Below are 144,179 nucleotides of genomic sequence, written 5' to 3'. Positions count from 1 at the left end.
TCTAATAGTGTAGCGGTGGTTATTCAGTCTGGTCTTCAAGTCAGTGGAAGTCTCTCCCACGTAAAGGAGTTGACATGGGCATGATAAAACATATATGACGTACGAAGAATCACATGTTAGGTGAAACTTAATAGGATATGTCTGTCCTGTCTCAGGGTGTGTAAATACCCTGGATCTACATATCACACGGCAGTTAACACAATGTAGGCATGGATAACACCCAATGCCACATGGTGCCAACGTTGTCTGTCTGGAAACTACTTTGGGTCCCACGTCAGCTCTCACCAGCTGATCCCGGATGTTCTGACACCTACGATAGGCACATAGTGGTAATGCCTCAAATTCTGGTACTGACCCTCGGCAACATCTTAATATTGCCCAATTTTTCTTTAGGATTTTGTTTATGGCAATGCTATGCTCAGAATATGTTGACACAAACGTGGGTTATGGTGGGTTATGAATGGGGTGGTTTGCCTTTTTATGCTTTTGTATTACGTCAGGCGATTCTTTTGCAGTAGACGGATTTATTGGCTATAATACATTTCTTTTAAAATTAGTAACTCAAAAATTAGTAACTAAAAAGAAAATTGTGAAATGAATTATATATATATCACTGCTAATATATTTTTATTTCATTATTTTAGGTACAATTATACTTTTGGAGAAGGTATCTTGCAAAGTTGATGGACCTGGACAGTGGATGAGAGACCTACGTTGAAAAAAATGGTTTCTTTATTATTTATATATTGTTCTCTTGTGGTGTCTTGCACATGTCCCGAAGGTGCAATATAGGGAATTTTTGTGTCAATTGTTGCATTTTTTCCAATTTTTATTAGAATGGAATTTAGGTTCATATTATTTTATGTTGCCGACTTAACAATAAGTAACGTTCTGATACATGATAATGAGGAGACTCCCTCTTTGTCACGTATTATAGCAGGTTTGGAACCCACAGTACTGATGGTACCGACGTACTTCCAGGACTGGGGTAACGATTGGAATCGAGCCTCCTTCTTGGAAAAGGAGGGGACTCTTCCAACCTGCCCATATTTCGAGTGACTTAATGTGGAACGGAAAACGGCAATTTACATAGTATACATCATATATATTTACAATAGGGCAGCATTCCCTTATCCAATATGGTGGTTACTATACCGGGGACTAGTTACACGCATGCGCTTCCTTTTTAGGTAGTTCACGTCATCCCGTGTATCTACTGCAGCATACGTCGCCCACGTCACTGATATGTGACTCGAACATGTGCTTGCGTCCCATAGAGGGCGCCGGAGTATGACGCAGCATACGTCGCCCACGTCACTGATAGGTGACTCGAACATGTGCTTGCGTCCTATAGAGGGCGCCGCAGTATGACGCAGTAGCCGATCGGGACATGCGCATAGACACTGCAAGGACGCGCTGTACAGCGCGATGGACAGCATGGTCGCTAGCACTATTCCAGGTACCAATTAACTTGTCTTCTCCTCTCACACATGTGTATCGTTATGACTTCTGTAATCGTCATGTCCTGAGTAGAATACAGCTGTGACCAATTAGGGCTTTGGATGAATTCAGATGTGATTTTGATATATTATGCACTTTATGCACTCACTGTTTTTTTCATTTTATTCAATTATATTGAATTGGCAATATGTTGTTCTATTTGTAATATTTTTCTGCAGATATGATTGTAATTATCAATTAAGTTTAAGCACTAATTGTTCTGATTGACACCCCTTTATATGTAACTTGTTCACATCCTATCAATGCTTGAGAAAGGCTCATTGCGAGCCGAAACGTCGCTTGTGCCACTTATGGGTGAATAAACCTTTTTTCATTGAAGACACAACTGGAGTGCAGTCCGATTTCTTTGTTCCGTATCAGTGGGTAAGCACCAGTTACCATACTCGGACCTGCACCCTCTCTACTTGATTTCTGTTTTGGTGGTGCTGCTGGTAATTTTTATTTTTATTTTTTTTCCCATATATATATATATATATATATATATACAGTATATATATATATATATATATATATATATATTCTCTTATATATAAAAATGAATTTATGTCTGTCTGTTCTTGTTCTTGTACGACCAAATGACTGGACCGGTCTGCACCAACTTTGGCACATACAGTCAGGTCCATAAATATTGGGACATCGACACAATTCTAACATCTTTGGCTCTATACACCACCACAATGGATTTGAAATTAAACGAACAAGATGTGCTTTAACTTCAGACTGTCAGCTTTAATTTCAGGGTATTTACATCCAAATCAGGTGAACGGTGTAGTAATTACAACAGTTTACATATGTGCCTCCCACTTGTTAAGGGACCAAAAGTAATGGGACAGAATAATTATCATAAATCAAACTTTCACTTTTTAATACTTGGTTGCAAATCCTTTGCAGTCAATTACAGCCTGAAGTCTGAAACGCATAGACATCACCAGACACTGGGTTTCATCCCTGGTGATGCTCTGCCAGGCCTCTACTGCAACTGTCTTCAGTTCCTGCTTGTTCTTGGGGCATTTTCCCTTCAGTTTTGTCTTCAGCAAGTGAAATGCATGCTTAATTGGATTCAGGTCAGGTGATTGACTTGGCCATTGCATAACATTCCACTTCTTTCCCTTAAAAAACTCTTTGGTTGCTTTTGCAGTATGCTTTGGTTCATTGTCCATCTGCACTGTGAAGCGCCGTCCAATGAGTTCTGAAGCATTTGGCTGAATATGAGCAGATAATATTGCCTGAAACACTTCAGAATTCATCCTGCTGCTTTTGTCAGCAGTCACATCATCAATAAATACAAGAGAACCAGTTCTATTGGCAGCCATACATGCCCACGCCATGACACTACCACCACCATGCTTCACTGATGAGGTGGTATGCTTAGGATCATGAGCAGTTCCTTTCCTTCTCCATACTCTTCTCTTCCCATCACTCTGGTACAAGTTGATCTTGGTCTCATCTGTCCATAGGATGTTGTTCCAGAACTGTGAAGGCTTTTTTAGATGTCTTTTGGCAAACTCTAATCTGGCCTTCCTGTTTTTGAGGCTCACCAATGGTTTACATCTTGTGGTGAACCCTCTGTATTCACTCTGGTGAAGTCTTCTCTTGATTGCTGACTTTGACACACATACACCTACCTCCGGGAGAGTGTTCTTGATCTGGCCAACAGTTGTGAAGGGTGTTTTATTCACCAGGGAAATTATTCTTTGGTCATCTACCACAGTTGTTTTCCGTGGTCTTCCGGGTCTTTTGGTGTTGCTGAGCTCACCGGTGCGTTCCTTCTTTTTAAGAATGTTCAAAACAGTTGTTTTGGCCACGCCTAATGTTTTTGCTATCTCTCTGATGGATTTGTTTTGTTTTTTTCAGCCTAATAATGGCTTGCTTCACTGATCTCATCTTGAGAGTTGACAGCAACAGATTCCAAATGCAAATAGCACACTTGAAATTAACTCTGGACCTTTTATCTGCTTATTGTAATTGGTATAATGAGGGAATAACACAGACCTGGCCATGGAACAGCTGAGAAGCCAATTGTCCCATTACTTTTGGTCCCTTAACAAGTGGGAGGCACATATGCAAACTGTTGTAATCCCTACACCGTTCACCTGATTTGGATGTAAATACCCTCAAATTAAAGCTGTCAGTCTGCAGTTAAAGCACATCTTGTTCGTTTCATTTCAAATCCATTGTGGTGGTGTATAGAGCCAAAAATGTTAGAATTGTGTCAATGTCCCAATATTTATGGACCGGACTGTAGGTACATCAGGTGTCTAGGAAGGTCTCATCCCTCTAGGGTGTACTGTTCTTGAGATTCCCCAAAAAATGCAAATATGGCACCATGATATGACTCATATTAGCGAATAGATGCTCACAGGTCTTTCAGTCATATCCTAAATATCATACACACAGTAACATGACCCTTATTGGCCAATTGAAGCTCGCCGTTTTCATCTCACTGACATACAGGAAGTTTTACACCATGTTTCCATAACAACTCAGGCACAACCATTTTTCTTAAATGTGATAGGTCACCTTTAAGGGGGCAGGGTGTTGTAGGGGTTACTGTTAAGGGGTTGAAGAACTGTCAAGGTCACAGTTAAGGGGTCAAGGTACTGTGGAGGTCAATGTTAAGGGGGCAGGGTTGTGTGGCGGTCACTGCAAAGGGGTTGGGGTGCTGTGGAGGTCAATGTTAAGGGTTCAGGGCGTTATTAAGGTAACTGTTAAGAAAGTGGGACACTGTGGAGATCACTGTTACGGGGGAAGGGCATTGTGGAGGTCACTGTTATGGGGAACATTGTGGATATCTTTTAACCACACACAAACATTAAATGAAATAGATTAAATATACCCGTGCAAAGCCGGGTCATTCTGCTAGTCTCTTAGATATAGATATATAAACATGAATTTCTGCCTGTTTGTTGTCTGTCTGTTCTTAATGCATGGCCACATGACTAGACTGATGGATACCTGATTTGGCACATAGGTACATCAAACGTCTGAGAAGGTCTCAGCTCTCTAGAACATACTGTTCTTGAGATATTCCCCAAAAATGCAAATATGGCATGTCCCATAGAGAAATGACCCATATGACATGACATGACCTATACTAGCCAGTAGAAGCTCACAGGTCTTTCAGTCATATCCTAACTGACATACACACAGTCACATGACCCTTATTGACCAATTGGAGATCGCAGTCTTCACCTCACTGACAAACACACTGTTATGCCCAGCAGGGTTTGAATTTAATTCTATTTTATGTCAGCTAGGGTTCACTATTGCTGTAGTTATTAATGTGGTAATAGCACCATCTAGTGGTGTTGTTAAAAATGCACTACACTTTGTTTTTCTGTTAATAAAGATTATTGTATTGTGGGACTATAATGCATCCTGGGAAAGAGAAGCCCAGTCTCCATGTTACTATCTCCTGCATATCTCCTTTTCAAACCCCACAATCCTTGTACAAGCATATCTGGTAAGATTTCTACCTCTGTCTCAGGGACATTATGTATGCAGTGCTGTTTAGCTAGGGTTTACTATTGCTGTAGTTATTAATGTGGTAATAGCACCATCTAGTGGTGTTGTTAAAAATGCACTACACTTTGTTTTTCTGTTAATAAAGATTATTGTATTGTGGGACTATAATGCATCCTGGGAAAGAGAAGCCCAGTCTCCAGTCTTCATGTTACTATCTCCTGCATATCTCCTTTTCAAACCCCACAATCCTTGTACAAGCATATCTGGTAAGATTTCTACCTCTGTCTCAGGGACATTATGTATGCAGTGCTGTTTAGCTAGGTATAGGTGCTACTCAGGGAAGGGGTTGTAACTGTTAAATGTTAGGCAGCCATTTTGGGCATCTGCCCAGTGTTAATGTAATTTTATAATACATGCTGTTCTATGCTTTCTGCTGATATATGTTATGTTTTATACTTATACATGTTATTTGTATTCTTATAGTTTTACCAATCAATTAATCACACATCAAATACTCCTGTTATTCCAATAAACAAGTTAGACTTGAAGACAGGAATGGTTTATACTGAATGTCAGACTGCACACTGTGTGAACGTGTATAAAGACAGAACACACAGTTTTACACCATATTTCAATAACAACTCAGGCTCAGCCATTTTTTTCACTGTTATAGGTCACTTTTAAGGGGGCGGGACACAGTAGAGGCCACTTTTTAAGGTGGCAGGAGCTGTTAAGAGAGCAGAGTCAGAGTTAAGGGGGTGGGTGCTGTGGAGGTCACTGTTAAGGGAGCAGGACGCTACGAAGGTCACTGTTAAGGGGCACTGTAAATGTCACTTAATGAGGCACTGTGGATGTTATGGTTTTGAGGGAGCTATAGATGTCACTGTTATGGCAGCACTGGATGTTACTGTTATAGCGGAATTTTGAATAAAACTGTTATGGGGTCACTGTGGATGTCATCTTTCAACCACACAAACAAAAAACAAATGAAATACACCTGTGCAAAGCCAGGTAATTCTACTACAAACGGTTATTGAAGCACTTTAGATGTCACTGTTATGTGGCTACTGTGGATGTCACTGTTTTAGCAGCACTCTGCATGTCACTGTTATGGGGTCACTATGGATGTCACTTATATTGGGTCACTGTGCATGTCAATGTTATGGGGACAATGTGGAAGTCTCTGATATGGGGTTCCTTGTACATGTCTATGTTATGGGGGTACTGTAGATGTCACTGGAATAGGGGTACTATGGATGTCACTATTCTGGGGCACATATATATATATATATATATATATATATATATATATATATATATTGCATTTGGAGTCTTCAGACCCTTTCGCTTTTTTAAAATTTTGTTATGGTGAGGTGTTAAAATAAAACAAAGTCAAGTCCCCCCAGCAATCTGAACTCAATACCATGTAATGAAAAAGTGGAAACAGAATTTTACAAATGTTTATAAATGTTTAGAAATTTATTAAAAAGGAAAAACTAAAAATTCACATGGACATAAGTATTCAGACCCTTTTCTATGACAGCAGAAATTTAGCTCTGGAGGCTTTCAATTTCTCTTGATCATTTTTGAGATAATTTGACCTTGATTGGAGTCCACCTGTCTTAAATTCAGTTGATAGAAGATGATTTGGAAATACATACTCCTGTATACATAAGGTCTAACAGTTGACAATTCGTATCAGAGCAAAAACCAATCCATGAGGAGGAAATAACTGCCTGTAGAGCTCAGAGATAGGATTGTGTGGAGACACAAATCTGGGTAGAAAAAAATGTTTTTTTACTGAAAATTCCAAAGAGCACAATGGCCTCCATAATTCTCCATAAAAGTGGAAGAAGTTTGGAAAAACCAGGACTCTTCCTAGAGCTGGTTCCCAAACCAAGTAATTAATTGGTAGAGAAGGACCTTGGTAAGAGAAGTGACCAAAAATGTGGGAGTGTCCAATTTTAGTATTTATATGCTAGTCTGTACATTTGTAACATATGCTTGACAAAGGCTACACTTAGCCGAAACGTTGCTACCCTGTACACTATGCTGTGGAGTTTTGTACAATAACGAAGAATTGGTTGGATATGCTGCTGTGGCCCTCTATTTCTACTATTTACCTGTGGACCGCCTTGGATCTGGGGTCTCCTGCCCAGCTGCTGCATCGATACCACCATTGCTCTACATAAGCCGTATGAAGTGCTGCTCCTGAACCCCCTTTTTTCTCTTCTACCTTGATCTGAGGAGCGGGCACCGGGAAGTATATATGCCTATACACATGCCAGTGTGAAAATGGATTTACTCCCAGGCTCCGGTAAGAGCATTGAAACTCCAAGTGATATAGTGCACATATATACGGATGAAGATATCCAGAGGTTGATTGGAACAGATTCCAGTGATGTATCCTTTCTCAGTACACCCTCAGTCGATTTACTTAAGCGCAAGTGTGAACAGGAATCTAAAAAGCTGATCACAATGGAACTCCATTTAAGCACCTTGAGGGAATATTACAGAAATCGCCATATCCCGAGGGGTTTTCGTTCTCATTTACGGCCGAACCTTTTCCCAAATGACACAGACTTCTGTGCCAAGTTTGAGGCGGTGAGTAATAAATACTCCTTTGATATGATATTGTTAAATATTGACTTTCTATGCAAAGAAGTGGAAAGCATTAAGAAAATTATTGCGGATTTAAATACACAAATCCAGGGTCTCACCAGTGCTGATGACTTCACGACTCATGCTGACAAAATTGCGCAACATATACAACGTCATAAATGTGAGACCGAAAGAGTTAAAAGAGATAAGTGGCACAGGGACCTTGAAGACTACCCGCTGGGGAAAGTCTATAATTGGCGTAACCCACAACCTCAGAGTAGACCAAGAAAGAGCCGCAATCGACGGTTTGACCACGGACACTTCGGTTTCTCCACTTTTGACTCTGATTCCACGGACGAGTCTTCTACATCTGTTGCTTTTTTAGGCCAGCAAGGCGGCGGAGATGCCGCAGGGGCGGAAGGAAGCACCACCAGCCTCACAAAAGGGATGTTACCACTGAACCCGGAAAAGAACAGGGGGATGCCAATGAGAACGACCAGACGCAACCCCAGAAGATGACGCGCCTAGTCGTGAACATCTCTTCGGTACAACTTACCCTTGAAAAGACACAGGTATTGGGGCGTGGACTTACTTTTTCCCCCACTACTGAAAGGGACTGGTTTTCATTAGAATTAGATTTGCAACGGTTTTTTAGGAACCTGCGCCTGAAAAGTTTTTTTGCTTTAAGGAACACTGATGACAGGGTTTCTATTGCTTGTAAGAATAGAAGTGTTGCTGAATTAACATGTAACAAGTTGGATCTAAAGAAACCCAGTACTTTTTCGCCCCCTCATACCAACCATGTGGTAGAATCCTATATACACATTGTGCACAAACAAATTGAAACCTTGAAACTGTCATGCCCCACTCTGACGATGTGCGGAGGTTGGCCAGGATAGCAGCACGAGTTTTGGTGCCGTGCTGGATCCGCCTCTCATCAGGTGCACTGGGTGGAGTCATTAGTTTAAATGATCTCCAGCTAAGTGCTCTGAGTGGATTATACTGATCATTTTGGTCTGGGAAGTTTGGAGGGAAGGTTGGCTGTCAGTTCCTGCTCTCAGAAGATAAGTGCAATTTCTAGTTTGGTTGTTTGTGTCATCTATCCCATCCAGGTTCTGTGCGAGCAGGCTGCTCCTATCTCCCCACTTCACCATCTTAGGGAGTTCAGGGTTGTGTCAGTCCAGGCTGGAGGACACAGCACACCTACCTTCAAGGTCTGTCTGTGGGCTGAGCAGTGCAGGGAAAGAGGTCAGGGATAAACTAGGAGGTGACCCTTCCCCTGTCTCTCGTCCAGAGCCTGGTTGGTGTGTAATCTTTTATACTGAGTGCACGTCCGCCGTGACAGAAACCCATCTGTCAGGGTAGGAACAACCTTTCTAAGTTAGAACGCCAAGCTATCATGTCACTGGAAAGGGATACCCGTATCACCATAAAACCAGCTGATAAGGGTGGGGCGGTGGTCGTCATGGATACTGCGATGTATGTTAGGGAAATTAACAGACAATTACAAGACTCTGAAGTCTATGTACAACTTCTTGGGGACCCCAAATGGGATATCATGCGTGACATCGGTGTGATATTAGGGGAAGCACTAGAAAACTCCATCATTGATGATGGGCTGTGTCAATACCTTACTGTGCTCCACCCGGTCACCCCGATGTTGTACATACTCCCCAAAATACATAAGAGGTTGGAAGATCCACCGGGTCGACCTATCGTTTCTGGTAGGGACTCGGTCTTCAACCCATTGTCTATATTCCTTGACAGGCTATTGCAGATCCGGGCGACCTCCGCCCCATCCTATGTTAAGGACACTGGTCACTTCTTATCAAGGCTACGTGAGCTGCAATTGCCAGCTCAGTTTTTACTAGTTAGCTTTGATGTCGTGTCCCTGTACACGTCCATTGATCATGCATACGGTCTTGGTGTCGTCGATGTGGCTCTGGCCGACATGGGACTCTCCCCGGGGTGTGCCGGTTTGTCCTCCGCCTCTTGGAGGTGGTCCTGAGGAGGAGTTACTTCCTCTTTGGGGACACCTTCTATCAGCAGAAGCGGGGTGTGGCCATGGGGTCCAATGTGGCCCCAACCTACGCTAACATCTTCATGGCCGAGGTGGAGGACAGGCTGGTATACCATTCCTAATTTTTTGGGAGGGTCCTATGTTGGTGGCGCTACATCGACGACATCTTCATGATCTGGACAGGTACAGTTGATGAGTTGGAGGAATTCCACTCACATTTGAATGCTGGCGTACCAGGATTGCAGTTCACGGTGATATTCTCTAGTAGTGAATTGCAGTTTCTGGATGTACGGGTTTAGGTGGTAGAGGGTCAAATTGCTACGGACCTCTATCAGAAACCCACCGATAGAAACACTCTCCTCGTGCATGATAGCTACCACCCATGAAGAATGCTTGACTCCATACCCTGGAGCAGGCTACTAAGGGTCAGAAGAATTGTTTCTGATGACCCTACATGTACACAGAGGGTTGATGCCATGTGCAATCGCTTTATTGAGCGTGGCTACCCTAGGACGCTGCTAAATAGAACTAAGCAAAAGGTGGCCTTGGTTGATAGAGAGTCTGCTCTCCACAAATCTACAAAGGCCAGGTCTGTGGCTAGGATTCCCTTTGTATCCATCTTCGGTCGGGATAGTGGTGACATTGCCCACATCCTTAGGAAGGAATGGCATATATTACAAAGAGGTTTGCCAGACATTGAGGAGTTTAAGTCTCCGCCCATGATGGCATATAAGAGGAACCCTAGCCTACGTGACAGACTGGTAAAAACTGATGTTGGTGGCCATTCTTTGGCTGCACAAAGACTTCTTGCACCACGTAAAAATGGCACCTTTCCATGTTTGTCTTGCTGTAATTGTGGCAATATTCTGAAAGGGGATCACTTCTTTCACCCATATAGTGGCAAAAAGTATAAGATCAATGACTACTATACTTGTAGGTCACGTGACGTAATATATGTCATTCAATGCCCCTGTAGCCTCACCTATGTAGGTGAGACTACCATAGAAATCCGTGAACGGATTAATAAACATAAAAGCACAATTCGCAAGGCAAACATGGATAAACCTGTAGCCAAACATTTTGTTGAGGCCGGACACTCTGTTAACCAACTGCGTTTTAGGGTAATAGACAGTGTGGGTACCCTACGCAGGGGTGGAGATAAGGATGCTGTACTAAGAAAAAAAGAGCTCAAATGGATTTATACGCTGAGGTCCCTACAGCCATTTGGACTCAATCTGGAGTTTAATTCAGTCCTCCGGCTCCTTCCCTGGACCCTGTAGCGTGGCCGAGCTCCTCGCTCTCTACCTCCAGTCCTGGCTGTCACTCAGTGCGGCCGGGAACCGTGTGGTACAGGTCAGGAGATTCAGTTTCCTGTTCCCGGCCGCGGCCGGACTAAAAGGAAGTGAGCACTCAGTGTACACTTCCTGTCAGTCCGGCCGGTAACAGGAAACTGAATCCCCTGTTCCTGTACCGCGCGGTACCCGGCCGGACTGAGTGACAGCCAGGAGGTAGAGGAGGAGAGCTCGGCCACGCTACAGAGCAGCAGTCAGCAGAGGAGGAACTCGGGAGGTAACCAGGAGTGCTGCAGCCGCCTGAGGCTCTCTATAGAGCGCTCAGGCGGCTGCAGCCTTAAAGGAAGCAAAACAAGCACCAGCTGGCCCGGGGCCCCAAGCAATTGCTTGTTTTGCCTGTCTGTTAGCGACGGGCCTGCTTGCACGCCGATCTATGACGTCGGTGGTGCGGGCGCACCCTATTGGTTGTGTCTTGTCTTGCGCTATGTGACTATGACCCACGTGGTCGTGGATGAGTGACGTGAGCTGGTCGCGGCTGGACGACGCGTGCGGACATGCACAGCTGTGACATTAGAACGCTGAGTGTCATGCTCATCACTACTCTGGATCCTCTGATACAGGTGAGGTTAATGGACGTATACACGCTCATTAGAAACTGTTGTGTGACTTGATTGTGATTTGATGCAACATTTGTGTGTTCACCTATCTATTTGCCCATTGGGCCACCATTAATGTGGGAGTGTCCAATTTTAGTATTTATATGCTAGTCTGTACATTTGTAACATATGCTTGACAAAGGCTACACTTAGCCGAAACGTTGCTACCCTGTACACTATGCTGTGGAGTTTTGTACAATAAAGAAGAATTGGTTGGATATGCTGCTGTGGCCCTCTATTTCTACTATCCAAAAAAAACAATGGTCACTCTGTCTGAGCTTCAAATATCATGTATGCAGATGGAGACACCTCCAAAGGTCAACCATCACTACAGCACTCCCCCAATCTGGGCTTCATGGCAGAGTGGCCAGAAAGAAACCTATCCTCAGTAAAAGACACATGAAAGCCCACCTAGAAAAAAGCACCTAATGGACTCTTAGAATGTGAGCCAACATTCTTTGGTCTGTTGGAACCAAGATTGAACCTTTTGGCCTCAATTTTAAGACTCATGTCTGGAGGAAACTAAGCAATTCTCATAACATGCCTAATACCATCCCTACACTGAAGCATGGTGGTGACAGCATCATTCTATGGGGACCTGGGGCAGGGAGACTGCTCAGGGTTGAGGGAAAGCTGAATGGAGTAAAGTACAGAGATATTCTTAATGAAAACATTATCCAGAGTGTTCTGGACATCAGGCTGAGGTTTACCTTCCAGCAAAACAAGGACCCTAAGCACACAGTCAAGATAACATAGGAGTGGCTCAGGGACAACTCTGTGAATGTCCTTGAGTGGTCCAACCAGAGACCTAACTTGAACCCAATCGAACATCTCTGGAGAGACCTGAAAAGGGCTGTATACTGATAATCGTTATCCAACCTGACAGAGCTTAAGGCCCTCACTGGACAGATGGAACACCCTGGACTGGAGCAGAGCTCCAGCACCAACGACAGCTGATGTACAACTGACTCCAGCCAGGAAACAACAGAAGATATAAGGCAAGTGACCACACCCAGTCAGGGAGTTAACCCTTAAAGCAACAGACAGAGGGAGGCTACAACTTAAAGGGGAAGTGCACACACAAACATACCAAACACGTAACCACCGGCAACAGCATGCGTGGCAACCATGTCACGGCAATCACCCAGAAGGCCGAGACACTGCCACCGCATGCTCTCACAGCAACACGTTGCCGCGGGCAACCGCAAGTGTGGCAACAGTGTCACAGCGCAAACCAAAGGCCGTGACATTAAGAGGACCTGCAGAGAATGGCAGAAAATGCCCAAATCCAAGTGTGGAGACCTTGTGGCATTATACCCAAGAAGACTGGAAGCTGTAATTGCTGCCAACGGTGCATCAACTAAGTACTGAGTAAAGGGTCTGAATACTTATAGTAATACAATATTTTAGTTTTTCCCTTTCAGTAAGTTAACAGATTTTGAACATTCTGTTTTCACTTTGTCATTATGGGATTATTGAGTGCAGAATGACAGGGGAAATTTTTTATTTTTTATTTTTTATTTTAGACCACTAAATAACACAATGTTAAAAAAGTGAAAGGGTCTGAGGGCCTTCCGACTGCACTGTATGTATCCAGATGATAGGTCATCAGTATAAAATAGTCGGAAAACCCCTTTAAACATGCAGCCAGGAAACCTTCACTGACTCATACAGCTCTATTATTTCTAGTGTAATTAACTGCTGCTATAATTTTAGAGGCAGCAAGTTTAAGTACTATATAATTTTCTCCAACTCAAGACAGCGAAACAAATTTGTAATGGGTAAGGCATTAACCAAATGCTATGGGTAAGTGTAGTTTATAGTTAGTGTTTGACATTTTATTTTTACAAAAGATTAAAAAGAAGAATGATAGAGAACACACAGTAATGTTACTTGTGATCCCAAAAATTATTGTGCTACCATGGAGTATACAGAACTCCCACAAGAATGACACAGAGGTTAATTAAAAAAAAATACAAATACACAATTTTTGCATCCCCTTTTGTGTAATGTGGCACTCTAAATACTTTAACTTACATTACCTATAGGTCTGTCCTTTTATTTGCTATATTTTAATTATGTTTTATTAATGATACTAATAGTGTATTTGAAGTTTTTCATTAACTTCTCCTGTGTAATTTGTGTGGATGTTTTAATAATTGAATTTCTCTAAAATTTTGAATGCACATGTCCAGCTGTTCAGTGTATCAATACTTTTTTCACAACTTGCTGTTCTCTAACAAGGAGCTTAACTGCAAAATTCACAATAGGTGTTTGATACATGAATTGCCCAATACATTTCCTGGTTCAATTAGAATTGGTATTTAAACAGCCCTCCTCATCATGCTTTTCACATTTTGACATCATGAGACCAAGAGAACACCTAATAATTGATCAACAGTACCTTGTCATTGCGAGGCTTCAAGCATCATGTTCTCAGATGGAAGTGGCCACTGAGTTTAGAGTGTTATCAGCAGGTTGCAACAGAGATACAGAGAGACTGGAAAAGTCACAGAATGGCATGGAAGTGGACGTCCTTTGACCACATCCCACACTGATGAACACTTCATTGTGAACAATGCCCTGCGGAACTGGATGATGAATGCCCCACAACTCCAGGCACATTTAAGGGAGGCACCCAAGTGTCACGTCAGACCATTCCAAACCGTTTACATCAGCATGGTCTGCGTGCTAGACGCCCTGCAAAGGTAATTGACCACAGGCGTCATCGTCTTGCATGGGCCAGAGAGCATCTACACTGGATGAGGGACCAGTGGGCCTCAGTGCTCTTCACTGATGAAAGTCGATTCACGCTCAGGGAAATGATGACCACCAACTATGCTGGAGACGTCAAGCATCAGCTACTGTTGTCACCAGACGATCCTTTGGTGGTGGAGGTGCTACAGTGTGAGAAGGTGTGTCTAGTCAATACACTTTGTGAATGGTACAGTGACAAGCCCATACTACTTGAATAACATCATTAATCCAGTAATTTTGCCTCTGCATGAACAATACAGGCCTAATTCCATTTACATGGATGACAATGCTCCAGCTCATCAAGCTCGCACCATTAGGGAACGGCTGCTAGAGACTAGGGTACCTCAAATGGAGTGGCAAGCCCTTTCGCCAGACCTGAATCCCATTGAAAACCTATGGGATTAGCTGAGTCGCCATATAGAGGCTCATAATTCTGTACCCCAGAACGTCAATGACCTGAGGGCCGCCCTTCAAGAAGAGTGGGATGCTATGCCTTTAGCAAACAATAAATCGTCTTGTGAACAGCATGAGACGTCGTTGTGAAGCTGTAATTGATGCTCAAAGCCACATGACAAGTTTTTGAGACATTGATATTTTTTGTTGGGGTATACCCAGCACTGTTGGATTTTGTTCAAATAAATTGTTTGAGATGACGAAATCACCATTGCATGCTTCTACTTGCCCTACTTTCTTGATATAATATCACTGTAGCGTGAACGTTTTACCTTTTTGTGAGTAGTGTATATTACTCACAATTACATATGTATATTACACACACGTTAAACTTAATATATATACACTCACCTAAAGAATTATTAGGAACACCTGTTCTATTACTCATTATTGCAATTATCTAGTCAACCAATCACATGGCAGTTGCTTCAATGCATTTAGGGGGGTGGCCCTGGTCAAGACAATCTCCTGAACTCCAAACTGAATGTCAGAATGGGAAAGAAAGGTGATTTAAGCAATTTTGAGCCTGGCATGGTTGTTGGTGCCAGACGGGCCGGTCTGAGTATTTCACAATCTGCTCAGTTACTGGGATTTTCACGCACAACCATTTCTAGGGTTTACAAAGAATGGTGTGAAAAGGAAAAAACATCCAGTATGCGGCAGTCCTGTGGGCAAAAATGCCTTGTGGATGCTAGAGGTCAGAGGAGAATGGGCCGACTGATTCAAGCTGATAGAAGAGCAACGTTGACTGAAGTAACCACTCGTTACAACCGAGGTATGCAGCAAAGCATTTGTGAAGCCACAACACGCACAACCTTGAGGCGGATGGGCTACAACAGCAGAAGACCCCACCGGGTACCACTCATCTCCACTACAAATAGGAAAAAGAGGCTACAATTTGCACGAGCTCACCAAAATTGGACTGTTGAAGACTGGAAAAATGTTGCCTGGTCTGATGAGTCTCGATTTCTGTTGAGACATTCAAATGATAGAGTCCGAATTTGGCGTAAACAGAATGAGAACATGTATCCATCCTCTGATGGCTACTTCCAGCAGGATAATGCACCATGTCACAAAGCTCGAATCATTTCAAATTGGTTTCTTGAACATGACAATGAGTTCACTGTACTAAAATGGCCCCCACAGTCACCAGATCTCAACCCAATAGAGCATCTTTGGGATGTGGTGGAACGGGAGCTTCATGCCCTGGATGTGCATCCCTCAAATCTCCATCAACTGCAAGATGCTATCCTATCAATATGGGCCAACATTTCTAAAGAATGCTATCAGCACCTTGTGGAATCAATGCCACGTAGAATTAAGGCAGTTCTGAAGGCAAAAGGGGGTCCAACACCGTATTAGTATGGTGTTCCTAATAATTCTTTAGGTGAGTGCATATAGATGAGAAAACCGGACAGCACTCCAAGTAAAAAGCAAATGGTGTTTATTCACCCATGTGGAAGGCAACGTTTCAGCTCTTACAAAGAGCTTTTCTCAAGCAATGAACACAAGTGCATCATGGGGTATAAATAGTCCAACCCCTGCCATACAGCAATAAACATCAATTAACATATTGAACAGAAATAAAGTGCTGAGAATACCATAAAAAACATAATAATTCATACAAAGTGCATATGGTCCATGTATGGACAAAACTATACATGATACAGTGTATATCCAACGATAAACATACAAAATACCTGATTAAGTGCCAAGTGCCAATAATTGTATACATCTGTGCATCATTAATATATAAATAAGTGGGAGGAGTGATGCGATGCTGAAATACAAAGAGAGAGTGATGACATAACCTGTACGAGCACCTAAGTCCCACACGCCAGCTGCCGCCGAATCCGGCGTTCGGAGGTTGCCACTGCGCAGGCGCCAAGTTGGGTCAAAGACCCATGGCATGATGTCACCACGTGCCGTTTCGGGAGCATGTGCTCTAATACTCCGCCATGTCTGCGGGCATTTTACAATAGGTAGAGACCTCTTCTGCCGTATGCGCATGCCCAAATACTTTGTGAAAAGGGCAGTGCCATCACGGAGTGTGGCAGTGTATTCCACATCATAGGACATGGATGTCCTGGAGAATATGGGGAGGCTGCATCTCGTCAGAGACCCAGACACTCTACCCACGTGGACATAATGTGTCAGTGAGTGCGACTGGACTCGCCACGCCCACCTCCACAGAGTCCACCACATACCTCCAGTGACAGCCCCTGATGGTAGATGTTTCCCCCACATATAACAATCTGCACGGGCAGGTCAACACATAAACAACAAAGTTAGAGTTACATGTGAGATGGAAATGCATAGGATAAGAGACTCCAGTTGATGGATGTACAAATAATCTACCTTTGCATATCAACTTGCAGTTGACACAACTTAGGCAGGGAAAACTTCCCTTGCCATGTGTGGTCAAAGCAGTTTGTGTCAGTCTAGATTTAGGACCAATGTCTGCCTTTACTAGCTGGTCACGTAGATTTCTTGATCTGCAGTATGAGAAAAGTGGAGGGGATCTAAACTCAGGAACCCCACTTAGGCAACCCCCAGAATCCCCCAGTGTCGTTTGATAATGCAGTTAATGTCTTCACTCTGTTCAGTGTATTTGGAAATGAAGGGGATCCTGGTCCGAGACCTATTGACCTCCCTCCTCTCCAAAATACTACTTCTATCCATAGTACGGATCTTCGCTATATGGGAGTCAAGTAACTGGGAGGGATATCCCCTTTTCTGGAATTTTATTGCCATCATATTAAGGGAGTGATCCACAATTTCAGGTTCAGAAACAATTCTTTTGACCCTGAGAAATTGTGAGAAGGGTAGATGTTTTATCATGTCACGCGGATGTTGAAAAAGAAGGAGCTATTTTGGATATACACCTTGGATTGTTTGAAACCGAATGGGCTTAATATGGATTACAACCCGGTGCTGTATTCTTAGAGAGGCGGTTTGCCCTACAATGTATGTGTATGTGTGATGTAGCCGTGAACCTGTGAGTACATAGTGAATCATGAACACAAACAAGCCATATTTTATATTTATTGTTTTCTCTTTTATCTTCACAGATGGGATGGATGCTGAAGGATGAGGAGTGGGCGTGCCCTGCATATGAACACTGTGTCCACATGCCTATTTATATTATTGACAGCATTTTTGCTTTATTCCAAGTTGTGTCAAATATGTATATTTTTCATCTTAGATTAGTTTTTAATCATTGTGAGATCTCCATCAGGGGCTGTCACTGGAGGTATGTGGTGGACTCTGTGGAGGTGGGCATGGTGAGTCCCGTCGCACTCACTGACACATTATGTCCCCGTGGGTAGAGGGTCTGGGTCTCTGACGAGATGCAGCCTCCCCATATTCTCCAGGACATCCATGTCCTATGATGTGGCATACACTGCCACACTCCGTGATGGCGCTGCCCTTTTCACAAAATATTTGGGCATGCGCATACGACAGGTCTCTACCTATTGTAAAATGGCCACAAACATGGCGGAGTATTAGAGCGCATGCTCCCGAAATGGCACGTGGTGACATCATGCCATGGGTCTTTGACGCAACTTGGCGCCTGCGCAGTGGCAACTTCCGAACGCCGGATTTGGCGACAGCTGGCGTGTGGGACTCAGGTGCTCGTACAGGTTATGTCATCACTCTCTCTTTGTATTTCAGCATCGCATCACTCCTCCCACTTATTTATATATTAATGATGCACAGATGTATACAATTATTGGCACTTGGCACTTTATCATGTATTTTGTATGTTTATCGTTGGATATACACTGTATCATGTATATTTTTGTCCATACATGGACCATATGCACTTTGTATGAATTATTATGTTTTTTATGGTATTCTCAGCACTTTATTTCTGTTCAATATGTTAATTGATGTTTATTGCTGTATGACAGGGGTTGGACTATTTATACCCCATGATGCACTTGTGTTCATTGCTTGAGAAAGGCTCTTTGTATGAGCTGAAACGTTGCCTTCCACATGTGTGAATAAACACCATTTGCTTTTTACTTGGAGTTCTGTCCGGTTTTCTCATCTATTATCACGGGGTAAGCAGCTACACCCCTGGACCTAGCACCCGACAGCTCCATTTGTCCAGTGCCGCCATTGTGTTCCTTTTTATATATATATATATATATATATATAAAAGTCTAAAAGATTTGAGCAGATTTGAGCAGCACAGCTCATCAAGAGAATGCCAAGAGTGTGCAAAGCAGTAATCAAAGCAAAAGGTGGCTACTTTGAAGAACCTAGAATATGACATATTTTCAGTTGTTTCACACTTGTTTGTTATGTATATAATTCCACATGTGTTAATTCATAGTTTTGATGCCTTCATAGTCATGAAAATAAAGAAAACTCTTGAATGAGAAGGTGTGTCCAAACTTTTGGTCTGTACTGTATATATATATATATATATCCAACAAAGAAAAGCAGCAGCACTATATAATTAATCATGGTGCAAATTCCTCAGACCACGGGCAAGGCAATCATCAATAATTGTAGTTCTCCAAAAAAGAGGCAGCACTCCAGTGTAAAAAGTGAAAAGACCCGCTTTATTTTCCCTCTGCAACGTTTCAACTGCTCATTGCAGTCTTTGCTTGATAAAGACTGCAATGAGCAGTTGAAATGTTGCAGAGGGAAAATAAAGCGGGTCTTTTCACTTTTTACACTGGAGTGCTGCCTCTTTTTTGAAATCTAATATATATATATATATATATATATTGCTCACAGTTAGATGCACCTATATTACAGTTATATGCATAAATTACACACATATACATTAAAATGTCATACATATATCACAAACACAAATTTTAATACATATATTACACACAGTTACATACATATATTACACACACACACACACACACACACACACACACACACAGACTTCTTTTTCTGTTACTGGGTCAAATGTGGAAAGTGAACCAGAGGAGATTCAGAGGAGGGGGTGGGTGGGGGGGGATAGATTACACTTTGATGCGGGGAGCTAATTTCGTGCGGGATGTTTACAATTTTCTCTATAAGGTAGCTGGCCAGATCTTCAGCACAGAGGTCTGTTATAGGGGCCAGCACTATTGAACTGAGGAGGGAGTGAAAAGTGTGAGAGGTTTTTTTATTTTTTATTACTGGATAGTGAGGAGATCAGGGTTGTGAAATAGGTCTGCTTGGCAAGGCGGAGGACAGAGTTGTAAGCTGTCAACATAAATTTGTAATGGAGGAAATCTTCTGGTGTGTGAGTTTTTCTACATTGGCGTTCAGCACTCCTGGAGCAGCGCTGTAGAAAGCATTGTGTAGGGGGCACTACTTCATCAAGGGTACTTTTGAAGGTATTATTATAGTGTTTTACAGCAAGATCAGGACAGGAGAAAGAAGATTGAAGACAGGAGAGAAGGTTATAGTCAGAGAGTGGGAGAGATGCGTTACTGAGGTTAGAAACCGAGCAGAGGAGGAAGAAGACCATGTCAAGCGTGTTACCGTGTTTATGCTTCTGAGAGTTAGAAAGTTGTGAGAGAGACCAAGAGAGGCGGTTAGAGCTAGAAGCTAGGAGGCAGATGGGGATATAGGGCTCTCTATGGGGATATTAAAGTCACACAAAATGAGAGTTGGTAAATCTGACAGGAAATGCAGTAGACAAACAGCAAAGTTATTCAGGAACTAGGTTGGTGAGCCAGGGAGTCGGTAGACAACCTCTACACTAAGAGAGAGAGGGTGTGGATCTCAAAAAGATGGGATTGGAAGTGATAGTACTGGGGTCATGACCTGGAAAGTGGATTGCAGGGAAAGAAGTACGTAGACTCCACCACTGAGGTCTGGGGGTATGAGAAAGTGTCCACAAGGAGTTAAAATTTGCTTACATACCTTTCTTTTATCAGTGCAGTTGACCCTGTGTGCACTGTCGAACGTACTATTAGCCCATTGATTAGTCCTTTGTAATGCATCAATAGAATAAGCCACAGTTTTATATGATATATATGTGTTGCTTTAGCACACATGACAAATCCACATGATATGATGACTAAATATGACTGATATTTGAACATTAATTTTACTGTGATTATTAAAATTTCCATGTCACTTCATGTGCAGTTGCAGGGCTGTCTGCCTCTAGATTTGTAGGGACTGTTTCTAATTTTCAGAGACAGTCTAGCCAAATTCAGACTCCCCTGGGACAAAGAAGCGGCCAATCCCAAAGTGCAGTTTAACCCTTAAGCGCACCATAACATACAGTTATGTGATGGTTTGCTGTCAGAAGTATGGAATGGGATCAAGCATTAGACCTTTCAATATGCAACAAGTGTTAGTTGTATAATACAGCCGGCACCCAGCCGCAATGACTGGGATTGGTGATGACGTTGATCCTGGTCATTAAACCGCTCAGATCACTTCATCTATGGGGTTAGTCAGAAGTAGGGGGCTTGCTATGCCTTCTGATCTGAGCCCCTGTAACTAAATAGCAGGGCTATGATTGGATCAATTGCCATGACAGTTTGAGGCCTTTGGAAAGTTCCCAGGACTGTCGTGGCTAACTGCCTGAAAAGCCATGCACAAAGCATGGCTTCTCAGGTAGGCAATGATAGCCATATTATTCTATTGAGGTCTATGGGACAAGTGATCAGAAGAGAAGTGAAAAAAAAAAAAAGTACAAAAAAATAAAATGTAAAAAAACACAAAAATAAAAATTCTAATAACTTCCCTTTTCCCAATTTTACATATAAAAATAAAAAAGCAATAAAAAAAAACATAATATGTATTGCCGCATCCGGAAATCGTCTGATCTTTTAAAATATAAAAATATTTTCCTGCATGGTGTACGTTGTAACTCCATAACTTCACAATTCACAATTTTTTGGTTACCATGTCCCCCCAAAAATTGAACAAAAGGTGATAAAAAAGTCATATGAACCCCAAAATAGTACCATTAAAAACTACAGTTTGCCCTGCAAAAAACAAGCCCTCATATAGCTCTGAAGATAGAAATATAAAAAAAAAAAGTTATGGTTGTCCTAATATAGCGATGGAAAGATTTTTTTTTCAAAGGTTTTAAAGATTTTTTTTTCAAAGGTTTTAAAGATTTTTTTAAAGTAGTAAAACTATATAATTTGGGTATCGCTGTAACCACACTGACCCGCAGATAAGGTCATCATGCAATTTTTATCTGACAATGAACACTGTAAAAACAACACCCCAGAAACCTTGGCAGTAATGCCATTCCTTTGCAATTTCACCGCACAAAGAATTTTTTTCCAATGCAAGCACAACTTTTCCCTTATGCGGCAATATGAATAGAAAATGAAAAAAATTATGGCTCCTGTAAAGCTGTGGCCCAAAAAGGTTAGTTAATTTTTGCAAATCTGACATGTCAGTTTATGTGGTGATAACTTTAAAATGCTTTTACTTATCCAAGCCATTCTGAGATTGTTTTCTCATCAAATATTGCAGTTCATGACCGTGGTAAATTTGAGTCAACATATGTCATTTTTATTTATAAAAAAATACCAAATTCACCCAAAATTGTGAAAAATTTGCAATTTTCTAAATTTCAATTTCTCTGCCTTTAAAACAGATAGTGATACCTCCTAAAATAGTTATTACTTTACATTTCCCATATGTCTACTTCATGTTTGGATCATTTTGTAAATTACATTTTCTTTTTTTGGTACGTTAGAATGCTTTGAAGTTCAGAAGCAAATCTTAAAATTTTTAAGAAAATTTCCAAAACACAATTTTTAAGGACCAGTTCAGGTCTTAAGTCACTTTGTGGGGCTTACATAAAATAAACCACCCATAAATGGCCCCATTTTAGAAACTACACCCCTCAAGGTATTCAAAACTGGGTTTTACTTATTTTAACTTTGCTAACCCTTTAGGTGTTCCACCAGAATTAAAGGAAAATGTAGATGAAATTTCAGAATGGAATGGAAGGCATCAGGCTTGCCTTATTTGCCATTGGGTCCCCACCCACTACAGTGCGGGTACGGGTGCCCTCTGCATGCCAGCGTATGCAGCAGGGGCCCAGCTGTCAGTGACTGCCGGGTCCGTGCTGCAGCTCCTGCACCCACCCGATCAGCCCGCTGTATATGTATGGCGCTGGTCCTTAAGTGACGTCCACCAGCGCCGTACATGTACGGCGGGGGTCCTTAAGGGGTTAATCTGAATTCACCAACAAGAATGTTGGTAAATATGTTGATGTCATGTTGTAAATAAAGTTGCCAGAAAAAACTAACAAGCACAGCACACAGGGGAGTAGAAAGTAGTCTTAGATCTGCCTCTACACAGACATTGATCAGAAACGATCAGATGCTGCTGTAGATCGTAATGCTGTATATGATCTACTCCTCATAAGCTATTATTCACCTGATCAATACCTGGACATTTAACCACTTCAGCCCCCCTAGCTTAAACACCCTTAATGACCAGGCCACTTTTTACACTTCTGCACTACACTACTTTCACCGTTTATTGCTCGGTCATGCAACTTACCACCCAAATGAATTTTACCTCCTTTTCTTCTCACTAATAGAGCTTTCATTTGGGGGTATTTCATTGCTGCTGACATTTTTCACTTTCAGTTGTAATTTTTTTTTAAAAAAACGACATCCATATATAAATTTTCTTTAAATTTATTGTTCTACATGTCTTTGATAAAAAAATAAAATGTTTGGGTAAAAAAAAAATGGTTTGGGTAAAAGTTATAGCGTTACAAACTATGGTACAAAAATGTGAATTTCCGCTTTTTGAAGCAGCTCTGACTTTCTGAGCACCTGTCATGTTTCCTGAGGTTCTACAATGGCCAGACAGTACAAACACCCCACAAATGACCCCATTTCGGAAAGTAGACACCCTAAGGTATCGCTGATGGGCATAGTGAGTTCATAGAACTTTTTATTTTTGTCACAAGTTAGCGGAAAATGATGATTTTTAATTTTTTTTTCCTTACAAAGTCTCATATTCCACTAACTTGTGACAAAAAATTAAAACTTCCATGAACTCACTATGCCCATCACAAAATACCTTGGGGTGTCTTCTTTCCAAAATGGGGTCACTTGTGGGGTAGTTTTACTGCCCTGGCATTCTAGGGGCCCTAATGTGTGGTAAGTAGTTTGAAATCAAAATGTGTAAAAAAATGACCTGTGAAATCCTAAAGGTGCTCTTGGAATGTGGGCCCCTTTGCCCACCTAGGCTGCAAAAAAGGTCTGGTATCGCCGTAATCAGGAGAAGTTGGGCAATGTGTTTTGGGGTGTCATTTTACATATACCCATGCTGGGTGAGATAAATATCTCGGCAAAAGACAACTTTACCCATTTTTTTATACAAATTTGCCATTTACCGAGATATTTCTCTCACCCAGCATGGGTATATGTAAAATGACACCAAAACACATTGCACAACTTCTCCTGAGTACGGCGATACCAGATGTGTGACACTTTTTTGCAGCCTATGTGGCAAAGGGGCCCACATCCCAAAGAGCACCTTTAGGATTTCACAGGTCATTTTTTACAGATTTTGATTTCAAACTACTTACCACACATTAGGGCCCCTAGAATGCCAGGGCAGTATAACTACCCCACAAGTGACCCCATTTTGGAAAGAAGACACCCCAAGATATTTCGTGATGGGCATAGTGAGTTCATGGAAGTTTTTATATTTTTGTCACAAGTTAGTGGAATATGAGACTTTGTAAGAAAAAAATAAATTAAAAAAATCATCATTTTCTGCTAACTTGTGACAAAAAATAAAAAATTCTAGGAACTCGCCATGCCCCTCACGGAATACCTTGGGGTTCTTCTTTCCAAAATGGGGTCACTTGTGGGGTAGTTATACTGCCCTGGCAATTTAGGGGCCCTAATGTGTGGTAAGTAGTTTGAAATCAAAATGTGTAAAAAATGACCTGTGAAATCCTAAAGGTGCTCTTTGGAATGTGGGCCCCTTTGCCCCCTAGGCTGCAAAAAAGTGTCACACATCTGGTATCGGCGTACTCAGGAGAAGTTGGGCAATGTGTTTTGGGGTGTCATTTTACATATACCCATGCTGGTGAGAGAAATAAGTTTGCATTTGACCAAGATATTTATCTCACCCAGCATGGGTAATGTAAAATGACACCCCAAAACACATTCCCCAACTTCTCCTGAGTACGGCGATACCAGATGTGTGACACTTTTTTGCAGCCTAGATGCGCAAAGGGGCCTAAATTCCTTTTATGGAGGGCATTTTTAGACATTTGGATCCCAGACTTCTTCTCACGCTTTAGGGCCCCTAAAATGCCAGGGCAGTATAAATACCCCACATGTGACCCCATTTTGGAAAGAAGACACCCCAAGGTATTCAATGAGGGCATGGACAGTTCATAGAAATTATTTTTCTTTGCCACAAGTTAGCGGAAATTGATTTTTTTTTTGTTTTTTCTCACAAAGTCTCCCTTTCCGCTAACTTGGGACAAAAATTTCAATCTTTCATGGACTCAATATGCCCCTCAGCGAATACCTTCGGGTGTCTTCTTTCCAAAATGGGGTCATTTGTGGGGTGTTTGTACTGCTCTGGCACTTGAGGGTCTCCGCAATGATTACATGTATGGCCACATTAGGAGTTTCTGCTATTCTCCTTATATTGAGCATACAGGTAATGAGATTATTTTTTTCCGTTCAGCCTCTGGGCTGAAAGAAAAAATGAACGGCACAGATTTCTTCATTCGCATCGATCAATGTGGATGAAAAAATCTCTGCCCAAAAAAAAAAGAGGGGATAGGCGTCTGCCAGGACATAGGAGCTCGGCCCAACATCCAAACCCACTTAGCTCGTATGCCCTGGCAAACCCGATTTCTCCATTCACATCAATCGATGTGAATGAATAAATCATTGCCGGGATTTTATTTATTTTTTTATATACAAAGTGTTTGCCAAAGTATATGAACACCGCCGCCTCCTCAGCTCATATGCCTCGGCAAACGTATCTTTTACTGCAGAGGAGAAATCTCATCTTGCAGCGCCGCATACACCGACTTTTGTGTAATCTGACAGCAGCGCAATGCTTCTGTCAGAATGCACATCAGTGCTGCAGCTAGTCGATCGGTTGGTCCACCTGGAAGGTAAAAAAAAAAAAAAAAAAAAAAAAAAAAAAAAAAAAGGCCGCAACGCAATAAATTTATTAACTTTATAATAAAATTTGAACGGAACATATAAACTTTATTTAACTTTTTGAACTGAACGTTAACTTTTTTGCTTACCGGTGATTTTTTTTTTTTTACCTTTATAGGACAAACCTCTCCTTCCCCATGGGACAATGTGCAAAAAGCAAATCGCCCAAAGATGTGGCGAAGTACATTATGCACTTTATCCCAGGTGAAAGGAGAGGTTTGCAGCAGCTGTGAGTGTAAGGGCCCTAATAGCCCTGTGTACCTGTCCTGTGAGATGCAATCCCTATGCTAAGTGTACCTGTGTGTGGTACTTCCGGAAACACTCCCCTAAGCATAGGGCAGGGTGGTCAGGGCAGTCAGGACAGAAATAGCGGGTGTCACGCCTTATTCCACTCCTGCTACAGACACAACATCTTTTTCGCGGTGACGGTTGGGTTGACGGTTGGGGCCACGGAACCTCCTGGATACAGGAGGTTCTCGATGATCTCTTCCTGAAATTTGAGGAAGGATCCTGTTCTCCCAGCCTTACTGTAGAGAACAAAACTATTATATGCAGCCAATTGAATCAAATATACAGACACCTTCTTATACCAGCGTCTGGTGCGTCGGGAAACTAAATAGGGAGCCAACAATGGTCATTGAAGTCCACCCTCCATGTGAAGGTTATAGTCGTGGACTGAGAGGGGCTTTTCAATGACACTGGTTGCCCGTTCAATTTGTATTGTCGTGTCTGCGTGAATGGAGGAGAGCATATAAACGTCACGCTTGTCTCTCATTTCACCGCGAGCAGTTCTTCGTTACACAAAGCAGCCCTCTCCCCCCTTGCAAGACGGGTGGTAACGAGCCGTTGGGGGAAGCCCCGGCGACTAGGTCGCGCGGTGCCACAGCAGCCAATCTGTTCTAGGAACAAATGCCTGAAGAGGGGCACACTTGTGTAAAAAATTGTCCACATAAAATGGTACCCCTTGCCAAATAAGGGTGACACCAAGTCCCAGACTGTCTTCCCACTGCTCCCCAGGTAGTCAGGGCAACCGACCAGCTCCAGGGTTCGATCTTTTCCCTCATAGATCCGAAATTTGTGGGTATAGCCTGTGGCCCTTTCACAGAGCTTATACAATTTGACCCCATACCGGGCGCGCTTGCTTGGGATGTATTGTTTGAAGCCAAGGCGCCCGGTAAAATGTATAAGGGACTGGTCTACGCAGATGTTTTGCTCAGGGGTATACAAATCTGCAAATTTGTTGTTGAAGTGGTCTATGAGGGGCCGAATTTTGTGGAGCCGGTCATAAGCTGGGTGGCCTCTGGGACGGGAGGTGCTGTTGTCGCTAAAGTGCAGGAAACGCAGGATGGTCTCAAATCGTGTCCTGGACATAGCAGCAGAGAACATAGACATGTGATGAATTGGGTTCGTGGACCAATATGAAACTTGGACTGGTTTCCACCGGAAAGGCTGGGCATAAAAGCTTCCTGGGTTGGCGGCTATAAATTGAGTGGCATACCGATTTGTTTCTGCCACGACTAAGTCCAAGAGCTCCGAAGTCAAGAACAGCTCAAAAAATCCCAGTGCCGAACCGATCTGAGCTGTCTCAACCCGAACTCCAGACTGGGCGGTAAAATGGGGAACTACAGGTGCGGCTGAAGTTGGGGACTACCAATCAGGGTTTGCCAGCACCTCAGGGACTCTAGGGGCTCTACGGGCCTGTCTGTGCAGTGGCTGCGACGGGGTTACTATTGCATGTGCCACCGTACCAGCTTCAACTGCCCTTCTAGTGCTCGCCACTTCACCATGTTGTACGGCAGTGCTGCTACTAGGTCCAGGATGGGCTGCGCTGCTGGTGTATGCCTCACCACGTAATCCGACAACGCCAGCCCCACTCTGCTGCCCTTGAAACGGATCCTGCGCAACCTGTGGTCTAGCGACACGGGGCCAGGTACGCCTGGTATCAGGGACCTCAACCTCCTCGTCCGAACTTTGGGTCAGACTGCCACTGCTTTCTACAGGTTCATATTCTGACCCGCTAGATTCATCAGATGAAGGTTCCCATTCCTCATCCAACTGGGTCAGAATCCTGTAGGCTACAGAAGAATTCCCCCTGTTTGACATTTGGACTACTAAATTTAGGGGTATTCCCTGAGACTACCCAAGAAAAAAAGCAAGCCTGTCTTACAAATGGGAGGCTAGCGAAGTACCGGAGGCCGCTGCGATTGATAAAAAATATCAAAACGGATTTTTTTTTATCGCCGCAGCGCTTGTAAAGTGATTGTGCAGTGATCAAAAAAAAAATTTTTTTTGTCACTGCGGCGGGGCGGGCGTGGGTGAACGCACGTGTGGGCGACCGATCAGGCCTGATCGGGCAAACACTGCGTTTTGGGTGGAGGGCAAGCTAAGGTGACACTAATACAATTATAGATCTGACTGTGATCAGTTTTGATCACTTACAGATACTATAAAAGTACAAAAGCTGACTAGCGATACGCTAATCAGCGAATCAGTGACTGCGGTGCGGTGGGCTGGGCGCTAACCGACGCTAACTACCTAACCAAGAGGCCTAAACTATCCTAAAACCTATCAGTCAATACCAGTGGAAAAAAAGTGACAGTTTACACTGATCACTTTTTTCCATTTCACTAGGTGATTGACAGGGGCGATCAAGGGGTTAATTGGGGTGATGGGGGGTGATCTGGGGCTAAGTGTGGTGTTGGTGGGTACTCACTGTGATGTGTGCTCCTCTGCTGGAACCAACCGACGAAAAGGACCAGCAGAGGAGCAGAGAAGCCATTTAACACCTTATATTTATAAATATAAGGTGTTAGATGGCTTGTGATTCGATTTTTTAAAAATCAGCAACCTGCCAGCGACAATCATTGGCTGGCAGGTTGCTGACGAAATACTCCTTAAACTTTTGCCGGCCCGCGATGCGCATGCGCGGGCCGGCTCTGACCGAAATCTCGCGTCTCGCGAGATGACGCACTGATGCGTCCAGGAGGAATGAATCGACCGCCTCCAGGACGCATCCGTGCGTTAGGCGGTCCGGAGGCGGTTAAAGAGGTTGTGTCACTTCAGCAAAGGGCATTTATCATGTAGATAAAGTTAACACAAGGCACTTACTAATGTATTGTGATTGTCCATATTGCTTCCCTTGCTAGCTAGATTCATTTTTTTATCACATTATACACTGCTCGTTTCCACTGTTACGACGACCCTGAAATCCAGCAGTGGTGGTTGTACTTGCACAGTATAGAAAAAGGCACCGTCCTATGTGTGCTCCTATGGTCCAGGCCACCAGAGAGGCCAGCGCTTTTTCCTATAGTGTGCAAGCACGACCACCGTTGCTGGATTGCAGGGGAGTTGTAACCATGGAAACGAGAAGTGTATAAAGTGATGGAAAAATTAGTCTAGCTAGCAAATGAGGCAATATGGACAATCACAATACATTAGTAAGTGCCTTGTATTAGAGATCACCCTGTGAGTGTGCAAAAAGAATGCCAGACTACATAACTGCTATGTGGCCCAGGGTGAGAGGACACCCAGAGCTGAAATCCTTCTTCTGCTCCCAACATAAATCCACAGCATTTTCCAGCAGACACACAGAGATTTTTCGACTTGAATTTTTCAACTTCCGTTAATTTCATTGGTAACTGTGTAAATTGTAAATTCCTAAGAACTTAGCTCCCCTTAGTGGTGGCTGCAGGAGTCCAGTTTTATCAGTTACTATAGAAAAGGGAAGCACAAACCCCTATGTAAACACTAGAACGCCACACAAAATCGTAAGCAAATACATTTGACATAAATAATAAAAACATATACTGAAAAGAGTGCGAGAATATGGTGAAATGATCCCTCCAACCACAGGGACAGATATACATCAATAATGAGGCTCAACCGTCACAGTAGTGCATGAAAAACACAGGCCCATAATACTGAAGTTAAAAGGTGCCAACCGGCATCCTCCAAAGAACATATCACTGAAGACATCAACAGTAAACCCGCAGTGGGAACTGGCAATTCAAGCAAATATAGACTGAGAGCTATAATGCAAAAAGATAATACAAACCCAGGTTGGAGAGAGCGGCCCAACGTTCGTTTCGCAATCGCGCTTTTTCACAGGTCGTCATAGTGCTGGAGCGCTGCCCCTAGTGAGAGAGGGGTAGCGCGTATGCAAGTTTCATTATATTTGTATATAGATAGGCTGAGCGCGGTGTAATTCTATCACTGATAACCCTAACTGCCAACTAACTAGGACCATGTAGTACCGTTCCTAGTCTTCAAGATTACCTTGTTTCTGATGTATGGAATAGAGGTACCGCTTTGTCCTATGTATCGATCTGTGCGGATTCTTCTGTGCAGAGGGTTTTTACAGGTAAAAGGCTATTTGGAGTTCGCCCCGGCTGGTAGCGAAACTCCGCTGAATCTCACGCTCGCAACGGGAGCTGGTGACGTCACCACTTTGAGCTACGGTCTGCTGTAAGCACCAAAAACTTCCAATGCGTTTCGAGCAGTGCGCTGCTCTTCGTCAGGGAATCACTCAGGTGCTATTGATGGCCTCTTTTTTTTATCCTTGCTTTCGATGTTAATTACCTCCAGCGTCACAAATCCGATAGTTTTTTATTCGAAACCGAATAAATCGATTTCTGTATTCAGACCCTTTGGAACCAATGTATCCATATTCAAAATCCATTGTGTTTCTTTTTTAGACATACTTTTAATAAAATCTCCTCCCCGTGCATCCATTTTAACTATTTCTAGCCCCAAAAATGAAGACCCTTCAAACTTCCCATTGTGCTTTCTCTAAAATGCCTTGAAAGAGGATGCCCTTCAGATTTTTTATTAATATTGTACAAATGTTCGCTCACTCGTTTTTTTAACTGCCTCTTTGTGCGTCCAATATACAGTTTTTCACATGGACACTTTATTGCATAAATAGCTCCCTTTGTAATGCATGTTACATAGTCTCTGATGTTATATTCATATGTGCCGTCCCCGTTTATTATATGGGTCACTTTAGTGTTATTTTTCTGCGATTTCTTGCAAGCCATGCATTTTTTGCATGGAAAAAATCCCTTTAGCAGATATTTATCATTTTATTTTTTATTTTTCATTATGGCGGCACATTTTTTTGTGGGTGCTACTATGTTCCCAATATTGGCAGCTTTTTTTATACACAAATGATGGCGCCTTAGGAAATAGGTTCCCCATCACCTTATCTTCTTTTAAAATGTCCCAGTGTCGCCTCACGTCTGCAGGTAAAAATTATCTTTATATTTAAAAAAGTTTTTTTGCAAAATAAATGAAATGCAATCCCCAATAAATTCTATCTGGGTATTTGGCAACTCTCCTTTTTGTGCAAGAAATATTTCGTTACTTCGCGGCCTTTTTCATTTTCAATTACCATATACAGTGATTTTATGTCCTACATTCCCATTATATAACTTTCTTTCCACTTAATATTCTCCAAAATTTGGAGTATATGCTTTGTGTCTTTAAAGGGAACCTGTCACCATAAAAACGCTTACTAAGCTGTTAATAGTACCTTATAGTGCTGCATATTAGTTTCCTAAGGCACTTTTTCATCGTTTAGCCGCATCTAGCCTCCTTGAGAAATCAATGTTTTATTCAGCCGCTGCCCCCTGCTTCAAGTCAGGTTTGAAGTCAAGGGGGCAGCGGCCTAGGCGTCTCCAATGCTGCTCTCCCCGCCTCCCGCCGCCTTTATTGACACGCCGGATCTCAGTGCCGGGACCACGCTCCCAGCCCGCATGCGCAGTAAAGGGCTGCTGTAGCTCGATCCCGGCTCGTACACTCAGCCGGCTTCAGTTTCACTACTGCGCATGCGCCCGCCAGCCTTACATACTAGCGCAGTTACAGAAGATGCCGGGCGCATGCGCAGTAGTGAAACTGAAGCCGGCTGAGTGTACGAGCCGGGATCGCGCTACAGCAGCCCTTTACTGCGCATGCGGGCTGGGAGCGCGGTCCCGGCACTGAGATCCGGCGTGTCAATAAAGGCGGCGGGAGGCGGGCAGAGCAGCATTGGAGACGCCTAGGCCGCTGCTCCCTTGACTTCAAACCTGACTTGAAGCAGGGGGCAGCGGCTGAATAAAACATTGATTTCTCCAGGAGGCTAGATACGGCTAAACGATGAAAAAGTGCATTAGGAAACTACTATGTAGCACTATAAGGTACTATTAACAGCTTAGTAAGAGTTTTTTTGGTGACAGGTTCCCTTTAAGATAGGTAGGCAAGGACTGTGTGCAGGGCTGTAGGTATTGATCTACAGTACAGACCAAAAGTTTGGACACACCTTCTCATTCAAAGAGTTTTCTTTATTTTCATGACTATGAAAATTGTAGATTCACACTGAAGGCATCAAAACTATGAATTAACACATGTGGAATTATATACATAACAAACAAGTGTGAAACAACTGAAAATATGTCATATTCTAGGTTCTTCAAAGTAGCTACCTTTTGCTTTGATTACTGCTTTGCACACTCTTGGCATTCTCTTGATGAGCTTCAAGAGGTAGTCCCCTGAAATGGTTTTCACTTCACAGGTGTGCCCTGTCAGGTTTAATAAGTGGGATTTCTTGCCTTATAAATGGGGTTGGGACCATCAGTTGCGTTGAGGATAAGTCAGGTGGATACACAGCTGATAGTCCTACTGAATAGACTGTTAGAATTTGTATTATGGCAAGAAAAAAGCAGCTAAGTAAAGAAAAACGAGTGGCCATCATTACTTTAAGAAATGAAGGTCAGTCAGTCAGCCGAAAAATTGGGAAAACTTTGAAAGTAAGGGCTATTTGACCATGAAGGAGAGTGATGGGGTGCTGCGCCAGATGACCTGGCCTCCACAGTCACCGGACCTGAACCCAATCGAGATGGTTTGGGGTGGGCTGGACCGCAGAGTGAAGGCAAAAGGGCCAACAAGTGCTAAGCATCTCTGGAAACTCCTTCAAGACTGTTGGAAGACCATTTCAGGGGACTACCTCTTCAAGCTCATCAAGAGAATGCCAAGAGTGTGCAAAGCAGTAATTAAAGCAAAAGGTGGCTACTTTGAAGAACCTAGAATATGACATATTTTCAGTTGTTTCACACTTGTTTGTTATGTATATAATTCCACATGTGTTAATTCATAGTTTTGATGCCTTCATAGTCATGAAAATAAAGAGAACTCTTTGAATGAGAAGGTGTGTTCAAACTTTTGGTCTGTACTGTACATATTTTGATAAGGCACTAGTTAAACACTCCATCCCTGACACTATAGGTCTACCTGGGGGCTTATTCACATCTTTATGTATTTTCGGATTTTGATAAAAAATGGCCGTTTTAGGATGTTTAATATCAACATACAAACTTTCCTGTTTGTGCAGGATACCTTTTTTCCTTGCTTTTTGGACTAATTCTTTCAATTCTTTCTTAAATATTTCTGTGGGGTCTTTTTTCCATAGTTTGTATGTTTTACTGTCACTCAATATATTTAGCGCCTCTCTATCGTAATCTTCCTTATTCAATACTACAATCCCTCCACCCTTATCAGCCGGCCGGAGCGAACTCCAAATAGCCTTTTACCTGTAAAAACCCTCTGTGCAGAAGAATCTGCACAGATCGATACATGGGACAAAGCGGTACCTTGATTCCATACATCAGAAACAAGGTAATCTTGAAGACTAGGCTGATGTGGAACGGTACTACATGGTCCTAGTTAGTTGGCAGTTAGGGTTATCAGTGATAGGCTGAGCGCGGTGTCATTCTTTCTATATACAAGTGATTTGTTCAGTTTTCTGTGACAGCTATTACGGAGCTGTATTGACATTGCTGCGTGTTTATTGTAACTAGCGCTGGCGGTTAATTTCACTTTTTGTTCAAAGTTTCAATATACCCTGATCTAAGGCTGCTCAGCTGTTAGGTGGTTACACGGTGGGCTCCTGATGATACCCTATGTAGAAATGCGTTGAGCCAAACACACCAGGTGTCTGTAACTTTGTTTTGAGCAGTTTAGTCATATTTACAGCCGCAGATACGTTTCTATATTGTGTGGCTTGCAACAGCTGCTGAACAGCTGGTGACACCAGCGTGAGTGTTGTAGCAGCGTAAGTCCCCCCGTGTTTTGGATGGCACAGTGTATTGGGGCCATGTGCATGGGGGATGTATGTTATAGTGTTTCAAACCACACTGTTGAGACTATTTGGTGACATGACCTATCATATCTAATAGGACTGTTGTTCACCTTTTAGTCATTAATACAGGGGTGGAATTCAGAGAGTGTTGCTTTGTTGGGTCACACCTACTTGATTTCTTCCCCTGTGTCATTTATTGTGCTATTTTCCCTCCTTTTCCCTTTTTTAAAAGTGCATATTCAATAAAACTTTTTAGTTTTTAAGCAATCCCTCTTCAGTTCTTACCGTAAAGAATCCTCTTCTATGTTTGTGTACAAACCTTCTTTCCTCCAGACGCAGAGGATGTCCCCTTGTCACAGTCCCGGGGGTAAATAGATGATGGGAGAGATCTCTGTACTGACCCCTGATATATTTATACATAGTAATTAGATCTCCCCTCAGTCGTCTTTTTTCTAAAGTGAATAACCCTAATTTTGATAGTTTTTCTAGGTACTATAGTCCACCCATTCCACTTATTACTTTAGTCGCCCTTCTCTGAACCCTCTCCAGCTCTGCTATGTCTGCCTTGTTCACAGGAGCCCAGTGATGAGTTGAATAACTTTGGTAGTTGATTTTTTAAAGTGGAAAAATCCTTTAAAACTTGGATCTGAACTCGGCTTCGGTTCTGAGGTACCAGTCAGAACCAAAGCAGAGTTTGGTTCCAAATTTTAAAGTGTTTTTTCCACTTTAAAAATCAACTACTGAAGTTATTTAACGAAATCTCACATGCTTTGTGAATAACTGACATTGGCTTATTTTACAGACCTCTGTAAAAGCATTAATCCGAAGTTTTGATGAAGCGACTTCAGATCTAGCATCTGAAGCTTGCTTCGCTCATCACTAATTCTGAGATTCATCACTGACCATGCTGTCCATGTTTTAATATTGCCGTTACTCATGATTATATTTATAATGAAGTACTACTTATGGAAACCCTACTTTGTTTCTTGTCATATATTGTTAATAGTTAAGCTCCTGCATACTTTATTGTAGTAATGAATGATTATTCTGGTTGTAACAAGTGAATATGCTATGACTATGGCCCTATGCTATGAATATTATTAATGGGTCCCCCCACCTATCGAGCTAGAAATAGAGATCCCCGTAACCTTTGGGGCCACCTGAAAAGAAAGCAGCAGCAGGTCAAGCATGCGCTCTGCCATTCCTTTCATCTCTGTGGGACTGCCTTAAAAGCCAGGCACTTGCACAGTCCCCATTCTCGTGATCTGTGGAAGTCCCAGCAGTTGGACCCCACCGATCTAATAAATATTCCCTATCCTGTTAATAGAATATATCTTCTAACAAAAGGAATAACCCTTTAATACAAATATTTCAGTTTCTTAATACTGCATATAGTAGTTTTCTGGCCCTTTTTATTGAGATCTAATTTTACATTTGTAAATGTGTTACAAAAATGAAAAACTACACACTGTACTGTTTATCATATTATTTAACAGCTTTACATTATTAGTTACATGGTAAGAATAAAGGCCAGCATTTCTTAATACAACTACAGTACATGTCAACTCTTGGCCCCTGGTAATTTCATCCTTTGGAATGCCACCAGCCTCCACACACTTACACTACCACACTTGTAAAAATGTGCATATTTTATTTAATGAATGTAACAATTTTTTGTGGACTTTTACATTGTATATTAAGATTTCATTATTACAGTGAACCGCAGATTTAGTAAATTAAAATGAGAAAAAAAAGAATACACATTTAAAAGTAAAGTAAGAAGACAAGAGAGAAAAAAATAGGAGATCTTGGATTGTCACACAAATTTTCAGGTGAATTGTGTAACGGGGCGCCAAAGGCGCACTTGGTCTCCCATCAGCCGCAGACCTGCTGCTTAGCTTCGTGTCATGGTCTTACCTTCTTGCTGTTCTCCCTTCGTTTGACATGTGCTGGCGGCCATCTTGGTTTCTGGGTTTCTTGTAGCCTCCCACCCTGGCGGCTCCTCCTTCCCACGGGGAGGGAGCTGGATGCCTAGCTCATATATATAGGAGGTCTGTGGCCTTCAGTTCCTTGCTTGGTCCTCCTGTGTTCACATGCTTCTAGACTTGCTGCTGCTTCTGGTTCCTGATTCCTGGTTTCGTCCGACTACCCTGCTGGTTCCTGATCCTGGTTTCGTCCGACTACCCTGCTGGTTCCCCTGATCCTGGCATCGTCTGACTACCCTTCTGGTTCCTGACCTCTGGCTTCGCCAAAGACACTCTGCTTCGGTTTCGCCATCCGTTTGGACTTTTGCTTTACAGCTTTATTTTCAATAAAGCCTTCTTATTTTCACTTATCTCTTGTTGTACGTCTGGTTCATGGTTCCGTGACATTAGGACCAAGCCATGAATTCTGACGGTACAGGGCCACTCCTCGCTACCCACGCTGGTTAGCCAGACTTGATCAGCAGGATCACCTGTTGGGTCGGTTCACTGGGGCGTTGCAAACCTGCTTGAACGCACGGCTCATTTCGCTCCCGTTGCCGATGGGTCGGTTGTCGCTCCTGGGCCCGCTCCTACTGCCGCTCCGGTTGTTGCGCCAGAGTCTACCCCAGACACCTGTTGTTGCACCTGCGGTGTTTCGGGGTATGACCGGTTACTGCCCCTCTTCCACAGCGCTTTGGGGGAGAGCCAACTCAGTGCCGAGGTTTCCTTAACCAGGTGGGCATTTATTTCGAGTTGCTGCCACATGCCTTTTCCTACTGAGAGATCAAAGGTGGGCTTCGTGATCTCGATGCTCTCGGACAAGGCCTTGGCCTGGGCCAGCCCTTTATGGGAGAACAACAATCCGGTGGTTGCCGAGTTTCTCCGGTTTTGTTGCTTCTCTTCGGAAGGTATTCGACTGTGCCGGCTCGTGCTGCCTCTGCCTGCGAAGCTCCTTATGTCCATCAGACAGGGTTCACGATCCCGTAGCTGAATACGCCCTTTGAGTTTCGTACCCCCCCTGGCAGCAGAGGGTGGGCTGGAATAATGAGGCTCTGGTAGCTGCTTTCTCTCATGGTCTCTCGGATGCCTTGAAGGATGAGGTTGCAGCTAAGGACCTACCAGTGGAGCTCGAGTCTCTTATTTCTTTACTGATTTTGATTGACACCAGACTCAGGGAGAGACCTTCCTTTAAGGAGAGCCTGCGAGGTTTTCTAACGGATTGGCGCCTACGTTTGCTTGTCCCCACCCGTGCCTCCCTCTCCTCCCACGCCTCCTGGGGATGACTTGTCTGGGGGTGAACCCATGCAGCTGGGGGTTTGCTCGCCTGTCCGAGGGGAGAGGGGTATCTCCGGAGACGCGAGGGCCGATGCATGGTACTGTGGTCTCGGTGGGCATTTTCGGTTGGCATGTCCGAACCGTCCGGGAAACGCACGCACCTGAGATCCTGTTGGGGCAGATCTTGGGTGGAGTCTCCTCGTCCCCGGTTTCCCGTGTTGACAAACCACTGATCACTGTTGTCCTCTCCTGGGTCGGGGGCTCGGTGACGACCCAGCGTTGGTGGACTCCTGGTGCTGGTGGTTTGTTCATTGATAATGCCCCCCGTTCGCTGCCGCCAATTCCATTCCTCTGCAGGCTCGAGGTTCCCCACTGGCTCTTGAGGGCGATAGACGGCAGACCCCTTCTGCCGCCACACGTGACTCATGAGACCCTTCCAGTGGGGATAGCCCATTGGTGCCGTTCACAGAGAGTCGGTCTGCCTCCAGGTTTTTTCGTCTCCACACTACCTCGGTGGTCTTGGGGTACCCCTGGCTCCGGAAGCATAATCCGACTTTCGATTGGAGATCGGCCGAGATTCCTCCTCGTGGTCACCGCAGTGTGGGGCTAGTTGCAATCCATGTGTCTGTCAAGTTGCTGTGTACTTCCTCGGACTCTCTGTTGCCCTCCTGAATACGATGGGAGTACCGGGATGTATTCGATAAGGTCCGCGCGGTCTGCCCTACCTCCGCACCGCCCATACGATTGTGCCATAGAGTTACAATCTGTGCCGTTCCTCCTCGTGGCAGAGTCTATCCACTGTCGGGTAGCGGAGAATGAGGCCATGGAGGAGTACGTGAGGGAGGCGCTTTCACGCAGACACATTCGCAAATCCTCGTCCCCGGCAGGGGCTGGATTTTTCTTTGTGAAAAAGAAGGGCGGTGAGTTGAGGCCCTTGCATCGATTACAGGGGTCTCAATCGCATCACGATCAAGAACGCTTACCCGATACCCCTTGATTTTCCGAGCTGTATCGATCGCCTTAAAGGGGCCACGGTCTTTACCAAACTCGACCTGAGGGCGGCATATAACCTGGTAAGGATCAAGGCGGGCGATGAGTGGAAGACCGCGTTTAACACCAGGACCAGTCATTATGAATCCTTGGTTATGCCCTTTGGGGTTGTGCAATGCGCCTGCAGTCTTTCAGGAAATTCATCAACGATGTTTCCCGTGACCTGTTGCAGCAGTGTGTGGTGGTCTATTTGATGACATCTTGGTATATTCTGAATCCATGGAGGCCCACATTCTGGATGTCAGACGAGTGTTGCAAACGGTTACGAGAGAACAAGCTGTTTCGGTAAGCTTGAGAAATGCGAATTTCACCGATCCCAGGTAACACTTCTTAGGTTACATCATTTCCGCTGAGGGGTTCTCCATGGATCCTGAGAAGGTTTCGGCTGTCTTACAGTGGCCCCCAGCCCAGTGGTCTTCGTTCCCTGCAGCGCTTTTTGGGCTTCGCCAATTATTATCGGAAGTTCATCAGGGACTTTTCCATGCTAGCCAAGCCTCTCACGGATCTGACCAGGAAGGGCAGTAATTCCCAGGTCTGGCCGCTCGAGGCCATCCGAGCTTTTGAGGCTCTAAAGTCCGCCTTTGTGTCGGCTCCGATTCTGTCGCATCCCAACCCTGGGTTGCCCTTTGTCCTCGAGGTGGACGCGTCTGAGACGGGAGTAGGCGCCCTTCTGTCTCAGCGTAGAACACCAGAGGGTCCTCTGCTTCCTTGTGGGTTTTACTCCCGGAAACTGTCTTCCGCGGAGTGCAACTATCAGATTGGTGACAGGGAGTTATTGGCCATCGTGCAGGCCCTTAAAGAATGGAGGCACTTGCTCGAGGGTTCGGTGGTTCCGGTCCTCATCCTGACGGACCACAAGAATCTGACCTACCTTTCTGAGGCCAAGAGATTGACACCACGTCAGGCCAGATGGGCCCTCTGTTCTTGTCCCGTTTTCAATTACGTGGTCTCCTACCCTACCCGGTTCCAAGAACATCAGGGCGGATGCCTCTATCACGGCGAGTACTCCCGAGCTGTCCAGGGAGGAGTCGATTCCGACTTCGTCATACCTCCGAATCAGATCTTGGCCGCCCATTCACACCAGCCTGACCTCTCCCCTGGGTGAGCAGATTTTGGCGGCTCAATCTGGCGCTCCCTCTGGGAGTACCCAACGGCAGATGTTTTGTGCCTGAGGAGTGCCGCACTCGGTTGTTGCGAACCTACCATAACTCCAAGACCGCGGGCCATCCTGGAAAGAATCAGCTGTCCTGGGCTGTTTCACGTCTGTTTCTGGTGGCCTTCCCTACGTTCCGACATCGCCGCATATTAGCGGCATGCTCCGTTTGTGCCCAGAGTAAGTCCCCTCGGCACCTTCCGTTGGGCCTTCTGCAACCCATAGCCACCGGGGAGCGCCCATGGTCACACCTGGGGATGGATTTTCATTGTGGACCTCCCTGCATCCCGAGGCCATACGGTCATTCTCATGATTGTGGATCGGTTTTTCCAAAATGTGCCTCTGTGTTCCTCTCATGAAGTTACCCTCTGCACAAGAGTTGGCCACGATTTTTGCCAGGGAGGTCTTCCGGTTGCACGGTTTGCCCAAGGAGATTGTGTCGGATCGGGGGAGTCAGTTTGTGTCCCAGGTTCTGGCGCGCCCTTTTGCTCCCCAGTTGGGGATTCATCTCTCCTTCTCCTCGGCCTACCACCCCTCAGTCCAATGGGGCCGCAGAACGATCCAATCAGGCCTTGAAGCAATTCCTTCGTTGCTATGTCTCCGATCACCAAGACAATTGGGTTGACCTCCCTGCCTTGGGCTGAGTTTTGCCAGGAACACGGCGGTGAACTCTTCCTCTGGGACGTCTCCCTTCATGGCCAATTATGGGTTCCAACCTGCCGTGTTACCGGAGGTATTCTCCCCCAGGATATTCCGGCTGTGGAGGATCACCTTTCCGTCCTACGTGCTTCTTGGGTACTGATCCAGAAGTCCCCTTGAGGTCTCTGCGCAGCGCCAGAGACTCCAGGCTGATCGCAGACGAGCGCCTGCTCCTTTCTACCAGGTCGGAGACCATGTATGGTTGTCCACCCCGCAACCTCAACCTTCGAGTGCCCACTCCCAAGCTGGCGCCTCGCTTTGTTGTCCCTTCCGAGTGCTTCGCAGGGGTAAACCCGGTAGCCTATGCCCTTGCGCTTCCTCCTGGCATGTGGATCTCCAACGTGTATCATGTCTCCCTGTTGAAGCCACTGGTGTGTAATCCTTTCACTTCCTCGGTTCCTCGGCCTCGTCCGGTCCAAGTGGGCAATCGTGAGGAGTATGAGGTGAGTGCAATATCCTGGACTCACGCCTGGTCCGCGGTCGGGTGCAGTTTTTGGTCCATTGGCGTGGTTATGGGTCCCAGAGGAGCGTTCCTGGGTTCCCTCCGCAGATGTCCATGCTCCAGCCTTGCTCCGAGCCTTCCACGCACGCTTCCCTCAGAAACCGTTCTTTACTCCGCGGAGGAGGGGGGCCCTGAGGGGGAGGTACTGTCAGGGTCTTACCTTCCTTGCTGTTCTCTTCGTTTGACATGTGGCTGGGCGGCCATCTTGGTTTCTGGGTTTCTTGTAGCCTCCACCCTGCGGCTCCTCCTTCCCACTGGGAGGAGCTGGGATGCCTAGCTCTATATATATAAGGAGGTCTGTGGCTTCAGTTCCTTGCCTTGGTCCTCCTGTGTTCACATGCTTCTAGACTGCTGCCTGCTTCTGGTTCCTGATCCTGGGTTCGTCCGACTACCCTGCTGGTTCCTGATCCTGGTTTCGTCCGACTACCCTGCCTGGTTCCTGATCCTGGCTTCGTCTGACTACACCTTCTGGTTCCTGACCTCTGGCTTCGCAAAGACTCTGCTTCGGTTTCGCCATCCGTTTGTGACTTTTGCTTTACAGCTTTATTTTCAATAAAGCCTTCTTATTTTCACTTATCTCTTGTTGTACGTCTGGTTCATGGTTCCGTGACACTTTCGGGAGCGAGGATCTGTGTTTGGCCTCGTTCCCAGGGCGGCTTTGCTAGTCTGGGAGGCTCCCTGCTCCTAGGTCTGCCTTGAAGCACCGAGCTGATCACTCGGTGCTCGACTTGTCTGTCTGTCACATACCCTCACTCCCCCACTATAAATACAGGCGGCCTGCTGGCTACAGTTGCCTGTGATTTTCGTCTCTAGGGCTGTGTGTACTATTAATTATTGCTTCCTACTTGACCTCTGGTATTGACCTTGTTTGTTTCCCTGACCTCGCTTTGCCCGCTCCCTTGGTACCTACGCTATCTCTCGGATATTGACCTTGCTCGTTCTCGGATTTCGTCTCCTGCCTCATCCCTTGTATTGACATGACCTCCCAGACCGACCTCGGCTAGTTGACCCGACATTGCCTTTCCCATCACTGGGTACTGTTGTCTTATCTACCTCCCTGTCTACCCGTTTGCCTTAGTTCTTGTGTACCACCTTCTGCCTTTGCTGTCCGTTCCTCTCTTTCTCTGTTCGTTCTGCTCTACACTTGCGTAGGTCAGGGACCGTCGCCCAGTTGCGCCCCGTCACCTAGGGCGGGTGGTGCAAGTAGGCAGGGACAGGGTTGAGGGTGGTAGTTTAGGGGGTGCCCTTCCTCTCTACCTTCCTTACCCGTGACAAATTGAAGTCCTCCTGATTTGGGTACAACCGATTTGGACCCAAATTAAATCACTCAAACTAATCAATTTTGAGCAATTTGCTTGTCTATTTATTATCATCTATCATCCTACTGGTCATCCACTCTTAAAGGGTCTGAAAAAATCCATTTGTTTTAATAGTATGTACATAAAGTGCTAGATGAATGAAGGCAGGATGAGACAGGCAAGGGGGCTCAGAATTTGTCCAATCAAATCCCTGGTCATAGCTCTAGGGACAAAGCTCATAATTCCTTATGTAAAATGTCCCCATGACTGATGATCTTGGGATGATAGACCATGATATCTTCTTCACATTCTTATCTTCTTCTACTGTATATCACATGCAGGTCCTGCTGGTAGACTAGTGTGCCATGTACTGGTAGAACTAGGACTGTAAGAAGAAGAAAGGTAAACCACACATGGAAATAAATCGCATCATATCCTAATTTATAAATCTGTTGTAGACTAATAAAAAGTGATGACAGACACTTGGCTCTGGATCTGATTTACCATCTTCATTGATTCATGTGAATGGGGCTGAGCTGAAATCAACTGCTATAAGATATAAAGCACATAAACCAAGGTATTCTCTGTCTGGTAAAAGTGACAGGACTGCAGTGGTCCACCGAATACAGCAGCCTCTCATTCCCATGATCAGTGGGGGTCCCAGCAGCCAGGACCTGCACCGATCACATATTGATGATTTATCCTAGTTATATGTCATTGATTATTATTTGCACAGAACCTCTTTTAATGACCACACACGGAAATAGAAGAAATGGGTCAGACACAATAAGTAGTGTGAAATAATGTGACATTTATTATATGTGAATTATAAGTGTAATTGTTGTTACCCTCCCATCACTTACGAAGACCGTAACAACGATACTCAGGGACAGGAAAAAAAAACTGTGGAGGAAACCATGGCCGCTGTACTGCCCTTCCTCAGGGCATACTAGTAGAGGTGAGCGCTATACAAATGTGTGTAGTGCTTGTGTATGTAACTACCTCTAGTGAACTGCATGTGACTACCTACAGTGATTGTTGTCAGATATTATCAGATGTTACTGTGTTGTGTATTGATGTGCATATGTAACCTACATGATATGTTCTATGACAGTGTGTGACACAGTGTCGGTGCATGTGTATATCTATAAAAAAGGATATATTTTGGTCTTCATCCATCCTGGTTTTTAGATTTTCTCCTTGCCGGTCTTGCAGTTGTCATTCCCTCATTGTGGCAGCAGTAAATCTTGGTTCTAAGTAGAGAGATATAGAAAGTGAATCAAAATGTTCATTATAGGAACCAAAATATCAATGGGTTACCAACCACACAGGAGAAGCGATACATGGTTTACTATATCCTATATGCTATCTGATGCAATGTACAGAGAACCTGTCATTGGCTTGATCTAGTGTTAGATTATGGAAAAGAGATCATTTCGATGGTATGTTCGAATCCTATAATGATGCAGATATCTTAATAGATCCTAATATAATCCCCTATGTTTCCATTTTGGAACAAACAGATTGCAGTCACCCTATTTATCTTACTTTAATATTTTCAGATGGGGATTTTTAGTTTAGGGACTAGGTTTGGAATTTAAAATTAACAGTATTTAACTCAAATTCTATCTTCCACACCAGCCTTTTCCTTACCAGGATTTGGTGGTGCCTGGTCCTTTATTTTCACTGGCACATGATGCTATCAGCAGTTTTCTCCTTGCATGGATGGAGAAGGATGGTCTCACAGAGGATGCAGAGGGGATGCAGGGTGGAGGGATGCTCTATGGGCCTTGGGCGAATGAACTCTCGATCATCCCTCCTGAATGATGATCTTCCTCTCTCTTCTCCATGCCCAATGCAAAGGGTCTTGTGCCATAACCTAAAAATAAACAAGGAATTAAATATTATACTATCCACCAGAGACTCTTCATCAAAGACCGGATTGCTTTATTTTTTACTAACCAGATCACATGGACAGGCTTTGTCCACCCAAGCTTTAAATCCAATCTGGAGGAGCAACAGGTTGCGTTCATGAAGCAGCTGTGTCTTCTGAATCCAGGACGGTCCTAAGGGCTGGGTTCAAACCTGAGCGTATTCGATAAGCGCTTTTTACAGGCGTTTTATCGGGCGTTTTGAGGCGTATTTTGGGGCCTTTTTTGTATAAACCCCAGAGGCATCCAATGGAAAAACTGCCACAATACGTGCGACAATATGCCCCAAAGAAGCTCCTGTACTTCTTGGGTGTAGGGCGTTTTACAGCACGTTCGTACGCGCTGTAAAACGCTCAGGTGAGAACCATGCCCATAGGGAAACATTGGTTTTGGCTGTTGAGCGTTTTACAGCGCGTAGGAACGCGCTGTAAAATGCTCAGCGTAGTGAACCCAGCCTTAGGCCCAAGGGTAGATTTCTTGACAAAATCTGTGTTCGTCTTCCTCAAACTGGTAAGCCAAGAACCTGACAGAAAAAATGACACCAAATAAATGATGGAAGTTGTCAGAACAGCGTAAAATTTTTTGTGGTTGTACTGATTAAATGCAGAGACCTTGAGAACAGGTTAGAATTGATAAACATTGGTATAAATACGTGTTATGGTTGTGTTCTCATGTGTCACTTGTTGCATTCTTGCTATACTACGCATTTTTATGATTATTTATCTGCATATATACAAATATCAAATATAATGGAAAAAAAAAACTCAGAGCTGGAAAGAAGTTCTTCTGTATTCCTAGGGATGTAATCCGGCTCTCTTGAAGTATACTGAAGACCACTGCTAGAAGGTACTAGTGGGGTGAGAAGGGTAGTTGGAGGCTGGTAGTAGATCTCAATAATTTACATTTTATTATATATATGGGCAATATAAAACTACAAATAAGTGAAGAACATAACTACACAGTAAGTTATAGTGCAATGTGACTGCAGTGGTATTCCAGTAATTCAAGTAAATTCCCTATTCATAGGATAGGGGATAACTATGAGATTGGTGGGGGTTCCCACTGCTGCCCAGATCATTAGAACGGGGAATCATACCCCACAGGGCCCCAAAAATGAACAGAGTGACAGGTCAAAGCATGTGGGCTGCCACTCCATTTATCTCTGTTGGCTTGCTGGGATAGTTGAGTACAGCAGTAGAACCCCCACTGATCAGTTATCCACTGCCCTGTGGATAGGGGATATCTTGAACTTACCAGCATTCCCCTTTAATTTTAAACATAGTGGATATTTTGTAATCTGAATATTTCTTTCCTCAATGTTATATTACCTTGTCAGAAACCTTCATGTAGCTATCCCTGGCAAGAAACATCCTGATGTATTGATCCTCTGGAACACAAGCAGAAATATCAGTATTATCAATTTACTCAATGGAGTTTCAATGTACAGAAGTTATATATGGTTAAGTAACAAAAGATTAAACCTTGGTGACATAACACATAGAAATAGGCAGCAGAAGTGAAAAGATAGAGTAGCGTATCAATAAATGGTCCAATTTATGGGTAAGCTCTCTTGGCAGGGGGATGGACACGAAAAAACACCTGTATCTGATCCACTGGGGTCCACCTCTTGTCACCCCACTGATCAGTTGTGGCCTCTTCCTTGGTCTGTGATGTAATATCCATTGGTACAATGGGGCTTTGTGCAGCTCAATCCCTTTTAAGTGCAGAGGATTAAGGTGAAATGTACAGTGCTGTGCTGGTATATCTATTAGGAGGCCACAGTGCTCGTCTGGGCAATGCGACCGTTTCAAACAGCTGATCAGATATTGATGATCTATGTTGAGGATAGGTCAACAATATGTAAATGTGAGAAAAGTGCTGGCTCCATGTGATTATGTACATGATGGAGAAGGCTGGCTCCATGAGATTATGTAACGTGATGGAGAAGGCTGGGCTCCATGTGATTATGTACATGATGGAGAAGGCTGGCTCCATGCGATTATGTTACATGATGGAGAAGGCTGGGCTCCATTGATTAATGTACATGATGGAGAAGGCTGGCTCCATGTGATTATGTACATGATGGAGAAGGCTGGCTCCATGTGATTATGTAACTTGATGGAGAAAGGCTGGGCTCCATGTGATTATGTGCATGATGGAGAATGGCTGGCTCCAGGTGATTATGTGCATGAAGGGAGAAGGCTGGCTCCAGGTGATTATGTGCATGATGGAGAAGGTTGGCTCCATGTGATTATGTACATGATGAAGAAGGCTGGCTCCATGTGATTATGTAACGTGATGTAGAAGGCTGGCTCCATGTGATTATGTACATGATTGAGAAGGCTGGCTCCATGTGATTATGTACATGATGAAGAAGGCTGGCTCCATGTGATTATGAACGTGATGTAGAAGGCTGGCCTCCATGTGATTATGTAATGATGGAGAAGGCTGGCTCCATGTGATTATGTACATGATGGAGAAGGCTGGCTCCATGTGATTATGTACATGATGGAGAAGGCTGGCTCCATGTGATTATGTACATGATGGAGAAGGCTGGCTCCATGTGATTATGTACATGATGGAGAGGGCTGGCTCCATGTGATTATGTACATGATGGAGAAGGCTGGCTCCATGTGATTATGTACATGATGGAGAAGGCTGGCTCCATGTGATTATGTACATGATGGAGAAGGCTGGCTCCATGTGATTATGTACATGATGGAGAAGGCTGGCTCCATGTGATTATGTACATGATGGAGAAGGCTGGCTCCATGTGATTATGTACATGATGGAGAAGGCTGGGCTCCATGTGATTATGTACAATGATGAGAAGGCCGGCTCCATGTGATTATGTACATGATGGAGAAGGCCGGCTCCATGTGATTATGTACATGATAGAGAAGGCCAGCTCCATGTAATTATGTAACGTGATGGAGAAGGCTGGCTCCTGTGATTATGTGCATGATGGAGAAGGCTGGCTCCAGGTGATTATGTGCATGATGGAGAAGGCTGGCTCCATGTGATTATGTGCATGATGGAGAAGGCTGGCTCCATGTGATTATGTAACATGATGGAGAAGGCTGGCTCCATGTGATTATGTACATGATGGAAAAGGCTGGTTCCATGTTATTATGTACATGATGGAAAAGGCTGGCTCCATGTTATTATGTACATGATGGAAAAGGCTGGCTCCATGTTATTATGTGCATGATAGAGAAGGATGGCTCCATGTGATTATGTAACATGATGGAGAAGGCCTGGCTCCATGTGATTATGTACCATGATGGAGAAGGCTGGCTCCATGTGATTATGTACATGATGGAGAGGGCTGGCTCCATGTGATTATGTACATGATGGAGAAGGCTGGCTCCATGTGATTATGTACATGATGGAGAAGGGCTGGCTCCATGTGATTAGTACATGATGGAAAAGGCTGGCTCCATGTTATTATGTACATGATGGAAAAGGCTGGCTCCATGTGATTATGTACATGATGGAGAAGGCTGGCTCCATGTGATTATGTACATGATGGAGAAGGCTGGCTCCATGTGATTATGTACATGATGTAGAAGGCTGGCTCCATGTGATTATGTACATGATGGAGAAGGCTGGCTCCATGTGATTATGTACATGATGGAGAAGGCTGGCTCCATGTGATTATGTACATGATGGAGAAGGCTGGTTCATGTGATTATGTACATGATGGAGAGGGCTGGCTCCATGTGATTATGTACATGATGGAGAAGGCTGGCTCCATGTGATTATGTACATGATGGAGAAGGCTGGCTCCATGTGATTATGTACATGATGGAAAAGGCTGGCTCCATGTTATTATGTACATGATGGAAAAGGCTGGCTCCATGTGATTATGTACATGATGGAGAAGGCTGGCTCCATGTGATTATGTAACATGATGGAGAAAGCTGGCTCCATGTGATTATTGTACATGATGGAGGCTGGTCTCCATGTGATTAATGTAGCGTGATGGAGAAGGCTGGCTCCATGTGATTAATAGCGTGATGGAGAAGGCTGGCTCCATGTGATTATGTACATGATGGAGAAGGTTGGCTCAATGTGATTATGTACATGATGGAAGAAGGATGGCTCCTAGTGCCCCCCTCTAAGCTGAGCAGCAATTATTGTTGCACCGCTCACAAGTTTAATAACACCCCGCTCACCCTTGCCCATACTCATGATGAGTCTGACTTCTTCAAAACTTACTGCTGTGCGGCTCTGCCGGGCGCCGCCTACCACATATTCCGGCGCTACTGCTGCCTCCTCCTTCTTTTTGTGACCAAAGAGGAAGAGCAGCAGTGCACAGGAGAGGTAACATGGAGGCGGCGTTGGCGGCGCGGCGCCCATCTTAGAAACTAGACTCCGTCCTGAGACTGAGAGCTGCCTGCGGCATCTGCTACATAAATATGCTGGGGACAGACTTGGGGGGAATGCTGCTGCAGAACACAAGGGGTGAAACCACTGGTAGGAACACACCATCCCATCCCAGTGATAGACTATCACTGGGATGGTGTGTTCCTGCCAGTGGTTTCACCCCTTGTGTTCTGCAGCAGCATACCCTCCACCTATATACTGCCTATACCTATACAGTCTACACCTATGTACAGCCTATACCTATATACTGCCTATACCCATACACAGCCTATATCTATATACAGCCTATATGGCATGGTACAGGTATTATAATGTATTCAGTACAGCATGGTGTAGGGATTATACTGTATATTACACAGCATGGTGCAGGGATTATACTGTATGCTCTTTAATGTGACAATTTTATTTTCATATCGCCCACCTTTGCTCAGCAGCTGCCAAGGCTTAGAGGGAACACTGATGGCTCCATGTGATTATGTACATGATGGACAAGGCTGGCTCCATGTGATTATGTACATAATGGAGGAGGACATCTCTGTGTAATTAAGTTGAATAGTGTGTACCTAGTGGAAAACTGGAACCATTGGATTTAGTCTTACCAAGGAGACGGAAAGAAAGCAGCCATCATCTCCTGCTGCTGGGTCAGGTCTTCCTTTCTCCTCTTCTGGGTCTTTTCTTGGACAGAAGAAACTGAACTATAGCAGAAGTGTAGGATATTAAAGTATTAAATTTACAAAAAATCACTACTGTTGACAATTAAAGGGGTTTTCTGAGCGTTTTCTACTGATGACCTATCCTCTGGATAAGTCATCAGTATATGATCAGTGGGGATACGACACCCAGGACCCACGCCAATCTTTTGTTTGAGAAGGCAGAGGTGCTTGCAGTAGCGCTGTGTCTTTCTCACTGCTTTCCCTAGGGCCGAGTGACGACATGTTCATCGGTCACATGGCATAGGAGCAGCTGAGCCCCAGTGAATGCCAAGCCCAGCCGCTATACAATGTACGGCGCTGTGCTAGGTCATCAGTATTTAAATCTCGGAAAACTATTTTAAGTGTTGAGAATGAAAAAACACAATGTCATCTAGAGAAAAGACATGTTCTACAATCTGTAGTCACACAATCACTGGGTGTATGAGGGTTATGACAATCTTCAGAGCTTTATGACCCTTTAGCCTTGGTCAACTTGGACTGATGCATGTTCTACACCATTAGACTGTGACTGGAATATACTGTATTATACTGATATAACAGAGGCATTCAAGTAGTATTTAAACTTATCTTTATTAGAATAATATGATTGTATAATATCTATTTTTATTTTATAATTACATTAATTAAATAAATAACTTCTGTAACAGTCCTTTAAAATTTCAGAAATTTGTGCAAGATGTTTCACTCCTTTTCACAAGTTTCACACTTGTATGCAGAGGCGGCTCTTCCATTAGGCCACTTAGGCCGCTGCCTAAGGCCTCGCACTGGTGGGGGCCTCGCTTTGGCTCCCACCCGCACCGACACCGCCGCAACCGCAATTTTATTGGCTTCCGGGTGGCCTGCGCAGTGCTAAGTGGACTAATAAGAGCTGCAGCGGCTCGGCCGCTCTGAGCCCCTCTGCCTCTTTAACCCCTTAGGGACCCTGCTCATTTTCACCTTAAGGACCAGGCTATTTTTTGCAAACCTGACCAGTGTCACTTTATGTGGTGATAACTTTAAAACGCTTTGACTTATCAAGGCCATTCTGAGACAGTTTTTTTTTTGTCACATATTGTACTTCATGACAGTGGTAAAATGGATTAAAAAAAAATCATTTTTATTTATAAAAAAATACCAAATTTATACATAGTAATACCTACAAAAATAGTTATTACTTTACATTCCCCATATGTCTATTTCATGTTTGGATCATTTTGGGAATGACATTACATTTTTTGGGGATGTTACAAGGCTTAGAAGTTTAGAAGCAAATCTTGAAATTTTTCTGAAATTTTCAAAAAAACACTTTTTAAGGACCAGTTCAGGTCTGAAGTCACTTTGTGAGGCTTACATAATAGAAATCACCCTATTCTAGAAACTACACCCCTCAAGGTATTCAAAACTGATTTTACAAACTTTGTTAACCCTTCAGGTGTTCCACAAGAGTTAATGGAAAATAGAGATACAATTTCAAAATTTCACTTTTTGGGCAGATTTTCTATTTTAATAATTTTTTTTCCAGTTACAAAGCAAGGGTTAACATCCAAACAAAACTCAATATTTATGGCCCTGATTCTGTAGTTTACAGAAACACCCCATATGTGGCCGTAAACTGCTGTACGGGCACACGGCAGGGCACAGAAGGAAAGGAATGCCATACGGTTTTTAGAAAGCAGATTTTGCTGGACTGTTTTTTTGACACCATGTCCCATTTGAATCCCCCCCTGATGCACCCCTAGAGTAGAAACTCCAAAAAGTGACCCCATTTTAGAAACTACGGGATAGGGTGGCAGTTTTGTTGGTACTAGTTTAGGGTACATATGATTTTTGGTTGCTCTATATTACACTTTTTGTGAGGCAAAAAGGGTGGCAGTTTTTGGTCGCATACATTCCACTAAAATGAGAACATTATATGACACAAGCTAAATACAGATACATTAATTTACATTTTATTTGTATAGGTACTGCTTATAACTTTTACATGATGTCCATAAATCCTACTTGGGGCTATATACAGTGATTATCTCATTAGGGCAAATATTTTATAGTTTCCCCTTCCAATATAACTAAAATGAAAGTATTTATGTAATAAGATAGAAATGCTGCACTTGTATGTGTTATAGTGGATCACAGTCTGGTCACTATAGGCCCTGTCATAGCATTATGTGTATATCTCCCTCCCTCTATATACTATAATACACTTCATAGCTTACCTGGAGCTCATGTTGTCTATTCTAAAGAGGAAAAAAAAGTAAAAAATCCTTAATTTAATTATAATACAAAAATAAATATTCAACAACTCCATATTTATCCTCTACTCATATTTATTCACAAGCAATCACTGTGTGGCGGATTTACTAATTCTATAGATGGCGTAAACTTAGGCTGTCTAGACCTATATCAGATTTATCCAAGTGGCTCAGGCTGGATGATCAATTTGGCCCATGGCTAGATACCTAATTATTGGTTGGCGACAGAATTGTATGCTAGAATAGTGCCGCAATTTCAGTACAAAACGTTGCATTTTAGGCCAAGTCTCTTTCCTGAAAAATCATGTCCCTTTTCCATTAAGGCTTCGGTCACATCACCGTTCAGTCTTTCCGTTCTCCTGCTCCGATTGATGTGTAGAAGCCATGAACTTACACAAATGCAAATACAAGCAATGCAAGAAAACAAAAGTGAAACTGAAGCTGTACATTATACTGCTAAAACATATAAAAAGCCCATGAAAGAAAGCAAAGTAAAAACAATCAGATGTAGATACTGTTGAAACAATCACCCCTGGGGGAGAGACCACTGTCCTGCATATGGAGAAACCTGTAGTAAATGCAAAAAGCAAAACCATTTTTCTAGAGTATGCAGGCAGAAAGCAAATGCCAGAATACATATGGCTGCACAGATCAAGAGCAGCAGCTCAGAAGAATCAGTATTCACTATTATTCAGCAAATAGGAGCAGTAAGCAGTCCAGGATCACAGTGGTTTGTACCACTAGAACTCAGCACTGACAGAGAAGCAGGGGAAAGGTTACACTGTCAGTTAGACTGTGGGGCCACCTGCAACCTTATGACATACAAAGACTATTGCAAAATTGTTAAAGAAGGAAAGCCAACATTACAGAAGAGTAATGTCAAATTAAAATGGTACAATGATACCTATATGATACCTATGGGCCAAAGTAATCTAAATTGTACATATAAAGATAAAACATATACACTGCAATTCCAAGTTGTCCAAGGTAAACACAAACCACTTCTCTCAGCAGAAACATGTCAGAAAATGGGCCTCCTTACACTGAATGTAGAACATAATGTATTATTACATGATGACCAGCAAACGACTACAACTTCACCCTTTTCTTATGAAATGATCACAACTGAATATAGAGACATTTTCAAAAGACTAGGGTGTCTACCTGGAGAGTATCACCTAGAAATAGATGAAGCAATACCTCCTGTTCAACACCAACCACGTAGAGTGGCGGCTCCACTTAAAGCAGACTTAAAGGCGAAAATAGAGAGATTAGAGACACTGGGAGTGATAAAAAAGGTCATAGAACCTACGACATGGATAAGTAGTATGGTTGCTGTTAAGAAACCAGGCAAGCTGCGAATATGCATTGATCCCAAAGACTTAAATAAAGCACTAAAACGCTCACATTATCCAATGCCCACTATAGAGGAAATCCTGCCAAGTTTAACAAATGCAAAAGTATTTTCTGTCTTAGATGCTAAGGATGGCTTCTGGCAAGTAAAACTGGACACTAAAAGCAGTTATCTCACTACATTCTGACTCCCTTTGGGCGTTACCGATGGCTACGCATGCCTTTTGGGATTGCTACTGCACCAGAAGAATATCAACGTAGACAACATGAAGCAGTAGAAGACCTGCCCGGAGTGGAAGTTATTGCAGATGATATATTGGTGTATGGCTGTGGTGACACTACAGAGGAGGCCACAAAGGATCATGACAAGAATTTGATTGGACTCTTAGAGAGAGCACGAAAGCTGAACCTAAAATTCAATAAAAAGAAGCTGAGATTGAGGCTATCTTCGGTACCATACATGGGACATTTACTCACAGCAGAAGGCCTGCGTCCTGATCCAGAAAAAGTCAGAGCAATTTTAGAGGTACCAAAGCCTGACAATGTACAAGCAGTTCAGAGACTGCTAGGGTTTGTAAACTACCTTTCAAAATTCTTACCACATCTTTCGGATGTATGTGAACCACTACGCAGACTGACAGACAAAGACAGCTTGTGGGCCTGGCAATCCAGCCATGATGAAGCCCTCAAGCAAATAAAAGATATTGTTACTAAACATCCAGTTTTGAGATACTACAATGTCAATGAAGAAGTAACAGTCCAATGTGATGCCAGTGAAAAAGGTCTTGGAGCAACACTTTTGCAAGGAGGTCAGCCAGTGACGTTTGCATCACGTACACTGTCTTCAACAGAACAAAGATATGCCCAGATTGAAAAGGAATGTCTTGCCATTGTATATGCATGCCAGAAGTATAATCAGTACTTACATGGAAAAAATATTATTAACATTGAGACTGATCATAAGCCACTAGAGAGCATTTAAAAAAAAAAACTCTCCTAGTAGCACAAAAAAGTCTACAGCGCATGATGCTACAGTTGCAAAAATACAACCTTAATGTGGTTTATAAAAAAGGATCAGAAATGTATATTGCAGACTTCTTATCAAGAGCAGCATTACCTCACAAAACAATGGACAAGGACACCCCAGATTATGAGATTTTCTTGATGCAATCAGAGGATGCCTTTTCTAAGGAACTGGAAGAGATAAACTTTGCAGAATATCTAAGAGTGTCTGATTTGCGCCTACAACAAATTCAGAAGTTCACAGAACAAGATGAAGTCTTGCAAGCATTAAAAATTACTGTTCTTACAGGATGGCCAGACCAGAAAGAAAAAATACCGATTTGTATCAGGACGCTGGGGCTTTAGAGAGGAGATAAGCATACAAAATGGAATTCTGTATAAAGGACACAGAGTCATCATACCAAAAAACATGCGCCCAGAAATGATAGAGAGGACTCATTCTAGCCACTTAGGAATAGAAGCATGCCTTCGCAAGGCCAAGGATGTCATCTTTTGGCCACACATGGGCCCAGAGATTATAGAGTCAATAAAGAACTGTAATACTTGCAATGAGTATATGCGTAAACAAACAAAAGAACCTCTGATGAGTCACAAATTGCCCACTCTACCCTGGAGCAAACTAGGCATGGACTTATTTTCCTTAACAGGACAAGATTACTTAATAATTGTTGATTATTATTCAGATTTCTGGGAAATTGATTTAGTTTCTAATACCACCTCTAAAACAATTATAGATTGTTGCAAAGCACATTTTAGCAGACATGGAATCCCTGATTCTGTAATTACAGATAACGGACCACAGTTTGTCAGCTCAGAGTTTGCACGATTTTGTAGAGAGTGGGAATTTTAACATCTTACATCATCCCCATATCACAGTCAGTCCAACGGTAAAGCTGAAGCTACTGTAAAAATAGCAAAAACACTCATAAAGAAAGCTAAATGAGATGACAAGGATATCTGGAAAGCGGTTCTTGACTGGAGAAATACCCCATCAGAAGGGTCCGTTTGTCCTGTACAACGGCTAATGTCAAGAAGGACCAGGACTAGAGTTGAGCGAACACCTGGATGTTCGGGTTCGAGAAGTTCGGCCGAACTTCCCGGAAATGTTCGGGTTCGGGATCCGAACCCGATCCGAACTTCGTCCCGAACCCGAACCCCATTGAAGTCAATGGGGACCCGAACTTTTGGGCACTAAAAAGGCTGTAAAACAGCCCAGGAAAGAGCTAGAGGGCTGCAAAAGGCAGCAACATGTAGGCAAATCCCCTGCAAACAAATGTGGATAGGGAAATGAATTAAAATTAAAATTAAAAAAATAAAAATGAACCAATATCAATTGGACAGAGGTCCCATAGCAGAGAATCTGGCTTCACGTCAGCAGAGAATCAGTCTCTTCATGCCATAGCAAAGAATCTGGCTTCATGTCAGCAGAGAATCAGTCTCTTCATGCCATAGCAGAGAATCTGGCTTCATGTCAGCGCAGAATCAGTCTTCATGTCATAGCAGAGAATCAGGCTTCACGTCACCCACCACTGGAACAGGCCACTGTCACACATTTAGGCCCAGGCACCCAGGCAGAGGAGAGGTCCCGTAACAGAGAATCTGGCCTTATGTCAGCGCAGAATCTGTATTTATGTCATAGCAGAGAATCAGGCTTCACGTCACCCACCACTGGAACAGGCCACTGTCACACATTTAGACCCAGGCACCCAGGCAGAGGAGAGAGGTCCCGTAACAGAGAATCTGGCCTGATGTCAGCACAGAATCTGTCTTCATGTCATAGCAGAGAATCAGGCTTCACATCACCCACCACTGGAACAGGCCACTGTCACACATTTAGGCCCCGGCACCCAGGCAGAGGAGAGAGGTCCCGTAACAGTGAATCTGGCCTTATGTCAGCGCAGAATCTGTATTTATGTCATAGCAGAGAATCAGGCTTCACGTCACCCACCACTGGAACAGGCCACTGTCACACATTTAGGCCCCGGCACCCAGGCAGAGGAGAGAGGTCCCGTAACAGAGAATCTGTCCTTATGTCAGCGCAGAATCTGTCTTCATGTCATAGCAGAGAATCAGGCTTCATGTCACCCACCACTGGAACAGGCCACTGTCACACATTTAGGCCCAGGCACCCAGGCAGAGGAGAGAGGTCCCGTAACAGAGAATCTGGCCTGATGTCAGCGCAGAATCTGTATTCATGTCATAGCAGAGAATCAGGCTTCACGTCACCCACCACTGGAACAGGCCACTGTCACACATTTAGGCCCCGGCACCCAGGCAGAGGAGAGAGGTCCCGTAACAGAGAATCTGGCCTGATGTCAGCGCAGAATCTGTCTTCATGTCATAGCAGAGAATCAGGCTTCACGTCACCCACCACTGGAACAGGCCACTGTCACACATTTAGGCCCAGGCACCCAGGCAGAGGAGAGAGGTCCCGTAACAGAGAATCTGGCCTTATGTCAGCGCAGAATCTGTATTCATGTCATAGCAGAGAATCAAGCTTCACGTCACCCACCCCTGGAACAGGCCACTGTCACACATTTAGGCCCCGGCACCCAGACAGAGGAGAGAGGTCCTGTAACAGAGAATCTGGCCTTATGTCAGCACAGAATCTGTCTTCATGTCATAGCAGAGAATCAGGCTTCACGTCACCCACCACTGGAACAGGCCACTGTCACATATTTAGGCCCATGCAGAGGAGAGAGGTCCCGTAACAGAGAATCTGGCCTTATGTCAGCGCAGAATCTGTATTCATGTCATAGCAGAGAATCAGGCTTCACGTCACCCACCACTGGAACAGGCCACTGTCACACATTTAGACCCAGGCAGAGGAGAGAGGTCCCGTAACAGAGAATCTGGCCTTATGTCAGCGCAGAATCTGTCTTCATGTCATAGCAGAGAATCAGGCTTCACGTCACCCACCACTGGAACAGGCCACTGTCACACATTTAGGCCCAGGCACCCAGGCAGAGGAGAGAGGTCCCGTAACAGAGAATCTGGCCTGATGTCAGCACAGAATCTGTCTTCATGTCATAGCAGAGAATCAGGCTTCACGTCACCCACCACTGGAACAGGCCACTGTCACACATTTAGGCCCAGGCACCCAGGCAGAGGAGAGAGGTCCCGTAACAGAGAATCTGGCCTGATGTCAGCGCAGAATCTGTCTTCATGTCATAGCAGAGAATCAGGCTTCACGTCACCCGCCACTGTCACACATTTAGGCCCAGGCACCCAGGCAGAGGAGAGAGGTCCCGTAACAGAGAATCTGGCCTGATGTCAGCACAGAATCTGTCTTCATGTCATAGCAGAGAATCAGGCTTCACGTCACCCACCACTGGAACAGGCCACTGTTACACATTTAGACCCAGGCAGAGGAGAGAGGTCCCGTAACAGAGAATCTGGCCTGATGTCAGCGCAGAATCTGTCTTCATGTCATAGCAGAGAATCAGGCTTCACGTCACCCACCACTGGAACAGGCCACTGTCACACATTTAGGCCCAGGCACCCAGGCAGAGGAGCGAGGTCCCGTAACAGAGAATCTGGCCTTATGTCAGCGCAGAATCTGTCTTCATGTCATAGCAGAGAATCAGGCTTCACGTCACCCACCACTGGAACAGGCCACTGTCACACATTTAGGCCCAGGCACCCAGGCAGAGGAGAGAGGTCCCGTAACAGAGAATCTGGCCTGATGTCAGCACAGAATCTGTCTTCATGTCATAGCAGAGAATCAGGCTTCACGTCACCCACCACTGGAACAGGCCACTGTCACACATTTAGGCCCAGGCACCCAGGCAGAGGAGAGAGGTCCCGTAACAGAGAATCTGGCCTGATGTCAGCACAGAATCTGTCTTCATGTCATAGCAGAGAATCAGGCTTCACGTCACCCACCACTGGAACAGGCCACTGTCACACATTTAGGCCCAGGCACCCAGGCAGAGGAGAGAGGTCCCGTAACAGAGAATCTGGCCTGATGTCAGCACAGAATCTGTCTTCATGTCATAGCAGAGAATCAGGCTTCACGTCACCCACCACTGGAACAGGCCACTGTCACACATTTAGGCCCAGGCACCCAAGCAGAGGAGAGAGGTCCCGTAACAGAGAATCTGGCCTGATGTCAGCGCAGAATCTGTCTTCATGTCATAGCAGAGAATCAGGCTTCACGTCACCCACCACTGGAACAGGCCACTGTCACACATTTAGGCCCAGGCACCCAGGCAGAGGAGAGAGGTCCCGTAACAGAGAATCTGGCCTGATGTCAGCACAGAATCTGTCTTCATGTCATAGCAGAGAATCAGGCTTCACGTCACCCACCACTGGAACAGGCCACTGTCACACATTTAGGCCCAGGCACTCAGGCAGAGGAGAGAGGTCCCGTAACAGAGAATCTGGCCTTATGTCAGCGCAGAATCTGTCTTCATGTCATAGCAGAGATTTAGGCTTCACGTCACCCACCACTGGAACAGGCCACTGTCACACATTTAGGCCCAGGCACCCAGGCAGAGGAGAGAGGTCCCGTAACAGAGAATCTGGCCTGATGTCAGCGCAGAATCAGTCTTCATGTCATAGCAGAGAATCAGGCTTCACGTCACCCACCACTGGAACAGGCCACTGTCACATATTTAGGCCCAGGCAGAGGAGAGAGGTCGCGTAACAGAGAATCTGGCTTCATGTAAGCACAGAATAAGTCTTCATGTCATAGCAGAGAATCAGGCTTCACGTCACCCACCACTGGAACAGGCCACTGTCACACATTTAGGCCCCGGCACCCAGACAGAGGAGAGGTTCATTCAACTTTGGGTTGCCCCGCAATATAATGGTAAAATTAAATTAAAAATAGTATTGAATGAGGAAGTGCCCTGGAGTAGAATAATATATTGTTAAGGGGAGGTAGTTAATATCTAATCTGCACAAGGGATGAACAGGTCCTGTGGGATCCATGCCTGGTTCATTTTTATGAACGTCAGCTTGTCCACATTGGCTGTAGACAGGCGGCTGCGTTTGTCTGTAATGCAGCCCCCTGCCGTGCTGAATACATGTTCAGACAAAACGCTGGCCGCCGGGCAGGCCAGCACCTCCAAGGCATAAAAGGCTAGCTCTGGCCACATGGACAATTTGGAGACCCAGAAGTTGAATGGGGCCGAACCATCAGTCAGTACGTGGAGGGGTGTGCACAGGTACTGTTCCACCATGTTAGTGAAATGTTGCCTCCTGCTAACACGTTCCGTATCAGGTGGTGGTGCACTTAGCTGTGGCGTGTTGACAAAACTTTTCCACATCTCTGCCATGCTAACCCTGCCCTCAGAGGAGCTGGGCGTTACACAGCTGCGTTGGCGACCTCTTGCTCCTCCTCTGCCTTCGCCTTGGGCTTCCACTGGTTCCCCTGTGACATTTGGGAATGCTCTCAGTAGCGCGTCTACCAACGTGCGCTTGTACTCGCGCATCTTCCTATCACGCTCCAGTGTAGGAAGTAAGGTGGGCACATTGTCTTTGTACCGGGGATCCAGCAGGGTGGCAACCCAGTAGTCCGCACACGTTAAAATGTGGGCAACTCTGCTGTCGTTGCGCAGGCACTGCAGCATGTAGTCGCTCATGTGTGCCAGGCTGCCCAGAGGTAAGGACAAGCTGTCCTCTGTGGGAGGCGTATCGTCATCGTCCTGTGTTTCCCCCCAGTCACGCACCAGTGATGGGCCCGAGCTGCTTTGGGTGCCACCCCGCTGTGAACATGCTTCATCCTCATCCTCCTCCACCTCATCCTCGTCCTCCAGTAGTGGGCCCTGTCTGGCCACATTTGTACCTGGCCTCTGGTGTTGCAAAAAACCTCCCTCTGAGTCACTTCGAAGAGACTGGCCTGAAAGTGCTAAAAATGACCCCTCTTCCTCCTGGGCCACCTCCTCTTCCATCATCGCCCTAAGTGTTTTCTCAAGGAGACATAGAAGTGGTATTGTAACGCTGATAACGGCGTCATCGCCACTGGCCATGTTGGTGGAGTACTCGAAACAGCGCAACAGGGCACACAGGTCTCGCATGGAGGCCCAGTCATTGGTGGTGAAGTGGGTCTGATCCACAGTGCGACTGACCCGTGCGTGCTGCAGCTGAAACTCCACTATGGCCTGCTGCTGCTCGCACAGTCTGTCCAGCATATGCAAGGTGGAGTTCCACCTGGTGGGCACGTCGCATATGAGGCGGTGAGCGGGAAGGCCGAAGTTACGCTGTAGCGCAGACAGGCGAGCAGCGGCAGGGTGTGAACGCCGGAAGCGCGAACAGACGGCCCGCACTTTATGCAGCAGCTCTGACATGTCGGGGTAGTTGCGAATGAACTTCTGCACCACCAAATTCAGCACATGCGCCAGGCAAGGGATGTGCGTCAAACCGGCTAGTCCCAGAGCTGCAACGAGATTTCACCCATTATCGCACACCACCAGGCCGGGCTTGAGGCTCACCGGCAGCAACCACTCGTCGGTCTGTTGTTCTATACCCCGCCACAACTCCTGTGCGGTGTGGGGCCTGTCCCCCAAACATATGAGTTTCAGAATGGCCTGCTGACGTTTACCCCGTGCTGTGCTGAAGTTGGTGGTGAAGGTGTGTGGCTGACTGGATGAGCAGGTGGAAGAAGAGGAGGAGGAAGCTGAGTAGGAGGAGGAGGAGACAGGAGGCAAAGAATGTTGCCCTGCGATCCTTGGCGGCGGAAGGACGTGCGCCAAACAGCTCTCCGCCTGGGGCCCAGCCGCCACTACATTTACCCAGTGTGCAGTTAGGGAGATATAGCGTCCCTGGCCGTGCTTACTGGTCCACGTATCTGTGGTTAGGTAAAACTTGCCACAGATGGCGTTGCGCAGTGCACACTTGATTTTATCGGACACTTGTTTGTGCAGGGAAGGCACGGCTCTCTTGGAGAAGTAGTGGCGGCTGGGAACAACATACTGTGGGACAGCAAGTGACATGAGCTGTTTGAAGCTGTGTGTGTCCACCAGCCTAAATGACAGCATTTCATAGGCCAGTAGTTTAGAAATGCTGGCATTCAGGGCCAGGGATCGAGGGTGGCTAGGTGGGAATTTACGCTTTCTCTCAAATGTTTGTGAGATGGAGAGCTGAACGCTGCCGTGTGACATGGTTGAGATGCTTGGTGATGCAGGTGGTGGTGTTGGTGGTACATCCCATGTTTGCTGGGCGGCAGGTGCCAACGTTCCTCCAGAGGCGGAGGAAGAGGCAGAGGCGGCGGCAGCAGCAGCAGAAGAGGCCGAGGCGGCGGCAGCAGCAGAAGAGGCCGAGGCGGCAGCAGCAGAAGAGGTAGCAGGGGGAGCCTGAGTGACTTCCTTGTTTTTAAGGTGTTTACTCCACTGCAGTTCATGCTTTGCATGCAGGTGCCTGGTCATGCAGGTTGTGCTAAGGTTCAGAACGTTAATGCCTCGCTTCAGGCTCTGATGGCACAGCGTGCAAACCACCCGGGTCTTGTCGTCAGCACATTGTTTGAAGGAGTGCCATGCCAGGGAACTCCTTGAAGCTGCCTTTGGGGTGCTCGGTCCCAGATGGCGGCGGTCAGTAGCAGGCGGAGTCTCTTGGCGGCGGGTGTTCTGATTTTGCCCACTGCTCCCTCTTTTGCTACGCTGTTGGCTCGGTCTCACCACTGCCTCTTCCTCCGAACTGTGAAAGTCAGTGGCACGACCTTCATTCCATGTGGGGTCTAGGACCTCATCGTCCCCTGCATCGTCTTCCACCCAGTCTTGATCCCTGACCTCCTGTTCAGTCTGCACACTGCAGAAAGACGCAGCAGTTGGCACCTGTGTTTCGTCATCATCAGAGACGTGCTGAGGTGGTATTCCCATGTCCTCATCATCAGGAAAAAAAAGTGGTTGTGCGTTAGTGCATTCTATCTCTTCCACCCCTGGGGAAGGGCTAGGTGGATGCCCTTGGGAAACCCTGGCCGCAGAGTCTTCAAACAGCATAAAAGACTGCTGCATAACTTGAGGCTCAGACAGTTTCCCTGATATGCATGGGGGTGATGTGACAGACCGATGGGCTTGGTTTTCATGCGCCATCTGTGCGCTTTCTGCAGAAGCCTGGGTGGGAGATAATGTGAACGTGCTGGATCCACTGTCGGCCACCCAATTGACTAATGTCTGTACCTGCTCAGGCCTTACCATCCTTAGAACGGCATTGGGCCCCACCAAATATCGCTGTAAATTCTGCTGGCTACTGGGACCTGAGGTAGTTGGTTCACTAGGACGTGTGGCTGTGGCAGAACGGCCACGTCCTCTCCCAGCACCAGAGGGTCCACTAACACCACCACGACCATGTCCACGTCCGCGGCCCTTATTAGATGTTTTCCTCATTGTTCCCGTTCACCACAATTTTGAGAATGGCAAATTTGGGAATGCTTTTTCAACCCAGAACAAAACGTCTGCTTTTACGGTCACTACAAATAACTTGACCAGCTAAAACACTGCAGATTTGGTTAAATAGAGATGTGAGACCTGTTTTTTTTGCGCTGTGTGACAGGTATAGGTTTAATCACAGAATCATACTTCTATCAGCACGCTAGCGTGTGTCTTAGGTTTTTCTGAATGACACTATCAATACCTTCAATGTAAGATTTTCTTTTTGGGATAGATTTCAAGTAGGCCTCAAATACCAGAAACTAGTTATTTTGAGAATGGCAAATTTGGGAATGCTTTTTCAACCCAGAACAAAAAGTCTGCTTTTACGGTCACTACAAATAACTTGACCAGCTAAAACACTGCAGCTTTGGTTGAATAGAGATGGGAGACCTGTTTTTTTTTGCGCTGTGTGACAGGTATAGGTTTAATCACAGAATCACACTTCTATCAGCACGCTAGCGTGTGTCTTAGGTTTTTCTGAATGACACTATCAATACCTTCAATGTAAGATTTTCTTTTTGGGATAGATTTCAAGTAGGCCTCAAATACCAGAAACTAGTTATTTTGAGAATGGCAAATTTGGGAATGCTTTTTCAACCCAGAACAAAAAGTCTGCTTTTACGGTCACTACAAATAACTTGACCAGATAAAACACTGCAGATTTGGTTGAATAGAGATGTGAGACCTGTTTTTTTTTGCGCTGTGTGACAGGTATAGGTTTAATCACAGAATCACACTTCTATCAGCACGCTAGCGTGTGTCTTAGGTTTTTCTGAATGACACTATCAATACCTTCAATGTAAGATTTTCTTTTTGGGAGAGATTTCAAGTAGGCCTCAAATACCAGAAACTAGTTATTTTGAGAATGGCAAATTTGGGAATGCTTTTTCAACCCAGAAAAAAAAGTGTGCTTTTACGGTCAATACAAATAACTTGACCAGCTAAAACAGTACAGATTTGGTTGAATAGAAATGTCAGGTCTATTTTTTAGGCGCTGGGTGACAGGCTCAACTTGCCCCTGATGTAATATATGGCCAAAAAATAACCACACTGTTGATGGTTAAATGCACTTGGGTGACACAGGCTCAGCCTGCACCAGATGTAGTATATGGCCAAAAAATAATCAGACTGTTGATGGTTAAATGCACTTGGGTGACACAGGCTCAGCCTGCACCAGATGTAGTATATGGCCAAAAAATAATCAGACTGTTGATGGTTAAATGCACTTGGGTGACACAGGCTCAGCCTGCAGCTGATGTAGTATATGGCCAAAAAATAACCAGACTGTTGATGGTTAAATGCACTTCGGTGACACAGGCTCAGCCTGCAGCTGATGTAGGATATAGCACAAAATAACCACACTATCGATGGTTAAATACACTTGGCGATAGCTCGTGCTGGCGCACCACAAGTCACAAAATGGCCGCCGATCACCCCAGAAAAAAAGTGATCTAAAAACGCTCTGGGCAGCCTCAAAAAAGTGAGCAAGTCAATAATAGCACTTCAATGATCCACAGCTGCAGATCGATCACAGAATGAAGTCTTTTGGAGGAGTTAATCTGCCTAATCTCGCCCTAACGTCGCAGCTGCAACCTCTCCCTATACTGATCATAGCAGAGTGACGTGCGGCGCTACGTGACTCCAGCTTAAATAGAGGCTGGGTCACATGGTGAACTGGCCAATCACAGCCATGCCAATAGTAGGCATGGCTGTGATGGCCTCTTGGGCCAAGTAGTATGACGCTTGTTGATTGGCTGCTTTGCAGCCTTTCAAAAAGTGCCAAGAAAGTGCCGAACACCGAACCCGAACCCAGACTTTTACGAAAATGTTCGGGTTCGGGTCCGTGTCACGGACACCCCAAAATATACAGTTCGGGTTCGCTCATCCCTAACCAGGACTTTTCTTCCGACTGCTCAGAAACTGCTGTTTCCAAAGGTTATAAAAAGGAGTGGTCGAGAACCTAACTGAAAGACGCAAAAAAGCAAAGGCATATTATGATAAAGGAGCCAAGGAACTTCCCGAACTAAGCATTGGTCAGCCAGTGCGAATACAACCATCGCCGTCGTCAATAGATGAAATTTGGCGACAAGGTATTTGTTTGGAGAAAGTTGCTCCACGATCTTATAAAGTGGAAGCAAATGGACAGTTATACAGAAGGAATAGGAAGTTTCTGAGGACTGCAGATGACAAATCTGACATTGAAATAAGTGAAGTGATTACACCAGGTACATCTCCAGATGAGACAACTCCCAAAGAAACAGGGATGGATGATCATATGCAACAATGTGAAGCTCCTGCCACACCAAGACATAGTTATTAGAACACCAACAAGATATAACGATTTTGTATGCTAGATACATTATAAAAAACATTGTCACCTTTGGAATGTATTGTGGTATCCAATCATCTTATGTTATATATTACTTGATTTCACAAGAAAGGGAGGATGTTAGGAGTTATACATGTTAACATGTTTACTGCCACCTGTAGGCTATATAGATATGACAGTTTATAACCTTTGTTATATTGTTTGTGTCTGAATAAAGTTTGTTGAATTACCTCAGATCGCCTCAGGAAACAGGGTCCGTTAGGTTTCCGATCAGAAGATGATTTTGAAGCGGAGACAAAAGTCCTGCATGCACAACTTTTGTCTCCGCTCCAAAATCATCTTCTGAGTGGAAACATAACGGACCCAATTATAGTCTATGGGGTCCTTAGTCTCCGTTCGGCTCAGTTATGTGCCTTCTGAACGGTGATGTGAACAAAGCCTAAGCCACATCCCCTTGGTGAGCTGACGCAGAAGATTTTTCTAAAGCTTGATGCATCAAATTGTACTAAAATTTACCAAATTGTACAAAATTTGCACCAGAATAAGGTCTAGGTGCACTCACATTGATAAATCTAGGCCACTATGTTTTTGCACATTTATTTAGACACCCAAATATTATACCCCATATTTATTAACAGTCACCCAACCGTCTCCATATGTTTATAAAGTCACCCAAGTATTTCCATTTTTAGCCTAGTTGTGCTGTATTTTGGAAATATCTGAAACTAGTGATCAAGATCAGCTTCCTACTACTATGGAGTAACCAACTGTCACTTTTCACAATGGCATAAAATCTGTAATTCCACTCAGATTTCAGTATTTTACCTGTCTTGAATCACAGTTGGAGATAAATCTCCCAACGCTCTGATATCCTAGTCACAATCGAAAAAAGTCAAATGTCGCTTTCAGAGGCGGCTCTAGACTTTGTGAGGCCTTAGGCGAAACTCGAACATGAGGCCCCCACGAACACAAGATATGCAAGCGCTAATAAAGATTAACTACAACAAAAACACTTGGTATAGTATCCTTAGTCTGTCTCCCTCCATGAGGCTGGCAGCACATCTTAGGCTACTTTCACACTAGCGTTCGGAGCGGGTCCGTCTGATGTTTCATCAGACGGATCCGCTCCTATAAGGCCCCTTTCACACGGGCGCAATGTGGGAGGTGAACGCATTGCACCCGCACTGAATCCGGACCCATTCATTTCTATGGGGCTGTGCACACGAGCGGTGATTTTCACGCATCACTTATGCGTTGCGTGAAAATCGCAGCATGTTCTATATTCTGCGTTTTTCACGCAACGCAGGCCCCATAGAAGTGAATGGGGTTGCGTGAAAATCGCAAGCATCCGCAAGCAAGTGCGGATGCGGTGCGATTTTCACGCACGGTTGCTAGGAGACGATCGGGATGGAGACCAGATCATTATTATTTGAATCACCATGGTAAAAGATCATGTGACGTACCATGTGATGACCGGAGTGACGTCACCACAGGTCCTTCAACAAAGGAGACACAAGAAGATGCCGGGCTACGCGAGCAAGTGGATTAAGGTGAGTTAAAAATTTTATTTTTTTTTTTTAACCCCTCCAGTGCTATTTTACTTTGCATTCTGTATTCAGAATGCTATTATTTTCCCTTATAACCATGTTATAAGGGAAAATAATACAATCCACAGAACACCAATCCCAAGCCCGAACTTCTGTGATGAAGTTCGGGTTTGGGTACCAAACACGCACGATTTTTCTCACGCGAGTGCAAAACGCATTACAATGTTTTGCACTCGTGCGGAAAAATCGCGGGTGTTCCCGCAACGCACCCGCACATTTTTCCGCAACGCCCGTCTGAAAGGGGCCTAATGCAGACGTTTGCATCCGTTCAGAACGGATCCATCTGCATTATTTCTAAGTGTGAAAGTAGCCTGAGCGGATTCGTCCAGACTTTACATTGAAAGTCAATGGGGGACGGATCCGTTTGAAGATTGAGCCATATAGTGTCATCTTCAAACGGATCCGTCCCCAATGACTTCCATTAAGTGTGGACGGATCCGCTCGCCTCCGCACGGCCAGGCGGACACCCGAACGCTGCAAGTGGATCCGCCTCCACTGAGAATGCATTAGGGCTGGATGGCTGCGTTCGGGGCCGCTTGTGAGCCCCTTCAAACAGAGCTCACGAGCGGACACCTGAACGCAGGTGTGAAAGTAAATTACACATCCCCCCCCCCAAATTGCACGGGTAATTGTGCTGCCAGGCAAGCCTCATGGAGGGGGACTGAGAAATGTGCAATTGGGAGGGGGGGGGGGGGAGGGTAAGATGTGCTGCCAGGCAAGCCTCATGGAGGGTGTTTAGGGGACTGAGAAAGGCCCCCCCATTGCACATTTCTCAGTCCCCTAGACCCCCTCCATCATGACGCTTGCCTTGCAGCAACATCTTACCACCCCCCCCCCCCCCCCCAAATGCACATTTCTCAGTCCCCAACTTATTCTCTCTCTTAATATATGATCAGGCGACAGCCAGGGATGGGGGACTCGGAGGAGGGATACAGCAGCCAGCAGGACAGGGAGTGGGACACACACCTGACCACCTTGGTCCTTGGAGGATTCTAATTCTTCCACAATCCACAGTGACAGACAGTCCAGTGAGTCCACCACCACTGACACTGTCTTCAGGGCGGCGCTGGCGGCAGCCAGAACAGTTGGGTCGGCGTCGGGTCACCGGACAACAGACACAGGCACACAGCCGGTGGCGGTGAGGTGAGATGGCGCTTCTTCTCTCCCTGCCTGCGCAGCGCTCTGAGGGAAGGGGGCGTGTCTGCTGTTGCATAGAGACGTGCCTGTGCCGCGGCGGCTCATCTAACTTAAAGTTACTACTAGTGTGTGTGTTAGGTGACGGAGGAGCAGACAATTAAATTGCGGCGGTGTCAGGTGCTGGTGGGAGCCAGAGCGAGGCCCCCACCAGCGCGAGGCCTTAGGCGGCTGCCTAAGTGGCCTAATGGAAGAGCCGCCTCTGGTCGCTTTGGCAGCAAATAAAAGAGCCGGTCTTATCTCTGGAAAGAGAAATTGCAAACTGGCACCAATTGACTTTTTTTATACATTTTAAAATCATTTCCTGATGCTTGTTGTTGTTTATGACAGCTGCCATGGCGATTCATACAGTGATAAATTTAGCCCCTTAATAATCTAGGTATATAAAACTTTAAAAAAAATATGTCATAGCTTTGCCATGCCATGTGTAATACAATGTAACTTTCTATGAGTCTCATGTATCCATATGAATTTGATAATGCTTTTTGGGGACAAATTGGGTTTTCTTTCTGTGGTCACATTTTTATTTGATTTTATAGTCAAAAATAGAAGAATGAAAAAAATATGATTTTCAAAGTAAAGATATTTTTTCATACACATCTTGAAATTAATTTTTGTATCAGTCCTGGTAATGAAGATATGCAATTTAGGGTGTAGTTTCTATTTTTATGCCTCGTTGTAAACATTGGGACGGATTTAACAAAATTATCTAAAAGAAAAACTCAGCTTTTTTTTATTTTTTTTAAGCTGCTCTGTGATTGGTTGCTATGGGCAATAAAAACTAATTTTCTTTTAAATAGTTTTAATAAATTTGCCTCATTTGGAGTTGGCAACTTGATGGATTTGTTTTTTTTTTCAATCGTATTAACTATGTAACCAGAATATATATATTTTTTCTGGACAACTTATTACAAAATCACAGACAGCCAACATTTTTTACGGACACATTGGAAAACCATAATGAATGATAAAGATAAGTAATAAATGTCTACAGCTCAATATACTGATAAGAACTTATTACCAGCATTTACTGTGAGCTGTAAAATGGTGAAAATTACCACCAAAATAATCTGGTCAAGTACAACCAGCCTCAAGGAAAAACATCACCTATTTTTAGAGAGTTCAAGAAATATCTGAATGGTTGGCCCCATTGTTTCCTGAGACCTAGACTCCCTTGTTCTCCTCCACTAGGTCCCAAAAAATAAAACTCTGGGTTTTTTCATAAATAAATCACTTTACTCAAGCTGTTTTGGAAACCATATAATGCATGGAAAATAGACATAATTTCACATTTTTCTCATGTGTATGGTGATATCAAACTATGTCTTAGACTAGGCTCACATCACGTTTTTGCCATCCATTTAACCATAAAAAAAAAATGTATATGTTAAAGGACGCCTCATTCACCACAGTTTTACTGTAAAAAAAAAACAAAAAAAACGTATATGTTAATTTTTTTTTTACTGGACTCTGCAGGATAGAATAGTGTGATGTGCTGTGCTATTGCGTCTTTTTTTTTTTTTTTTTTTTTTTTAACCAACGTATACATTAAACCAATGGCAAAAACGTGATGTGATCCCACCCTTATCTATTGTATGGACCCGTTACAGGAAATAACATAGGAGTGCTTTATGGGGTTTTGTGGGGCCTTTCACACCAGAGATAATATTAGGGCACCATAATATATTTGCTAATGTTCCCTAGTGCCAAAATGTAAAAATTTACCATAAAGGACACATTGGTAAAAGTAACATTGTTTCACGTTCTGCTGCTTCTATTGTTTATGGGGGTGCCTGATATGTTTTGCGGAAAATCTGCATGATCTCTTTTATAGCTATACGTTCTCAGCAACTTATTTTGGCAGAGGTTTCAGGAGATTATAATATTAAATAGAATCCTAGAAACCTTGATACTACTTGGATTTATCCTGGGGTGTAAGGCTAGGTTCGCACAGGGCTATACCTTCCACTTGACACAGGAGCGCATGTGCCTAGGGCAAAACCCAGCAGGGGGTAATTTAATTATTTTTTTATTATGATACACTTTCACTCCCCTCCAGTTTTTTTTTTGTCTGTCAGGGGACGCGGATGCACACAACGGTTGTGTGCATGAGGCCTGAGTCAGCAATTTCCCTCCCCCTCCTCTGCACTGCACTGCACTAGATGTTTAACTGGTTGGAGAGCACGGAGAACTTCTACATGCAGCTGCAGCATGGATGATTACTGGGGCCTGGTGGTTATTAATAACATGGAGGAAGCACATTGGTATCTGCTTCTGGACATAACAGTAGGAAATACAGGTGTGCCACGTGTAGGGCTTATGGCTCAGGATGACCTAACTCCATGCGGAGTATGCTCTTTCACACGAGCATGTGCAGTCCGGAAATCATGTTCCATTTGGGAGCGTGATCCTCCAATCTGGATATTGGTCGTCTTGAATAAGCGCTCGGCCTCATACTGATTTATAATGCTATGTGCCTCGACATAAAGCTGTCACTATGACTCTGTAGTAGTAAGCTTATGCAATTATGATTTTGTATCAGTAAGATCACACAGAGGCACAAAGCATTATAAATCAGTAGAATGCCGAGCGCTCATTCAAGATGAGCAATATCCAGAATGCTCACACACAGAACGTGATTGATTTCCACATGCTCGTGTAAAAGAGCACTAAGGCAGAGGAGGAGAGAGTAGAGCGATTCTCCTCCCCCTTCTCTGCACTGACTAGATTTTGAGCTGATTGGTGAGAACAGCTTCTCCAAAACCACCAATCAGCTCAGTCTGTCATTGCCTGCCATGCTAATAAGGAAGGAGCATGTCTTTACCGGAGCGTCACTGTAGACTACATCTTGAAGGGTGGAAGGGGTTAGTCAGCATGCCTATGTCTGTGAATGACTTTGTGCAAGCAGAGGGGCCCAGAGCACTAGATGTGATGAAAGGAAGCTCATCTCAGGCACAAATTAGGAGTGACAGCCTGCCAGACAGTATATTAAATGGTACTATAACCCCCCTCATCCTTAAGAATGTACCCATGTACTGGATCAGGCCCTGACTGTGGATGCAGACCGCCCTGTCTGCATCTCTGTGGATGCAGCCGGGACCCGGCTGCAATGATGGGGAGTGGCTATCCCGCTGAGCCCCGTCATTTAACCCCTCAGGTGCCACTATAAATATTGATCACAGCACCTGTGAGGTAAGCCAGAGGGAGGCGCAGTGAAATTGCTGCTGAAGCCTTCCAGGCCTGCCATGGTATGTTCCCTGCTGCTCTCTGCACAAGGCACAGTGCAGCAAGGACACTGTAAAAATCCTATTCACCTTATAGGTCTCTATTAGGGTGAATAGGACAAGGGATCAAACGATACCAGGTTCTAGCCCCCTAAGGCGGTTAATAGTTCAGTAAAAAGTAAAAATATATTCAAAGTTTAAATCACCCGCTTTTTCCAATTTTATATATATATATATATATATATATATATATATATATATAGGAAAAGAAATCAGGGTAGCACTCCTGGTGGTCGGGTGTGGGTGCCAGCGGCGATAAACACCTTACCAAGGTGTACAGTATAGAATAAAGAAAGACACCGCAGCACATCCGTTTGGTGAAAAAAGTGGGACCCTTTATTCACCTGTGCGACGTTTCGGTCCGCTTACTGGGACCATTCTCAAGCTTGAGAATGGTCCCAGTAAGCGGACCGAAACGTCGCACAGGTGAATAAAGGGTCCCACTTTTTTCACCAAACGGATGTGCTGCGGTGTCTTTCTTTATTCTATATATATATATATATATATATCTATATCAAAGTGTATTAACAAAAAATAAACATATCAAGTGTCGCCATGTCCAAAAACGTCTAAACCTGGATGATTACTGAGGCCTGGTGGTTAAAACATGGAGGAAGCACATTGGTACTGAACTTTGTATCTGCTTCTGGACATAACAGTAGGAGATACAGGTGTGCCACGTGTAGCGCTTATTGCTTAGTAGGAGCTAATTGATCGCTTTCTCACTATTTCCATGTAGAGTACGAGGCCCAAATTTATTTTCAGATCACCACTTGTGAGTCTATTTTTGAAAAGAACCAGCAACTATACAGATTTTTGGTGAGCAATATATTCTTCTCAAATAAAAATAAAAAATAAAATAAAAAAATTCAGTGTTTAAAATGTTCCATTTTCAGTGTGGCAGTATATTTTGCAATATTAGGGGAAATATGAGTAAGTGCCTTGTGGTACTTCATTATCGACTATACATATATATATATATATATATATATATATATATATATATATATATATAACAATAAAATATATCACAGCCACATTGGCTACATAGCCCTACTTGCCCCAGAAACCATAATTGTGGTAAAACATAACTTTTACTATTGAACGATTAAAATCAATAGGTGAAAAAAAGAGAATGTGTATGTGATTAAAATTTGCTAGCAACAGTCCCTTAATTTGTAGATCTTGTCTGTATGCTGAAGCGACAGGCGTGCACTGTCACAACATACTGGTATCTCCTCACTGTGTGTAATCCCGTCAGTTCACTTCACTGACCCTGCTCCAACTAGAACAGGAACTATACTAGACCTCTAAAATATCTCTCTGCCCCCCAACATGTTTCACCAGTTAGACTGGCTTCATCAGGGGTAACGGGCAGGCAACTGGAAGTACTGTAGATTTCTTGAAAACGTTTCACGAGCTTTCTCAATTCTGAGTGACTGTACAAGAATTCTCTGGGAATAAATATGTAACTGAATCAACATCTGGTAATTATACCCAGCATTGGGTCAGAGGTCATTTTACCCAGCATGGGGTCAAAGGTGTTGATTCTATTATCCTGTAACTCTTGTTTATGACTTTTAACCCAAGTGTCATCCACATAGCTGAACCAATGACTCTGTGTAATTCCCTTGAAAGTGGTCAGGGCTTTCCTTTCTACTTCCTCCATATACAGGTTCGCTACAATAGGTGAGACTGGCAATCCCATAGCACAGCCATGTTTTTGCTTGTAGAACTTGTCCTTATACTTGAAGTAGGTGGTACTCAAAGGTCCAGTAAGGTACACACTTGGTCTGGGCTAAGTTCTGTTCTGCAGCCTAAGGTGTTGTCTAGTAGCAACTGTTTCCGGACTGTTTCAGTTGCCTCTGTAGTGGGTATGCAGGTGAAGAGGGATGTAACATCATAGGAGACCATTGTTTCTTCTGTGCCCAATACCAAGTTCTGGATTTTGGTGGCGAAATCCTGAGAGTTCTGTATGTTATGTTGTGTGTTTCCAACCAACATCACATACAGCCACATGTCCTGTGCTTGCAGTTATGTGTCAATGGACTGTTAGCCGTTGCGGAAAGCACATCTCTATCATTACCACCAATGGTAGAAGACATTTCACCTATGGTCTTCGTTTCCGTTTTGCTTTCTGTGTCTTCAGTTTTTGTCCGGCCACTTCTCAGCATGTTTGCCATCCTCCGGCCCATCCCCATTATAGTGAATGGGGCCAGAGCAGACTTCCGACGGCACACATCAGCTAGCGTTAGTATTACACATTGTTTTACCATTTAGTATGTAGGGGTGACTTGCATTATTCCTTCCCACGTGCATAACCTTACATTTGTCAGTGTTAAACCTCATCTGCCTTTTCTCTGCCCAAGCCTTCAATCTATCCAGATCCATCTATAGCAGTATACTGTCCTCTTCCGTGTTAATTACTTTACACAGTTTAGTGTCATCTGGAAGCCTGCTACAAGATCATTAATAAATATATTGAAGAGAATAGGGCCCAATACTGACCACTGTGATAACCCACTAGTGACAGTGACCCAATCGGAGTGTGCACCATTAAAAACCACCCTCTGTTTTCTATCACTGAGCCAGTTACTTACCCCCAGACATTTTCTCCCACTCCAAGACGTCTCATTTTATATACTAACCTTTCATGTGGTACAGAATCAAATGCTTTGGAGAAGTCAAGATATACAACATCCATTGATGGATGCTATAACATTACTTCATTCTTTTAGGATATGGGGGGTTTGTCTATTTTAATCTTTTTAAGTTGCCGTTGTACTTCTTCCTGGGTCACACAGGGCACTTTTAATAGGGAATTTACTTTTACATTCTGCATTTTAATCGGACAGTTTATATTCCTCAGTGAATACAGTGGATAAAAAAAAAATATTCAATAGCTTTGCTTTCTTCTCATCGTTGTGCAACTCCTCCCTCATCACTCTATAAAAAGCCAACACGTTTAGATTTATACTTTTTACCATTTATATAATTAAAGAACATTTTAGGGTTAGTTTTACTCTCTTTGGCAATGAATCTCTCTGTTTCTAGTTTGGCAATTTTTCTTTTACATATTCTATTTTTTTTCCTTATAGTTTTTCAGTGCTTCCTGGCTACCCTTGTTTTACTGATTTAAATGCTCTTTGTCATTTATTGCTTCCTTTACAATTCTATTTATCCACATAATTTTTTTTTTTGTTCCTTACCTTTTTATTCCCATAAGGTATGTACCTCTCGCAATTAGATTTTAGGATGCTTTAAAAATATCCTATTTTGTGGCAGTATTTTTATTTTTGAGGACTTTTTCTAAGTTAGTTAGTCAAGTTGGCTAAATTTAGCTTTTTTGAAGTTTGGTATTTTTGTTCCTCCCTGAAGAAACACTCTTTTGAATGGCAATTGGAAGATTATTATTTTATGGTCACTATTTCCCACGTGTCCCCCAACCTACACATCTGTTGTTCTTTCAGGTCTATTGGTTAATACTAAGTCCAGTATGGCCATCCCTCTAGTTGGGTCTTGAACCAGTTGGGAAAGGTAATGGTCTTTGGTTACTGCCAAGAACCTGTTTCCTTTATGAGATCTACCGGTTTCAGTTTCCCAGTAGTCCCCTATAATAATGATCTCATGATTTGCAGCCTCGTCTATTTAGTTTAGTAGTAGATTTTTTGTGGACTCTGGAATATTTGGTGGCTTATAATAAACTCCTATTAGTATTTTATTATTTTTGCCTCCATGTATTTCTACCCACAGTGACTCCTAAGGTAAACCCTAGCCTACCCCCAACATAAAGTGTTAAATTTATTCATCCAGTTGCGAACTTTGATGTAGCAGTATATCAGCGAGGCTCAAGAATTGGATGGAGCAGGGTCATCAGCTGATTTAACCCCTCAGATGCCACAGTCAATAGTGACCGCAACATCTGAGCTGATAGAAAAGGAGAGGGGTTCCTTCTGTTCTCCAATCTAAGTCCCAACAGCGAACTTACGGGGCTTCAATCAGTTGCTATAACAGCTTGAGGTTTTATGAAGACTTCCAGGCATGTCATAGTGAGCTGCCTGCACAGCCATGCCTATGGGCAGCAGATACCCATTTACATAGCATGGCATACTGCCCAAAAAAACTGATTTAGGCGACTACATCAATGATACTTTTAACAGAAACTGCACTTTTCGGGTGCTTTTACATGGACCGATGTGTCGGGCAATTATCGGGCATGAACCACATATTCACAATATTTTCCCTGATTGTCAGTGAAGACGGGGGCTGCATTTACATGCAGCAATTAACTCTACTGTATGGGGACAAGCAATGCAATGATTACTTGTCCCCACAGAAAATTTTGCATGGGCAGCAGATCTCTAAGTAAAATTTAAAGGTTTTGTCCACCCTCACATCAAGTTTTTTTAGAACCACTTCCCAACCAGCGGGACCTGTCAGGTAAAGCATAATTATCTATTCCCTGCCACTTAGTTCTGTTTCCTTAGGTGCATTGGTGACTTCACCAGACTGCCAGCGATACAGATAAACATCCAGCATAGACGGAGTTGTACGAGTGCTTCAGCCAGTTGTATCTTCCAGTCAAATCAATAGGGCTTCTGTGGAATAGTTATGATTTAATGCAATTGTAGCAGGCGGTTTTACAAGACTGAAAAACTCCAATTTGAAAACCACCAAACTTTGGCTGTGGGCTTTGTATGCCAGGCCTGCTTTTTAATCAAAGTCCGGCCCTGGAAGAAGCTCTGCAAAGTGCATTCAGAAAGTCATCAGATCCCTTCACTTTTTCATACTTTAGCACAAGGCTGCAAAGTAACAAAGTAAAAAAAAAAAATATATAAAAAACACACACACACACACGTTCAAGTTACATAGTTAATACGGTTGAAAAATGACATACGTCCATCAAGTTCAACCAAGGGATAGGTGGGGACGCGAATCCCAGAAGAAAGTGAGACTTCTACACGTTTTAATAAGCATTAATGTCATTTACTTTAAGAATTCGTCAACCCTTTTTTGAAACTGTCCACTGTTCCTGCTGTGACCATGTCCTGAGGAAGTCTATTCCACAGATTCACAGTTTTCACAGTAAAGAAGCATTGACGCTTCTGGAGACTAAACTTTTTCTTCTACAGACGGAGGCTGTGCCCGCTTGTCTTTTGAGCACATTTTACATGGAACAGCTTTTTGCCCTATTTTTTGTATGGCCCATTTATATACTTGTATAGGTTAATCATGCCCCCCTTAGACATCTCTTCTCAAGACTAAATAAATTCAAATATTTTAATCTTTATTCATAACTAAGACCCTCCATGCCCCTTATTTTAGTCGCTCTCCTCTGTACTTTTTCCAGCTGCAGTGCATCCTTTCTATGTACTGGTGACCAGAACTGGACTGCATATTCCAGATGAGGCCTCACCAGCGCTTTGTAAAGTGGTAGTATTACATACTTCCCCCGCGAGTCCATGCCTCGTTTAATGCATGACAATATCCTGGGGGCCTTAGAAGCAGCCGATTGACAGTGTATGCTGTAATTTAATCTACCATCCACAAGGACACCCAAATCCTTCTCTATAAGTGACTCTCCCAGTGCTACATCACCTAGGACATATGAAGCAGAGATTATTACTACCAAGATGTATAACTTTACATTTGTCAACATTGAACCTCATTTGCCAAGTAGTTCTACACAGCTTAGTGTCATCTGCAAAAATAGATATGGTGCTATTAATCCCATCCTCAATATCATTAATAAATAAATTAAATAATAAAAGGGCCCAGCACTGAACCTTGGGGTACACCACTTATAACCTGGGACCATTCTGAATAGGAATCATTGACCACAACTCTCTGGACACGGTCCTTCAGCCAGTTTTCAATCCAATTACAAACTATACTTTCCAAGCCAATAGGTCTATAATTGCCTGTGGAGGACCTTGATCCTTTTTTGAATATGGGCACCACATTTGCCTTGTGCCAATAACTTGGCACTGTACCAGTTCTTAGAGAATCCTTAAAAATTATAAACAGGGGCACAGCAAATGACTGAATGGGCTCTTTAAGCACTCTTGGATGTACTCCATCTGGACCCGGAGCTTTGTTCACATTTACCCTATTTAACTTCTCTTGGACCATATCTACAGTTAGCCAATTGAGTATAGCACTGGATGTACTAACAGCCCCGGCACCACAGATATCGGCTCCTTTCTCTTTTGTATATACAGAGCTAAAAAACCTATTTAGGAACGCTGCCTTTTTTATAGCTTCAGTGACTACCCCCTCATTTACCATTATTTAGGGAACCTACCTGCTCAGACCTAGATTTTTTTTAGCATTTATATATTTAAAACACTTTTGGGGGGTTTGTTTTGCTTTCTTTTGCATCTTTGCTAATTTTATCTCCTTTTTGCAGATTTTATTAAGCCCTTTGTAATCTTCAAACGCTACAGCTGACCCCTCAGATTTGTATTTTTTAAATGCCCTCTTTTTGTCTTTTATTGGTCTTTTTACAGTAGCTGTAAGCCATGAGAGGTTTAATTTTAGCCGTTTATACTTGTTACCTAAAGGGATACATTTTTTAGTGCAATTACTCAATGTGAATTTGAAGCTCTCCCATTTATCCTCAGTATTATGTGACAGTAGCTGCTCCCAGTCTATGCCCTGAAATGCTGCCCTCAACCCAGGGAAATTAGCCTTTTTGAAATTCAGTGTCTTTGCTCTGCCTGACAGTTTGCTTTTTATAGATTACAGGGAATATAATTATATTGTGGTCACTATTACCTAGTGTTTCTCGAACAGTAACATTACCAACAAGCTCTGCATCATTAGAAATTACCAGATCCAACAGAGCATCGCCCCTAGTGGGAGCTTCTACAAACTGGCCCATAAAGTAGTCCTGCAGCAAGTTGAGGCAGAACCATGACCCCAGTCAATGTCTGGGAAGTTAAAATCTCCCATTAGGACCACTCTACCAGCCTGTGCCGCCCGCTCTATTTGGTTATACAGTTCTGTTTCTATATCCTCTGATGTTGGGGGTCTATAGATTACACCAAAGTATTTTTTCAGTGTTTATATCCCTTTGAACTTCCACATCCTCACGCACAATTGCCTCTTTCACACTTATCTTCAGATCACTCCTCAAATACAGGCACAAACCACCACCTTTTCTATTGACCCGGTCTTTCCTAGATAGTGTAAAACCCTCAATATTTATAGCCCAGACCATAGCCTCCAGCTCCCCCATTTTGCTAGCTAGACTTCTGCCATTTGTGATAATACATTTTAAATTACTAATTACCTGTATAGTGATTATCCGGGATTTTTTGGTTACCTTGGTTAAATTTTTGTATGTAACAGGTTCTTGTTGCCAGCAGTTCTATTTTTTATAAAATGTATAGTTATGCCCAATCTTCTTCCCATTTTCCTCGCTAACCCCAGCCCCCACTAAATCCCCACTGTCCCCTTCTATAACCCACTCTCCATCTACCTCCTTATTAGTATGACACCTCCCCCCCCAGATCCTAGTTTAAAAGCTCCTCCAGCCATCTAACCATTTTTCCCTCAGGGTAGTTGCACCCTCCCCATTGAGGTGCAGCCCGTCCCTACTGTAGAGCCTGTATCCGACCGCAAAGTCGTTCCAGTTCTCCATGAACCCAAACCCTTCCTTCCTGCACCATCTTCTGAGCCACTTATTTAACTCCCTAAGCTCCCGTTGTCTCTAGTGATGCTCGTGGCACTGGTAGTATTTCTGAAAACACTACAATGGCGGTCCTGGACTTGAGCTTTACACCTAGTTCCCTAAAATAATTTTTAAAAAGGACCTTGCATCTCCCACTGACTTTGTCATTGGTGCCAATGTGTACCATGACCGCCGGGTCTTCCCCAGCCCCACCCAGCAATCTGTCAATCCGATCCGCAATATGCCAAACCAGAGCACCCGGCAGACAACACACTGTTAGACATTCACGGTCTCAGCAACAGATGACCCTGTCTGTCCGCCTAATAATAGTCTCCCACCCCAATCATTCTGCACTCAATACCCCATAATAAAAAAAAGTAAAAACAGAATGTTTACAATACATTAGCAAACATTTTGAAGGAAAAAAACAGAAATCTTGCTTTGACAAATATTTAGACCCTTTACTCAATACTTAGTTGATGCACTTACAGCCTCCGGTCTTCTTGACTAGGACACCACAAGGTTTGCACACCCGATTTGGGATTTTCCGCCATGCTTCTCTGCAGATCCTTTCATGCTTTGTCAGGTTGGAGGGGGACAGTTTGTAGACAGTCCTGTGTACTGGGTGAATACTCAGTATCTGCTCTTATTCTCTATACAAGGACACTGCACAGTACCACTTCCATAGTTTATGCTGGGTACAATTATGAGTATCTATTATTCTGTACGACACTACCACATATTCTTTATGCTGGATGTAATGCACAGTATGGGCACTAACTGTCCATAAATTTGTGGTCAGCTCATTCTCCAATTCCCCTTGTACAAATGCTCTGGCAGTCTATGTATACACTGTAGCAAGAATGATAGTCATCTCGCCAACCATAAGAGCAAAGCATTAGCACTGGAGCTTCGCAGGATAAAACCAAAATTATGGGTTATTTCTAAAAACTACTGCCAGATATTTTTGTTACATTTTTGGGGTCTTTGTGATTCAAAAACAGGAGGGAAACTTATCAAAACTGGTGAAAAGGAAAACGTGATTAGTTGCCAATACCAACCAATAACATTCAACCCTTTTTCCAAACAGAAAAAAATAAAAAAGTGAAATCTGACTGGTTGCAACTAAGCTGGTTTTCCCTTGCACCAGTTTTGATAAATCTTTCATCATGTTAAAATGTGTGGTCTCTAAAACAGATGTTGTACATGTCTTTACAAACATTGGCATAGTGTATTTTTTTGGTGGGGGGGTTTGAAGTTATTCTAGGCGATTATCTGGGTTAAATTTTTTTAGGGGTCTATATTTACTTTGGCTCAGTGGTCTGTTATTTTGGTGACAAAACTTTGGGTGCTGTGTCCAAATACATTTTGGCATCTGGTCTAGGGTTTCTTCCAGGCATGAGAGTTACATGCACTACTTGTGATTAAACCATGGGTCACGCCAAGGGCATATTTAAAAATGCAGCATGGGATTTAACAAAACTGATTATAATGAAATTAAATCTAATTGGTTTCGATGGGCAACCAAGCCAGTTTCCCCTTGCACCAGTTTTGATAAATATCCCTCTATGCATTGCCCAAGGTCTTATTCATGCAACAATCTGGGTCAGTATTTGTAAGCAAAAACTGCTTCTAAAACTAGTGCCATTTCACATTCCTTTACTGTATGTAGATGTTTTGATCTAACCTCCAAAAAGACTGTCATGTAGACTCCTAAGGTAATTTTCTGTAGAGCGGGTGAGGACCAAGTTAAATTGGATGGAAACATTAAAGCGATAACTGAAAAACTAATTGGTTTATACTGTTAAAAACAATTTCTGAAGTTATTATGCGGTCTCACGAGACTTCGCAAAGTAATAACTTCAGCTCATCAGAACCAATACATTCTAATACTGTACAGAGCAAGCACTCCGTACAGCATTGAAAGGAAGTTTTATGCAAATTGACTTCGGATGTTTCATCTGAAGTCAATTCGCTCATCCCTAATCTTAACCCTTCAAGATATATTAGCCTCACTTACTGCTTACTGATGTAGCATACAGGACACTGATCAAAATAAGGAGGACTTTGTGAAAAATGCATGACGTTTGGTGATGCAGGCCGACATGTTTGGCAGAAACTAAGGGGGAGATTCAACCTGGTGTAAAGTAGAACTAGCTTAGTTGCTTATAGCAACTGGATTCCACCTTTCATTTTTTTACAGCTCCTTTTGGAAAATAAAAGGTGGAATCTGATGGGTTGCTATGGGCAACTAAGCCAGTTCTACTTTACACCAGTTTGATAAATCTAAAGTGTCTTTTAGTTTCATTGTCATAGGTGTATAAAATCCAGCACCCAGGCATGCAGCCTGCCTTTATAAACATGTCAAAGGGTCATTGAAAAGGGGTCACGAAATTCAAGTGCAGTGCTATAATAGGATGTTAGTTACAACAAGACAGTTTGTGAAATGTCTTTCCTTCTGGATGTTCCACAATCAACTGAGTGTTAGTGCTAGGTGTAAATGTTTAGGAGTCACAGCAGCTCAGCAAAGTGGTCAACCACAAAGTTAGGGTGGGGGTCACCAAGTGCTGAGGTACAGTGCATAGAAGTCACCCACATTTTGCTGACTGTTTACAAGTCTCCTCTGGCATTAACATTACAAAACTGTGCACCTGGCGTTTTCTGACATGTGCCTGGTCAAGCAGCCACATGCAGGCCATCAGGTGGAGGGGTGTAAAAAATGTTGCCTCTGGACTCTGGAGCAGTGCAAACATTCTGTGGAATTTCATTATCTGGTAGTCTGATGGAAGTATCTGGGTTTGATAAATGCAAGGAAAATATGTACCAGTGAAGGGAAGTCTTAATTCTTTAAAACACAACTGTATATTTTGGACAATCGTATGCTTCAAACTTTGTGGGAACAGTTTGAGGAAAACTTGTTTCATCATGACTGTTCCCCAGTGCACAAAGCAAAATCCATAAAGTCATGGGTGTGCAAGTTTGGTGTGGAAACACATGACTGGCCCACACAGAGCCCTGACCTCAACTCCATTGAACTCATTTGGGATGAATTAGAACAGATTGTGAGCCAGGTCCTCTCATCAAACATTAAAAAGTTATGTCAAATGCCTTTCTGGACAAATGGCCAAAAATTCTGACTCAAACCTTGTGGAAAGCCTTCCTAAAGAGTGGACTAACTCCTTATGAATGCCAGTGGCTTTAGAATGGGACATAAAAGATCTTTTAGATGTAGGTTGTAGTTATCCCATTACTTTTGAATGTACATATTGTGTATAATGTGTACATACAACACGCAAAGAATATATAGTATTACAGTAAGTCAACAGGAAGTGGAGTCCTAGTTTCTGTACATGGCAAATGTTCAAACAATGCAGGAGAAAAGCCATTTCTGAAGTCTAGTTGGTTATTCATTTATAAACACCACAAACAATGCAGTTTAACTAGGCATTTATTGCCATGATATTTTAGGCTTATAACATTTGGTATCTTGCAGATAAAAAAAATCAAAAAAATTGTGCCAAAACATTTGTGACATGGTTACATCAATTTTACAGTAAACTATAATGAAGGTTTAGGCCATCCTCAGCAAATGGTAAATCCAAAGGTAGAACGGCAATGCCACATTAAGGTTGAATCCTTAAGGAAAGCCATGTATAAGAGTTAAAAGTTTTACAACAGTTATCACCAAGTTGCAGAATGATAGTAAGTACTACGGAATCTCAAAATTTCCACATTTTAAAAGTGTAACCTTACCTAAAATATCAAGTTTTGATCTAAAAACCTGATTAGCTAAAATGGTTAAATTGGTATGAAAAGTGTACAGTATTTACATATTCACTTTAAAATAACCAAGAGTGGGATTTAAAAATAAAAAAATGAAAGTGCAATGCATAAAAATTATAAAAAAACTAAAATCTTAAAATGCCCACATAGGCTGCTAAGCTCACACTTTCATAGATCTGAGATGCATAGCTTGCATAAGCACATTCATAAACAAAACCCTTTATGGCATCCATGTAGAGCTGCTGACCAGAATGTAGATAGAGCCAGATTAATCTGCTTAAGTGGGATCCCACTGTATCTCCATGTAGGTTCTCTGAAAAGAAAGCACTTTGTTAATGAGCAGCACTTGAGGACCACATGTAGAACATTGACATAGAAAGGTTCTTTACAAGTCACAACCCATGACTGTACTGTAGTTCTAGACTCCTTTAAAATTCACTGTTAAACAATTCCTTGTAGAGCTAGTTCAGCTGAATGCAACAATACCTTCCACTTTGATATGTTTATTCATTCTGGAGAGACATACCAGTAATTTGAATTTCTGGCACCCACAACAGCACCAGGGTCTGTACAAGGACACGCAATCTACAGAATAAAAAAGGCAGAGCCTTTCTTCTTGCCTCATTGGCTTACAAAACATAATTTTTCTCTTCGCCCAAGACAATACCACAGAAGCATAGGAATAGAAAACCTTCCTTAGGGAAGGACCACTGTTTTCTACAAAAGGAAAGATCAGAACAGATTATTCTATAATAGTGCCCGATGAAAGGATGAGGAAGAGACTTGCGAAACATGCGTTGGTCTGTATAATGTTTTCATGTAGTCCCTGATTTTACATGCCATTTATTGCACCAAGTACTTTGATACTATTCATTTTGATTATCTACTATGTTCCCTTCCCCTTTTCTTTATCAACATATATAGAAGGGTTTGCACTATGCTGGAATGACTGTTACTGTTTAATACCCTTTAACCCCTTCAAGACCAAGCTAGTTTTTACTAGCAGGACCAGGCCATTTTTAGCAAATCTGACAATGTATCACTTTATGTGGTAATAACTTTAAAACTCTTACTTATCCAGGCCATTCTGAGACAGTTTTCTTGTCACATATTGTACTTTATGACAGTGGTAAAATGGAGTCAAAAAGGTTGTTTTTTTTTATTTATAAATACCAAAATTTACAAAAATGTGGATTTTTTTTTAGCAAATTTCAAATTTCTCTACTTTTATAATAGACTGTAATACCTCAAAAAAATAATTACTTTACATTCCCCATATGTCTACTTCATGTTTGGATCATTTTGTGAATGCCATTTTATTTTTTGGGGGTTTAGAAGCAAATTTTGAAATTTCAAAAACCCACTTTAAAGGACCAGTTCAGGTCTGAAGTCACTTTGTGAGGCTTACATAATAGAAACCAAAGCTCAATATTTATTACCCCGATTCTGTAGATTACAGAAACACCCCATTTGTGATTGTAAACTGCTGCACGGGCACAGAAGGAAAGGAATGCCATATGGTTTTTGGAGGGCCATGTCACATTTGAAAAATGACCTCATTTTGGAAACTACAGGACAAGGTGGCAGTTTTGTTAGTACTATTTTAGGGTACATATGATTTTTAATTGCTGTATATTACACTGAGGTAAGGTAAAAAAAAAAAAAAAAAAAGCTGTTTTGGCACCATTTTTATTTTTTGTTATTTAGAATGTTCATCTAACAGGTTAGATCATGTGGTATTTTATAGAGCAGGTTGTTACAAACGCGACAATACCAAATTACAACTTTTTTTGTTTCAGCTTTACATAATAAAGCATTTTTGAAAAATATTTTTTAGTTTCCCCATATTCTGAAAGCCATAGTTTTTTTGGGGGGCGACTTATGTAGGGTCAGTTTTTGTGGGATGAGATGCAGGTTTTATTGGTACAATTTTGGAGTGTGTATGACTTTGATTGCTTGGTATTACACGGTGATGAAAGGTGACAAAAAACGGCTTTGACACTTTATGGTGTTCATCTGAGGGGTTAGGTTATGAGATTTTTTTATACAGCAGGGGATTACGGACGCAATATGTATACTATTTATTAAAGTTTTACACAAAAGCATTTTTGAAACAAAGAAAATTATGTTTGTGTCTCCATAGTTTGAGAGCCATAGTTAATTTTTTTGGGCAATTGTTTTAGGTAGGGGCTCATTGCAGGATGAGGTGACTGTTAGATTGGTACTATTTTGGGGGGCATACACCTTTTTGATCGCTTGGTGTTGCACTTTTAGCGATGTAAATTTTTTTTATTACTTGACAGTGTTCACCCTGAGGGGTTAGGTCATGTGATATTTTTATAGAGCCGGTTTATATGGACGCAGCGATACGTAAAAGGTCTACTTTTCTTATTTTTTACATCAAGCTCTGTACTCTAGAATTCTGGCTTCAAAGAGTTGCAAAATGGGGCTTTTGTGATGCTTCAGGGCTTGTTTGGGAAAGATTTGCCACTTTTCTTCAACTACTCACTCCAGTTTTCAAAAGTGGGTATGGAAGGGAGTGTGGTTAACAGCTTAAGTACCCAGGACAAGAATGCTTGTCCTAAACGGCCGCTACTTTGCACCCCAGGACAAGCACTCATCCTGCTGTCTGTCCTCCCCTGCCCCATGTGCAGTGCTGCGATTAGCGGCAGGCGCCTGGCTGTTACTGACAGCCGGACCCCTGCTGCATCCATGATAATTACTATAGATATGTCACATATGAATATGACCGCGGCATATGGGAGGTTCGTGTTCCCTCTCCTGATCCATCGGGTCCCTGCACTGTGGTGACCCAATGGTTGCCATGGCAGTTTCAAGCCTGTCAAAAGCCTTGGGGCCTGGCAGCTACAGAGGCCTATGAGGACCAGCCCTAAGGCTGGGTCTCATAGGCAAATTATCAGTGTATTACATAGATACAGATGTATTGTACTGCATTTAAACAGGGATCATAGCCTGAAATGTTGCAGTCCCATAGTGGGACAAAAAAAAAAAAAAGCGATTTTTTGTCACCTTACATCACAAAAGGTGTAATACCAAGCGATTAAAAAACAAAAAAAAGTCTCGGATGAACAGGAGTCTCCACCGGCCTAGCTGCAAGGAAAAAGTGAAGACTGTATACAGTAACTGGATCGGCAGGTAAGCACACCATACAACACACTTACTTGCTGCAGCAACACTGACTGGAACCCGAGCATATGTACTGATACCCACACACCATACAGGACAGTACAAAAAAACAAGCACATCAGTTACTGCCTGGAAACCCCCATGCAAAACAGACGCATGGCTGCCCCAGGCAGAGCAGCATACAGACTTAGCTCCCCCTCCAGGGAACCCTGACACCCCCTTCCGGAGGCAATTAACCCCTCCGGCACCAGACAGGAAAGGCCCCTACATGCTGCAACCACAACACGTTGCCGCTGGCAAGAGCATGCACGACAACCGTGTCACGGCACACACCAAAGGCCGTGACAAATCTGCCCTCCAAAATCCATATGGTGCACCTTTCCTTCTGCGCTCTGCCATGTACCCATACAGCAGTTTACGACCACATGTGGGGTTTCTGTAAACTGCAGAATCATGGTAATAAATATTGTTTCTTTGGCTGTTAACCCTTGATGTGTTACAGGAATAAATTAATTAAAATGGAAAATCGCCAAAAAAGTGAAATTTAAAAATTTCATCTCTTTTCCTTTAAGGGTTAACAGTTTGTAAAATCAGTTTTGAATAACTTGAAGGGTTATAATGGGGTAATTTATGGGTGGTTTCCACTATGTAACCCCCACAATGTGACTTCATAACTGAAGTGGTCCTTAAAATGTGGGTTTCGGAAATTCTTAAAATTCCAAGCCTTATAAGATCCTAAAAAATAAAATTACAATTAAAAAATGATGCAACCATGAAAGTTGACATATGGGAAATGTAAAAGTAATAACTCTTATGATGGATCACCATCTGCCTTAAAAAGCAGAGAAATTAAAAAATTGTGAATTTTTCCAAATATTCAGTAAATTTTGGATTTTTAATGAAGGTGAATTATAATCAACTAAAATTTTGCACCAACATCGCGAGAAAATCTCAGAATGGTTTGGATAAGTAAAAGCATTTAGAAGTTACCACATGTCAAATGCCAGAAAACGGCCTGGTCCTTAAGGTGAAAAATAGCAAAGTCCTTAGGCCCCTTTCACACGAGCGAGTATTCTGCACGGGTGCAATGCTTGATGCGAACACATTGCGCCCGCACCCATTTATTTCAATGGGCCTGTTGGCTTTGACGCATCACTTGTGTGTTGCGTGAAAATCAAAGCATGTTCTATATTCTGTGAGCAAGCAAGTGTGAATGATGCATTTTTTACGGATGGTTGCTAAGAGATGTTTGTATACATTCCGTTTTTTATCACGTGCATGCAAAATGCATTAAATTGCATTGCACCCGTGTGAAAAACGCAATTACAGGCAAAACTGAATGACTGCCTGCAAAATCGTGCATTTTTCACTTAATGCATTCGCAACACATCCAGACCTAATCTGGACATTAGTCTGCAAGGGGCCTTAAGGTGTAAAATATATGTTAGTTTCACTCCAGATTATCAGACTTTAAAAAGTTGCAAACTTATTACTGTAGCATTGCTACACAAATGTTAGTTCAAAAGTGTGCCAAATTTAGCAAAACGCATGTGCCATTTGCTATGGGGTATTGTCAAGGAGGAGACACCAGACCAAACAGACGAGCTGAAGTCTGCTATGAAAGCAGACAGGGATTCCATAACATCTCAGCAGTGCCACAGGCTGATCGCCTTGATGCCATGGCGCATTGATGCAGTAATTCATGCAAAAGGAGCAGCTACCAAGTACTGAGTACATATACTGTACATATGTTTCAGTAGGCAAATATTTCTGAATTAAAAATTTTTAATTTGTCTTTTATATAAATCACATTTTCTAACATGCTAACTTTTGGGTTCTCATTAGCTGAAAACCATAATCCACAAACTCTTGGAATAGATCAGTGTGTGTAATGAAATTCTATAGTGTATGAGTAACTTTGAATTTAATTACTGCAATAAATTTACTTTTCAATGATACTTTAATATATTGAGATGGGGTTTATGGGGTGTCACTGACCTCAAATGTTGTAGAAGTCTAACAGCACAATTTTTGTTTTAAATGTATCACAACTGCAGTGTATGTGTGCAGCAGAAGTTAAATCTTTAAGAATTGTGCCTGCTCATATGCTGAACAGGTGCCACAGACCCCGGGTTTCTTTTGTTTTACACAGCATCGCAGATCATAGACTAAACCCCAAATGCAACCATGGCAGCAGAGGTCTTTGCCCAGGAGCAATGTGCTTCTAGGGCCCGAACGGTTCCCTGCACAAAGATCAAGGGAGCTGTTCAGTTTGTGGTCCTCAGATCTGTGGCCTACCACAGCAATATTCCTGCCACATAGAAAATCTCTCATAGAATGTAATAAATTAACATTGAGAAACGATTGTGAAAAAAGTAAAAAAAAAAAAAAAAAAAATTATATATATATATATATATATATATATATATACACACACACACATACATACACACACAGTACAGACCAAAAGTTTGGACACATTCTCATTCAAAGAGTTTTCTTTATTTTCATGACTATGAAAATTGTAGATTCACACTGAAGGCATCAAAACTATGAATTAACAGATGTGGAATTATATACATAACAAACAAGTGTGAAACAACTGAAAATATGTCATATTCTAGGTTCTTCAAAGTAGCCACCTTTTGCTTTGATTACTGCTTTGCACACTCTTGGCATTCTCTTGATGAGCTTCAAGAGGTAGTCCCCTGAAATGGTTTTCACTTCATGGGTGTACCCTGTCAGGTTTAATAAGTGAGATTTCTTGCCTTATAAATGGGGTTGGGACCATCAGTGGCGTTGAGGAGAAGTCAGGTGGATACACAGCTGATAGTCCTACTGAATAGACTGTTAGAATTTGTATTATGGCAAGAAAAAAGCAGCCAAGTAAAGAAAAACGATTGGCCATCATTACTTTAAGAAATGAAGGTCAGTCGAAAAATTGGGAAAACTTTGAAAGTAAGGGCTATTTGACCATGAAGGAGAGTGATGGGTGCTGCGCCATATGACCTGGCCTCCACAGTCACCGGACCTGAACCCAATCGAATTGGTTTGGGGTGAGCTGGACCGCAGAGTGAAGGCAAAAGGGCCAACAAGTGCTAAGCATCTCTGGGAACTCCTTCAAGACTGTTGGAAGACCATTTCAGGGGACTACCTCTTGAAGCTCATCAAGAGAATGCCAAGAGTGTGCAAAGCAGTAATCAAAGCAAAAGGTGGCTACTTTGAAGAACCTAGAATATGACATTTTCAGTTGTTTCACACTTGTTTGTTATGTATATAATTCCACATGTGTTAATTCATAGTTTTGATGCCTTCATAGTCATGAAAATAAAGAAAACTCTTTGAATGAGAAGGTGTCCAAACTTTTGGTCTGTAATATATATATATATATATATATATATATATATATATATATATTTTTTTTTTTTTTTTCAAATATCCTCCCATAATAAAGTAGTGTATCCCACATTGTGAATCTGGTAAAAAAAAAAAAAAAAGCCAATTCACTGTTTCTCATTGCTTTACCTTCCAAAAAGTGTAATAAAAAAAGTGCCAAAATTTTTAAAAAATTCACACATCCAATATGGCTTTAAAGGCTACAGATAGTCTAGAAAAAAATAAAAAAAAAAATATAAAAAGGATAAAAAATTTGCGATCATAGTCACTGACCCACAGAATAAAAGGTAACCTCAAAAACTTAATATTGCAGAGTCCAGAAGGGTTAAAAGATACAGGTATGTAAATAGGCTTTTATGCTCAGTGCAGTGATTCATGCTGTATTACTGTGTTATATTACATATATTGCTATTTGAATAGCTAGCTAAAAAAAAAAAAAAAAAAAAAAAAAAAAAAAAAAAAACACATTCTGCTTGGTCAGAAGGATAGTTATACCAAGTTACCTTCATAGATTTTGGTGTCATATTCCAGCAGCTGGAAAAGGCACTCTGGGAGAAGACTGCTCACCCAGAAGTTCTCCTCTTGAAGGATCCAGTTGTTTATTAGTTGCTTTCTAAACAGGAAGCCTTTGATTTGCTCTAGATAGAAGGAATCTCCAGAGGACATAAACATCCTAGAGGACCAAAGGGGCAGAATTACTTATCCTGTAGGCAGCATAAACAGAGTCCCAGTCTAAAGATCTCGGTGGCACATGCTGGGTGATAAATTAGTTCTTTAGACATTGTACAACCTAATTCTGCGTATTGTTTTTGGAGAAATTGTAGGCACAATCATGTTAGTAGATGTTGTAAAAGAGGTTTAGAAAAGGGAGAGTCAAATGGTCAGAGGTCAGAACAGCATTTCTACAGGTGAAACTTGAAAAATTTGAATACTGTGCAAAAGTTCATTTCAGTAATGTAACCTAAAAGGCGAGACTAATATGAGAGAGACTCATTACATGCAAGTGAGATATCTCAAGCTTTTATTGTTATAATTTGGACGATTATGGCTTACAGCTTATGAAATCCCCAATTTTAGAAAATTAGAATATTGTAAAAAAGGTTCAATATTCTAGGCTCAGTGTCACTCTAGTCAGCTAATTAACCCATAACACCTGCAAAGTGTTCCTGAGCCTTTCAATGGTCTCAGTCTAGTTCAGTAGGAATCACAAACATGGGAAAGACTGCTGACCTGACAGTCGTGCAGAAAACCATCAACACCCTCCATAAGGAAGGAAAGCCTCAAAAGGCAATTGCAAAAACAGTTGGATGTTCCCAAAGTGCTGTATCAAAGCGTATTATTAGACAGTTGTGTGGAAGAAAAAGGTGCACAAGCAGCAGGGATGACCACAGCCTGGGAGAGGATTGTCCGTAAAAGGCCATTCAAAAGTATTGTGGACTGAGGCTGGAGTTAGTGTATCAGGAGCCACCGCACACAGACGGATCCTGGACATGGGCTCTTGTCAACACTCTCCTGAACAGCGCTGCTGTCAGGGAGAAGGAGAGACACTGGCGTCTCCTCCTTGGACCGAATGCTGAGAAATTACCAGGGGCCACAGCGGGCAAACGGAGCGGCACCCAGGAATAATAGTAAGTGCACTTAGATCTCTGGGCGCCACTCTATGTAGTCTGCTACTAAGTTCATATTCTTTGGACCCATGAAAGGTCCTCTAACAAATGAGCATTCAACCCAAAGCCTTACAACCAAGGCACCTAGGGCCAACCATTAAAATTAATTCTAGAGGCCACTATACAGCTCCATTTAATTATTACCCAACTCCTAGCCGCAAATCTAGAAAACCTGCCTAAACTTCCAGTAGTTGCCTACTACCACTAGTCGCTACCTAGCTTGTGCCTCAGTGACCTGCCCTGGAATCTTTGTCAGTATCCAGCTGACTGGCTCTTGCTCAGACTAGGGCTTTTTGAGCCATGACACAGCTGTAGGAAGCCAGTCACTCAAAAATAACTGATGGGAGCTTCTACAGAGACATCCAGAAGGTGAGTCTGTGGGGAAGGAGGATACTGGCTGACCTGCCTCTGTGCCTTGAAGTCATCTCAGCAAAATGATGCATCTGTCTAAAGCATGATAAGAGTAATCATCCCATAGTGATTATATGTAGACAGCAATATTAGTTTGATCAAAAAGGCCACTATATGTTGGAAGACCATCTCTGCAATACCCATCAATGCAAATCCATAGTTACACGTTCCATCATAGAACCAAGGCCATAACACCTATGGCTGCAAGCAGGGGTAGAAATGCCATGTACACTACAGGGAAATTTCCCAATGGGCAGATGCCCAGGGAGTTGCCAAGACCTCCTCATGGCCAGCCAGGTATATCAAGATCTTATGCTCTCAGCATTAATGTTAATGTGGCATAAGCTGCAATATTATGTGCTGCAGTGTAGTGGTATTTTGTTCTGCACCATGTTATTGCTGGCCCCACCTACTACTGTTGTCCCTGCCTTCTTTCAGTTTGGACCCACTTAATTTTTTCTAGGGCCACTTAAAATTTCCCAGTCCACCCCTGGCTGCCAGTCCCCTAAAGATCAGCATGTCAAGTGTAGGTTATGAGATTAGCTGGACCCTTGTTGTACCTGTAACACGGCAGTACATCAATTATCTTCCAGTTCACATAGTTGCCAGCAATTTTCTCTAGGCTGCAGATTCTGGACATCTGGACTTTAGCAGCTATCCAAAACTTATCATGATTAACCATGGAAACTTGTAGCTCATGTTTCAGCATACGGTACACTCCTTCTAGTGCATCTTTGTAGACCTTGAACACAAGTTTAGCAGATATTTCCATTTATTTAGTTTGCTCCCTTATAGGGCTGACAGATTCTGTAGCTCTTTACAGACATCAAGCTGTCCCCAATGGGGCTCACAATCCAAGTTCCCTATCAGCATATCTTTGGAGTGTGGGAGAAAACCAGAGAAGCCGGAGGAAACCCACGCAAACACGGGGAGAACATACAAACCAAATGCAAATGTTGTCATTGGTCAGATTCAAACCAGGACCTCAGCACTGCAAGGCAACAGTGCTAACCACTGGGCTGCCCATGGGGGCACGTACATTATGAGGGTACCAGATTAAGACAAATCCCTTAAAGGGGGTCTCTGAATTAAGACAACAAAATTTACTGAAAGTACTTTATTATAAATATGTTCACAAAGTCATTAGTTATAATGGTTTGTTTTGTCTAGGTAGCAATTATGAGAAATAAAATGGCTTCTGTCCCATTTGTACACACAAAACATGTCCTATTACACAGCAGGACAAGTTACTTCACAACACTGAGTTAAAGAGCTGCCTCATCGTCCTCTGCTCTACTTGTCAGGGATCATGATACAGAATACAGCTGATAAGATAGTCAGCTGAATCTCTGTAGGAATGGAGGAGACAAGTACAGAAATGAGGGTGGGGATGAGGCCAATGAGTGGCAGCACTTATATGCAGTCTCCATTACCATAGCCTGACCAGCCTCTGTAGTCGCCTCATAAACTGGAGAGATTCAGCTGAAGATCTAGTCAGCTATATTCAGGATCATAATCCCTGACAAGCAGAGCAGAGGCAACCCTTTAGCTCAGTGTTGTGAAGTAACTTGCCCAGCTCTTCGATTAGGACAGGTTTTGTGTGCACTAATAGGACGGCGGTAATTTTATTTCTCCTAATGATTGCTCCCTAGACAAAACAAGCCATTATAAGATATTTGGGAATAAGCAATTTTCTTAATTCCCGAAGAACCCATTGAAAGGGTTATCTGGGTTCAGAGTTGAACCCGGACATATCCTCATTTTCACCCAGGCAGCCCCCCTGACATGAGCATGAGAACATTTCATGCTCCAATGCTTTCCCTTGCCCAGTGTTTTATAGGGCTTTTTTGTTTACACATTCTTTCACTGCAAGGCAGAGGCTTCCGGTGAAGTCACCGGCTCTGATAGGCGGGCTTTAACGTTGCCCTAGCCATTTTACAGGCTAGGCCAGAGCTTAAGCCTGTCCATTAGTGCCGGTAAAGGGCTTACTGTTGGGCGGAAGCCTCCATCTAGCAGCCCTTATGGAGAGCCTGCTACTTCACTGATCTCCTAAAAATGCCTTTACCCTGTGAGATTCAGCACAGGGCAAAGGAGAGCACCAGAGCATGGGTGGCTGCCTGGGTAAAAACAGGGATATGTCTGGGTTCCACTCTGAACCTGGACAACCCCTTTAGGGACTGGTCCCATTTTTAGTCTGGAATAATTATCTGGGTGTTAAAAGCTGGGGGGGGGGGGGGGGGGGGGGTGTCCCTGCACAGTCTACCACTGGCAGCATTGTGTCAGATGGACCTTATTGCAGACTGCTTGCAATTAATTCATAATCTTCTAGTGGGAATAAAAAAAAAAAAAAAAAAAAAAAAAAAAACACACACCACAGGTTCTCCAGAATTATATTAGTAACTCAAGCAGTTACACAGACGTCAGGAGAGATAATGGGTCCTCTCTAAATTGCCATTAGAGAAAATCCCCATACTTGAAAGTTAAAAACAAAAAAAACAAAAACACACACACGAATACAGCTGTACCTTCTTTTGTTTAAATCTTCCCCATTTCCGGCCAAGAATCCAAGCCAAGAGAGACCTGCACATCGAAAAGTAGTTCTCCACCGATTGAATACCTAAACAAAATTACAGGTAATTGCCATCTTATACACAAAAAGTCCAGCCAAGTCTTTGAAGGATGCATACTACCGGCAAAGGCCTTTCATAGTATTCAAACCTTCTAAGCAAGAATTCATCTCCAAGGCGAATTTCACACAAGTCCAGGAAACATGCTCTGTGTAACAGCTGTACTTCCCAGGCTGGACACTGCTCCTCCAACAGTTCACAGCATAAGGATTCATTAGGGATGAGCGAACTTCATAGGTTGAAGTCCAGGTTGGGGTATATGCTGAATTGCGTTATGGATTCAGTTACCACAGACCATTACGGAATGCATAACAGAATGCCTTTAGAGGCATTCCGTAATAGAAGTCTGTGGCCTGCATAATGGATCAGTCTGGTTTTCGTTATGCAGGAGAGGACTCCAGCATAACGGAAACCGGATGGTTGCTCTGTTTACCTGCTTGCTGTATCAATTGCAGTGGTGAGCAGGTGTATGGCGTCCCCATTCACTTCTATGGGACGGCTATAAAAAGCAGACAACCCCTTTAAGTCATTACAGAAACTACAGTCTAATCAACATTTCATTATAAAGCTGTATACAATGGATATTGTGTCTTCACCTAAATGTTCATCTCCATTGGCCAGCTTTCCATTCCAGAAGTCATCGGTTATGTAATGAAGAGATGCAAGATACTTGACATCAGAGTCAGTAGAACCCCAACGAGATACTATCCTCTTATCAAACCTTTGCCACCACAGGTAAATTCTCTGCAGCTGTTTACCACATGACTTAGAAAGGCCAAAGAGCCAATAGGAAAATAGCCACTGGAAACGGTTTGTGCTGTATTCGCAATAATGCCGCTCCAAATCTTCATGACCTAATTAAAAAAATATATATAAATATTTTTTTTTTTTAAAAAGATAGTTACACTTCACAGTAATTTCATTTTCCAGATTCCATGACCAGAGAAATGCGCCCCTTTCAGCTGGACAAGATGACCTAAAGCAATTAAAATGGGGCACCCACTTCCTCCTTAAATGGATTCCAACAGGTGCTGTAAGAATCTTAAAAAAAATAAAATAAAAACTATTTGAAGACAGAAATTGCATAAATATCAAGCCATAGGGTAGAAGTAAGAGGGATCTTGAAAAATCATTACAGGTAAATGTAATAGGTTTTCCCTTTATCCATGATCATGCCAGAGCGTAAAATAGAATGAAGCCCTAGGGAGGAACCAGTGTTTGTAAGATCTACCTACTGAGGAAATATCCAAGACTAATTTACACAGTAAAAGAAAAGTAGGGTGTGTGAAGGCCAAGCAGCAGTCCTATATATGTTAGCTCAATCGTTTTCAACTTTCATTGTGAATGCTGGATTAATCATTCTGCTCAACAATTCCTGGTCACTGGCCCAGGGTTTTTCCATGACATCCATCACAGCAGATGGAACTTACCTGCAGTAAAAACCAGAAATACAATGTTTCGGTTCGCACACTGGTACCTTTTTCAACAGTTTTTACTGAAGGAAGTGCCGTGGATTTCCTGGATAGAGATTATTATACATATAAACAGTCCTGATCAAAAGTTTAAGACCACTTGAAAAATTGCAAAAAAAATAATTTAGCATGGCTGCATCTTAACAAGGTTCCAAGTAGAGCTTCAACATGCAACAAGAAATGGGAGTGATAAAACATTTGAGCATTCAATTTAATGAAAACGAATAAAACTGAAACAGGCTGTTTTTCAGCTGATCAAAAGTTTAGGACCACATGCCTTTAAAAAGGCCAAATCTGTGCAAAGATGTGGATTCATTGTCATTTTCTGTCAGGTAGTCACACGTTGTGATGGCAAAAACAAAAAAAAAAAACTCCTTTTGAACGTGGTCTGGTTGTTGAACTGCATAAGCAGGGTCTCACAGCACGCCATCGCTGCTGAGGTGGGGTGCAGTAAGACAGTCATTTGGAATTTCTTAAATTCTTAAATGATCGAGGGCATATGGAACAAAAAAGTCAAGTGGAAGACCCATCAGCACTGAGCCGGAGGATCCAATTGACTGTCCGTCAAGACACTGGACGATCCTCAACCCAAATTAAGGCCCTTACTAGTGCTGACTGCAGCCCCATAACCAGACGACATCTGAGACTGAAGGGCTTCAAAAACAAAAAACGTCTTCAAAGACCTCGTCTCCTTGAACGCCACAGAACTGCTAGTTTGGATTTTGCAAGAGCGCACCAAACATGGGACATTCAAAAAGGTGGAAGAAAAGTTTTATTCTGAGGAGAAAAAAAATAAATGTAACCTTGATGGTTTCCAATGTTACTGGCATGACAAGCAGATCCCACCTGAGATGTTTTCTATGCGCCACAGTGGAGGGGGCGCCATAATGGTCTGGGGTGCTTTTTCCTTCAGTGGAACAATGGAGCTTCAGGAAGTGCAGGGGCGTCAAACGGCCGCTGGCTATGTCCAGATGTTGCAGAGAGCATTCCTCATGACTGAGGGCCCTCGTCTGTGTGGTAACGACTGGGTTTTTCAACAGGACAACACTACAGTACACAATGCCCGCAGGACAAGGGACTTCTTCCAGGAGAACACCACTTTTGGCCCATCCTGTGTGTTTTCCTGATCTAAATCCAATTGAGAACCTTTGGGGACGGATGGCAAGGGAAGTTTACAAAAATGGACAACAGTTCCAGACAGTAGATGGCAGTCTTCACCACTTGGAGAAATGTTCCCACTCACCTCATGGAAACGCTTGCATCAAGCATGCCGAAAATAATTTTGGAAGTGATAAACAATAACGGCGGAGCTACTCATTACATGTTTGGAAGTTGGATTTCAGTTTTTTTTTTGGGGGGGGTTGGAGGTGTGGTCCTAAACTTTTGATCAGCTGAAAAACAGCCCGTTTCAGTTTATTCGTTTTCATTGAATTGAATGCTCAAAAAAGGTTTCGTCTCACTCCCATTTCTTGTTACATGTTGAAGCTCTACTTGGAACCTTGTTAAGATCCAGCCATGCTAAATAGGATTTGCCATTTTTCAAGTGTTCTTAAACTTTTGATCAGGACTAATATATATATATATATATATATATATACACACACACACACACACACACACACATACATATACACACACACTTATTTTTTTTTTATTTTTTTTAAAGTATGTGTATATATACCCACTTTGGTATCTGGTAAACACTGAGGGTGAGAGTGAGTGGGGGCTTCTTAAACTCTGTATTTCCTGCCCCTACAGAGGTCAAGGGGTCAATCTCATCCATAATCATGGTGGATTCAAAGAAACAGAATTACCGTGGGGGCGGGGACTGCTTGCAACACTATTTGGCCAAAGGCCAAATCCGCTGAAGCAGAAAAGTTCAGGCAATAGTGTAATGAAAGTATTAATGTTAGACCAAGTTGCAGCCCTGCATATCTGATTGAGATTCCCCAAGCTTTTTCTGCCCAAGAGGAGGCCATAGCCCTAGTAGAATGGGCCTTAATTCCTGTAGGATATGTCTGACCCAATAGGGAATAACAGTAAGCAATAGTTTTTATCCAACGCCCTATGGATGCCTTGGAAAGCTTTTTCGCTTTATTTTTTCCCGCAAATTGAATTAACAGATTATCCTTCCTAAAAGGTTCTGCAGCTTTAAGGTACTGAATAATTGTCTCCTTTACATCCAGAAGATGCAATTTTTCTTCCATGGGATCCTTTGGTTCACTGCAGAAGGAAGGTAAAATGATTTCCTGGTCCCTAACGAAATTTTAAACTACCTTCGGAAGGAAACCTGGATCTAGTCTTAATACAATTCGATCCGGAAAAACTGATAGATATGGTTCTTTACATGACCAGGCCTGGATTTCTCCTATATGTCTAGTGGATGTAATTGCTATTAAAAAGGCTGTCTTAAAAAGAGATGTTTTAAGGAAATATCTGTTACCGGGGCAAATTAAGAATTTGTCAACCCATTAAGGACTAGATTTAAGTCCACAAAGAGATAAACCGATAGGAGGGCACTGCTTCCACCATCCTCCACGGCTCCCAGAGAAACACTCCGCAGCTGTGACAACTGTACTCAAAGACTTCTGTGGTGCCCAGTCTCAATAGAATCAAATGGACATTGAATACAAGAGAAGAGACGGCACTCACCATTTAAAGTCCAAGTATTACTTTATTTATGCACATAGGTATGGACACTCAGGCAGGTAATCAGGGTGCAGGACACCAAACAGGCACCATGAGGCGACAGCCGTTTCGCGTGAGAGCACGCTTCCTCAGGCCTCCTAGCGTAGTGACGTCAGTACGTCACATTTATGCATCAGCACTGCCAAACACAGACATGCACACAAGTCGCGATGACAATATATAAAATACAGTACAGAAATCTAACCAGAAAAGTGCCGCAATACAACTAAGCCTATAAAATGACACTTAAGTCATTAAGACCCAATGGACCCATAGCATTAGCTCTGATAATCCAACTAGCTTCCTTACGTAATAGAGTGTGTATCACCCCCTGTTGGTGAAAAGGGTACTATTTCCAACCCTGAGAATATTAAAACCCTGGGGTCGCCTCCATGCGTCTGACATGTTTAACCGTGGGCATCCTTTACTAGACCCCACGGAATTAAAGTGCTACCTTATTCTTTTGAATAACTGTCTAATAGTTTTGCCAATATAGAAGTGGCCACAGGGGCACATCAGGTACACAAAGACCCTACTCTGACAAGTAATAAAGGTGATTAACTATGCTGTAGACTACCAAAACATACTACCCCATGCTGAAGATTATGCTTACAAAATGAACAGTTTCCACATTTGGGATTGCCTCTAGGTACATATTCTTTCAACCATACGTCTGGCTTTCTTTCCGAATACCTACTTCTTACCAACCTATCTTTCAAGGTATGGCTGCGCCTAAAAGTAACTATAGGTTTATTCTGTGTCAAATCTCCTAGGGATTCATCACCACTCAGTATATCTCAATTATGGTATATGGTCCTACAAATTGTGTCCGCCATAGGGCTATATTTGAATGAGAACATAAATCCTCCTCCCGGCCATATATTGGCCTTAGGGTACTGCTGACTTAACATTTTGGGGGGGGGGGGGGAAAGCCATCATAGTGTAACAGCGAATTTGTCGCCATGGGTTTTCTGTACCCTCTGGTGACCAATTGATTGTCTTCCACTGTAACCAGTACATCAAGAAACTCCAATGTAAGGCCCCCAAATTTAAAAGTAAATCTCATGTTCATATCGTTATATACAGTTGCAAGAAAAAGTATGTGAACCCTTTGGAATGATATGGATTTCTGCACAAATTGGTCATAAAATGTTATCTGATCTTCATCTAAGGGACAATAGACAATCACAGTCTGCTTAAACTAAATCACACACACACACAGAATTAAAATGTTACCATATTTTTATTGAACACACCATGTAAACATTCACAGTGCAGGTGGAAAAAGTATGTGAACCCTTGGATTTAATAACTGGTTGAACCTCCTTTGGCAGCAATAACTTCAACCAAACGTTTCCTGTAGTTGCAGATCAGACGTGCACAACGGTCAGGAGTAATTCTTGACCATTCCTCTTTACAGAACTGTTTCAGTTCAGCAATATTCTTGGGATGTCTGGTGTGAATCGCTTTCTTGAGGTCATGCCACAGCATCTCAATCGGGTTGAGGTCAGGACTCTGACTGGGCCACTTCAGAAGGCGTATTTTCTTCTGTTTAAGCCATTCTGTTGATTTACTTCTATGCTTTGGGTCGTTGTCCTGTTGCAACACCCATCTTCTGTTGAGCTTCAGCTGGTGGACAGATGGCCCCAAGTTCTCCTGCAAAATGTCTTGATAAACTTGGGAATTCATTTTTCCTTCGATGATAGCAGTCTGTCCAGGCCCTGATGCAGCAAAGCAGCCCCAAACCATGATGTCCCCACCACCATACTTCACAGTTGGGATGAGGTTTTGATGTTGGTGTGCTTTGCCTCTCTCCACACAGTGTTGAGTGTTTCTTCCAAACTCAACTTTGGTTTCATCTGTCCACAGAATATTTTGCCAATACTGCTGTGGAACATCCAGGTGCTCTTGTGCAAACTGTAAACGTGCAGCAATTTTTTTGGACAGCAGTGGCTTCCTCTGTGGTATCCTCCCATGAAATCCATTCTTTAGTGTTTTACGTATTGTAGATTCGCTAACAGGGATGTTAGCATATGCCAGAGACTTCTGTAAGTCTTTAGCTGACACTCTAGGATTCTTCTTCACCTCATTGAGCAGTCTGCGCTGTGCTCTTTCAGTCATCTTTACAGGACGGCCACTCCTAGGGAGAGTAGCAGCAGTGCTGAACATTCTCCATTTATAGGCAATTTGTCTTACCATGGACTAATGAACAGCAAGGCTTTTGGAGATACTTTTATAACCCTTTCCAGCTTTATGTAAGTCAACAGTTCTTAAATCGTAGGTCTTCTGAGAGCTCTTGTGTGAGGCATCATTAACATCAGGCAATGCTTCTTGTGAAAAGCAATCCCAGAACTGGTGTGTGTTTTTTTTTTTTTTTATAGGGCAGGGCAGCTGTAACCAACACCTCCAATCTCATCTCATTGATTGGACTCCAGTTGGCTGACACCTCACTCCAATTAGCTCTTGGAGAGGTCATTAGTCTAGGGGTTCACATACTTTTTCCACCTGCACTGTGAATGTTCACATGGTGTGTTCAATAAAAACATGGCAACATTTAATTCTGTGTGTTATTAGTTTAAGCAGACTGCTTGTCTATTGTTGTGACTTAGAGGATCAGATCACATTTTATGACCAATTTGTGCAGAAATCCATATCATTCCAAAAGGGTTCACATACTTTTTCTTGCAACTTTACATTGAGAAAAAAACTCACTGAATTGGGATTCTGTGCCTGACCATATGATGGAATATATCATCAATATAGCGCAAGAACAGTTGTATATAGCGCAGATGCGGATTAACCAAGGAATAGATATAATTTATCTTCAAACCTCGCCAAAAAGATTGGCGAAAGTGCATGCTACAGGGGTCCATCGCCGTTTCATGTTTTTGTTTATACCACTGCTCCCCAAATCTGAACACACATTGTTACCTAGCACAAACTGAAGGGCTTCTTCAATGAACAGTATATCCCAAGGATCTCTTACCGCCAAATACCCCTCCTGTGGAATACAAGTATAGAGGCTCTCTACATCTAAATAAACTAAATGATGCCCCTCCTGCCAATGAAGAGATTTCAGAGACAGGAGGAAGTCATTTGTGTCCTTGAGATATGAGGGGATATCCTTGAGAAGTGGTCAGAGGAGCCAGTCCAAGTATTCAAAGAGGGGAGCAGTGGCAGAACCAATACCAGTCACAATAGAATGCCCTGGTGGGCAGTCCAGGCTCTTGTGGATTTTGGGTAAAAAGTACCAAAACGGTTTAGAGGGGGGGACACTGGGAGCAGCCCCTCGCCTCTCCTCCTAGAGAGGACATTCAATTCCACATATCTGCGCAACATACCCTGTAACAAATTCACATATCTTATGAGTAGGATCCTTATTACGTTTCTCATAGACATTACCATCCTCCAATTGTCTCCTAGCTTCCCAGACATAGAAATCCCTAGTCATGAGAACCATATTGCCCTCCTTGTCCGCTGGCTTCACAATATCATGACAGCCTCTAAGCCATTTTAGGGCTTAATTCCCCTCCCGTCAAATTAGGAGGCTGCATGGGATAGAGGATTGCCCTCATATCTTAACATCTCTTGATGGAATATCTCCAAACTACTACCAGCGGGCAAGGGAGGACAAAATGTGGACCTCACACCTCCTGTAAAGTCCTGTACCAACACTGTCTAGATTGACAGCCCCCCCTCACTAGATTCCAGACCATGTGCCAAAAACTAAATGCAAGACACCTCGTCCTCACTAAAATTAGCCAAGAGGCTGAACCCCAAAAAGGACCTATCGTGGTGGGGATTTCTCCCTCCTTTCTAGTATGCTCTACCCCTTTAGGGTTGGCACAGAATAACCCATGCAAATTCAATTTGCGAACAGATCTAAACATATCGATCTCAAACATGACTGGATCAAATTGTTCCACTAGGCTAAATCCCAGTCCTGTCCAGGACTGAGATGCAGTCCGGTGTCAATTCAAGATTAGTCAGGTTTACCACACTCAAATGTAGCACAGCCGGGTCAATCTCTGTCTCTAGCGCCTCCAAGAGACTTGTTTCCTCTTCCGACCAAACTTCCTGTTTTGGGATTTTCTTCCTTCTTCCCCTTCTGATATCACGCCTAAAAGGGTTTTTTACAGGCCAGATTTACTACTTGTCTCAGAAACGCTAGAGTTAGACACTAGATTCAAGTCCCATAGCGGAATGTTATGTTTTAGGGAAGGTCCAAGTCTAGAAGCAGCTTTAATAAATCTTCTAATCCATCTATGGCTCACTGGGTTAGTATCGTAGAAAGCCCCCAGGGTTATATTTGCACCTTCAAAGTACTAGGCCTCTTTGTAAAAATTCCAAGATCTTTTGTATGGAAGGAAATGATATATTGGGAGAGACTTTTCCCAGCCATGAACAGTACTTTTTCCAGATTTTTAGATAAATGGCGGCCGTAACTTTTTTTTCCTGCTGGCTTTTAAGGTATTGATAACTATCTGAAAGACCCTTACTCCTTAGGATTTTTATTTCAGGATCCAGGCAGATAGTTTGAAAAAAACCTGGGTTCTGATGTAGGATTGGCCCCTTGAGAGAATATCCTTCTGAAAAGGTATCTGCCATGGATCTTCCAGAGATAAGTTCTTCAGGATGGAGAACCAAGTTCTCTTGGGCCAATAGGGGGTAATTAGTATTACTGTCACTGGGTCTGTGAGGATTTTTTGTAGAACCCTGGGGATTAATGCCCATGGAGGGAACGCATATGCAAGATTCCAGTTCCATTTTACTGAGGAGTCTACCACCCATGGATTTTCCCTGGGGTTCAGGAAGCAAAACCGGTTGACCTTTGTATTTCTTTTTTTGCCCAAGAGAATATTTTTTCTGTTAGGGATCTTAATTTTTGGGACCTTATGCCTCCTTGATGCTTCAGGTAAGCAACTGCTGTTGTATTATCCGAGAATATTTTTAGGTGTTTTTTGTTTAATAAACTGATTTAATTCCCAGACCGCCCTTAAAGAGGACCTTTCACCGATCCTGACATTGTGAACTAAGTATGACATATACAGCGGCGCCCAGGGATCTCCCTGCACTTACTATTATCCCTGGGCGCCGCTCCGTTCTCCCGTTATGTCCTCCGGTATGTTCGGGGACTTGGTTATAGTAGGCGGAGCCTTAGGGGACTTGGTTATAGTAGGCGGAGTCTGCCCTTGTTCTGCTGGGCGTCTCCTTCTCCTAGGCTGTAGCGCTGGCCAATCGCAGTGCTCACAGCCTAAGTTTTTTTTCTCCCAGGCTGTGAGCTCTGCGATTGGCCAGCGCTAAAGCCTAGGAGAAGGAGATGCCCGCAGAACAAGGGCAGACTCCGCCTACTATAACCAAGTCCCCGAACATACCGGTGGACATAACGGGAGAACGGAGCGGCGCCCAGGGATAATAGTAAGTGCAGTGAGATCCCTGGGCGCCGCTGTATAGGTCATGATACTTAGTTCACAATGTCAGGATCGGTGAACGGTCCTCTTTAATTCTTTGTAATTTAATGACCCATTCTTTATTTCTTCTGCCACTTCCCTTGCCAGGTTGGAGGCCACCGTTGGTCCCCATCCTGTTGCACTTGCATGTGTTACAATTTGTATTCCTGGTTCTTTTCAGCCAACCCAAGTTGGACATTTTCTGTAGGAAGGTTTGCGTGGCTGTTTCTGCTTCCGAATTTACCAGTAGAAGGAAATAGTATAGGTATGGAATAATTACTAGTCCTTTACTGAGGGAGGGCAACATCTCCACTACCAGTTTTGTGAAGACCCTTGGTGCGGATTAAATGCCAAAGGGGAGGGCGCAGAATTGAAAATGTATTAGGTGATCTGAGCTTTTTAATGCAAACCAAAGATAATTTTTGTGAATTTTGATTAATAGGAACGTGATAGTATGCATCCTTGAGATCCACGGACGTCATGCAAGTCCCCTTTTTCATTATAGGAACAATGGAGGAGATGGATTCCATTTAGAATTTTTTTTTGTACACTATAGATTTGTTTAGGTCTTTTGGATTTATGATGGTTCTGGAGGAGCCATCCGGTTTTAGTACTAAGAAAAGTCTCGAGTAGAAACCGTTTTTCCTCTGACATAGGGACCTGCTTTATTACTCCTGATGTTTTTAATTCTAGTATACCCTGCCAGATTTTTGAAAGGGTATTGGGATCGTGTGACGTTATCTGGAACTTTTTGGGTGGGGTAGAGGTAAACTATCTTGTATCCATTTTTTTAATTTCTAGAACCCAAGGGTTTGATGTTATGGCTTCCCACTGGGTTAAGAAATCTTTTAACCTACCCCCTATCCTGGCATCATTGCTTTTCACCGTTTGTTTTGGGGGTGGGGGGGGGGGGGGGTCGAGGAGGAACCCTCTTTTGCCCCCTTCTGGTAACTCCAGTGACCAGTCTTTCCTTTACCCCTATATGGCCTAGATCCTGGTAAAAGAGCAATCCAGAATCAGCCATGTACTAACTCAAGTAAATAAAAACAGAGGAATAATGCAGGTTTCCCATAGGGAGACTCACGGATGGAGTTGCCAAAGGTAGGTTCCAGGGAGCAGACATCATTGCTGAAGACAGGTGAGACACTGTCTGGGAGCTGCCGCGATGTTTAGATTGAAGTGCAGCATCTGACATCTCCGCTTTCCCAGCGGGATGAACCGCTTCCCTTGCCAAGCTCTGCCCCCTTCTGGATCTAGCAGAGATCACAGCGGTATTCTGGGCAACGCCCCCATGTGGCATCCTGCTCCGGCTGGTCTGCTTCCACAACCGCCGGGAAGGAAGACCATACAGCAGTGGGGGGGGGGGGAACAAAAAAAAAAAAAAAACACGGCCCCTCGATGTCAGGGACGAGATTCACACTAACCTCCCAGCCCAGCTTTGGCATAAGCTGCAGGAGGGCTGAGGAGGAGATTGGTAAGCCAATCTTTTACCCATGTAAAACAAGTGGCAGAGAAGGAAACAAACAAAAAAAAAAAACAACAACTCTGCAATTCCCTAAGGAGTCCTCTCTGCAGTGCCCCATAGGTACAGGAAAACACTGAGGGTGAGAGTGGATGGGGGCTTCTTAAACTCTATTTCTTGCCCCTACAGAGGTCAAGGGGTCAATCTCATCTGTAGCCGTCATAGTGGATGAAATGGAAATATTGATGACCCATCGACAGGATAGGTCAATAATATATCAGTGGGGGTCCAAGTCCCAGCACCACCAATGAGCAGTTTTGGGAAGTGGCGGCGCTCATCTGAGCTCTGATGAGCACAGCAGCCTCCTGGGTGCTTACCAAGCACAGCACATAATATCAGCTGTGTTTGGTATTGCAGCTCAGCCCTCATCACTTGACTGGGGCAGAGTTGCAACTAGGCAATGTAACCGATGCAAGGTGACGTCACTGGCCTAGGAAAATGCAGCAGTGCTCATGGAGGACTGCGAGTTCCAAGTGTCAGACCTCTGCCGATACGATAAGTCATCAATATTAATTCCCATATAGCCTCTTTAAAGAGAATCTATAGGTAGCATGTTCTAGATCAGCAGGAGCTGAACAGATTGATATATAGTTATGGAAAAAGATTCGGCAAAACAGTTTACATGTTCAAATCTCTGCTCTGTCTAAGATCAGTTGTCCAAGTGGACCTTCATACCAGTGATTTATGGACTTGCTTGTATAAGTGCACGTAGATACCAGTTACGGATATGCCCTCCATGCGCAACTGAAGTCACGGAAAAAAAAAAAAAGGGATTTAAATGTACAAGTTTTAAGTATTGATTTTCCCAGAAAATTCTATACCAATCTGATCAACTCCTGCTCTATAGCATACTGCACTTCACGGTGACCGGCTCTTTAGACCCCATCAGAAGAATCTGAGCTGCTGACTTGTCAGCTAGGGCAACAGACATCTCAAAACACCCAAGGAGATCCTTTGATTAGCTGCCTTACCTTTTAGGCCAATTTACCACAAGAGTGTTAAAAGGATAAAACTTGACCCCATCAGAAGGAAGATGATAATTACACTTACCAGTAATTTGATTTTCCAGAACCCATGACCTCACCAGGAGGGATCTGCCTGTAGGCAGAGTCTCAAACTAAATAACCCGGGATTATCCTCTTAGAAGAAAGGAATCGTGGCCAATGAGAGGTCTGATCTAAAACTATCCAGCCTAAACATATTCAGAGATGGACAACAGAAGTTAGAGTCTATGGTACCATGGATTGCCAGCAATACTCCCATGCTGTAACTTTCCAGGCCTTAAAAGGCTTGCCTCATTTCAGCAAATAGCATTTATTATGTAGAGGAAGTTAATACAAGCAACTTACTAATGTATTATCCACATTTCTTTTGCTGTCTGGATTCATTTTTCCATCACATTATACATTGCTTGTTTATACAAGCTTGCCTTCAAACTTTTAAAATGTAATCATTGATTTGGAGGCTTTGGCTTCCTAGATCTCCACTGCACGCAGCCAGATCTCTAGCTCTAGTTTGAAGCTGACTTACAGATAGAAAAACAGGAAGGTGTTCCTCTATCACAGATACGCCCAACTATGGCTGCAAAGAGCAGTCACCAAAACCTCCTGTGCAGGGACATGTTTGGTACCCGTCCCTGACCCACCATGTTTTGTGGGTCAACAATAATTTTGCATAGTCCACGTTTTCAAGAGGAGAAAGATAGCACCTATAAAAAAAAAAGGTGGACCTCAAGAAACCTAAAATGTGTTACTTGTAGTAAAAGACTGCAAGATACATACACAAAACTGTATGGACGCCATCAGTAAAGTAATGAAAGAACCCACGCTTACTGATCTTAGAACAATTATATGTGAGGAAGGCAAGGAGGAGTTTGTCCTCATGCCTTCAATCCCCACCACAGCCATCCCTAGGACAAAGACCTAGAGGAACTGGAATCTGATTCAGAAGACATTCAATACCATTATACAGACAATGAATTCGAGGGAAAAGTGCCACTATCCACTACCTTGATGAAGGAAATATCAGTTAAAGATTAAATATTTGCAGGATTGAGGGTGAAAAAGCTTTCCAGTTAATTCCAATTTAAGTGAGATTTGGGAAGAATGGGAAATGGAAAGCACATTTATCCTAAGAGAATTTAAAAGCTGCCTCACCTTTCACAGTGAAGACAAAATTGTGGGAGTCCAAAAATAGATATTCCAGTGACAAAAAACCACCATCTATTCCCTGTGAGTATTCTTCCCAGCTTAAAGACATGCTCAAAAGAAAAATCTAATGGACTTCTGATTAAAACCTTCTGGAAAAAAAAAAAAAAAAAAAAAAAAGGCAGCTTTTTAGTACACCCAGATCAACAGAAAAATCAAGAGTCTGCAGACAAAGGAAAAACCCGGAAGATTGTTATACCCTAAATGGAAGGAAAAAGGAAGGGGGGGGGGGGGGGTACTTAAATCCTAATAACACCCAAATGAAAACAATGACACCAGGCCTGTTAGGGCGAAGACATTATTTCCGCTTGGAATCCGATAACTCAAGATCCGTGGGTTGTTCAAAAACAAGATAGCTACAAAATATAGCTTCAGTCCATCCCTCGAGGATTACATCTTAACCAGTTACAATGTAGTACAAATTCAAGAGAATCTCCTACACGATGTAGAAAAAACCCGAAAGTTACTAGGAGCAGTGAAACTGGTACCCTAGGATCAAGAATTCAGAGATTTTTCTAGACTATTCCTAACAAAATAAGCCAAAAAAATAATATTACAGGACAATAATAAACCAAACAGCTGAATAAAAGTATTGTTGTTTCAAGAGGGGATCCATCAAGTCTACAATACCTCTGATTTCTCAGGGAGTGATAATGTATCTTTGAAGTGTAAGATACTCATTAACAATTTTTCAATTCAACCAGAATACCATCAAATATTCTCCTGGGTGGAAAGGCAAGTTCTTTCCATATCAGCAATTCATCTGAAAAGGATCAGACAATCAAAACAGACTTCTTGAGCACACATCTAGTAGATTCAGGTTGAATGGAATTCTAGGACCCAATTGACAGATTGGGTCAGCCACAGATTTTTGCCACAATGAATAACACTCAGATAACAGCATTTTCTCTAAATCCGAGACCATCCAGTAGCAGTGGATGCTGTGTCAGGATTTGAAGGAACTAGCATATGCCTTTCCATGATTTTAATACCACCAGTGCTTAAGAAGATTTGGTTGAGATCAGGCAAAGTCATTTTGATAACCCCCTTCTAGCCAAAACAAAATTGCTTTCCAATCCTAACATCCATGTCTCTAGAACAGCCAGTACAGATCTACATCTAAGGCCTAGTTCACACGATAGTTTTTTTTGCGAGTGTACGGGCTGTTTTTTGTGTTCCGTATACGGAACCATTCATTTCAATGGTTCCGCATTAAAAACGGAATGTGTTCCGTAAGCATTCCGTTTCAGTATTTCAGTTTTTCCGTTCTGTTGAAAGAAAGAACATGTCCTATTATTGCCCGCAAATCACGTTCCGTGGCTCCATTCAAGTCAATAGGTCCGCAAAAAAAGGAACACATACGGAAATGCTTCCGTATCCGTTCCGTTTTTGCTGAACCATCTATTGAAAATGTATGGCCAGCCCAATTTTTTCTATGTAATTACTGTATACTGTATGTTGCATACGGAAAAACGGAAAGGAAACAAAACGGATCTGTGAAAAATGGACCACAAAAAAAATATAAAAGCCATAAGTTCGTGTGAACTAGGCCTAAGGCTGGACCTCCTGATCTAAGGTCCAATTTGGAATCCATAAGTCACGAAATTAAAGTTGACAGCATGGATCCTGAAATGGAGATTAAAACCTCCACTCCAGGGTTGCCAGTCCGTAAAATAGGCCACTTTTTCCTGTCTCCAAAAAACAAACAAAAAAAACAAAAACAAAACCACGTCAGCATTTTTTGGAGGATGGTGGTAGTTGACTAGATTTTGGTGATAATCATTTCATAGCTCATAGTAAAATGCTGGTAATGACTTATCAGTATATTGAGCTATAGACATGTATTTATAATGTTTACCATTAATTATAGTTTTCAAAATTTGTCTGTAAAAACTGTTGGCTGTCTGCAATTTTGGGATAAGTTGTCCAGAAAAGATCAATTCTGGTTGGCAACCATGCTCCACTCTCCATAAAGCAGAAAAGTGGATAAGTCAGCAACATCTGCAACTTACAAAAAAATTAAATAATTGTTCCTCGGTAACTAGGAAAGCAGATCACTCATCTCCAAAGTTAGCAGAAAACTTAGATTTCCTCCAGGAGGGATTTGAAAAAGGTCTCAGACCCAATACCTTAAAGATACAGAATGCAATGTTGAGTTGTTTCTTAAACCTTGCAGAGCATAGATGGGTTAGATTTATCAAGGCAACTGGTAGAAGTATCTATAAAAACTTGTCATTCAAAACAGCATTTCTGGTGGCAATTACATCAGCCCATAGAAAAGGAGAAATTCAAGTCATTTCTATTAAAAGAACCATATCTGAGTGTTTGACAATAAGATGATCTTTAAAATGGATCCAGCGTTTCTTTCCAAAGCGGTCATGCCTTTTCATCAGAACCAGGAAATATTACCATCCTTTTGTGCAGAACCAAAGAGAAAAATTAATAAATAATGAGTAAGGAATTTTCATACTTTGGATGTTAGAAGTTCAATATTTGCTTACCTGGAAGCTTCTGAAGACTTCAACCCCATTTGTACAGATTTGCAGGATAAAACAAGAAAGCTACAAAAACAAAATTGGCCAGATGGCTAAAGATAGCCATCTGAAACATCTACAGGAGATCCCATGTCCAGTGTTTGAGAATACTCTACTAGAGCAGTTGCAGCATCATGGGCAAAAGGAGTGGAAACGTCTGTAGTTCAGATATGCAAAGCTGCCACTTGGTCGAAATTCAACACATTGCAAATAATCAAGATTAGGGATTTGTCTGTAAAGTTCTTAAAGCTGTAGTCCCATCCTAATTCAGCCATTTATCTGGTATAACTCCATGTGGTACTGTCCGAGGACATCCAGGAAAGTGGGAATTATTTCTACCAGTAATTGATTTTCCAGGAGTTAAACAATGACAGCACCCTTACTTCCCAATTTTAGTGAGAAAAGTCTGTTATGGTTATTGAATGAAATTACTCATCCATCCTCATGTAGCAATTTGAAAAACACTGGTGGGAGGAGTTTTTTTTTTTTAACCTCTGTTCCGGTCTCTGCCATAGACAGGGAGACATCCTCCATGTGGTGATGTCCGATTGGACTCCTGGAAAACCAATTACCAGTAAGAAAAATTCCTACTTTTAAGAACGTAATTTGTTTATTGACATGACTATGGGGTTTTGTGCAAGAGAAATTAAACATTTTTTTGGTCTGGTTGGAGTCTACTTATAAATTACTTTGTTTGCAACACAAAGTATATAAATTAAAGACTTGATATTGCATACTCCTTTTGTTTATATTATACATAGTTCACACTGAATAACTTGTTAAACGAGTCATCATTTTGCTCTTGTGGATACAGAATACATTTTATTGTGCATACAATTATGTAAAATAAATCACATGTAAATTTTTGCATCACGTTTTAAATAATCCCATTAAGGAATTACTGTCTTACCAAATGTTATACTTCTATTGCTGACTCGTTTGCTAACATATGATCTGCATCACTGGAACAGGCTGTAGTAAAGGCAACACTAGTATGACCCAACATCAGGCTTACTAAATTTATAGTTCTGGTTCAATTTCTAGGTCCCTAGGGCTAACTGCAGAGGGCTTACCCAGCCTCCAATCACATCACTGGAACCCAATGAGAGGGGGAAATAGTTCATTACTGTTACTTGTATTTGGTTTTTCAAATAGCCTCCACAACAGCACTCACAGGAGGGTGTCCCTGCCCCCAGGACAGGAAACAACGTAGAAGCATAGGATTTTAAAAGGCCTCCTCCCCTTACCCAATTCAGTCAATGAGAAAGGACACTGAAGTGATGCCAGAAAGAATAAATGTCTCTGATCCATCTGGCAATAGTTGATTTGCTGGCAGCAAGCCCCCCTATTAGGTCCCTGGTATTGGAGTAAAAGGATGATCCAATTTTCTGAAATTACCTGTGTTTCAGGCATGCCACCACACATCTCCTTATGTCTAGATTGTAGAATTTCTTCTCTAGCCGTAGGAGACTGGCAGAAAAAGGGTAAAGATACCTCCTGTTGGCAATGAAAACAAGAAAATGACCTGGGGACTATGAGTATGTCTGAGGACTATGCAGTATTTCATAATCGTGAGATAGGGAGATTTACATGAAAGCCTAAATTTCACCAATTCTTCTGGTGGTTGCAATTGGCAGGGGAAAGGAAGTCTTAGAGGAAATTTTGCTAAAATTACTCACTTTATATCGGTTCAAATGGAGATTCCCGTCAGGACTGAGAGAACTAAGCTTAAAGAGGACCTTTCACCCATTATGACATTGTGAACTAAGTATACAGACATGGAGAGCTGCGCCCAGGGATCTCCCTGCACTTATTATCCCTGGGCGCCGCTCCGTTCTCCTGCTATGCCCTCCAGTATCTTCGGTCACAAAGTTATGGTAGGCGGAGATTTCAGTCACTAAGTTATGGTAGGCGGAGACTGCCCTTGTTCTGCTGTAGCGCTGGCCAATCGCAGCGCAGGGCTCACAGCCTGGGAGGTTATTTTCTCCCAGGCTGTGAGCTCTGCAATGCGATTGGCCAGCGCTACAGCAGAACAAGGGGAGTCTCCGCCTACCAAACTTAGTGACTGAAATCTCCGCCTACCATAACTTTGTGACCGAAGATACTGGAGGGCATAGCAGGAGAACGGAGCAGCGCCCAGGGATAATAGTAAGTGCAGGGAGATCCCTGGGCGCAGCTCTCCATGTCTGTATACTTAGTTCACAATGTCATAATGGGTAAAAGGTCCTCTTTAACCACCTCAGCCCCCAGTGCTTAAACACCCTGAAAGACCAGGCCACTTTTTACACTTCTGACCTACACTACTTTCACCATTTATTGCTCGGTCATGCAACTTACCACCCAAATGAATTTTGCCTCCTTTTCTTCTCACTAATAGAGCTTTCATTTGGTGGTATTTCATTGCTGCTGACTTTTACTTTTTTTGTTATTAATCGAAATTTAACGATTTTTTTGCAAAAAAATGACATTTTTCACTTTCAGTTGTAAAATTTTGCAAAAAAAACAAGATCCATATATAAATTTTGCTCTAAATTTATTGTCCTACATGTCTTTGATAAAAAAAAAATGTTTGGGTAAAAAAAAAAAATGGTTTGGGTAAAAGTTATAGCGTTTACAAACTATGGTACAAAAATGTGAATTTCCGCTTTTTGAAGCAGCTCTGACTTTCTGAGCACCTGTCATGTTTCCTGAGGTTCTACAATGGCCAGACAGTACAAACACCCCACAAATGACCCCATTTCGGAAAGTACACACCCTAAGGTATTCACTGATTGGCATAGTGCGTTCATAGAACTTTTTATTTTTTGTCACAAGTTAGCGGAAAATGATTTTTTTTTTTTTTTTATTTTTTTTTTTATTACAAAGTCTCATATTCCACTAACTTGTGACAAAAAATAAAAAGTTCTATGAACTCACTATGCCCATCAGCGAATACCTTGGGGTCTCTTCTTTCCAAAATGGGGTCACTTGTGGGGTAGTTATACTGCCCTAGCATTCTAGGGGCCCAAATGTGTGGTAAGGAGTTTGATATCAAATTCTGTAAAAAATGACGAGTGAAATCCGAAAGGTGCTCTTTGGAATATGGGCCCCTTTGCCCACCTAGGCTGCAAAAAAGTGTCACACATCTGGTATCTCCTTATTCAGTAGAAGTTGGGGAATGTGTTTTGGGGTGTCTTTTTACATATACCCATGCTGGGTGAGATAAATATCTTGGTCAAATGCCAACTTTGTATAAAAAAATGGGAAAAGTTGTCTTTTGCCAAGATATTTCTCTCACCCAGCATGGGTATATGTAAAATGACACCCCAAAACACATTCCCCAACTTCTACTGAATACGGAGATACCAGATGTGTGACACTTTTTTGCAGCCTAGGTGGGCAAAGGGGCCCATATTCCAAAGAGCACCTTTCGGATTTCACTCGTCATTTTTTACAGAATTTGATATCAAACTCCTTACCACACATTTGGGCCCCTAGAATGCTAGGGCAGTATAACTACCCCACAAGTGACCCCATTTTGGAAAGAAGAGACCCCAAGGTATTCGCTGATGGGCATAGTGAGTTCATAGAACTTTTTATTTTTTGTCACAAGTTAGTGGAATATGAGACTTTGTAATAAAAAAAAACAAAAAAAAAACATAATTTTCCATTACAAAGTCTCATATTCCACTAACTTGTGACAAAAAATAAAAAATTCTTGGAACTCGCCATGCCCCTCACGGAATACCTTGGGGTGTCTTCTTTTCAAAATAGGGTCACTTGTGGGGTAGTTATACTGCCCTGGCATTTTCCAGGGGCCCTAATGTGTGGTAAGTAGGTAAATGACCTGTGAAATCCGAAAGGTGCTCTTTGGAATGTGGGCCCCTTTGCCCACCTAGGCTGCAAAAAAGTGTCACACATCTGGTATCGCCGTACTCGGGAGAAGTTGGGGAATGTGTTTTGTGGTGTCATTTTACATATACCCATGCTGGGTGAGAGAAATATCTTGGCAAAAGACAACTTTTCCCATTTTTTTATACAAAGTTGGCATTTGACCAAGATATTTATCTCACCCAGCATGGGTATATGTAAAATGACACCCCAAAACACATTCACCAACTTCTACTGAATACGGAGATACCACATGTGTGACACTTTTTTGCAGCCTAGGTGGGCAAAGGGGCCCAAATTCCTTTTAGGAGGGCATTTTTAGACATTTGGATACCAGACTTCTCACGCTTTGGGGCCCCTAAAATGCCAGGGCAGTATAAATACCCCACATGTGACCCCATTTTGGAAAGAAGACACCCCAAGGTATTCAATGAGGGGCATGGCGAGTTCATAGAAAAAAAAAAATTTTGGCACAAGTTAGCGGAAATTGATTTTTTTATTTTTTTTTCTCACAAAGTCTCCCTTTCCGCTAACTTGGGACAAAAATTTCAATCTTTCATGGACTCAATATGCCCCTCAGCGAATACCTTGGGGTGTCTTCTTTCCAAAATGGTGTTATTTGTGGGGTGTTTGTACTGCCCTGGCATTTGAGGGTCTCCGCAATCATTACATGTATGCCCAGCATTAGGAGTTTCTGCTATTCTCCTTATATTGAGCATACAGGTAATGAGATTTTTTTTTTCCGTTCAGCCGCTGGGCTGAAAGAAAAAAATGAACGGCACAGATTTCTTCATTCGCATCGATCAATGTGGATGAAAAAATCTCTGCCAAAAAAAGAAAAAGGAGGGGAAAGGCGTCTGCCAGGACATAGGAGCTCCGCCCAACATCCATGCCCACTTAGCTCGTATGCCCTGGCAAACCCGATTTCTCCATTCACATCAATCGATGTGGATGAATAAATCATTGCCGGGATTTTTTTTTTTTATATATACAAAGTGTTTGCCAAAGTATATGAACACCGCCACCTCCTCAGCTCATATGCCTCGGCAAACGTATCTTTTACTGCAGAGGAGAAATCTCGTCTTGCAGCGCCGCATACACCGACTTGCGTGTAATCTGACAGCAGCGCAATGCTTCTGTCCGAATGCACATCAGTGCTGCAGCTAGTCGATCGGTTGGTCCACCTGAAAGGTAAAAAAAACAAAAACAAAAAAGAAAAAACCAGGCCGCAAAGCAATAACTTTATTAACTTTAGAACAGAACATATTAACTTTTTTTAACTTTTGTAACTTTTTTACTTACCGGTAATTTATTTTTTGTTTAGTTTTTTTTACCTTTAGAGAACAAACCTCTCCTTCCCCATGGGACAATGTGCAAAGCGCAAATCGCCCAAAGATGTGGCGAAGTAAGTTATGCACTTTATCCCAGGTGAAAGGAGAGGTTTGCAGCAGCTGTGAGTAAAAGGGCCCTAATAGCCCTGTGTGCCTGTCCTGTGAGATGCAATCCCTATGCTAGGTGTACCTGTGTGTGGTACTTCCGGAAACACTCACCTAAGCATAGGGCAGGGTGGTCAGGGCAGTCAGGACAGAAATAGCGGGTGTCACGCCTTATTCCACTCCTGCTACAGACACGACATTTTTTTCGGGGTGGCGGTTGGGTTGAGGTACCAGCAACGACACTGGGGAAATGTCGCTCGTGTAGACGGCTAACTACACTGGTGGATGGGGCCACGGAACCTCCTGGGTAAAGGAGGTTCGCGATGATCTCTTCCTGGAATTTGAGGAAGGATCCTGTTCTCCCAGCCTTACTGTAGAGAACAAAACTATTGTACAGCGCCAATTGAATTAAATATACAGACACCTTCTTATACCAGCGTCTGGTTCTGCGGGAAACTAAATAGGGAGCCAACATCTGGTCATTGAAGTCCACCCCTCCCATGAGCGCATTATAGTCGTGGACTGAGAGGGGCTTTTCAATGACACGGGTTGCCCTTTCAATTTGGATTGTCGTGTCTGCGTGAATGGAGGAGAGCATGTAAACGTCACGCTTGTCTCTCCATTTCACCGCGAGCAGTTCTTCGTTACACAAGGCAGCCCTCTCCCCCCTTGCAAGACGGGTGGTTACAAGCCGTTGGGGGAAGCCCACGCGACTAGTTCGCGCGGTGCCACAGGCGCAAATCCGTTCTAGAAACAAATGCCTAAAGAGGGCCACACTTGTGTAAAAATTGTCCACATAAAGATGGTACCCCTTGCCGAATAAGGGTGACACCAAGTCCCAGACTGTCTTCCCACTGCTCCCCAGGTAGTCAGGGCAACCGACCGGCTCCAGGGTCTGATCTTTTCCCTCATAGATCCGAAATTTGTGGGTATAGCCTGTGGCCCTTTCACAGAGCTTATACAATTTGACCCCATACCGGGCACGCTTGCTTGGGATGTATTGTTTGAAGCCAAGGCGCCCGGTAAAATGTATTAGGGACTCGTCTACGCAGATGTTTTGCTCAGGGGTATACAAATCTGCAAATTTCTGGTTGAAATGGTCTATGAGGGGCCGAATTTTGTGGAGCCGGTCAAAAGCTGGGTGGCCTCTGGGACGGGAGGTGGTGTTGTCGCTAAAATGCAGAAAACGCAGGATGGTCTCAAATCGTGTCCTGGACATAGCAGCAGAGAACATGGGCATGTGATGAATTGGGTTCGTGGACCAATATGACCGCAATTCATGCTTTGTCAGGCCCATGTTGAGGAGAAGGCCCAGAAAAATTTTAAGTTCGGAAACTTGGACTGGTTTCCACCGGAAAGGCTGGGCATAATAGCTTTCCGGGTTTGCGGTTATAAATTGTGTGGCATATTGGTTGGTCTCTGCCACGACTAAGTCTAAGAGCTCCGCAGTCAAGAACAGCTCAAAAAATCCCAGGGCCGAAGCGATTTGAGTCGTCTCAACCCGAACTCCAGACTGGGCGGTGAAAGGGGGAACTACAGGTGCGGCTGAAGTTGGTGACTGCCAATCAGGGTTTGCCAGCACCTCAGGGACTCTAGGGGGTCTACGGGCCTGTCTGCGACGGGGTAACTACTGCACGTGCCACCGTACCAGCTTCAACTGCCCTTCTGGTGCTCGCTACTTCACCAGGTTGTACGGCAGTGCTGGTACTAGGTCCAGGAAGGGCTGCGCTGCTGGTGTATGCCTCACCACGTGATCCGGCAGCGACAGCCCCACTCTGCTGCTCTTGAAGCGGATCCTGCGTAACCTGTGGTCTAGCGACACGGGGCCGGGTACGCCTGGTGCTGCCAGGGACCTCAACCTCCTCGTCCGAACTTTGGGTCAGAGCCACTGCTTTCTACAGGTTCATATTCTGACCCGCTAGATTCGTCAGATGAGGGTTCCCACTCCTCATCCGACTGGGTCAGAATCCTGTAGGCCTCTTCAGAAGAATACCCCCTGTTTGACATTTTGGACTACTAAATTTAGGGGTATTCCCTGAGACTACCCAAGAAAAAAAGCAAACCTGTCTTACAAAGGGGAGGCTAGCGAAGTACCGGAGGCCGCTGCGGTTGATAAAAAATATCAAAACAGATTTTTTTTATCGCCGCAGTGCGTGTAAAGTGAATGTGCAGTGATCAAAAAATAATAATTTTTTGTCACTGCGGTGGGGCGAGCGTGGGTGAACGCACGTGTGGGCGACCGATCAGGCCTGATCGGGCAAACACTGCGTTTTGGGTGGAGGGCGAACTAAAGTGACACTAATACTATTATAGATCTGACCGTGATCAGTTTTGATCACTTACAGATACTATAAAAGTACAAATGCTGATTAGCGATACGCTAATCAGCGAATAAAAGTGACTGCGGTGCGGTGGGGTGGGCGCTAACTGACGCTAACTACCTAACCAAGGGGCCTAAACTATCCCTAAAACCTAACAGCCAATACCAGTGAAAAAAAAAAAGTGACAGTTTACACTGATCACTTTTTTTCCTTTCACTAGTGATTGACAGGGGCGATCAAAGGGGTGATCAAAGGGTTAATTGGGGTGCAGGGGGGTGATCTGGGGCTAAGGTGTGCTGTTTGGTGTACTCACTGTGAAGTCTGCTCCTGTGCTGGATCCAACCGACGAAAAGGACCAGCACAGGAGCAGAGAAGCCATATAACAGATCATATTTACTAATATGATCTGTTATCTGGTTTGTGATTCGATTTTTTAAAAATCAGCAACCTGCCAGCGACGATCATTGGCTGGCAGGTTGCTGATGCAACTCTCCTCGAACTTTTGCCGGCCCGCGATGCGCATGCGCGGGCCGGCTGTGACCGAAATCTCGCGTCTCGCGAGAAGACGCGCCGGCGCGTCCACTCGGAATGAAACAACCACCTCCAGGACGCGTCTGTGCGTACAGCGGTCCGGAGGTGGTTAAGTACCAAGGTGGAATTATGCAAGGTAGCAAAGAGTCTTATAGCAGTCTCCAGAAATTGATTAGAGGAGAATCAGCTAACTTGATGTCTAAAAAGGCACTAAAAAGCGGGGGACTGGGGACGACACACAGACGGACATGATTAACCTATACAAGTATATAAATGCGCCATACAAAAAAATACAGCGAAAAGCTGTTCCATGTAAAATGTGCTCAAGACAAGGGGGCACTGCCTCTGACTGAAGAAAAAGTTCAGTCTCCAGAAGAGTCAAAGCTTCTTTACTGTAACTGAATCTGTGGAATAGACTTCCTCTGGACGTGGTCACAGCAGGAACAGTGGACAGTTTCAAAAAGGGTTTAGACGAATTCTTAAAGTAAAAAACAAATGCTTATGAAAACTTGTAGAAATCTGGGTCTCACTTCCTTCTGGCATTCGCGTCCCCACCTATCCCTTGAAGGACGATTGTCTTTTTTCCAACCGTATTAACCATGTAAAACCCCCTTTAAATTCCTAGAGGTTATGGATTTTCAGCTTAATAACATGGTGGATATCACAGTCTGGATCCTTTTTGTCTTCAGGCTAGACGTTCAACCTCCAGGCCCACAGATTGAGTTAAGACATTCTGGGATGGAATACAGGACCTTGAAGGTTTGGGGCTTTTTGAAATGTCCAAAAACACTCCTGCAGATAGTTTGAGCAGAAGAGGAAACCAAGATCTTTTTGGCCAAAACAGGTCTATGATTACTACTTGAGCCCTTTCTTCCACTACCTTTAGGGTCCTTGGGATCAGGCTGAAGGACGGAAAGGCATAAAGCAGGACTTTTGGCCATGGCTGAGAACTCATCCACTATTGTTGGCTGTTCTTGTAGAGAGGGAACTAAAAATTTTTCCACCTGTCTGTTGCCCTTAGTGGCAAACAGGTCTAGGACAGGGAATCCCCATAGGTCAGAAGCTTTCCTGAAAATGTGTCCATTTAGAAACCATTTTTCCTCCTTCAATATTTCTTGGCTCAGGTAGTCGGCCACTACATTGTCTACTCCCTCCATGTAAACTGTAGTTAGGGATATTAGATTTCTTTCTGCAGTTTCTCCCCTGGCTGGTTTAGATGTAATGGCCTCTGTCCTAAAATACTAAAATAAAATTTAAATAGGGCCAAATAAATTAAGAGGCCAGTATCTACACCAGGGGTGAGACCCTAACCAAGTCACCAACTGAGGGTAAGCAAAAATATAGCAATCTCCACCAGGTAGGAGAGGAGGCTTACCAGGCTGAGGGCAATGGCAGCAGTATCCTCAGCCTTGCAGGCAGGCTCAGCAGCATCCATAGGAGCAAGCATCTTCCACAGAACAGCAGTGAATGGGCAGAAGTAAATTTGAACTTCCCACCCTAAATAGTAAGCAGCGTCCCGTTCTCCCACTGAACACAAGACCAGGCCCCCAAAAGTGATTTGACAGCCTGAGAATAAGATTCCCGTGCCCGGAGGGAATCTCGCCTGTGACATGTGTCTCAGATCCTGTGTGATCTTCTTTCTTCCAGGGTTATCCCAAGCCCAGGGTTGCACCTAGGAATGGGGAAGGGAGGCCATGCTTCCCCAGAGCCCTCATTCCCTGCAACGACCCTCCCACACTGTGGGGAACAGAGGTCTCACACCCAAGGACAGGAAACGACTGAATTAGGTAAGGGGAGGAGGCCTTTTAAAATCCTATGCTTCTACACAGTTACCTGTCCTGGGGGCAGGGACACCCTCCTGTGAGTGCAGTCAGGAAAAATATGCTTTGGTCATGCCATGATTACAGACTGGTAACCAAAGGGTTAAGCCAACCCTGGATTGGATTGATATCAAGCTGGAAAGGGCAGCATCTTTTCTGCTGCAGCTCTCTCCCCATCACAGCTCAGGAGGCAGTTGAAGGTTGAAACTGAGCATGTGTGACCCTTAGTGAGCAGGACAAAGAAAGAACAAAGCAGGTGGTGCTACACAGAAATTTTATTGAATGACTCAGCAGCTATACTACATGCAGTTACACGAGTATGCATATCCAGGCTCTGGTTTGAGAACTGTACATTTTTTGCGAGACAACCCCTTTAACATATTTTAGGCCTAGTGGCCAGAGTCAAAACTGCATAATTTTTAGTTTTCTTCAATATAAATAGGGACATACAGTAGAAAATTTTAAACAATTATCTAAAAATATGCTTAAAAACTGACTTGAGGGCATTTACATGACCATAATCATTTTGCTGGCTGTGTGCATGTTGACAGGGATATGCAGCAGCAGTTGTGCAGGCATCATGAGTGATGCGCATGCTGGCAAGAAGGAGTGTAACCTGCATCAGGTGTCTGGGCATTTTGGAGGACATTATAGGGGTTGGATAACCCCTTTAAACTTTATAATAAATATATTCCCATATATCATTAGGAGTTATAAAATGGTCGCTGTCCTATTAGTACACCAAACCTGTCCTAGTCACTTCACAACACAGCTTATAGAGCTGCCTCATCCTCCTTACTGCTCTACTTGTCAGGTGTTATGATCCTGAATGCAGTTTAATCTGATCTTCAACTGAATCTCTGTAGGAATTAAGTACACAGGAGACATGAAGTACAGGGGAGGGTGGGGGTGTGGATAGTGAGCAGCAGCTCCTGTATGCAGTCTCCATAACCACAGTCTGTCCTGTCCATGCTCTGTACTTCATATCTCCTCATGGACTCCATTCCTATAGATATTCAGCAGAAGATCTGTATTCAGGATCATAAGCCCTGACAAGTAGAGCAGAGAGGAGGCTGAGGCAGCTCTTTACCTCAGTGTTGTGAAGTAACTTGTCCTTCTGAGTTATTAGGACAGGTTGTGTGTACTAATAGGACGGTGGCCATTTTATTTCCCCCCAATAGCTTCCCAGACAAAATGAGTGATTATAACTAATGAAAGATATTTGGGAATATATTTATAATAAAGTTATAAAGTATTTCATTTACTTAATTCCATGACAACCCTTTTAAGTGGAGGTGAAGCAATCACAGTATGAGAACAGGTGATTGTAGCAGCCAATGGCAGTAGCAGCTACATTGTTTCAGCAGAGTGCCATTTAGACAGTACAATCTGCTGCCTAGAAATCAAGGATTCAAATCTCATGACACTTACTCATTCATTTTTTATCATCTCCACAAACCTCTAAGCAGTGGGGATCAGGTGGGACTATAGGCTCATATACATCACAGAGTGGCATATATAGCTTAGTTTGAAAATTTTTAGCCGAAATAATCCATGAAGTCTGAAAGCGTGGCACAATTTCCTGTCAGACTCATTTGTTTATATTAAAACTTTATGGTCTATACAGAAACTAAGCCATGATCGTGTACATGCACCAACCCTAACAGTTGTAAGATTTGTAATACTTACATTCAGAGCTCATTCTTTTAAGTACGTATGATTGCACATTTGTGTATTCCCTATGGTGCAAGAGTGCCATTTTATGTAATTCCTTCCATTCATATTTGTACACCGTGTCATGTACTACTTCCAAAGACTCCTCTGCAACTGAAAAGAACAAGTGCACATATAAGGATCTGACAGTGTTGGGCAAGGTTCACGTCTCCTTTTTGTAGATTCAGTAATCTACCAAAGTTACCGCATCCGGTATAGCAGGGCACTGCCACATCCCAATTCACTATAATGCAATCTAGAAGGTTTATGGCTGAAACTCAGCCCTTTATATGTTAGTACAAACGGAGAGGGAATGAAGCCTAAAGCGGCTTTCACACAGTCCGTGTTTGGTCAGCGATTCTGAGCCAGAACCAGGCGCAGGGCAAAAACACAGAAGAGATGCAAACCTGTACATTGAACCTTTTGTGTAGCTTTCATTCCTGGTTTTGGCTCAAAATCACTGATTGAAATCATTGACCAAAAAAGTGAATAAGACTTTAGTCCGCTTTCACTATGATCAGTGGTCTCCAGTGATTTGAGCCAAAACCAGGAGGAGTGAAGGCTACACAAAGCTACAATGCACAGGTTAGTACCTGTTCTGTGTTTAACTGCACCTGGTTTTGGCTCACAAATCACTGTTAAAACACGTAGGCCCTTTCACACGGGTGAGTATTCCACACGGATGCAATGCGTGATGTGAACGCATAGCACCCGCACTGAATCCTGACCCATTCATTTCAATGGGTCTGTGTACATGAGCGCTTTTTTTCACGCATCAGTTCTGCATTGCGTGAAAAATGCAGCATGTTCTATATTCTGCGTTTTTTCAGTGAATGGGGCTTCAGTGAAAAAAAAAACAAAAAAAAAAACACATTGCATCCGGAACTGCGGATGCAATGCGTTTTTCACTGATGGTTGCTAGAAGAGGTTGTTTGTAAACCTTCAGTTTTTTATCATGCGCATGAAAACGCATCAAAACGCCTTGCAAAACTGAAAAACTGAGCGCAATCGCAGAGAAAACTGACTGAACTTGCAAAATGGTGCAAGTTTCACTAAACCTGAACTCATCTGGACCTAATCCGTCATGCTCATGTGAAAGGGGGCTTAGTGTGAATAAAGCCATGCAGTGCCTGGTAAGAATAAGACTGAGCTACATAAAAGCCTGTGTGACCGACATGCCACAGTGCTTTAATTTATGCCAGAAATATGCCAAGTTATATTATCTGGCACATGGTCTGTAAGAAAAGAGACCATATTTATGAAGCCTGGCACATCTTGCTCAGATAGTTTTTTTACACCAAGAATGATGTAGGGTGGAAGAAAGAATAATGAGTATAACGTATCAAGTTTTAAGCCAGAAAAATTAAAAAATAAAGCAAAAAGTTGTGTCAAAATATGAGACTTCTACATCATTCTCACTACTTTCATAAATGTGGTATAAGAGTGGCCATGGTTTAGTACTGTAATGAGTTTGACAGATTGATCATTTTGACTTTAAAAGAAATTCTCAATGAAGTTGTAAAAGCACACCAGCTTTGGAGGGGTGGGGGTTATGGCATAGGAAAGACAGGGCATCATTTATCAAAAATGCCTAGGAGTAAAACAGTCGGTTGGCCATAGGAACCAATCAGCTCAGCTTTTTTTCATAGCCCTGTAGGAACTGAAAGCTGAACTCTGATTAGTTGATATGGGCAACTAACAGTTTTGATAAATGAGGCCCACGGAGCAGCATTTTTAGACAGTTTAGAGCTGCACCAAGTTTAATCACACCATGTGACTAATTTTGGCACACCTTTTGTAAGTGAAATCACACACCGGTCTTCTGAAAGTTTTGGTCTGGCTTACTGTTAACTTTGAGACCAACCTTTATGTTTTTCATCAAGCAGATCTTTTGTTATTCCCCAGATTTCTTCAATTTCATGACCAGGGAGTTGGACAGAAGGGAGCGGAACAATTTCTTCAAGTGTGAGCCACTGTACCCAGTATTTTTTCGGAAGAAGTCCAGAAAAAAACAAGTCCTGTAATTGTCTGTTATAAGGCAGGGTCTTGTACAACTTCCTCCACATGTACAGAAGCTTAAAGGCTTGTTTGGGGGCACAGCCAGCACAACCCATCCTAAAGCCAGAGCCAAAAGCAGCCTAAAGAAAAAAACATTGCAGTCACCACTTCTTGAAGTGAGTGCACACAAGATAACCCTAAATGGTTATAGGAAAGAAAACAATACATATGTGCTGTATGGCATCTGGGCACATCTAGTTCTGCAACACCATTCAGGACCAACAGACAGAATTAGTGCCAGAACACTAACAAAAATAACCAGGTGCAGTCAAAAAGTCCCATGTAAATACACCACTAACATCCATGTTTTAAACTTAACATTTTTTTAGGGTACATTAACATATGCAGATCCAGAAGGTTGTTTCACCAGAGCAGCTTGCTGTATATACTCAGATCCAGTATTGCCAGATTCTACATTTCACCCCTGAATTCCTATTGACTAAAATGGGGTCTTTCACTGGATCTAGCCCCTTTCTGGCAAGTGTCAGGTTTCAGTAGAAAAAAAAATAAATAAAAAGAGGATTACACTTACTGGTGATTGGATTTTCCAGACCCCACGACAGCACCACAGAGATGGCTCTGCCTCCCAGGATAGGAAACCTGCAGCATAAAAAAGGTGGAGCCTCTATCCCACCTCAGTGAGTTTACAGAGCATGAGAGGTACTCCAACCTAAGTTAGTTTATACATTTTTTTTTGCTATTCCCTGTGCAATCAGACAGACAGACACCATGGGGAGGATGAGGAAGGGTGCTGTCGTGGGGTCTGGAAAATCTGATTACTGGTAAGTAATCATTGTGCCCTTCCCCCACGACAGATTACAGAGAACACCTTTCTTAAGGGTGGGAAACCACTTCCAAAACCTTACTAAAGAGAAGATCAGAGACAGAATTAAGCTGCAGCCTATAGTGACGGTAGAAAGTAGAGGGAGAAGACCACGTAGCAGACTTACATATTTGCTCAATGGATACATTAGCCCTCTCTGCCCAAGAAGTAGAGACCGCCCAAGTGGAATGAGCAGAGATAGGAGAACATCCCAAATAGGAGTATGCTAGAGAAAGGACCGTTCTAATCCATCTGGACAACGGAACTTTGAGGCAGTGTTACCCTTATTAAACACCTGAAAAAAAAAAGAATAAAAGCAGAGGACTTCCTGCACTCCTGGGAAACAGATAAGAATTCTCCTCACATCTAAAGAGTAAAAAACCCTCTCCATTATCTTTGGGCTTGGCAAAAATAATAAAAATATAAGGACCGAAGGATTCTCCTGGAGCCTATTAGACCTGGACGAAACTTAGTAAAAATGTTGGGTCTGGCCCAAGTACTAACCTATCCTCCAGAATCGACATAAAGGGAGGGTTTGATAGAGATGGTTGGCAAGATTCAATCTCTTCTAGCAGATGTTAAGAGCTACCAACAGGACTAGCTTAAGGGTAAGCATTTTTACGGAACAAGACTCTAAAGGCTCAAAGGGTTACCCAGTTAAAGGGAACCAGTCACCGGGATTTTGGGTATAGAGCTGAGGACATGGGCTGCTAGATCACCGCTAGCACATCCACAGTACCCAGTCTTCATATGTGTGCTTTTATTGTGTAAAACTGATTTGATACATATGCTAATTAACCTGAGATAAGAAATTTAGGACCTGTCACTGGGACGATTCTATCTACCGCCTGGGGGGGGGGGGGGGGCGAATAAATAAATAAATCACTATCCAAGGGTTCATAAACCCCTTTGAAGAAACTCTAAAATCTGTACAATAGAAATTTCACAGGGCCATGAATCTGCCTTTATTCCTGCAAAGGATAAGAATCTTTTCCAAATCCTAGTGTAAATACAGTACAATTTGTCACTGCTTTCCTACTTTTAAATCAAGGTAGCTGTTAAGGCTTTAGAAAAACCCTGTATTAGGAATGACCTATCAAGTTCCATGCCGTGAGATGCAGCCTCCCTACTTCTGGATGATGTACTGGGCCCTGCACCAGAAGGTCTGGAACCTCTGGGGAGGATCCAAGACCGACATGGATTTTAGGAGAGAAAACCATGCCTTTCTTAGCCAAAACAGGGCGATTGTGATCATCCTTGCACCCTCGTCCCTGATTATTTATTTTTTACAAGAGGGATCAGCTGTAGAGAGGGAAAGGCGTAAGCCAGAGGATGGTCTCATCTCTAGAGCAAAAGCATCCACCCACTTTGGGAACTCCCTCAGATTGAGAGCACACAATTCCTCTACCTTCCTGTTCTTTCTGGTGGCAAATAAATCTATTGAAGGTCAGCCCCAGAGACACACAATCTTTGCGAAAATTATGGGGTTAAGGGACCACTCCCCTTGCCTTAACCTTGAGATTTTCTTGTCTCTATGTGTAGGGCCGAGTCATAAGCAATCTTTTCTTCCATCTCTAGGAACAACAACTCTGCTTCCCTCATGAGAGAGACTGATCTGGTTCCCCCCCCTGATGATTTAAATACGCCACTGTAGCACGATTGTCAGACATTATTCTGACATGCTGAATAAAGGGTAATGCCGTCTTTAGAGCTAATCTTACTGCCAGCAGCTCCTTCCTGTTTGATGAGAAAGCATTCTGCATTGGAGAACACTGACCCCGATCCAAGAAATCAACTCCCCATTCACAAGGGCTGGCATCCATTAGTACCACAGGGTCTGGGCAACACCAAGGAATCCCCTGGCTTAGGTTCATATAATCTTCCCACAAGGACAGTGATATTAGTGTCTTTTTGGAAATTATCTTCGAGTCCAAAGATGCCCCAATTGTCTTTAGTGATAGAAGGATCTCTTTGAAGCTGTCGAGCATTGAAATGTGCCCACAGCCGGGATACAGGAAGTCAGTGACCCTAGAATAGACATTGCCTTCCGAACGGTCAACTTTGGGTCTGATTGAATACACTATTTTTGCCTGAATATAAAATCTTGAGTCAGAAAGATTGAGCTACAGAGTCCAGGAGCAGACCCAGGAATAATTGTCGTGTCTGTGGTAACATTCTGGATTTTTCTAAGTTTATAATCCAATCTAAGCTCTCCAAGATGTTACTCATTTCAACCGCTGTCCCACAACTCTGAGTAATGTCTGGTTTTCTGAAAAAAATAAAATAAAAAATAATATGATATCTCCCACCACTTTCATAAAGATCCTTGGTGCCATGGAGAGGCCAAATGGAAGAGCCTGAAATTGAAGGTGACTTACCTTCCCCTCTATGTTCACCGCTACCCTGAGGAATTGTTGATGAGCATGTGATAAGCATCTTTTAAGTCTATGACTGACAAAGCATCAGGGAAAAAGATGAACTGCTGATTTTACCATCTCCATCTTGAATTTCCTGAATAGTAGGAATTTCAGTTTTAAAGTTATCGTGCAAAAAGTATTGTCTGGCTTTTTTTTTTTTTACACACTAAAAACAGGGTTGAGTAGAATCCTTTCCCTTGTTTTGCCGCTGGAACCAGTACTAATACCTGTTTAAACAATATTATTATTTTTTTTTTTTTACTTCCATCTCTGGAGATCTCTTGTGGAAACAAATTTGAGGTGGATTTTTCTGGAATTCCAGCTTTAGTCCTTCTCTTAAAGATTTTTTACCCAATCTCCTGCCACCTTCTCCCAGGCGGGAAGGAATTACTTCAACCTTCCCCCCACTGCGCTTCTGGCATCATTGTTTAGATTGTTTATCCAGCTGGTAGGAAGAACCCCCGAACGTGAAACCTTTGCTTCTTGTAACTCTAGATATGGGATTCTGGTCTTTAATCACCCAACTGCCTTCTACTCAGAATTACCGGTAAGTCTAATTCCGGTTTTCAGTTTCCTTGAATCCACCATGACGGCTTATACGTGAGATTGACCCCTTGACCTCTGTAGGGGCAGGAACACAGTTTAAAAGCCACCACCCACTCTCGCCCTTCAGTGTTTACAAGTTACCTAAGTGGGTGCTTTCAAAACTTTAACCTTATAACAAAAAGGTATATAAACAGATTGCCACACGAGAACTAACAGATTATACAGTAGGGGGGCTACTGCTTGCAGAATTTTCTTGGCTAAGGTGAGATCTTCAGAAGCAGAGATATTTATTTGATAATGTTTAATGAACATATTTATACTAGACCATGTAGGTGCCCTTCATATTTTATCAAGAGATACACCAGCCTTTTCTGCTCAAGAAAAAAAAAAAAAAAAAAAACAACAACATTGCTCTGGTGGAATGTGCTTTTATTTTCATAGGACATGTAAGACCCATTAGAGCGTAGCAGCAGGATACAGGAGTTTTAATCCAGCAACCTATGGATTCTTTGGAAAGCTTCTTCCCTTTGTTACCTGTGAACTGAATCAAATTGTCCTCTTTACTAAAGATCTTAGTGGCTTCCAGGTACTGGATGATAGTTTCCCTTACATCTAAGATGAAAATTGTTCTTCTGTAGGGTTTTGGTGTCACTATAAAACAAATGGTAAGACAATTTCTAGGTCCCGATAGGAGCCAGAGACTACCTTTGGAAGGAACCCCAGGTCTAAATTTTAGCGCTATCCTGTCAGGAAATTTAAAAAGAAAAGGTTCTCAGCAAGAGAGGCCTGTATTTCCCCCAGACGTCTAGCCGATGTTATGGCTATTAAGGACGTTTTAAGGAGAGATGTTTAATGGAGATGTCTAGTATAGGAGATCTTGTCAAACCCCTTTAGGACTAAATTTAAAAACCCCTGAGGAACTTTAGGAGTTAATGATGGTCTAAGTCTGGATGCTGCCCTCATGAAACATTTCACCCATCTGTAGAATGCCCCCAGGGCACAGATGTAGACTTTTAGGGAACTTGGCCCAAGTTAAAAGGTTTGACCTTTCACAAGAAAATCCAGAATTTTCTGAATACATGGGGAGGACATATTTGGAGAATCATCTCCCAACCATCTACAGTACATCTTCCAGATTTTTAGGTAAATAGCGGTAACTTTCCCTGCTAGTTTTTTTTTTTTTTTTTAACTGTATGCCCCTTGGTCACTCAGGCCCTGGTGTCCCAGCACTCGGTCCTCCGCCTGGTTCAGGCAAGGAACTGCGAGGCTTCCAAACTTACTGCCTGATAGCGAGCGGTCAGCCATTTTGTTTAGAATGGAGAACCAGCTTCTTTTTGGCCAGTAGGGGGTTATTAATATCACCATTACTGGGTCTGTTTTAGAATTTCCTGTAGGAGTTGGGGGAATTAGAGTCCAGGAAGGAAAAGCATATGCTAGGTCCCATGTCAGTTTTATTGAAAAAAATAAAATGCATCTACTGCCCAAGGCCTCTCTGGGATCTAAGAAACAAACGTATTCGACTTTTGCATTTTTCTTTGAGGCGGACAAGTCCATTTGTGGCCTGCCACTTTTGGAAATTTCCCTAAAGATTCCCTGATTTAAAGACCATTCTTTCGGGTCTAGGGTTTTCCGCTCAAAAAGTCCACCTCTAGATTTTCTGATCCACTGAGATGAACTGTTGTAATGGGTAGAACATTTTATTTTTGTGTTAGTTCTGCATACCTGGTTTTGAGCTACTTTTAGGCTTCGTTCACACAGTCAGTGTTCGGTCAGTGATTTCCATCAGTGATTGAGAGCCAAAACCAGGTGGTGCTCTAAACAGAACAGGTGCAGATCTTTCCCTTATACCTTATGTCTGTGGAGGCTCCACTCCTGGTTTTGGCTCACAATCACTGATGGAAATCACTGACCGAACACTGACGTGTGAATGAGGCTTTAGAGTCTCCCAGACCGCTCGCAGCTCTGTAGTTTGAGATTTTTTTTTTTATTTCCTCTGACCATTTCCCTGCTAGGTTGAGGGGGCTATTTTTGTTCCCCAACTTGTACCGGTCACGATTTGTATCTATGGTTCTTTCTGCCAGAAGCCACTCTTTGACTGGTCTTTCCACCAATTTAAAAACGACTACTTTGTAAGGAATGATTATCTTCCTGTCTAGGGATGATTGACTTCTGTTCCAACACCTCAGGATCCAGGTCTGCATAATGTAATGAATCCCTGAATGCTCATAGCTCCTCTGAGAGCACCTGGTTTTGTGATTGGAACGCTTATTCTTTCCCAAATAGTCAATTTTTCCCTGTGGGAGAGATGAAGTTTCAGACATTGAAACTAACATTACTCCTAGAAACTTCCTGTTGGATGACAGGATCCAGAAGGACTTTCACGTTTACCAACCAACCGTCTGCATTTTTGCAAAAATTTGTCTTTACTGATTGCTTCTAATTCTGAGTTTCCTATTATAAGGAAATCATCCAAGTATGGGAAGATTAGTAGTCCTTGTCTTAGAGGAGATATCATCTTCACAACCAGCTTTGTGAAGATTCTTGGTGCTGAGGAAGCAAGGGCAGCTAATTGGAAATTATGCATTGATCCCTTGTCATCTCTTGCAAATCTCAGAAATGTTTTTGAATTGAGATAGATAGGAACAGGATCGTAAGCATCTTTTAGATCAACAGATGTCATATAAGCCCCTTAGGGAACGATAAACGAAAACACCTCCATTTTGAACATTGTGCAAGTTATCGCCCTGTTTAGATCTTTTAAAATTATGATGGTACTGGAAGATCAGTCTGGTTTTTGTACCAAGAATAACCTTGAATAGGAGTCCTTCCCCAGTCTAAATCGGGTATATTTTTTACTACCTTTTTTCGTCTAAACACCTTGCCATATTTTTAATAAAACGGTGGGGCCCAAAATCTTAATGGAGGAGGAGTAGAGGAAAATTCTATTTTTATAAACATTCACGATGTCTAAGCCCAGGGATTTTTGATGTTACATTTCCACTGGGTCAGAGAATTCCTCAAACCCCCTCCTATTCTGGTGACTTTTGGGAATTAAGGAAGCCCCTTTTCTGATAACTCAAGCACCCGCTTTCCCTCAACCCCCCCCAGGGTCTGGACTGCGAACTGAAGGGATGAAAAGGTTTCCTTTTATTCTCTTCCAGAAAACCCTTCTTTTTATCTGACACTTTCCTAGTACAGGGCCGAAGACATTCTCCCCTGAAAAGGCGATGGAGTACAAATTTTCTTTGGAGGTCCTATCACCCCCTCCAGGATTTCATCCAGAGCGCTCACCTAGCAGAGTCTGAAAGAGCCGAGTCTTTAGCCAGCAATCTGACTGATTCTGCAGAAGTGTCAGCCGGAAAAGCAGTGGCGGACCTAAGAAATGGAATAGAAGGTAAAAATTTCTTCCCTAGGAGCTTTATTCTTTATGCGATTTTCTAACTAATTGACCCAGAGTACATAGCCCTAGTCACAGAAGTTGCCGCTGTTTGTCTTTATCTGAAACATGGAGGCTTCCCAGCATTTCCTTAAAAGGACATCTGCCTTTCGTTCCATGTGATCTCCTAATTGTCCTGAATCCTCATATGGCAGATAAGTCCTCAACTTTTGCCACTTGTATATAAATTTTTGTAGTTATCTGGAAGTCTCTTGGCACAAGTAGCGCACTTTAGAGGTCTGGGCATAGACTTTTTCTCTAGCTCCCTAAGGAACAGAAGAGTAACCAAGTATCATATGGACCATACTCCCCATAGGAGAACTCACCGGAGGTGCAGCCGGAGAGGGGTCAGACCCTCCTGACGGGATGCTGGAGCTTCCTATGTTAACACGGTGGCGGAGTTGCTGTTCCAGAGATACACGAGAGCTACATTTAACCTTGTCAGCATTTGATGTCATCCCTGTGCGCCGTAGATCCCTTCCGCCATTCATTATTGCTAGTATCAATGAAGCGTGCACCACACAGCACATGCACATCCCATGTGAGTGCCGGCATCAGTGGTCTGCTTCCTGAATGTCTGTGGAAGCCCGGTCGCAATATGGAGCCTGCGCAGGCTCCAGAATGAGCTGGAGCGAGCGCCCCCTGAGACTGTGGCCATTGGAGGTCTGCTTCCTACTCTGCGTGGAAGGAAGACCCAAATTGAATGGAAACGCAGGCCCCAGCATGAGTCGGAGCGAGCGTCCATGTTGCCCCCGCTGCCCAGCCTTCGCCGCGGGAGATTATTATTTTTTTAAGTGGCACACTTAATATATATTTGTTTGATTTTAGTTTATTTTTACTCCCTACTAAAGAGCAAACTTTCAAAAGAAAACAAGTGACATTTGCTGATTATCCCCACAGGGGAACTCCCAGAAGGAGCCAAAGGTGGGTCTGCAATGTCCATGCGGGTTCCAGGGGCCTCTGGAGCAGACATGCTGCTGGAGTCAATGGAGATATTGTCAGAATCGCCTGCTAGTTTTCACATGGAGTGGCATCTCGCTTTCCCAGGTCTGCTTCTTCAAAAGGAAGGGAGACCATGCAGAAAGGGGTGAGAGCAGGCCCCTGCTTTAGGGACAAGAATCACCCCAACTTCCTCTGCCCAGCTTTAGCAAGAGCTGCAGGAGGGCAGAGGAGAAGATCGGTAGGATAATCCTACCAGTAAAGGCACAAAAATCTACTGAAGTAAAAGTAAACTCTTCACCTCCCCTCTGGGAGGCTTCTCTGTGTGACACCCCCGTAGGGACAGGAAACTCTGAAGAGAGTGGGTGGTGGCTTTTAAACTATCTGTGTTTGTCCCTACAGAGGTCAAGGGGTCAATCTCATGTGTAAGCCATCATGGTGGATGAAATGGAAATCTGGATGATGTACGAAAGGGGCGTCTTCTCTTTTGAAGCGAGCAAAGGAGGATTCTTGAGAAAACCCTGGAAATCTTTTTTCTATTCGCTGCCTTCTCCAGGAGAGTAGTTTTGAACAAAATAGAAACTGACCCTGACAAGGGATACTACACAATCTTTGTTTAGAGGACAAGTAGTCGTCCCCCCTTTCCAATTCTTCAACCAAAGAGCTCGGCGGGCAGAATTGGAGAGGGAAGAAGCCCTAGCTGCCAGCTTAACCGCATCTACAGAAGCATTGGTGATGAAATCAACTGCCTTCTGGAAGGTGGGCAAGGATGCTAGGATCTGTTCTCTTGGACATCTCTTTAATTTGACATTCTAGTCTTTAACCAAACGGCCATGGATCTGGCTGTAACCATGGCAGTAATGTTAGGTCTGAAAGTGGAGGCCGCAGCCTCCCAAGTGTTTCTAAGACAAGCATAAATTTTTTCATCCAAAGGATCTCATAGGAATCCCATATCCTCAAAAGGTAAGGAAGACCTTCTAGAAATCTTAGATATAGCCACATCTATTTTTGGGGCTTTATCCCAAGATGATTCCTCTTCAAAAGGGATAATACTTTCTTTTAAAGCCTTTGGTGATAAAGGCCTTATCTGGTTTCTTCCATTCTCAGTCAATAATGGCTAACATACTTTTATGCAAAGGAAAAAGTCTGTGCCTTTTTCCCCAAGGCCCTCAAACACCGAATCAGCCACAGACTTATCGTCTTTTAAGTCCTCCAATTCCAAGGTGGATCATATCGCCTTTAGCAACTTGTCAGTGTCTTCCACTGGAAATAAAGTTCTACCCTCCATGTCATCTGCCGAAGAGGAATTTTGAGTCGTCCCCTTTAAAGACTTCACTATCCACTGAAGAACATGCTTCCGACTCCCACTGCTCCACAGACTTCTTTTGTCCAACAGGTTTTAGGGAGTATTTCACCTCTGACCCAATAAGATCTCATTTCTCAAAGCTAGGCGACTCTTCAGCAACAGTTCTCAATACACTGTTGGCACAGCTTTTTTTGTATATGAGGATGACAGAGGACATGTACATACAGCGCACTCATTCTCTCTTTGCCAATACTTGCTTAGGCACAAGCTACAGAAATAACCATATTTCAGTATGGTATCAAATACTGGGCACTTACCCCCTCTAAGTTTGCCAGGTACCGGCACCAGAATCTCTCCTTCCACTGGATCTGATCTTTTTTCCTCCATCTCAAAACCAGGACGTCTGGTGAAAAATGAAGTATCTTAGTATAACTTTAATGAGGAGGGATAGAACACCTCACCGGAGGGTTCTAATATACGAGGACAGCAGAACCGCCAGTTTGAAAATATATACATACAGGCACAGGAACGAAGGGAGCACAACCGGTCTCTACAGCCTACTTGTGAAGCCTCCCAACACTACGCCAGAATGTTTCCGGCATCCTGCTCCTTTGAAATTATTCTAACTTCTCCCCGCGCCTGTGGAACACATCCAGACCTCACCCGAAAGAATGTCGCTTGGAACACACGTCCCCCCCGGAAGAGCATCGGTTCTCACGATGCCTCCTCCTCTGGACCGCACGTACCAGCGTACGGAAGATCCCATCCACGCTGGGTTCTGGCCAGATGCAGCGGAATACAACACCCACCTTGGGCTGTTCTTTTGCTGGAATCTCCAGCACAGTCTCACTCCCATTGAGGAGTACACACACGACTGCTGTAAGAGCACCATAGCAGCCCTGGACTACTACTGGCTCCTTGGGTCCTGCCAGCCTAACATATGGGTCCATTCACACGTCCGCAAGATGGGTTCACATCCATTCCACAATTCTGCGGAACAGGTGCGGACCCATTTATTTTCTGTCCTGGGAGGCGGAGCCATCTGTGGTGCTGTCGTGGGGGAAGGGGAAAAAACATTGCATGCAACAATTTGTCCAGCTAGCATTTGTGCCATACCCTTCCTTGCAAAACCAACTTATGGCGCCTTAGCCTCTGTGTGGCCAATCAGAATCACATCAGCATGGGTTATTAACCTCAGAATGTTAAAGGGGTTTTCTTAGTGTTTTACACTGGATGACCCATCAGGAAAGGTCATCAGTATCTGATCAGTAGGGGGTCCATATCCCAGAACCCTTTGTCTAAGCTAAAGCAAATTGTGCTTTGGATCATAGATCAGAAGTCGATTCAATGAAAAACTTTGTTGGTAATGCTGTTTCCGCACAGCATTTGCTGTGTGTAGGAAAACGGTCTCTGCCAAAGTCATGTCAGACTTAGGTATTCCTACCTGTGTATTTAAAAACATTTTAAAATAGGAATCTGAAGTCTGCTTCGGTATCGAGGTAACCGCCAGTACCAAAGCGGACTTCGGATTCCTATTTTAAAATGTTTTTAAATCAGCAAATAGGAATACCGTAGTCATTCAGCGAAGTCTAGAACAACTTTGGCCAAGACAAAGTCTGGCTCCACGGAGCCCATACATTTTAATGCCATACAGAAACAGTATTACAAACTAAGGGTTTTTTAACAAATAGACTTCCGATCTATGATCCGAAGCCTACTCTTGAAGATCAGGCTGCAGTGTACCTGTTGAGTGCTGCAGCCTTTTCCTGGGCCACTGGAGTCACATAGCCCATGTACAGCTCAGTCCCATCCAAGTAATTGGGACTGCAATACCAAGCACAGCAGGTATTCAGTGGTAAGCTGCAAGGAGGCTGTGGCGTTCACTGGAGTGTCATGGCCTCTTCAAACAGCTGATTGACATGGAGACCATGTGTCAGACCCCCACAACTCAGATACTGACGACTTACCCTGAGGATAAAGTCATCAGTATAAAACACTCGGAAAATCCTTTTAAGGGCACTGGAAGCCCCAAACATCTCATATCACTTGGGTTAACCACATCTTTACCTTGAGTGGGTATTACATGGAACTCATTGAAAAATTTAAAGAGGCTATTAAACCAGACACTGTCTGCTAGGGCTCATGCTGATTAAGACTATACATTTCTTTTGTCTCCATGATAAATAGCTACAGAAAAATCTGCATTTTTATTCATATGAAAATGAGCAAATGGAGCACCAGGAGGAAAGGCTGAATATTTTGAGCACTGCTTTGTAACACCCCTTGTGCTCTGAACACTCCCCTTGATTGACAGGGCTAGACATGCTGCAGGCAGAGCTGTGTCCTAGCATGTTAATATCAAACTCTATATACTATAGCGTCACCACACTGAGATCTGCTCAGAAAGCCAATATACATATCACTGCTTTATTTACAGGCACAATATAAAATCAGACACCAGTAATGTGTGTTATCCTATAAGCATAGAAAAACCTATATCTCCATGTGCTAATGCTATAGCTTAGTGGTCTATCCTGCATGTAGACATCCCCGGTTTAAGTCCCAGGAGAGACATGTTTTCTATTGTTTTTTCAAAACCATATTAAAAGGCTATAGTATAATATATAAAATCATAATAATCCCTTACTATATGGAGAAATGTTTGTGTGCCAAAAACTATTACCTGTTTAATCACAGACAAAATATGATTATTAAGAAACCAGTAACATTTGTTAGCTTTCTAAAAAAAACTCAATATAAAGGACATTCCAACCACAGATCTCTACATGCAAAACAAATAGCTTAACCTAAGCTATAGCATTGCCACATAGAAATGCATGTTTTTCTATACTTATAACCGGTGTCTGTATGATCATATATTCTGACTGAACAAAGCAGTAATATGCAAATTAGCATTCTGAGCAGATCTCATTGTAGTGCCGCTATAGTACCGTACATAGTGATATTTACATGCTAGCGCAGTCTTGGACATAGCTTTGCCCTCAGCCTGCTGTCTTGCCCTGCCAATCAAAGGGAGTGGGCATGTTACATAGCAGTGCTCAGACGATTCAGCCCTGGCTCTAGGTGCTCCAATTGCTCATTTGCATATGAATAAAAACAGATTTCTCTGCAGCTGTTTATCATTTAGACAAAAGAGTTTTAAAGGGCACTAGAAGCCCCAAACATCTCATATTACTTGGATTAACCACACCTTTCCCTTGAGGGGGCATTACATGGAACTCTGAAAATTTAGGAGCCTCTGTAACCAGGATCAACCTGGCTGCATACTGGCTGCTAGGGCTTATGCTGCCCTTAAGGCATTTGGACGTAACTGTACGCCCATATTGCAAGTGGCTTACTGAATTTGGACATAGTCACGTCCAATCCGCTTACCGGGGCTGTGACACTTTAAAGTGTCACAGCCCCGGAGTCCCCACGCACAGAGAAGCCGGCAAGGGACCATAGTGGTCCCTTGCCGGCAAGCGCTCCGATTTGTTAGTCTCTGCAGACTAACCAATTGGAGCGCTTCAGTGACAAAATGCTAGTTTCAGGCTAGTTTCACACTAGCGGCAGGGGACTCCAGCAGGCTGTTCCAGCAGGTGAACAGCCCGTCAGATCCGTCCTGCTGCTAGTTCACGTGTTCCCCCGGACTGACGCTCCATCCCCATTGACTATAATGAGGGTGGGGGCAGATTTCCGGCAGCAGCAGTCGGGGGACACACGTGAACTAGCGGCAGGACGGATCCGACAGGCTGTTCAGCCGCCAGAACAGCCAGCCCGCCCGAGTCCCCTGCCGCTAATGTGAAAGTACCCTCAGGCTGTGATATCCATGGGAGACCCCCTGTGTGCCACCAATGCCCCAGATAATCTAATGACCCCCCCACTGTGGCCCTGATCATGCCCCCATATTGTGCCATTGACCCCCGATTGTGCCATTGACCCCCCACTATGCCCCCTGCAGTGAGTCTGTGTGATGGCAGCAGCTTCGTTCCTGAGCCTCTGCCATCAGTGTCAGCTGTAACTTACAGCTAACACTCTGCTGCAATGGTTGAAATTTAACCCCATAGATGCCTATGTCAGTAGCCGCAAGCAGCATTCATAGAGTTGAGAGGGAGCTCCCTCTTTCTTCCATCGGGCCGTAGCTGCTGCGATGGCAGCAGCCCAGTGGTTGCCATGGCAACCAGACACCTTACCAAGTCGCCCGGGCTGCCATGTACCTAAGGCTACTATCACAATCGCGTTTGGTGCGGATCAGTCATGGATCTGCACAGACAGATCAGTTCAGATAATACAAAAACGTCTGCATCTGTTCAGAACGGATCAGTTTCGTCAGACTAACATCAAAACGCTGCAAGCAGCGTTTTGATGTCCGCCTCCAAAGCGGAATGGAGATGGAACGAAGGCAAACAGGCATTCTGAGCAGATCCTTTCCCATTCAGAATGCATTAGGGCCATCCGTTTCGGACCGCTTGTGAGAGCCCTGAACAGATCTCACATATGGAAAGCAAAAACGCCAGTGTGAAAGTAGCCCAAGGCTGATCAGCCTTAGTGTAAATGTAGCACAGACTATACAGTGCATTGCATCAGATAACTATTGCAATGCACTGTATATGCATCAGGCCCACTGGATCTTCAAGATCCAAATGGGTCTTGATTTAAAAAATAAATATAAAGTTAAAGTAAACATTTAAATAAAAATAAAAGTCCTCATATCTGTTGATTTATAAGTCATTAAAAAATGAAAAACAATACTACATGATTGGTATCGCCGTGTCCATAACAACCTGATCTATAAAAGTATCATGTAACTAATCCCGCGCGGTGAACGCCGTAACAATGACGGAATTGTGTTTGTCACCTCACCCCCACAAAAAATAAAGTGATCAAAAAGACATATGTACCCAATAAAAACTACAGCATGTCCCACAAAAAACAAGCCCCCATACAGCTATATTGGTGAAAAAATAAAAAGGTTATGGACTTTAGTATATGGTGATGCAAAATAGAATTAACACAAAAGGGATTTTATGCTAAAAAAAGTAAAAAGACCCATCAATTTGGTATCGCCACATTCGTATGAACCCACAGAATAAAATCTAAATATTTACCGGCCGAAACAAAATGAATACTCCATAATATTTACCACAAGAGGAACCCCATAGAAAAAAAAGCAATTTTTGCCCACCTCCCCAAAAAAAAAAAAATAGGTATAAAAAGTGATCAAAAAGACATGTACACAAAAAGGATACCAATAAAAACTACAGCCCATTCTTTCTAGGGATACCTCAGGGTCTCTTCAAATGTGACATGGCACCTGAAAACCATTCCAGCAAAATCTGCCCTCCGTTAAGATTATGGTGTTCCTTTCCCTCTGCACCCTGCTGTGTGCCCATAAAGCAGTTTACGACCACACAGAGTAGGGTTGTCCCGATACCGATACTAGTATCGGTATCGGGACCGATTCCGAGTTTTCTCGGCGGTACTCAGCCGCCGATACCCCGCCCCGATACATAAATAGAATACTTTGGGCGTAACTATGGGCGGGGCCCGGTGCAGTCACTGTACTCTTACACCGGGCCCCGCCGCTCACCGAAGTATTTATAAACGTGAATCCTTATCCTGTTAAGTTGAACTAACGCTGCCCTCTCCCATGTTCCCCTGTATCCCCCTGTATCCCCACAGCACTTACTTAAGCTTCCATAGCAGGCAGAGCAGACGGCAGCAGTAACGTCACTCACTGACGTCGAGCGCCTGCTCCGCCCACTTTATGAGTGAAGCAGGCGGAGCAGGCGCGCGACGTCAGTGAGTGACGTTACTGGTGCCGTCCGCTCTGCCTGCTATGGAAGCTTAAGTAAGTGCTGTGGGGATACAGGGGGATACAGGGGAACATGGGAGAGGGCAGCGTTAGTTCAACTTAACAACAGGATAAGGATTCACGTTTATAAATACTTCGGTGAGCGGCGGGGCCCGGTGTATTGGGGGACACTGTTATGAGGGGGATCTGTGGATGACATATAGCAGTGTCATCCACAGATCCTCCCCATAACAGTTCCATCCACAGATCCCCCACCAAATAACAATGCCATCCTCAGATCCCCCCACCCCATAACAATGCCATCCACAGATATCCCACCCCATAGCAGTACCATCCACAGATCCCCCATAACAGTGCCATCCACAGATCCCCCATAACAGTGCCATCCACAGATCCCCCATAACAGTGCCATCCACAGATCCCCCATAACAGTGCCATCCACAGATCCCCCATAACAGTGCCATCCACAGATCCCCCATAACAGTGCCATCCACAGATCCCCCATAACAGCGCCATCCACAGATCCCCCATAACAGCGCCATCCACAGATCCCCATAACAGCGCCATCCACAGATCCCCCATAACAGTGCCATCCACAGATCCCCCATAACAGTGCCATCCACAGATCCCCCATAACAGTGCCATCCACAGATCCCCCATAACAGTGCCATCCACAGATCCCCCATAACAGTGCCATCCACAGATCCCCCATAACAGTGCCATCCACAGATCCCCCATAACAGTGCCATCCACAGATCCCCCATAACAGTGCCATCCACAGATCCCCCATAACAGTGCCATCCACAGATCCCCATAACAGTGCCATCCACAGATCCCCCATAACAGTGCCATCCACAGATCCCCCACATGACAGTGCGTCATCCACAGATCCCCCAAAACGGTCACATGACATTTAAAAAAAGTATCGGTATTCGGTATCGGTGACTACTTGAAAAAAAGTATCGGTACTTGTACTCGGTCCTAAAAAAGTGGTATCGGGACAACCCTAACACAGAGGTTTCTGAAAACTGCAGAATCAGGGTAATAAATATTGTGGTTTCTTTGGCTGTTAACTCTTGCTGTGTTACAGGAAAATCTGAACAAAAAAATAAAAAGATAAAATTTTAACATTTCCCCTCCAATTTGCATTAATTCTTGTGGAACACCTAGAGGATTAATAAAGTTTGTAAAATCAGTTTTGAATCTCTTGAGGGGTGTAGTTTGTAAAATGGGGGTCATTTATGGGTGGTTTCTATTATGTAAGCCTCAAAGTTACTTCATAACTGAATTAGTCCTCAAAAAAAGTGGATTTTAGAACTTAAAATTTGCTTCCAAACCCCTATTTTTCTAACATCCTAAAAAATAAAATGACAATTACAAAAAGATGCCAACATAAAGTAGACATACAGGGAATGTAAAGTAATAACTATTTTATGAAGTATCACTATCCATCTTAAAAGCAGAGAAATTCTAATTTTGAAAATAGCAATTTTTTTCCCCAAATTTTAGATTTTATGCATAAAAGGTAAACCGCATGAACTCAAATGCCCCACTAACATGATGTACAATGTGTCACGAGAAGACAATCTCCGAATGGCCTAGATAAGTAAGTGTTCCAGATTATTACCACATAAACCGACGTCAGATTAAAAAAAATGGGGCTCCGGCATTTGGTCCAAACTGGCTGTCGCTTGAAGGGGTTAAATCAACATGATGGGCCCTACTTGCCAGTATGTCTGGTTTAATAGGGTTGATCCTGATGACAGGTGTCCTGGTAAGTTTATTTTATCCCCTATACAGATAACTATTAGAACATTGGGGTCATATCACTAGAAAGCCCAATGATGGTGAGAACATGACCCCATGCCCCACCAGATCAACCATTCACCAGCAGGTCCCATAGAGGTTTGTAGATGGGTGATAACTTCACATTATCAGAATACCCCTTTAATGGGTTGACATGTAAACCTTTGTACGCGCCCCTATATGATGGCCATATATACCCTCTAGGGTTGCCCCAGAAGGAACAGCCCATAAGAGGTTAATACGTCCATGATGATACATGTTCCCGGCATGGTCACCCACTATCCATGCTGCCAGCATTGTGAAATCCCTACACCAAGCCAATCGAATATTTACTTTTCAACAAAAAGGGAGACATTTGTGCGCCATTCCCTGGGAAACTGCATGATCATAACTTCAGTCACTATGATAATGCACGGCCACAACAGGTACCAGCACACTGGCATCCCTCATTCCATGCCCTTGGCACTATACCCACCCTGCAGTGCTTGGCCCACAGGCTATCTGTGCTGCTGACCCGATACAGTGTGCTGCACACGCCGCCAACACGGAGCAGAGAGAAAGGGTCAAGGAGATCCAAAATCTGCAACAGGATTTCATCACACATGTGGAGCAGCCGTCGGCAGGGGGCGCTCGTCCTCCCGTCTGCTCCTTCCGCCTCCCAGTACTGCTCGTCCTCGGGCCGCGGAGCCATGAAGCTGGCCAGCCATGTATCGAACCGCCCGGCACAGCGCTGCCCCTCCATCCCTACTAATCAGATACTAACTGCCGCAAGCTGCCTGCAGTGCGCTTATATAGTGCAGGACTGCACCAAAGCCTGCCCGGGGAGGGGTGCAATCTGTGCGAGCCGGGCCCCCACCAGTGCCTCATAATGCGGAGTGGCCCTGAGGTTCCCAGAGTCAGGAATCACTGACAAGGGGAGTAATAAAAGGTTTCTATGAAGTGAGAATGAAACCCCAGAGGGGTGTAAGCAGCGGAGAACCCCTTTAAGTGCTTGCAGTGGCCTGGGGGGTGATTTGGGGAAGACCAGTTGACATGGATGACTACATAAAAGTGAGCAGTCCTCCGCCGCGCGGTCGGTGCCAGGTTTTTGGTGATGCATTTAGTCTTTTGTGTGAGGTTTTATATTTTTTGTAAGCACTGCATCAATAATGCAATAAAAACCACACATAATGCTGCACTGTTTATCGTGGTTTTTGTGGCGTTTTTGTTTACGATTTTTGGTTCATTTTAACAACCCCTTTGATGTTTATGGGGAAAACCACGTTACGTAATGTGCGGAATCCCACAAAGAATTGATATGCTGTGGATTTTAAAATCCAGATCAATCAATTTCCGCACGTATGAAATACGCAATGTGTTTGGCAAATCTCATTCATTTTGCAGACACTATATTAGGCCTCATGCACACATCCGTTGCCCGGCCATTCCGTGCAATGGGGGGCTGCAATTTGCACCATCCGTGCGGCTGCCGCAGATGGTTCCAGACCCGTTCAGCTTGAATAGGTCCGTGATCCGTCCGCACCGCAAAAAAAAAGATCGGCATCTGTGATGCGGTGCACAAACGTCCGGGGCCCGTATATTGCAGACCCCCTGTTCGTGGGCCGCAATACGGGCCGTGTGCATGAGGCCTTACACTGGGGTTTTTCTGCACAAAAATCCACATGGAAAAACTGCACATAAACTGCAACGTGTGCAGGCACCCAATTGGTTCATGCCAACTGGCACAGATCCTTTGCAGCCCCTTTAGGCCAGCTGCACACGCGGAATACGTGTAGTTTTTCCACGTGGATTCCCGTGTAGAAAAACCACAGCGTATTACGCTACCAGCATAGTGTATGACATTACATAAATCTCATGCACACGATGCAGATTTTTTTTCCATGTGGAAATTTGTGGTTTTAGCTGTGAATTTCACCCTTTTCAATGGAATGGTGAGGTCTCCAAAAAACGCTGTTAGACATTGTGGATATACAATCCGCACTGATATTCGTGCGGATCTTATGCGCGTTTACCTGTGTGCAGGTGGCCTTGCCTATGTGCACACGTGAATGTATGAGAATTTCTGCCATGTGTAAAAGTGCCTTGCCTACGTTGTACACTTGAATGTACTTGATGTAGATCTCACAACAAATCCGTGTCAGAATTTGCATGCGTTACGTATCTATTTTGTCGCAGATTTCACTGTATGCATCGCAAAGGGTGAAACCGCAATTAAAATCTGCAGAAAGAGCCGACGTGGATCTCAAAATCCACACCGCAGGTTCATTTACACCCAGAAACCTTCTGCAACATGTAGATAAGATTTTTCTACGTAGCTGGTACTGTATTACATTACTGATTACCCCATGCAAATCTGCATGTAATGCGCAATGGGGTAACGTTGCTATTCTGATGCATGGACCTAGTATCATAAATCCTGTGACAGATTTACACCACCGCCAAAAATGTGTCCATGTGCTAAAAAAATCTGTCCAAGCGCCAAGAAAAAGTAGCCTAGTCTAAGTTTATGCAACCTATAAGTTGCTGTAGTTTTACTCAAAAAATACGCCAACGTTTTGGTTCATTTTTTGGTGCTTGCAGATGCATTTAGGCCGTACCCCCCCTTCTGTGTAGCCACTCCCCCTTGTTGGGCAAAGCGTGAAATGGTTAGAAAAGTGTGTAAAACAGTAGGTAAGTGTGATGCAAAGCATGCACGCCAGTTTGTGGGTGTAAAATGCGCCACAAATCTGGAGCATTTTCAATAGTAAATCTGCCCCATGTGTGCATGAGTTTTTTTTGCCATTTTTCCTCCTTTTTGATGCTTTTTTTCTGGATCCATTGGGCACATTTATTAACACCAGTGTTTTAGACGCCGGTGTTAATAACTAGGAATGAGCGGACCTGTGGGGTTTCGGGTTCGCCGGTTTCGGACGAACTTCGGGTCAAAGTTTGGGTTCGGGACCCGAACTCGAACCCGAAACCAAACCCCATTGAAATCTATGAGGACCCAAACTTTGGTGCACTAAAATGGCTGTAAGATAGTCGTAGTAAGGGCTAGAGGGCTGCAAAATGGGGGTAAGATCAGGACAATTGCCCTGCAAACAAATGTGGATAGGGAAATGACTTAATATAACATAGAATAGAAAAACAATAAAAAATAATGATCTTGAACTAGGAGGCGGAGGTCAAAGTGGAGTAGGAGGTGGTGGATGTGGAAGCGGCGGTGGAGGAGGAGGTAGCCAACACTGTTTTTGTTTTTATTTTAATTTTTTTTCCTTTATTTATTTTTTACTTATTTTTTTATAAATTTGGGAAGGCCCCAAAACATTGGGAAATGGAAAAGAGAACGCAAAGAGAAAGTGCGCTGGAGTATAACAATGGCTGGGTGTGGCCGGTATACTTGTCTACTCAGCACAAGGTACAGTACGGAGAAGTCCTGTGGGATCCATGCCTGGTTCATTTTAATGAACGTGAGCTTGTCCACGTTGGCTGCTTGTCTGTGATCACCCCCCCACCCACCGATCTAACAGACGGATTATCTCTTTTAATTTCCCTGTCAGGTATGCAGTGCAGGAGTACCTCACACCAAAAATGGGTATATGTCACCCACCGAACTAACAGACGGATTAACTATTATATTTCTGTGTCAGGGGTACAAAGATGGTGCATTGGACCCACAAAAAATCGCTATAGGTCGCCCACAGAATTAGGCCTCATGCAGACGACCGTATGGCTTTTTCTGTATTTTGGGGTCCGTTTTTAACGGATCCGTTGTTCCATTTTTTGTTTCCATTTCTGTTCCGTATTTCTGCAAAAACATCTCCGTATGGTTTCCGTATTTAAGTTGGTCATGTGATTGTTGTGACTCCATTTTATGCAGCTTGTTGCAGCATTGAGACCTGTGTTTGGCAGACATTGTTTTCTGACTATAATTTTCTGTTGTATCACGGCTGACGATTCGGAGGAAATAGTTCTCTTGTGCTGGCTGCTTTCTCGGGAACAGGAACAGCAGCCAACTATGCTGAATGTGGAACCGAGGAGGAGGAGGCGATGGGTTCACCCAATTCTCTCTCAGCGGCGCAGGAAGGGTCATTTCCACACGCTGTACATGGATCTGCGACAGCATCCTGAGAAATTTTGTGGGTTTTGTCTTATGTCTGTGAACAGCTTTGACTTGTTGTTAGCGTCTCTGCGTCCTGGCCTCACACGCCAGGGCACAAATACGAAGCGCTGCATTTCTCCTGAGGAACGGCTCATCGTGACGTTGAGGTTGGTATTTTTCACATTATTTTATATTTGTAGAATGTGCAAACTATTAATTATTTATTTTGTCTATATGTAATCTGTGCGATAGTGTGCCTAAAATGTGATAATGTGTATATGTAGATT

At 43.4% G+C, this 144,179-nt stretch overlaps 1 protein-coding gene across 1 annotated transcript; it reads right to left on the bottom strand.

Annotated features, from left to right (window-relative positions):
* Positions 1-81,978: 81,978 nt before the first annotated feature.
* On the bottom strand, positions 81,979-140,553 carry LOC120999211. The gene is made up of 9 exons (XM_040430084.1): positions 140,287-140,553; positions 122,530-122,803; positions 120,642-120,779; positions 119,905-119,910; positions 93,698-93,946; positions 93,000-93,091; positions 91,035-91,216; positions 88,900-89,069; positions 81,979-82,166 (listed from the first exon to the last, which is right to left on the bottom strand). Exons 1-9 carry the CDS (start codon positions 140,551-140,553, stop codon positions 81,979-81,981), a joined length of 1,566 nt encoding a protein of 521 aa, XP_040286018.1.
* Positions 140,554-144,179: the final 3,626 nt, after the last annotated feature.

This window comes from Bufo bufo, chromosome 4 (assembly GCF_905171765.1).
Source record: "Bufo bufo chromosome 4, aBufBuf1.1, whole genome shotgun sequence".
NCBI lineage: Eukaryota > Metazoa > Chordata > Amphibia > Anura > Bufonidae > Bufo > Bufo bufo.
This window is presented reverse-complemented; position numbering and strand designations above follow the sequence as displayed.

Coding starts and splice junctions, on each gene's coding strand:
- LOC120999211 (XM_040430084.1), bottom strand. CDS start 140,553: ATGGAGGGGCAGCGCTGTGCCGGGCGGTTCGATACATGGCTGGCCAGC. Junction 120,780..122,529: donor GCTTGATGAAAAACATAAAG/GTTGGTCTCAAA, acceptor TGTTCTTTTCAG/TTGCAGAGGAGTCTTTGGAA. Junction 82,167..88,899: donor TGACACCAAAATCTATGAAG/GTAACTTGGTAT, acceptor CTTTCTTTTCAG/AGAACCTACATGGAGATACA.